Source organism: Vombatus ursinus, unplaced genomic scaffold (genome assembly GCF_900497805.2).
Source record: "Vombatus ursinus unplaced genomic scaffold, bare-nosed wombat genome assembly UNPS02014786.1, whole genome shotgun sequence".
NCBI lineage: Eukaryota > Metazoa > Chordata > Mammalia > Diprotodontia > Vombatidae > Vombatus > Vombatus ursinus.
This window is the reverse complement of record NW_020954564.1, coordinates 1,068,126-1,198,827: the sequence shown is the minus strand read 5'-3', so window position 1 is coordinate 1,198,827 and position 130,702 is coordinate 1,068,126. Positions and strand designations below refer to the sequence as shown.

Here is a 130,702-nt window from a genome sequence, read left to right as displayed (position 1 = left end):
TCTCTCTCTCCTTTCTTTCTTTTTCAGAGCTGAAGAACTGGGCATCATTTCTCCCCTGGGGTGACTGAGATTGGGCCATGACTTAGGACCTTAGTTAGATTCAGACCTAGAAGGGACCTCACAGGCCATCTAGTCCAGCTCCTTCACTTTCAAGATGAAGAAATGGAGATCCAAGAGGCACCGAATGACTTGTTCAGGGCCACACACACAGTAAGCAGTGGAGGCAAGATCTGAACCCACATCATCTAACTGCAGATTCAGTATTCTTTCCACTGTGCCATATTGCCTCACGAGGAAGAAACAGGATATCAAGTGAGTTCTGCCATGATCAGTGTGAGTGTCTCTCTGGTGCTAATGAGGGGGTGTAGCCACTGAGACATCTCAAGTTCCTTCTTGACCTGCCATACTCAAGAGCAAGGGTGTCAGACTCCAACTAGAATGGGGCCAGTAATCCATATGTAAGGATCCCTGCGGGCTGCATATTGAAAATGTGATATAACCTATGATTTATTGTATTTTTATTAATTTTGTTAAATATTTCCCAGGTATATTCCAATCTAGTTTGGGCTATACTCAGGAGTGTTGTGGGTCATAAGCTACCCACCACGTTTGATGCCTCTGGCCTAGAGCAGAAAGAAAGATAGAAAGGGCAGGTCAGAAAAACCAACTGAGTCTGACAGCATTTTGTAGCAAGTTAAAATTTACAAAGTGATTTTCTCACAACAACACTATGAGATAGACAAGGCAAATGTTATATTTGTTTTACAAATGAGAAAATTGAGACTCAGGGCAGTTAAGTGATTTGTCCAGAGCCACAGAGGTGGTGAGAATTCTGAGTCAGGATGAAAATGCCCGGTCTTTCCTGACTCCAAATTCAGTCCTTTTAATACCATACCATCCTCCCTCTCGTGGGATTTAGATAAAGAAACTGAGGCCATAACTGAGGGGTTAAGGATCAAAAAACAATGCTTTGTCATCAGATATCCTCTCCTGTTTTCCTACCCTCTTTTCTCAGCCATTACAACTCTGATGTTACGAGGTGGATAGCAAATTCAGAGGCTGGTGGGAAGCCAGGTTATTTCAGAAACGGATTATATTGGTCTGCTCACGCCCCACCCTCAGCTCTCTCTCCTTCCCAGATGAACCCACCACAAAGATCCCAGCACTAGGCTGTCAAGGAGAGGTGGGGTTACTTGTCTTGTCCCTTGGGAGTAGAGATGATCAATCTCTCTGTCCACCAGGGACGTCTCAGAGCCTGGTTCTTTGTTTTGGGTTTGTCAGTTCACTGTCGTCATGGGGTCTGCCTGCCCTCCTCAGGGCCTCACTTCCCAAAATAGAACTGCCCTTTGACCCAACCAGGCTCATTAATCAACTCCCAGCAGCTACTGCCAAGCTCAGACCCAGCAATGATGAGGCTGATCCAGGGAGATCTGCCGGCCAGCTCCCTCACCCTGCAAAATGAAGGGTATTGCCAGATGCCTCTTTGGGCCCCTGTTCTGCATTATTTGAATAATGATAGACCACATTTATATAACACCTTACAAAGCACCTTTCCTTACAACAGCCCTAACAGACTATGTGCTCCTATGGGCATGAAGTATGTCTTATTTATGCTAGCACAATGGTCTGCACACAGTAGACACTTAATAGATGTGCATTGAATGAGGTTGGAAGTGTGATTGGTAGTATTCTTATTTTATAGGTCAGGTTCTTTCTTCACGAGGTGGTGAGCTCCCCATCACTGAAGGTCATCAAATGGAGACTGAATGAGCACTTCAGAGAAGTTATGGAGAGGATTCAAGGTCAGATAGGGATTGAGTTAGATGCCAAATGAGATTTCCCATCCCCCCTCTCCCTAAACCAGAGGAGTTAGAAGAAGTGATTCATAATTAGCAAGTGATAAAGCCAGCTTACACAGCTAGGCAGTACAGTGGATAGAGTGCTGGGGAATCAGGAAGACCTGAGTTCAAATATGACCTCAGATTCTTACTAGCTGTATGACCCTGGGCAAGTCACTTCACCTAGTTTGCCTCAGTTTCCTCATCTTTAAAATGAGCTGGAGAAGGAAATGGCAAACTACTCCAGGATCTTTGCCAAAAAATTCCCAAATGGGGTTATGAAGAGTCAGATACAATTGAAAATTGACTGAACAACAAAAAGCAAGAGTTCAAATGCAGGTCTTCTCATTCTAAGCCAGGGCATTTTTCCTTATGCCATATTGCCTCTCATATGGAGGAAATCATCTGAAATTGTTTCCTACTTCATATGAATGTAATTGTACAGTTGTGCAACTTCCATGAAATGGTGATACCAAGTATTAAAGCATTACTTCTCTCCATCCCTATCATTCACCAGGAGCGTAGGAATCCTGGAGCCTTTCCCTATTCTTAATGTTAGCACCTTCCTTCTGAGATTGCCTTCCATCTACTCTCTAATATATCTTGTATACACATTCTTGTTTGCATGTTGTTCCCCCCCATTAGAATGTAAGCTCCTTGAGGGCAGGGACTGGTTTAGCCTTTCTTTGTATTCCTTGAACTTAACACCATGCCAAGAAAGTAGTAACAACTTAATAAATGCTTGTTAACTGACAGTAACACTCATAATTAAACACCAAAGCAATTAGGTGGTACAGTGGTTAGAGTGATGGTCTGAAATCAGGAAGACCTGAGTTCAAATCCAGCCTTAGGCATTTACTAGCTGCATGACCCTGAGCAAGTCACTTAACCTCTACAGGCCTTAGTTTCTTCAACTGTAAAATGGAGATAGTAATAGCACCTACTTCCTAGGGCTGTTGTGAGGATCAAATGAAAAATGGGTAAAAGCTTAGCAAAGTGCCTGGTATGTAGTAGGCACTTAATAATGCTGGTTTCCTTCTTGTCAAAGCCGTTGGTTTTTTTTCCCCAGAGCCTAATACTTGTAATGCTAAAGTACTCATTCATAGGATCGAAACTCTAGAGTTGGAAGGGACCTTAGAGGTCATCTAATTTAAAGCTGAAAAAATGGGGGCCCAGGCAGGTTACAATTTGCTCACTTCATCTGACTTCCAAGCTAGTACTCTGTGCACTGTATCAAGATTTCTCTCTTCATGTGGCTACATCCCCACCCCACCTCCCATCGGTGCAGGTTATAACCCCTTCATGCCTACACATCCTGTGGGATTGTTGCTCCAGTTTTATCATCCATAAAATCAGAGGGTAGTCTCTGAGGTACCTTTTAGATTCATGATCCTACGATTTTTCCCATAAAAGAGCCACTCAACACACTGGAGACCTTCTTCTACACCTTTTAACACACTGTAGATCTGAGCACATCACTTGGGGCAGTCAATTTGTCAGCCCTCATTCTCATTACACAAGGGGTCACATCCTCTTAGGTCATATGTGTCTTTGATGATACCCTAAAGTTTCTTACTGCTTTTATTGATCTCTTTTATTTTAAATCACCTTTATTTTCAGATATTTTCCTCTGCAAAGTCATCCCTGGTAATAAAGAATAAAAAAGAGAGGGGAAAAAAGTCATCAAAATTAGCCAGAAAATCAACTGTGTTTGACAGTATACGCAATGTCATACACCCGAAGTCCCCTCCCTCTTGGCAAAGAAAGGAGGGAGATGCATGTTCTCATCTCTTCTTCAGGGCTTAATTTGGCCATTATATAGTCTTCAGTTGGGGGAGGGTTGTTCTTTCCATTTATAGTACTGTTGTCATTATGCATATTGTATTTCTAGTTATACTTACTTTGTTCTGCTTCAGTTCATATATATCTTCCCATGTTTCTCTGAATTCTCCATACTCATTGTTTCTTACCCCAGAAATATTCCAATACATTTATGTTTCACATTGTGTTACAATATCCACCTTGTTGGCAGTTCTTAGCTACTATAAGAGCATGCTATTGAAGAAGTTTACCTACAATTCCCAGAAAAACCTTAAAACTTTTAGATTCCTTGTAGACTCACTTATCTCGCTTTGACATCTTTCCTCCCTGGCCCTGAAAAGAACCTGGCTCTTGTTTGTCTCTTTTTCTCTCTTTGAAAGCCTTAGCCTTACCTTTTAAGCTTATTCAAATGCACCTTTCCTCCCTGGCCCCTAAAAAGAACCTCCTTCAGTTTGTTTACTGGTCCCAGGAAACCCTTAAAGTTTTAGAAACTGCCTTATTTCCCTCTGAAAGCTCTCCTTATCTCCCATTTAAAAGCAAACTTCCCCCCCTTTCAGTTCCCTTCATTATCTATTCTCATTGTTTATTACTTTCCAAATGGACCCAACCAACCCCCTTTCCTCTGGCCACCCTTAATCCTAGCTAGGCGCCAAGCGGTCCAGGACCCAGGAGTTCTGTTCACCCCAGTTTACTAGCCACTCCCATCCAGATCTCCCTAGGCCCTGCCTCCCATCACTGCAAACTGCTTGGCCACTCCCAGATTCCTCCCACAGGGTCTTTCTGTACTTAAGACTCATCTTTCGCCCATTCTGATGCTGGGAATTTCTCATGCCCCTAGAGGATGAGACCCCCATGCCCGCTCGTCCTCATGGGTGTCACCTGGCCTGACCACCTTAGCCCCCAGCCCCTACTCAGATGCTGAGCTTTCCTCACGCCCAAGAGGCTGAGACTGCCTCATGCCGCTCATCCTTAGGAACATCACCTGACCACCTTAACCCCCATTTAGATCACTGATGTTTGGGTTCCTTTGGAGTCTGGCCTATCTGCTTTATCTTTAATAAACTTTTTCTCTGGCTGGAAGAAGATCTGGTTTGAATTCTTTCAAGCAGATCCGTGCTGCGATCTGGGCTTTTCCCCATGATCTTGGGGTGCCTCTGTGCATCTAGGAGCACCCCAAAACCCCGCCTCTTCACTGTAAATACTTTGTTGGTTCATGGAGCTCCCTTTCTGTCTTTCATCTCCTTGGAGTATGTGACTAGCAAGGGGATCTTGTGTTAAAGGGTATGGATATTTATTCACTTTACAGACTAACACCTGGCTTACTGAAGTCATCTCTAATACCTATGTAATTGGATGCTTCCTTGCTTCCCTAGTGTGCTCAGTGCCCATTCCTTGGATATTCTCTGCTTGCTCCAGGGTGACCATGTGGGAACCAGCTTCTGGTCATATGTGGCTCATTCCTGGGAGTCCCATGATTGACTACTGAGCCAGAAGAGCTGACAGTTTGGGGTACCTTTTTAAAAGAGGAGACAATATCCAGCTTAACTTCTTGGCTATAACCTGTTCCCCGCCCCACTGGAAAAAAAAAAAAAAGACATGACACAAATTGCAGTGGGGAAGAGATAAGGTCCTTTCTCTATCCTAATACCATGGCAATCAAACCCACAGGATGGCTATTGCCAGGAAGACCTAACCAGTCAGCACCTGGCTACCCAACCACATTTGCATTTTTTCTCTCTTGTAGATAACCTTGTGATCTTTAAAGCTTTGGGGGGGGGTCAGTCTGCAAATATTTTCAGCTTCATCTACCGGAATGGTGGCATTTGCAGCAGGTTGGAACCAAAGCAAGTGTCTGGGAAGCCCTGGTGAAGAAGATCAAGCTTGGCTATTTGGAGATGATGCTCAGTGCAGAGGTGAAATGTAAACTATCTAATTAGCAGCCTTACGGCAAAAATCGATTTATGTTCTGATGAGGGCCAAGTATCAGCCTCCTAGTCAACTGTATCAGTAAATATAAGCTAAGTTACTGAGTCCTGTTTAAATCATTCTGTTAATTCACAGAGTGACTCTTCTAGATTAGAAACTATTTCTGAGTAAGGATAAACTATCTGTTACCATGCTTGATTCATACTGTGCATTAGATCTCTCTTTTTTCCCCTTTCTCTTCTTCCTGGGGAATCTTTTGAACTTTGAGACAGAACTATTACTGTAACTAGCAACTTTCCCTGGGGAAGCCCAGGTAGGGGTGATGGGCCAATTCATGTGAGAATAAGCAACCTAATCCACTAATGCAGTGATTCTTGGCCTTTTTATGTGTCATGGACCCCTTCTAAGAATAACTTTACATGCATAAAATAAAATGCGTAGAATTACAAAGGAAACCAAGTATACTGAAATACAGTTATCAAAATACTTTAAAAAAAAAACAACAAGTTAATGAACCCTGAACTAAGGAGAGTTTAGGCTTTCCCTAGCATTGAACATGGTACAGGACCACCTGTCTGGATACAGATTGGGGTGGAGCAGGTTGCCAGCCCCTTCTACCTCAGCCAAGTAGTGCCTCTGTAACATATGCAGACCTACATTTGTCATGATATATGGGACTCCCAAATAGTAAATGGCAAGCATCCCATTGAACTTGGACTCTCACATCTTCAGTCTTAAGACTAAGGAAAAAAATTGGGACTGGAGGAAGGGATGCCTCATTTTCCTTAGATCCAATTAACTAGTGAGCCTTCCCAGGGAGAGAGAGTAGGCTTGGTCTTCCTATTAAACACAATAGTTGATTAACTTTCTATGTGTTATGGAAAACTAAAAAAAAAAAAAAGTCACTTCTTTTCCCAAAAGTTTCTCTCCCTTTAGAGCAGTCCTGTGGTGCCTTAGGTAGCTTCCATAATTAACATTTCCTTTCCTTTGATCATGTCTTACACTCCCCAGGATCCTCCTTGAGAATGTAAACTCCCCAGGTGAGGGAAAGAAAAAATTACATTGTCCTCTTAGCACAAAGTTTACAGCCTCTTTTTGTATGTCCTGGACCCCTTTGGTGAAGCCTACAGACCCCTTCTCAGAATCATGTTTTTAAATGCATAAAATAAAATACATAGAATTACAAATGAAACTAATTATGTGGAAATAGAGTTATCAAAATGTTGAAAAACCAAGTTAATGGATCCCAGGTTAAGAACCCTTGCCTTAGTAACATCAGTTAGATGGGAGGTCTAGGAGGGTTAAGAGTAGCAAGAGTCAGCCCCAGAGAAAGAACTGGGAAGAGCCAGAGGTGAGAAAGCCCAGAGACAAACTTTTGCTAATTTGCAAAATTGATGAAAAATAATTTTGCAAAAATGATGATACATAAAAAAATATATTTTACATTGTATTACACTTTAGAGCTCACAAGCTCTGCTTAAATTTCCTTTACAGAGGTGTCAAACACATAACTCTGAGCCCCATGCCTCCCACAACACTCCCAAGTGTGGCCTGAACCAGATTAAAATGTAATTGGGAAAATTTAACAAAATAAATAAAAATGCAATAAAACATAATGTAAATATGTGGTTTTCTAAGTCAACACGAGGCCTGAAGGGATTCTTATGGCCAGTTTCATGGTCCATGTCTATTTGAGTTTGACACCACTGCATTAGAATGCAATTGCCCTGAGGGCAGGGATTGTTTCATTCTTCATCTTTGTCTCCTCTGAGCCTAGCACTGGGCTTGACACAGAGAGGTGAGATGACCTAGCCCTCTACGTTTAAATCTGTAAAGGAGTCTGGAGTTCAGCTAGTCCAACTCATACATTTTACAGATGAGGAAAGTGACATCCAAAGAGGTCGTGTCTTGCTGAAGGTCACAAGGAGCAGGGCCAAGATTTGAATCTAGGTCTGTTTGACTCTGTGCGCATCATCTTTCCTATTGCTCCACGCTGCCTCTAATCCAAGGATTCACACTGTGTTGGTGGCAGATGAGACATCATTCTGGGTCTTCCAACTCCCAAAGTCCAGGGCTTTCCACTCCTCTTCACCTCAAATTCACATAATACATTTATATACAGCAACCCTGGGGACAATTCCACATTGGGACGCTATGGAATGTAGCAGATGATAATAGCTAAATAAAATCTAGGGCCCAAGTGTCCTAACTCCTATGTCTAAGGGTGGGTTTTCAGCACATACTTGGCACATAGAAAACACTTACTAAACACTTGCTGATTGATTGGTTTCCAGCTTCCTGCGTGGAAAGCCCAGAATTCAGATCTTTGGCACATTTAAATAGGTTTCAAGGTTTATGATAATGTCTCCTTGCCTCTGACTAAGCTACTTGCCCCCTGCTTTATAAGTGACCCATCCAGGGCCAACCTGGGAGGATGGGAGTTGGAGTGGCTAAGGGAAAAGGTTTTGAGGCTATAAATTACTCTCTGCCTGTGACATCAAGATTGTTGCTAGTGGGGGTCTAGGGAGCACCCCTTCTCAGCTCTCCCGTGCCCTCAGGAGGGGCACTGACGGTGCTGGTCTCTCTCCAAGGTTACTAATGGTTCTGAAGAGTGATTGCCAGAGCCGCCCTGCTTGCCAATCAGATAATGCCAGAGGTGCCCCGGGTAATTTTCTTAGCAGAAATGTAAACAGGACTGGAGGAGAGGAATGTGGGTCTGTTTCAAGCCGCCTTGATTTTCATCCCTTAATTATCACTTGGTGTTTATTTAAGGAGTTGAAAAGGGGATGGTGAAGGAAAATTGGATTAGGGTGGTGGGGAGAAGAGAATTGCTGATTTAACCCAATTCCTTCAGGTCAAAATGAGGACAATCACCCAATACCTCCAGAGTCCCAAGAGTGAGCCTTGGGTTTCTTCTGGGGAGAGGACACCTTCTCTCCCTCTCCCAACCCTTGTTTTTGGAGAACAGTGGGTCACCCTCTGTTACTACCTTGGATAAATAAGTTCCTCTCTCTAGTAAATAACTTTTGCTTTCTGGGCCTTGGGTATTTTTAGATCTTTGAAATGGGCCAACCTTTTCCTTGTATCTTTCTCACAGGACTATTGCAAAACTCAAAGGGGTCCCTCTGCCTCTGTGCTCAAGGGATCAGGCTTTCTTCGGGGAACAGTCTAATTCATTCATTCATTTCATTTAGTTGCTTTTTTTAATATAAAAGCTTTATTGATGCCTTTGATTATCCACCACGGTAAATTCTAGGTATACCACCCACCTACTCAGCCAATAAGACTTCCCTTGTAAATAGGCAAAACCAACCAACACAGTGATTCAGTCTGACAGTATATGCACCATTCTTCACCTAGAGTCCACCACCTCTCTGTCAAAAGAAGGGAGGTCCATTTCCTCTCCTCCTTTCCAGGACCAACATTGGTCCTTACAGTCATTTGACATTTGGCTTTGTTTTGTTCTTTTCATTTGCATTGTTGTGCCTGCATACACTCTTTTTCCTGTATTTTTTGCTTCATTCTGCATCCATACAAGTTTTCCCTTGCTTCCCTGAATCGGAGCGGTCTAATTTAAAAGGGAAAGTTTCTTTTTCAGTGTTTGCAATGAAACCCTCTGCAAAAGTCCTGCTCTAGGGCTTCTTTATGTGTGGAGATGGCCCTGGGTTTTTGAATGCTGTCAGTAGAACATAAGCTCAGTCTCAGTAGGGTCCCAACAATAAATATAGCCACTTCTTCTGAAAACCAATGTAGCTAAATCCAGAGGGGCTCATCACCAGTAGGTTGGCCACTTGGTGATGAATGCTCTGGACATGGCAGCCCAGGAAACAAGGGTAAACACAGAGAAGCCCTCAGTTCTGCATGTGGGTCTGTGAAGATGGGAGAGCTCTAAGAATCACAGCTTTCTAACCATTTATAAACATTAACTTAACTGTTGGTCCTCTAAATGTCAGGTCCTAATCCAATGACCAAAAAGACTTGATATGCTGCTGGAGAAACTGAATCAATCAATCATTCAGCCTTAGGTACCTGCTACGTGTCAGGCATTGTGTTAAGCACTGGGGATACAAAGAAAGACAAAATACAATCCCTGCCCCAAGGAGCTCACCATCTAATGGAGGAGATGACACACAGGAAAATATTCAGAGAAGATATATACAAGGATCAATTTGAAATAACAACATAGTGAAGGCACTAGAATTAAAAGGAGATTAGGAAAGGCCTCCTGTAAAAGGTGGAATTTTAGCTGGGACTTGAAGGAAACCAGAGAAACCAGGAGATGGACATGAGGAGGGAAAGCATTCTAGAAATGGGGGATAGCCCAGGAAAATGTCTGGAGTCAGGAGATGAAGTGTCTTGTTGGAGGAATAGCAAGGATGCCGTTCTCACTGGATTGAAGAGTATGTGTGGGGCAGTAAGGTACAAGAAGCCAGGCAAGGTAGGAGGACACCAAGTTAGGAAGGCCTCTGGACCCTAAACAGCATTTTATATTTGATCGGGGAGGTGATAGGTAGCCACTGGAGTTTGTGTAGAGGAGTGACAAAGTCAGACCTGCACTTTAGGAAGATAACTTTTGACAGCTGAGTGGAGGATAGATTGAAGTGGGGAGAGACTTGTGGCAGGGATCCAACCAACAGCTATTGCAATAGTCCAGGCATGAGGTAAAAAGAGCTTGTACCAAGGCATGACAGTGCCAGAGGAGAGAAGGGGGGTGCATTCAAGAGATACAACAAAGGTAAATTGGCAGGTGCCTTGGCCACAGTTTGGGAGGGTGAAAGTGAGGACTAGAGGATGATACACAGGTTTTGAACTCGGGTGACTGGGAGGATGGTGGTACCATCTACAGTATTAAGGAAGTTAAAAAGAGGGAAAGATTTTGGGGAAAAGATGAGTTTGGATAATGAGATATTTTAAGGTATCTATGAGACATGCAGTTTGAGATGTCCAATAGACAAGTTGGAGTTGAGAACCTGGTGGTCAGGAGAGAGGTTAGGGCTGTATAAGTAAATCTGTATAACTGAGAATCATCAACACAAAGATAATAATTAAATCTATGTAAATTGATGAGATCACCAAGTGAAATAGTAAAGAGGGAGAAGAGAAGTGGACCTAGGACAGAGCCCTGTGGAACACCAAGAGTTTAGTGACATGAACTGGATGAAGATCCAGCAAAGGAGACTGACAAGGAGGAGTCAGAGAGCAGCAGAGAATTTGAATTAATCAATTAATTAATAATAGTTAGTGTAATAGGGCTTGAATGAAACACATATGAGGTTAGAGATTATGACCTGGAACCTTTCCGACTTTCTGGGGACAGGCAAGGCTTAGTGCTGGAAGGTCTATGCTTTGACATAACAATGCAATCCCTTTCCTGGTCACCGACTCAGAAGAACCACTGACTTAATTGATCTTCATCTCTCTCTTCTCTTCCCATCTGCTGATCATGTCAAGAATCTCTGAACCTTTCATTGGAGGGGAACAGGCAGTGCAGAAATGTCATCCCGCCAGAATGTAGCAGCTAAAGTACATGCATATGCATGGAGTTAGGTGAGCTTATGTCTAGGCATTGGGACCTCCACTATCTTTTCTGCTGAGGCATTGGTGATCAAACAGCAGTCCCAAAATGGATGTTTCCAACATTGGAAGCATTCTCATGAGTTCAAGATGTCCAGAGGTTTGAGGTCCCTCAGTGAGAGCTAACTGGTGGCAGGGGGGAGTTTCTGGATCAGAGAGGGTGATTACTAATGTTGGGGGTGGGGTGCGGAGTTCAATCCATGACCTGGTTTGCCAAAAGATGTAGTCCTGGAGGGAATTGTTTGGAGAGTATGGAGTGGAGGTGAAATGTAAAATTACCACTCAGGGCTCCTTCAAACAGCATCATGACTTCATGTTTCAAGCATCACCCACCCAGACCTGTATAGCAGTAACTATGTTATTGCTAATGCTTATTTTATGTTTTTCTAACCTGGAAAGACTTACATGAATTGATGCAAAGTGAAATGAGCAGAACCAGGAGAACACTGTATATAGCAACAGTAATATTGTCTAATAATCAACTGTGAATGACTTGTCTATTCTCAGCAATGTAATGATCTAAGAAAATTCTGAAGGACTTACGGTGAAAAACGCTATCCATCTCCGAAGAAAGAACTGATGGAGTCTGAATGCAAATCAAAGCATACTTTACTCTACTTTCTTTATTTTTCTTAGGGTTTTTTTATCTGTGTTTTCTTTCACAACATGAATAACATGGAAATATGTTTTGCATGACTGCACATGTATAACCTATGTCAAATTGCTTGCCTTCTCAATGAGGGGAAGAAGGTGAAGGATGGAGGAGAGAATCTGGAACCCAAAATTTTTTAAAGGAATGTTAAAATTTGTTTTAAACATATAATTGGGGGAAAATTTTTTAAATTATTTTCTATTTTTCTTTCGATGTATGCTTGTGAGTGTTGGGTGCGTTTAACATTCTTTTGTGTAGGGGAAATAAATAGCTGTCCTATTAATGATCTGTATTGTTACTAATTATCTTTCTACTCCCCTCAAACTATTCAAAGCATATGTTTGGAAAGACCTTAGCACAGTGCCAGTGCATATAGTAAGCACTTAATAAATGCTTGTTGATCTTAGACATGAGCTGAATCTAAATGTTACGCAAATTTTTCCTAGGATTCCAAGGTGGATACGTAAAGAGTCAAAGAATGGAAGAAAACAGAGCCTGACCCTTCTTTTAGGTAGTCAGGCTCATTCAAGTTGACATAAACAAGTCCAGACCTGAAAGAGGCCCCTTGGCACCCTCCCCCAACAAGAGCCCCGTCTTACTGTGGTTATTAAATTGACATTGATCAAGTGCCTTAAAGTTTGCAATATATACATACTTTATATATATTTTTATATATACACATATAGCACATATATGTTTGTATATATGTATATACACACTTTATATATACACATATAGTATATATATGTTTGTGTATATATACTTTACTAATTTGGTGCTCCCAATAAATCTGTGACTTAAGAACCAAGATATTGTTATCCCCATTACACAGATGAGGAAAGAGAGAATCACACAATGTGGGTCTGAAACAGGATTTTAACCCAGATCCTCCCGCCACAAATCCCAGCCCTCTGTCCACTGTGCTACATTGCATGTATCCAGCACTAGCAGTTTCCACACAAGGGAATTTTCACATAACCATAGGTAACTCCTGTCCCATCTTCAAGTGCAATAATGAGTAGACCATCCAGAATAAGGGATGTAATAGTCCCTCTCTTCTCTGCCCTGGTCATATTCTGCATAAAGTATTGTTTTCTGAGCACCACACTTTAGGCGGCATTGATGAACTTACAAGCATCTAGGGAATAGTTATCAAGATGGTGATGGGCCTGGAAATCATGGCATACAAAGATTCTTTGAAGGAGCTGGGGCTGGTCAGCCTGGAGAAGAGAAAGAAGCATTGGATGGTGGAAAGGGCATTAGATTTTGGGTCAGAAGACCAGTTTTCAATTTTTTTTATGCTTACTACTACCTACGTAACTTTGAGCAAGTCACGTCACTTCTGGGTCTGTTTCCTCTAATGGAAAATGAAGGAGTTGGCCTACATTCTGTCTAATCTGTCTCCCAGCTCTAAATACTATGCTCAAAGTCTTCAAACATCTGAAGGTCTGACCTGGAAAAGGTCAGCTAGGTGGTATAGTGGATAGGGAGCTGGGCCTGGAGTCAGGCAGATCCTGAGTTCAAATCTAGACTCAGATATTTAACTAGCTGTGTGACTCTGGAAAGTCACTTAACCTTGTTTGCCTCAATTTCCTCATCTGTAAAATGGACTGGAGAAGGAAATGGTGAACCACTCTAGTATCTTTGCCAAGAAAACCTCCCGAAAATGAGGTCATAGAGTTGTATATCACTGAAACAACTGAACAACAACAACCTGGAAAAGGGGAATTAGACCTGTTCTGCTTCTCCCCAGACTGCAGAATTAGAAGCAGTGGGCAAAAGTTGCAGAAGATCAGGTTTTGGCTCCAGAAGAGAAAAAAAAAAATGACTTAACACTAAGAGCTGGTAGAAAGAGGAATGTGCTGGAGTGGGGGGAGGGGAGAGAGCCGTGTTCCCCACCATCGAAGGTCTCTAATCAGACGCTGGGTGATCACTTGTCAAGGATGTTGCAAAGGGATCTTTCCTCAGGGAAGCTGATGAACTGGTGCCTTCTAACATCCCTTCTAGCTCGGATTCTATGAGGTGGTTGGGTTTTTTTTGTTTGTTCGTTTTTTTAATCTTTTCCCATAGGGTTACAGCCTTTAAGCCAGAAGTGGCTTCTCTTTTCTCTCCCCTTGTTGCTGGCCAAGCAAAGACCACAGCCAACCCCCAAGCATCCTGCCCAGGTCAAAACACCATCGAAGTTTGGGAAACAAGAGGAAAGAAACAATACCAAACACCAGGATCAGTTCCCTCTCCGTGAAAACAAGCAGAGAGAAATTTCCGCTGCAGCCCAGCTGGCAGGGAGCAAGAGGCAGCCGGCCACCCAGAAGAGAATCCAGGCGTTGCCATTAACCTCCTCATCACCTCCCTGAGGAGGCAGCTAGACGGTGCAGGAAATACAGCACGGTGCCAGAGGCAGGAAGACACGAGTTCAAATCCAGCCTCAGATACTTCCTAGTTCACAGGATCGTCGTGAGAACCAAATGAGAAAAGCTGGCAAAGCATTGAGCACAGTGCCTGGCACATAGGAGGTGCTTAGTAAATGCTTATTCTCTCCCTCCCTCCCCAAGATACTGACCTGACCCTAGGCAAGTCACTTACCCTCTGTCTGCCTTAATTTCCTCAGCTGCAAAAATGGAGACAATAATAACATCTACCACACAGGGTTGGTGTGAGGATCAAATAAAATAATACTTGTAAAGTACTTAGCACAGTGCCTGGCACACAGTAGGTATTTATTATGCTTATTCCCTCCTTAGGTAGTGACCTGACCAAGCACAGCGTTGAAGTCAACAAGTTTGCAGCCTTCCTGGGCTTGCACAGTCAATGGGGCCAGGAAGGTGGGATGTCACCCATTGTTGTAGGGATCCCCTTTCTTGCATAGTATGATAAAACACACACACCCACACACACACACACACACCACACACACATGCCTAGGCTGTTAGTCTCTGCTGCTAAATCATTGTGGAACCTTGGGCAAATCATTAAGCTGAATTGGGTCCTGATTTCTCCATCTAGATGCTAGAAATACTAATATCCTTCTTTGAATTCACAGGGATATCATGAAACTCAAGTGAGGCAAAACATGTGAAACTGGTTTGAAAAATATAACACCTGGGGCAGCTAGGTCACACAGTGGATAGAGCTCTGGCCTTGGAGTCAGGAGGACCTGAGTTCAAATCCAGCTTCAGACACTTGACACTTACTAGCTGTGTGACCCTGGACAAGTCACTTAAGTGTAAATGCTATATAGTTTGTCATTACTTACATAACTGAAGATACTAATGCCTGACTAGATTAGAGTAGTCTAGGCAAGACTAAACTATAGACAGTATGGCTCAATGGAAAGAATCCTGGAGTGAGAGGACCTGGGTTCAAATCCCGCTAGTAACATTGTGTGACCTTGGGCACAACTTAGTCACTTAGCCATTCCAGGCCTCAGTTTCCTTATCTGTAAAATGAAGGAATGACCTCTGAGAGTCCTTCCAGACCTAAATCTGTTCTCCTGTGAAAAGTCTGCCATTGCTTTTTGTTGCAGACCTCATTGGTCCCTCCTAGCTCTAAAGACCTTGCTTTGGAGCTAGGAGACCTGGATTCCAGTCCTTCCTCTGATCTTCTGGTATGACCTTGGACAAGTGACTTAACAGGTCCCCAAGCACTGCTCTGATACTCTAAGGTACAGAGAAGGAGCCTATAAGTAGAGGTAGAGCTAAGTGTCCTCATCTGGAACTAATAAAATCATTGGTCCAGCCCCTATCCCTCTAATCCTTCATCTGTTCAATGTCTAGGCCTTGCCAAGAACTCATTATCTTTCCCTCCAAACCCACCCCACCTGCTAACTTCCCTGTTTCTGTTGAGGGCACCATCATTCTTCTCATGACCGAGAGCTGTCCTTCACTCTACTCTCATTCATCTCTCCCACCCCCATATCCAATCAGATGCCAAGTCTTGTCAATTCTGCCTCATCAATATCTCTCCTATTTGTCCCCTCTTCTTGACTCACACTACCACCACCCTGGTCCAGGCCCTCATCACCTCTCACCTAGACTATCGTAATACCTTCAAAATTGTTCTCTCTGCAAGGAAGGGAGGCAGCTAGATGGCACATGGATAGAAAACTGGGACTGAAGTCAGGAAGAACTGAGTTTAAATCCAGCCTCTGACACTTACTAGCTGAGTGACTCAGGGCAAGTCACTTAATCTGTTTGCCTCAGTTTCCGCAACTGTAAAAAATGGGGATTGTTGTGAGGATCAAACGTGATAATGTTGAAAAGGGCTTAGTACAGTGTCTGGCACATAGTAGGTGCTTAATAATTGCTTGTTTTCTTCTTTCCTTCCCCTGCATCCTGTCTCCCCCTCACCATCTTAATGGAATGATCTCAGAGGCTCTCTAATCCAATCTCCTCATTTTGTAAATGAGGAAACTGAGACTAAAAGTGATTGATTGCAGAACCGACTGTTTAAAAAAGGCAAGAGAAGGGTACACCAATGTGGTTCATTTACAAAGGTTTCTGTCCAAAGTAGGTAAAAGGGAGAAATTATGGAGAGCAGAGGTGAAGGCCTCCCTGTGTAGTGAGGCTCAATGTGTAGTAAGAACGTGGCCCTTGTTGGGCAGCTAGGCAGCTCAGTGGATAGAGCTCCAGCCTTAGAGTCAGGAAGACCTGAGTTCAAATCCAACCTCAGACCAGACACTTGACACTTATAGCTGTGTGACGCTAGGCAAGTCACTTAACCCTAATTGCCTCACAAAAAAAAAAAAAAGCTAACGTAAGAATGTGGTCCTTGTGTATGTCTTGAAGGGAGGCAGAGTAGACATCTCTAGCCCCTTCTTCCCTCACCCTTCTCCAAGGGAGACTTTCTCCCATCTTCCACAAGCTGTCGTATTGATATTCTGGCCATGTCATTCTTGTGGTCGAGAATCCTGAGTGGTTCTTTCCCTTCCAGATAACATACAAATTCTTCTCTTTGACAATTAAAGTCCTTCACAGTCTGGCCTCAGTCCATTTTTCCAGGATGTTTGCATATGACTTTCTCTCACTCTAAGCTCCAGCCAAACTGGCTGACCAGCAGCTCCTCATATACAACACCCCATCTCCCACCTTCATGCCTTCAGCCTGGAGTTAAACAATTAAAAAATGGCCTGGTTTGAAGAGACCTCAGAGGCCATCTGGTCTGACCTCTGAAGTGGCTGCCGCTCCCTCCCCCCATGCCTAGAAGGCTCTCCTCGCTCCCCTCTACCCCCCTTCAAGGATCACACCAGGGTCACCTCCTTCAAGAGACCTTCCTTGATTCTCCTGGTTTTTAGCTCCCTCCACTCCCCCAATCCCCCTTAACTGTGTTTATTTCATACACATCTCATATTTACTCATCTCTGAACGTGTAGCATTCCTCCAATTAGAACTCAAGTTCCATGGGGACAACAACTGTCTCACTTTGTATCCTCAAGACCTAGTGAAGTGCTTGCCATGTAGGAATAGATTAATAAATGTTTGCTGATTGAATAATTGATTAATTGGTTGGTTGGCCATCTGGTTGGTTGGCCATCCCTCACAGAATCAAAGAATGATAGAATTTCAGAGAGATAGTTAGAAGGTGGTATAGTGCATAGAGTGCTAGGCCTGGAATAAGGAAGACCTGTGTTCAAATCTGCCCTCAGGCACTACAAGCTGTGTGACCCTAGGCAAGTCACTTAACCTCCAGCTGCCTCAGTTCCCTCATCTGTAAAATGGAATTAATTAATAACCCCTATTTCCCAGGAGTTTTGTGAGGGTCAAATAAGATGATAATTATAAAGCATTTAGCACAGTGCCTGGCACATAGTAAGTGCTATATAAATATTGTTGTTGCTATTGCTGAGTCATTCATTCATGTCTGATTCTTTAGGACTCCATGGATCATAACCCGCCAATACTGTCCATGGAATTTTCTTGACAAAGATACTGGAATGTTTTGCCATTTCCTTATCCAGTGGATTAAAGCAAATGAAGGTTAAGTGACTTGCCCAGGGCCATACAGTTTGTAAGTGTCTGAGGCCAAATTTCAATTCAGGTCTTCCTGACTCCAGGTCCCAGCACTCTAGCTACTGAACCACCTAACTGCCTCCATATAAATGTTAGCTATTATTATTATCATTAAGATCAAATGTGATATTTGTAAAGTGCTTAGCTTACATCTACTGGTGTGTAGTAGGTACTTAATAAATGCTCATTTCCTTCCTTCTTTCCCATAAAGGACCTTGGAGATCGTCTAATCCAACTGTCTCATTTGACAGATGAGAAAACTGACCATCAGAGAGACGTAAATTGACTTGCTCAAAATCATACAAATAGTAAACAAAAGAGCCAACTACCAAACCCAGAACTTATGACGACAAGCCCAGTCCTCTATCTACCAAATGTCACTTCCTCAATATACAGCATTCTACATTTTTTTCCAAGACACACTTTTGCAAACATAACTGTATTTGTCCCTCATCCAATGCACCTGTGAAGGAGGCAGGGCAGTGATCAAAAGTGTCCTCATTTAACAGGGAAAGAAACTGAGGCCTTGATGGGGGATGAAGAAACTGATGCCCAGAGTGGAGCAGTGATTTTCAGAAGGTCACACAGCAAGTCAGACTCCCACTTCTGTTTCTACTGAACCTCTCTGGCTCCCTCATTTCAGTCTCCCATCCCCACAGCTGGGAGCACAAAGGCTCTTCACAAAAGACTGCGTTATGTATGACCAGCTTGGATTAGCCAAGGAATCATCTTCTCCTTAATGTCTCTTTCCCTAACCCTGCCCAGGTCCAGCTGGTCCTGATCACACGATGATTTCCTGGGCTATGTCCATGGTGTGAGGAGAAGAGGGGAGGAAGAGCTGGGGATCTGACCTGGGGTTCAAGCCTCTTCTCTCCAAACTGTTTTCTCCCTACATAGGCACTGTTTTAAAAAAAAAAAAAAAAAGCCTCCTTCCCTCCCCTCCCCAAATACTTTCTCTTGGGGTCATTCCAGTTCTGGGCCAATAGGTGGCCAGCCAGATTAATGCTAAGCAAGAGCAGGGTGAAGTTTGTGGTGGGGTGAGAAAGCCCCAGAGTAGTGGTGGAGGAGAGGGAGAGGTTGTGTGAGTAGGGGGGAGTGAGGTTGGGGGGGAAGGTGGGAGGAGAGGGGGTGGGAGGTTGTGAGCAGGGGAGGGAGGTTGAAATTTGAGCCCTGAGCTCTGGGAGTGGAGTTGGGGGGAAGAAAAGAGAGATTTGGGTTGGAGTGTTTGTGGTTTTTTTTTCCCTTACTGGGATGCGCGGCGGGGTAAAAGGGGGGTGGGGTGGGTGGGGGGAGGCTGCTGGATAGTTAAGAGGACTTACAGGAGCTGAAGAGAGAAGAAGAGAGACTGCAGAGCAAGGGAGTGAGGGAGGAAGGAAGGGGAAGACGAGGAAAGAATAGAGGTGAAGGGGGGGGAGAGGGGGAGTGTGGGGGGAGAGGAAGCAGCTTCGGTATTTAGAGCGAATATAAATAGCCTAGCTGTGTGGTTCCCAACCACAGCCTCCCTGAACATCTCAGCAGGCAGGGTTCCTCGGCTGTCTGTCTGTCTGTCTATCTGTCTGTCTCCCCAGCCTGACCCGGGACAGAGGAGAGCAGCCTGGCCAAGGGCAGGGGAGACCCATGAAAGGTTTTTAACTGTGCCACCCCCCCAACACAGACATACCTCTACATAACATAAATACACACCTATTCACACTTATACATACACACAAACACATATATCAATACACACACGCACACATTCCACACAGATACATAACGTATATCCCCACACACATTCCACAACCTGGGAAGCCCCGAGCCAAACCATGCAGACCGGCACTTTCATCCTAGTCCTGACCACTGTGGCCACGGTGAGCACCCAGCGGAGGAGGGCCGAGGGCAGTGCCCATCGCCGGTCTCACCGCGTCCAGCACGGTCAGTGCAGCTATACGTTTGTCCTGCCGGAACCCGAGCCGTGCCCCCCAGGGCAAGAGGCCTTTGGCAGCAGTGCCAACACCCTGCAGCGGGACTCCCCGGCAGAAGCACTTCAGGGGAATGACTGGTCAGTCCAGAGGGTGCAACAGTTAGAGCGAGTCCTGGAGAACAATACTCAGTGGCTGCTGAAGGTGAGTTGGGGGAAGGGCATGGGGTGGGGGGAGCCTGCTTGAAGGAGGAGGAGGCAATGTGGCCCTTCAAGGCCATGGGGCTGGACTGGGCAATTTTAGGGCCCTTGGAAATCTGGAGGCTCCTTCTACAGTCAATAATGAATAAGAAATCAGACAAGAGCAAAGGGGAAAGAATAATCCTTAGTCATCGAATGGCAGTCTTTAGGAGAGTCAGTTTGGTGCAGTGGAAAGAACCAGGAGACCCGGGTTCAAGTTCCTACATTGCTGCATCTTAACGTTGTCTCTATGGGCAAGTCCTTTCCCATCTTGGAGCCTCAGGTGCCATTTGCAAAAATCAGAATTTGAAAGGAAGGGGGGAGACGTGACAGTTCCTAGCGAGGATGTGAAGGTCTGTCATGTAGAATCTTAATCTGCTAAGTAATAGAAAGGAGCTATGGGAGCAGTGGTCAGAAGGGCCACAGAGGCAAATTATGGTTCAATATAAGGAAATACCTCCTAACCATTAGAATTGTCCAAAAGTGGAACAGGCTGGGGTGGGGTGGGGGGGGGGGGAGTGGAGAGTTTCCAATCATTGGAGGTCTTCTGGCAGGGGATCCAGGGCCACGTGTCCTGGAATTCTTGCTCAGGTATGGGGTGAACTAGACGGTATCTGAGGTTCCGTCCAACTTTGAGATTCTGTGATCCAGGGATTCAGTTTCTGTGATTCTTAAATTGACTAATGATTCATATTGTACCAACTTCCCTTGGTGGTGAGGAGAGTGCTTTGTAAAGGTGAAAGCTGTGGAAATGTGAACTATTGTTGCCATTTCTGCTATTAACATAGAACATCAGCACTGTCAGAGACCTTATGGCATATGCCATCTCAGCAGGCAGGGTTCCTCAGCATCTTGCCCAAACCCTCATTTACAGATGAGGCTACTCAGGCCCAGAGGGGAAATGACTTGTCTAAGGTCACATAGGGAGTCACATCTGAATGTAGAAACCACGTCTCCTGTCTCCCAGCTCAGGGCACCTTCTACTGCATCCTGATCAAATAGGATCTTTTAAATGTTTGTTTTCTTTAATATAGTCCCAACTGTTTATTTGAAAAGCACTTTCTTCACAATAACCCTGTGAGATACAGTAGTTCTAGGATTATTACCCCCATTTTACAGATTTATGGCAATGGGATTTTTGTCATTCAATTTAATTAAATAAACATTTATTAAGCACCTGCTGTGTAGTAGGTCTTGTTTTCAGTGTTGGGAATACAAAGGTAGATCAGATACAGGCCCTGCTGCAGCCAATAGAATATCAGGTTTTGGAGCCAGGAAGACCTGGGTTCCAATGTTACTTCTGGCCCTGGACAAGTCTCTTAGCTTCTTGGAGCCTTAATTTCTTCATCAGTTAAAAGTGTTTAGATTAGATTGCCTCTAAGGTCCCTTCTAGCTCCTATATTCCTATAATCCTATATTCTATGATTCCTATAATCCAATTAGGGGAAGATTAAGTACACAAATAAAGAATACAAGGAGAGAGAGATAAGTTCAGAGAAGAGAGCCAAGGAATCTGCTCTGTGGAATTTGAGACAGGAAAGAGTAAGGTAGGAAGAGGAATAGGAAGAAAGACTTCACAGAGGAAGTCCTGCTTGAGTTAGGTTTCAAAAAAAAAAGTAAAGGGAAACATGAGGTTATAATCACTTATCTCTAAAATGAGGCCCAGGGAGGGGCAGTGGCATGGCTGGGACGAGAACCCTAGTCTTCCAATGGCAGTCCAGGATTCTTCCTACCATATTCGTTGCGGAGACAGCACGGTATCCCGCTTCTTCTACTTATGGCTATGTGACCATTGATAAGTCGCCTCTCCTCTCTGCACCTCAATCTCCTCATTGTAAAATGAGGTTAACACTTTTAGGGCCTGCTTCACAAATTGTCGTGAGGCTCAGATAAGATCACTTACATGAAATGCCCAGAAGACTTTATAGCTACTACATCGATGCCACCATTCACTTATGCAAAGACCGGTTATTAAGTACTGAACATATTCAGGACACTGCGCTTAGGAGCAGAGAAGTTAAAAAAGATAATCGGAGAAGTGGCCCATACCCCCACAGAGCTTCCAATAGAACCAGGGGGCACAGGCACAAACACCAATATACAAGATTGTACAGTGACTATGACATAGAGTATAGTAAGAGAGATCCAAAGAAGCCTTTAGGATGGAAAGATCATTTCTTATGGATTAAGGAGGGAATGAGATGAGATTTCCAAAAACAGAGATGGAGGTGGGAAGGAAAGAAGAGGTAGAAAGGCATTTTAGGCATAAGAAACTGATTGAGCAAAGGAGAAGAGGTGGGAAAGTGAGAGTGTATAAGTGAGACGTTGAGTGGTCCGTGGTGGAGAGTAGGAAAGGGATCTCAGAATCCCAATAGCATGTCAGTGTTAGAAGGTCCCTCAGAAACCTTGTAGTCCAACTGACACCTACAACATCCCCAAAGTGGCCTTTTTCTTGAAGTCCTCCAATGATGGGGAGCTCACTACCTTGTTTGACAACCTGTTCCACTTTCAGATAGCTCTCATTTCACATGATAGTCTTTACATCCTCGAAGACCCCTATCATGTGCCCACCACCACCAGCAAGTGTTCTCTTCCCCAGGTTACTTTAGCCATTCTTCATATGATAAGATCCCAAGATACTTCACCACTCTGGTTGCCCTCCTATGAATATACCCTGCTGTGGACATTTATCATTCTCATTCTCAAACCGTAACACTCAGAATTAAACAGAAATGGACCTATCACTTCCCTTATTCTCGACAGTATTCATTTCTTAATGCATCCCAAGATCTCATTAGCATTTTTGTTTGCCATATGCACTATTGACTCATGCTGAGCTTGCAGTCCACTAAGACACACCCCCACCCCCACCCAGATCTTTTTCAAATGAACTTCTACCTCACCAAGCTTTTCCCATCTTGTGCTTATGGGGTTGACTCTACCACATTCCCCACAGTGTCTGTTCCAAACTTTCTCTTCTCTCCTCAAAACGCTGATACTACCCTTTCTCCCCTTCTCAGTGGAGTACCCCCCAATTTATTTTCTGGCCAGCAACACCTTATTATTCCCAGTAAGTCTAATCTTCACCCCATAGAGACCCTCTTAGAACTTGAAAGAAATAAGAGAGAACTTTATTCGTTGACCTTTTAATCATTCGTTTCAAGTGAGGCATAAAACAGAGAGATATGTTAGCCAAAAATGTTTGCCCTTTCTGTAGAGATGATACAGAATAAAACCAAATCAAAGAAGGCTTCACTGTAGATTGTGGGGTCCTCCAGATGTTTCTGTTCATGGATAATGTTTTGATTTCAACAGAAATATCATTAGTACATTGCAGAGCCTCCTAAATGTGACACACAATCATTCAAAAGAATTTGGACTAAATATCGGCACAGGAAAAACAAAGTGGATGAAGATGCCCATTGTCAAAGTTATGATAGCAGTTAAGTAAGTAACCTGTAGAGCTTATCCATGGATATTACATGTGCATATATAATATGTATACAGATATACATATCCTATATTAAACTTATATAGAATGTCCTAAAATACAATGCAGTTTTCTGTTATTAAAAAACTTAAAACTGAACTAAGACTTTTGGGACACCCTGTATAATATTATGTATGTATACATATATTATACACACATACATATATCTATATCACAGAGAGACACAGTAAAAATGAAAAATTAGTTGGACCTAGAGTTGAACATGAGTAGAAACCAGGCCAGACTGCCTCTGGGAAATTGCAGAGTTCTTTTAATTGCCCCTAAGCTTCTCCCTAAAACAAAGGTCCATCTTTAGAATAACATTATTCTTTTAGTGTTGTTCTATGGCTACAACTCAGGGAGCAGTGCTATCTCCAAACAATTAAAGCTGTGATTGACCCACAGGGCAATGGAGAAGCAAATGAGGGCTGTGAGTAGGCCACTGACACGTTACAAATGAGGAATTATGAAAGAGAAGCCATCTAGAGAGTGCCATCAGGGAAATATAGGAGGTGGGCTCCAGGGGGCACTCCTATTCCCAGCTCAGTGTCCCACAATTCACCTGCTCCATTGGCACATTAGTTATGTCATGAGAAAGTGAGGAAGATGCCTAAAATGCAGGGTGGACTGTGGGGGTGAACTGATGAAAGGAAGTGGATAAAAGTTGCTGAGGATGGACTGACATGAACAGGGTGTGATCTGTGACGCCGTTGAAAACAGGGACATAGTTTGTTTTTTCTTTGTGTCACCTGTGCTTAGCATAGTACCTGGAACATAGGTTCGGTTGTTTCAGTCGTGTCTAACTCTTTGTGATCCTATTTGGGGTTTTCTTGGCAAAAATATTGGAGTGGTTTGCCATTTCCTTCTACAATTCATTTTGCAGATAAGGAAACTGAAGCAAACAGGGTTAAGTGACTTGCCCAGGGTCACATTGCTAGTAAGTGTCTGAGGCTAGATCTGAACTCAGAAAGATGAGTCTTCCTGACTTTAGGGTTGGTATTCTATCCACAGTACCACCTAGCTGTCCCCAGAATATAGTAGGCATTTAATAAGTTCTTGTTGACAAAATGATTAAGGGAAATATCTGCATTGATGAGATCATTAGGTATTTTGAGTATATTAGGTCTATCTCATCCCAGGCCAAGAATCTATTACTTCAGAATTTTACTCGTTGGTATAGAAATTCAAGGGGCAGCCAGGTGGCATAGTGGATAGAATGCCAGGCCTGGAGTCAGAAAGATTTATCTTCCCAAGTTCAAATCTGGCCTCAGACACTTACTAGCTGAACAAGGCACTTACCCTGTTTGCCTCAGTTTCCTCATCTGTAAAATGGGCTGGAGAAGGAAATGGCAAACCACTCCAATATCTTTGCCAAGAAAACCCCAAATAGGGTCAACAAAGAGTCAGACACTACAGAAACGACCAAACAACAACAGCACAGAAATCCAATCTTCTCCGACGTCTTCTTAACCAGATGTTTATGTTCTAAATCTGCCTTTATCTTCTAAAACTTTTGCCTCCAATCAGCTGAAGTGATGAAAAATGCTACCTTAGGTCTTCAGTTCCTTGCTAACAACTGTATAATCCTTAGCTATGCTTTCTGAATTCCTTCTAACAATATCATTTGTCCTGCTGCCAATAGTGAGGAATCAGGTGATACCATGAGCCATTAATTGTTAATGTCCGGTAGTAAGACACCAGATTATTAAGGCTCCAAACGGCTGGTGTTTAAACTTGAATTTTACTCAGAAGGCAAGAGGGAGTCACTGATTTTTTTTTTTAAAGCAAGAGGGACCCGGCCAGATATATGTATGTATGTATGCATAAGGACAATGATTCTGGCACTAGTGTGAAGTCTGGTTTGGAAAGTATGCCGAGTGGAAGTGGGAGGGAGCCTACAATGTTATTCCAATAGTCCTGGTGGACAATAAGAAGATCTACATGGGGTTGATGGCAATGGGAATAGAGAACAAGGGGCAAATGAGAAAAACAGTAGTATATTCTCCTTTACCTGTCTGACCATTCCTTCTCAGTATCCTCTGAATTTTCTTACCTGGGTGTCCTTCAAGGCTCTATCCTGGGCCATCATCTCTTTTTCCCCTATATTGTCTCACTTGGTGATCTTCTCATCTGTCCTGGGTTCAGCTATCATCCCCTATGCAGATGATTCCCAGACCTATACACACAGCCCTAGCCTCTTTCCTGAATTCCAGTCCCCAGTCACAAACTGCGTATTGGACATTTCAAAATAGATTCTCTGTTGTTTAATGTCACATCCCAAGTTGCAGCACAATCTGGTCTATTTTCCACATAGCTGCTAAAGTGATTTATCTAAAACATAGGTTTAACCATGTCTGTCCCCGCCCCCTCCAACACCCCCTTACACACATACACATACATACTCTCATATTCTCATTTTCTCTCTCTCTCTCTCTCTCTCTCTCTCTCTCTCTCATTAAACTCCAGTGGCTTCCTATTACATCCAGCATCAAATATAAATCCCTGTGTTTGACATTCAGAGCTCTTTACCACTTGGCTCCTCCTATCTTTCCACTCCGTTTGCATATTATTCCCCTCCACACCCTCTACAATATAGCCACACTGGCCTATCTGCTATTTCTCACACATACAATGCTCCATCTCTCTGTGACTTTGCACTGGCCTAGAAACTTTTCCCTCTTTTCTTAGACAGAATCCTTGGTTTTCCTCAAAACTCACTTCAAGTACCACCTTTTACAGAAGTCTAATTCCCCCGAGCTGCTGGCACCCTTTCCTCTAGGGTTACCTTGAATCTACTTTGTATGTATCATATAGTATTGTTGTCATTCAGTCACGTTCAACTCTTTGTGACCCCATGGATCCGCAGCATGCCAGGCCTTTCTGTCTTCCACTATCTCCCAAAGTCTGTCCAAGCTCACGTTTGTCGAGCAATTTGTAGTTCTCCGCTCTTCCCCAGTTACGTGTTAGACACCTTCCAACCCAAGGGGCTCATCTTCCGATAATACTGTCCATGGGGATCTTCTTGGCAACGATACAGGAGTGATTTGCCATTTCCTTCTCTGGTGGATCAATCACCTTTTGTCAGAACTCTCCACTATGACTTGTCTGTCTGGGGTAATCCTTCACGGCATAGCTCATAATTTCATTGAGCTACACAAAGGGCGGAAATGCTCAGAAATAGAAGGTAGGATTCTCATTCAGCCACCACTAGAGTATGCAGGCTTTCCATCATTTTTTATTTCTTGCTCTGGAGAGCTAACATTTAGATAGCACTTTCAGGTTTCCAACTGCTCCTTTTATTCCCACAACAACCTTGGGATTGTAAGCACTATTATTATCCTCATTTTTGTATATGAGGAAACTGAAATAGAAAGAGATTAAGTAACTTGACCAGGGTCACACAGCTAGGTAGGCTAGATTTCAGCTCAGGTCTTCATATCTCCAGGTCCAGCACTATATCCATTGTGCCACCCAGATGCCTTGACGAACCTACCTCTTTTTCTGGTCATAAATCTCTCTGATAATGTACTTTCTTCCCCTTCTCATGTACAACTGTGCCCTGGTACCATTTTGTAGTGCCTTCTGTCACCCACCATCCACTCTGCCCTTTGGATGACCTATAGCTCGAATCCTTTGGAGACCATGGTACTCTATGACTTACAGCCTCTCAGCAGCTCTAGAAGAATGTTGATGTTAAAAAGATGGCCCTTTGTTTCAGGGAGAAGCTTGGGGTCATTATAAGCACTGCACAATTTCCCAAAAGCAATTGAGCCTGCCCTCCTTCCAGAATCCCAGAACTTGAGAGTTGGAAGGGACTTTCGCAGCCATCTACTCTGACTCATAATTCTATTTATTAAATCTTATTTAGTTCTGGGCCCAATTTGTTATCCATCTGCTTTGTCTGTCCAAAATATGTGCACTGATAGACCAGCTCTCTGCCTTGCCTACCTAGCTTCATATTCTAATGTGGTATCCAAGACTTTTTGATATAGCTCCCTTTTCTGCTCTACCAAGGCCCTTGCTACTATTCAAGGAACCATCTATTCAAATCCATAACTCACGAACCAACATCAATGAATCCTTTCTCAGATCCAACCAGATAACCACAAGTTCAAAGCAAATACATTTAATGGAACAATAACTAGATAAAAACAGGCAACTGAATGAGCTGGTATGAGCCTTAAATCCATTACTGGATAACTGCTGTAGTCATAGGCATACCATGCCAGGGAGTGCTAATCTCAGCTTCCAGATACCATGCTGTCTCCTAAACGCAGTGGGAGGAAAATGCATCAGTCACTCCCAGAAAGCTGCTAGGGACACTCCACACAGCTCCATATGGAACTATTGGCTTCTCTGCCTGGAAGCCAGACAATCAGTGAAACCCAACACAGGCCTTGAGCCCTCTGCCTTCTCAGCATGGTGGCTATAGACGTTCTTGGGCTTACAGCTAACGTAGCTATTGTTCTCCTCCTGACTCTCTCTGACTAACTCCCATTCTTATCTAATGCCTTGTCCTTCATAAGACTTTCTGCCCAGTCTCTTATCATCACATCCATCCAACGTTACTGAAAGGGGAGGAAACACTCAGAAACAGAAGCCAGGATTCTACCCTTTTCTAATTTAGAACAGGGAAGGACCTGAAAGTCAGTCAGTCAACAAATATTTTTAAAGTACTTACTATGTATGTTCCAGGCACTGGGGATACAAAGAAAGGCGAAAAAAAAAAAAAGCCAATCCCTGCCTTTGAGGACCTTATAGTCTAATGGGGGGGGGGGGGGGAGAACATATACACAACAAGGTACATACAAGATATATCCAGGAGAGATTAAAGGGATTTTGAAGGGGCAAGAGGAGAAGGCATCAGCAGCTGGAGGGATTAGGAGTAGGTGGCCTTGAGCAGAGTCTCATAAGGCTGTCAAGGAAACCAAAAGGTTTAATTTGAGTTTAAGGGAGCAGAGCATTCCAGGCATTGGAAGACTGCTAATGCTAGTCAAAGAGCCCCTCTTTGTCCCACCTTGGTGCAGTGGGCTTGGGGAAGCGACGGCCCTGAGGCTGAGCCCTGATCAAGTCAGCCCAGATCTGCTGAGTGAGCCCTTAGACATCTTCAGAGACTAGCTCTCCAGAATGGGATACATGTATGGGTTATGAAGCATAGGGCAGGGAAGCCCCAGGAGACTGGCTTTGGAACATCCGCTCTGGACGGGTCTGTCTGCGCTGGGCAATGAAATATCTTTATATCATATTCCTTGGCATTTTCCCCCAGGCGCTTCAGGCAGGGTGATCTGAGTCCAGAGTTCCTGCTTGCTAAGATCCTACAAATGAGGGTGACTAGGGAGGCTAGGAGCAGCTAGGTGGCACAGTGGATAGAGTACCAGGCCTAGAGTCAGGAAGACCTGAGTTCAAATCCAGCCTCAGACACTTATTAGCTGCCTGACCCTGTGCAAGTCACTTAACCCTGTTTGCCTCAGTTTCCTCATCTATAAAAATGAGCTGGAGATGGAAATGGCAAACCACTCCAGTATCTTTTCAAAGAAAACCTCAACTGGGGTCATGAAGAGTTGGAAGTGACGGAAATTACTGAACAACAACAACATAGAGAATTCTTTCCCTGGGTGGAAGATTAGACCAGATCCGAGATGTCAAATTCATGGCCCAAGTTGCTGCAAAATACCCTAATACAGACAGAACCACACTAAAACATAATTGGGAAATGTTAAACAAAAATACAGCACAACATAGATAAAGTTAATTTGTGGTTTTCTAAGTCCATATGAAGCATGCAGGGATCTGTTTCTATTTGAGTTTTGACCCCACAGGACTAGATGACCTCTATGCTCCCTTCCAATTCTGACATCATAGGATGCTGTGGGCTCCAAGTCTCCCTTGTGCCCTGGTCCCACTTCCTAACAGCTCTGTTGACCACCCCCTACCCAAATCCCTCTCCAAATATGCGTTCATTCATTTTGAAGCTAGGGGATAAGATAGAGGGAAATCCTGGGGCAAATACCTCATAGGTGGGACCACCTCTAGGGCATGCTGAGCCTAAACCCATTGCATTCTATGCCTTCCATGCTCCAGGTGGTGTCCTGAGCAGACAATGGAGACAGAGTGAGGGTGTTGCTGCCAAATATCCCGTACTTGCTGAGACTTAGGGCTACGCAGATTGTAGTGACCTTCAGGACCTTTCTAGCTCCATGTCCTTCTCCTACAATCTACACACAGCCTCCCTGTTAGACTATATGGTCTATAGCCATCCATGCTGAGTCTAAGACTAAAATGTTGAGCCCCTGGGAATAGGAGGCCACCAAGCTACCTAAGGACGGCCTAGGTTGGAAACAGAACAAATTGAGGCTTCCATATTGATAGTATTAGAATCAATCCCATGTATGGTCCCTGCTCTTCCAGCCTGGGCAAGATAGTAAAACCCAGTCTCAAAAAGGAAAAAAAAATCCAATAGGAAGCTCACTAGCTCACCACACAACTCTTTCATTTATAGGACAACAATTGATGGGAAGTTCTTCCTTGTATTGAGTCCAAATCTATTCCCCAGTTCTGACCTCTTGCCCAGGACCACAGAGCTAACAAACAGAAGAGCTTGGATTAGAAACCAAGTGCTCTGCTTCCAAATCCAGGGTCTCCTACTCCACTGGTTGCCTCTTCCATAGGCTAACCCCTTGGAGATTTGAAAGTCAGAGCACTTTCCATTCCATTCCATTGCATGTGCTTTCTACTCCATTTTCCCCTGGGCTAAACATCACCAGCTTCTTGCTTCTTCAACCAGCCTCCCAATGAGGAGCCCCAAAGCAGAAATCGGAGTCAGACCCAGATTTCTTGACTTCTTGAGGGTCTGGGTTTTGACCTCTTGAACCTGGGGTTCTTTCCAATGACCAAACTGCTCCCAGCTGCTCAGGAGCATCTTTCGGAGAGCGCCCTTTGCTCCAGGTTTGTCCCTCAAATCCTTCTCTTTCTATCCAAACCTTAGACCAGAACAAGTCTGAAAATGTATGCCTGCCAAAATGTATATAGTTGATAAGATTGAATGCATTTCCCCTGAGAGGGATATGTGTCCTGGCTCAGAGACCCTGGACTTAACAATGGTGTAATTTGAGTCATCAGCAACAAGCTAGTAAAGATCATTCAATTATTTTTTCCTTCATTGAGAAGTATATTTATTTTTTTAAATTGTATTGAAAGCTTTTGGCTTTGTATCACCTATATATCTCAACATAGCCCCTCCATCTCCCCTTCCAGAAATTCATCCCATATAACAAAGAGTAAAAAAGAGATAAGTAAAGTCAACAAGTATTTATTAAGCACCTACTATGTGCCAGGCAATGTACTCAGTGCTGTGGATACAAAGAAAAGCGAAAAGCAGTCCCTGCTGTCAAGGTGCTCACAGTCTAATGGGGAGACAACATACAAGTGCCTATGTCCAATAAAACATGTAGGGGATGAATGGGGGTGTTCTTAGAGGGAAGACATGAACATTTAGGGTGACTTGGAAAGAGATCTTGCAGAAGGTGAGATTTGTAATTCAGACTTCAAGGAAGCCAGGGGGAGAAATAGTCCAGCAAAACCGACCATTCCATGAAAAAAATCTGACACATGTATTCCATAGTATCCTACCTCTGCAGAGAAAGGTGAGAGATGCCTTAAGAAGTCTATTTAAAGCAGCAGCTAGGTGGCATAGTGGATAGAGCACCAACCCTGGAGTCAAGAGGACGTGAGTTCAAATCTGGCTTCAGATACAGTGATACTCACTAGCTGTGTGACCATGGGCAAGTCACTTAACCCTGATTTCTTCACTAAAAAAAAAAAAAGTATACTTAAGAATACTCATTCATCATGACATTAGAGTTTTAAAGGACCTTAGAGATTATCCAGCTCCCTCTACCTAATATTACAGATGAAGAAACTGAGGGATAGGACAGGAAGGAGGGGCTTGCCCAGGGTCACACTGGTAGAAAGGGACAGGAGTAAGATTTAAGCCTTGTTCCTCTAACTTCAGAATGTTTTCCCCAGCACTGTGACAGAAGACCTTCCCAAGGCCCCTCAAGCCCCACCACCTTTGTGGACACCGTTGTTTCTACACTGGCTCTACCAGATCCTTTGCTATCAGGGAGTTTGGAGGAAAGATGAGGGAGATGGGGGCAGGGACAGGCCATTTTGGGTTGGTTCCTCTCAGGCCTCGGGTCACCCAAGACTTTGTGAGTTAGCAGAAGTTCTCAGCCAGTCCCCAGCTGCATGGCAGCATCCTTCCTACATTGCATTTGGAAAATGAAAAGCTTCAGGGCATGGCGTAGGAGCCACTTTATTTTTAGTATAATTCACAGCAGATTCTGTTGGACATTTTATCCTTTAGCCCCTACTCACCTCCTCCGCCTCCCCAGCCCCTTACTCTGTTTGCAGCCTTGAATGCTTCAGCAAGGACAGCCAAATTTGGGGATGACATTTTAATGGCCCCATTCTCATTCTCCTAAAATTTTGGGAGATCCCCTTGGGAAATCAGAGCTTTCTGTACAGAGCTGGAGGCCAAGAACTGGCCCAGTTCCAGTGCTGGAACTAGCCTCCTTCAAGAACAAGAGTGAAATCACAACTCCCTGAAGATCACCCTTCCTCCCTCTGGGACATGAGACCCTCTTTTCGAGAGGCCTTAATTGCAGGCAGCTCCCAACTTGAATTTTAGTTCTTCCCTGTGCCTGGGCCAGGGTGCTCCTACATCAGGAGACAGTGTGGAAAGGTGGAGAGAAACAAGGGCTCAAAGTCAGAATGCCTCCATTCTGGTCCTGGCTTTGCAACGGACCTGCTGTGTGACCTTTACCAAATCACTGCTCTGTCTGGGCCTCAGTTTCCTCATCTGCAAAATGAAGGGGTTAAACCAGATGGTACCTAAGGCCTGTCTCTCCAAGCTCCTATATTCTGAAAATATGAGACCACCCCAATTGCTATTCTTTTGAATGCAAGTGTCAGTGGCAAGAGATCTCATCCAAAAGGATCCCATGAACCTGAGCATGAGTGTAACTAGGACAAGGCACTTAGGGCTTTGCCTTACAGTGCTGAATTTAAATGGTACTAACAGAACTTTTAGGATTTCAATCACACAGAAACAATAGAACTTGGTATCTAGTTAGCCAGGATAATTAGGTAAAAGAAGAAGCCAGAATGAGTTCCTCCTCTGCTCTGCATCCCACCATCCTGACCCCACTCCAAAGTTTCCTCAGCAGTTGCCTTGAGACAATGTCCTGAGGTCTCGGTCTCCCCATTTCAGAACAGCATCCCAACTAGCACCCTTTCCTTCAGCTGCAGGTACATCTTATGCCACTTGCCGTAGGCAAAAAAAAATTCCTAGTTACTGCTCTAGCCTGGGCAAATAATAGCTAATATTTATATAGGTTTTAAGGTTTGCAAAATGCTTTTAATATGTTATCTCCTTTGATCCTCACAACAACCCTGAGAGGCATGTGCCATCATCATCATCATCATCATTATTCCCATTTTACAGATGAGGAAACTGAAGCTGAGAGATGTTAAGTGACTTGCCTAGGATCATATGACTATTAAGTGTCTAGGGCAAGAGATGAATTCAGACCTTCCTAACTCCAAATCCAACCTGCTACCCCAAGGTATAAGTCAAGAGTCATGAAGCCTGGGACAGAATCCTAGAGCAACCACTGACTTTCTGGGTTGATTTGTAGACGTTCCTCTACCTTTTTTCTGTTTTCCCTATGACACTGAAAGCTCCCTGAGGGCAGGAGCCCAGTCTTCATTACTTTTATCTGCCCCTACAGAGCCTAGAATGGAGCTACTCCCACAGGGAATACCTCACCCCGGCTGGAGAATGACTCTATTTTCCCTTTAATAAAATTTCCCTAATTTTCTGAGAGGATTGGAGTAGGGGTGGGGGTGCTTAAGTTTGAGTAGGAATGGAAGATTTCATGGAATTATGGAGAATGGTAGAGCTGAGAGGGGCCTTACGTTCCATGGACCATGGAATACAAAATGGCAACCTGGCCTATAGTTGTTATGGTGCACCACAACATCATAGGATCATATAATCAGATTATAGAGTCCAACTGCCTCATTTTGCTAGTTGCCAAACTGAGGCCCAGAGAGGGTGAGTGACTTGCCTAAGGTGACACAGCTTATTAGTATCAGAAGGCAGATATTGACCAAACAGACCACCAGAATCCTGCTAAGAATATTAGGTAATCAGAGCTTGTATGTCATTGCATAAATCTCTGTAAATCATAAAGTTCTTTCTTAAGTGGTCAGTCACTTCTCCAAAAATTGGGCTTTTTGGTGTCTTTTATCTTTTACCCCTCCTCCTCCTTATAGCCCCAGTTACCCTGGGATCATCTAAGGTAAAAAAGTCCAATAAAAGAAGGCAGGGAGTGGAAAGGAAAATTAAATAACCAAGACCACCAGAAAAAAGAGGATGGAGACATAGAACTGGGAGCCAAGTAGCTAATATTCTAGTTCCAGCACTGCTAGCAAATTGCTGTATGAGCTTGGGCAAGGTAATTTCCATATCTGGACATTGGTTTCCCCATCAATAAAATGAGATGGATTAGATGACCCAGCTCTAAAGTGTTGTTTCCCGGACATTCTAATTTCTCAGATCCCTTCCAGCTGAAGCAATAGCATTCTGAGATCTATGAACCCCTATCTGGCCGCCTTCTGGCCCACCATGTAGAGAGTGTGACCTGAGATCCCAATTTAATCCTTGCAGATGGAGCCCAGATTGGCCATAGTCCTGGCCAAATACAAAGTCTCCAAGTCTTCTGCAGTAGAGTTAGGCTTTTTGTCTTTACCATTAATCCCTCTTTCCCCCAGAAATATAGCCCTTTACTTCTTGTCCTTCGTCTTATAGCCAAAAAGAAAAAAGAAAAAGAAAAGAAAATCCTTCATTCCAGACTCGGCTTGATAAAAGTGTACACAGTACTCTAGTTGAGAATTATAGCTGCCCAGGATAGATGCAGAATCCAGCTGGGAACTGAGACCTACTGAGGCCCGAGCACCTGAATCTTCTTTTCTCCCATTGTTTCCAAATCTGCTTTCTCCTTTTGAGGCCTATCTGTTTTGGTTCTTGGTCCTGACTGCTCTTGCTTTCTTAGTCTACAAGCGGGAGGGATCCCCGCCTCCATGGGACTAATTCACTTTTCTTTAACTCTGTCTTCTACTCCCAGTTCTATTCAGATACCTGGGTAGTCCCCCCCACATTGATCTGTTAATGACTGAGAAGTAGAGCCTTTTCTTTTCCTCCCAAAGGCACCGCCAGAAATATTCCTCCTGTGGGATCGTGGGATGTCCAAGCCAGAAGTAACCTTAGAGATTCTAATCCAACCCCCTTATTTTACAGATAAGGAAACTGAGCCCTAGAGAAGGGAAAGCATTTACCCAAGGTCACAGAAAGTTAGCGGTAGAATGGAACCCAGTTTTATTTTTGAATTTTTTCATTAACAAAAATTTATTTTCTTTTCCTCCCATCTCTTCCCATTGAAATTAAAAAAAAAAAAAGTCATGTAACAAATATGCAGAGTCAAGCAAAACAAATTCCTACATTGGTCATGTCCAAAAATGTGTGTCTCATTCTGCATCTTGAGTCCATCATTCTGACCAATGCAATGACCAGTTGAGATTCCAGAGGACTGATGATGATCATTGCATTGCTCAGATTTCTTAAGTCTTTCCAAGCTTCCTTGTCTTTATAATGTTGTTGTTAGTGTGTGTAATTGTTCTCCAGATCCTACTTACTTCACTCTGCATTAGTTTTATTCCCCAAAAGAGATTAAAGAGGAAAAAGAGCCCATGTGTACAAAAATGTTTGTAACAGCTGTTTGTAGTGGCAGAAAGTAAGAACCCAGTTTTAGCCATCAACAGTCAACTCTTTCCTATTTGCTCTAGTCCTTGACACAGAGTGATCTTATCTCTCCCTCTGGCCCACCGATTCAATCAATGAATGGTGGAAGAAGGACTTGTGTTGGACTTGAGGCTGGCAAAAGAAATTTGCTGCTTTCTTACAGACAGAGAATAATCCCCTGCCTTCAGGGAGTTTGTAATCTAGTTGAGACAAGTCAACAAGCAATTATCATTTTTAAATAGTATTTTATTTTTTCTAATTCTATGTAAGGACAATTTTTAACATTAATTTTTATAAAAATTTGAGTTCCAAATTTTCTCCCTCCCTCTTTCCCCTCTTCCCTACCTAAAATGGTAAGCAATTTGATATAGGTTATGTATGTGCAATCATGTAAAACATATTTCCAAATTAGTCATGTTGTGAAAGAAGAAACAGGACAAAAGAAAAAAACACCAAAAAAAAAAGCGGGAAAATAGTATGCTTTGATTTTATTCAAACTCTATCAGTTCTTTTTCTGAAGGTAGATAGCATTTTCCATCACGAGTCTTTTGGAATCGTCTTGAAGCTTTGTATTGCTAAGAAGAGCTAAGTCAATCATAGTTGACCATCAAACAATTTAACAAGCAATTATTAAGCACTTACCATGTGCCAGGCACTGTACTAAGCTCTGGATGCAAAGAAAGGCAAAAACAGTCCCAGGCCTCAAGAAGCCTACAGTATAATCAGGGAGATAACATGCTAACAACTACACATATATGTCATATACAGGTAAATTGTAGGTAATCTTAAGCAGAAGACACTTGCGTAGGGAGTGGGGAGGGAGAATGGGAAAGGCTTGTTGTAGAAGGTAGGATTGAACTGAGTCTCAAAGGAAGTCATGAAAGCCAACAGGCCACATGGAACAGGGAGAGCATGGAGGACACGCATGGGGGACAGCCAGTGAAAAGGCATAGAATCAGAGACAAGACATTTATACACAGGAGAAAAAAACAGAAAACTCTAAGACTTGAATGTTTAGGGCCCAGTTTGTGGCCTAGATACAAAAAGTTGTTAGAGCTCAGAAGAGAAAGAGATCCCTGTGGATTAAGGTGTGCAGGGAAATCACTCTGGAAAGGACAGGATTTGAATATTGAGAATGCTCATTTAGGGACTTTACAGACCAAAACCTAAACAAACCCTTTTTCTCCTCCCTCAAAAGAAAGAGTCACCGAATAGCTAACAAAACCTGGCGTAGTTTACTCAGTAGCTAAGCCAAGCTATAGTCTCTGCTCCACCTGCCTCCTCTTCACTTCTGTTCCTTTATCTCCTCATTCTCCTCTCTTTCTTCCGTTCCTTCTTGTTCCTCCCTGTCTTCTTCCACTTGCTGTACTTTCTACCTTCTCTTCCCTCTATTCTTTTCCTTCTTCTTTTTCCTCTACCTTAACTGCCTCTTAGTTTTTCCCTTCTCTTCCTCTTCCTCTTTCACCTCCCCCTTCTCCTCCTCTGCTTCCTCCCCCTCATCCGTCTCCATAGCCCAAGGATGTTGCCTCTTGGCTCAGTGACTCATGTCTGGCTCCCAGGTCTCGGTGCTATGTATCAGCCTTTGGTATGTCTTGCCATTGGGTAAGACGCTGCAGCAGTCCAGGAACCAGTCAGGCCAGCCAGGGCAGTTTGACCTCCAGCTTGATTCAACTCAGCATTCTCATCACTCAGATAAATGAGATAATATGATACATAAATGAGCACAGTGAGCATAGAGCATGGTGGTACAGTGGTACATAAGTGAGCATAGATGAATGAGCACAGTGCCCGGCACATAATAGGAGCTTCATAAATATTTATTGCCTCCTTCTCTCCCTACTGAGAGAATGGGTCCCTTCCTGCAGGCACCAGCTTCCACAGGCATCTTGGTCCTCGCAGATACCCAAGCCATCAAATGCCGTTTCCACCATCTCTGCAAAACTGTGCCCTACCTACCCAACGCCCAAATGCTGAGCCACCCGCTAGACACACAAACCCATCCCATTCTTGCCAGTTCAAAACTTTTCATCACATACTCACCTTTGTGACCTTGGGAAAGTCACTTCTATGTTCTGGGTTTGTGTTGACTCTTCTGTCAAATGGAAATAATATTCCTGGCCCTATCTCCCTCATGGAAATTGTATTATAATAGATGAGAAAGTACTTTGAAAAGTCTAAATTACAATAGAAATTCAAGGTATTGCTGCTGTTATATGCAAAGACATTTATGTATGTGAACTGCACACACATACATATGTATATATACATGTTATATATATGATCAATTAATTCCTTATTGTATATATTGATCACTTACTAGGCAGTTAAGCGGTATAATGGATAAACCATCAGGCCTAGAGGTCACATCTGCCCCTAGATACTTACTAGCTGTGTGACCTTGGACAAGTCACTTGACTTTTGTCTGCCTTAGTTTCCTCCTCTGTGAATTGGGGATAATCATAGCATCTACCTCTCAGGGTTGTAAGAATAGAATGAGATAATATTTGCAAAATGCCATGTAAATGCTAGCTATTATTATTTCTCAGCCCTTTGCTAAAGGATACAAGTTGAGTGACTGTGGGTAAGTCACTGTCCTCTGGGCTGAGTTTGAACTCCTATGAAGTGATGCATTTGGACTAGACAATCGCCGAGGTTACTTCCTCTGACATTCTAGGATTCTGGAAGACTCGGTAAATGTCCTCAAGAAACTCATAGCCCAGTTTGAGGGACAAGGCTTACTCCTGTGGAACACCTAGCAAACAACTGAAGACGGGTGATGATTAAGTGCTAAGCCCGCGGTTCAGATGATAAGCAGAGATCAAGGGATGCTGGAGGCATAGGGAAGGCTTCATGGAAAGGCCGTACTTCCTGAGTTGTCTCTGCTCCACACCCCAACCCCCGCCACGCTCAGCTTTCCTTCACTTGTTGTCTTCCTTAGGATGTAAGCTTCTTGAAGGCAGGGACTGCCTTGCTTTCTGCTTGTATTTATATTCCCAGCACTTAGTACAGTACTTAGTAGGGGCACACAGTAAGCACTTAATAGGTGTTTATTGACCGGAATTGACTTGATAGATGGCTAGAATTCTGTTTATCTTCAAACTGACTCCTCCGGTTTTCTAGTCCTCCATGGATCTGGTAGCAATCATAACAGCTGACGTCGTACGAAGTTTAACGTTTTTACAAACCATTGCCACACACAGATCATCTCATTTGATCCTCACGACACCACCGTGAGCGTGACTATTGTTGTCCCCATTTTACAGATGAGCAACCTAAAGCTTGCAGAAATTAAGTGATTTGCTCATAGCTACACAGCTAGTGAGTGTGAATTCAGAGGCTGGATTCGAGGGCAGCTGTCCTGAGTGTGAGAGCATTTCCCCTCCTTCCTATTCATTTCTCTGGTTAACTGCCCTTCTCATTCAACCCTCACTGTCAAGAACATCTTTGATGTTAGAGCTAGAAGGAAACTTGTAGAAACCACATACTTCAACCCCCAGTCAGTGAAAGGACGCAGTAGATAACTCACAGGGCCTAGAAAGAGTTCAAATTTTTCTTCAGACGCTGAGCAAGTCAGTTTATGTCTGACTGCCCTCAGTTTCCTCAACTATAAAATGGGAATAACAATAACATCTACCTCCCAGGGTTGTTGTGATGATCAAATGAGATAATATTCATAAAGCACTTAGCACAATACCTGGCACATAGTAGGCATTTAATACATGCTTGTTTCCTTCCTTCTGCATTATACAGAGGAGAAAACTGAGGCTCCAAAGATGGGAAATGACCTGCCCAAGGTCACACAGTCAGCAGAAAAAGGACTAAAACCCAGGTCTCCTTGCCTGATTTCCCCCTAGGACTCTTTTGCTTTTGTCTTTGTATACCCAGAGCTTAGCACAGTTCCTGGAACATACTAGGTGCTTAAATGCTTGTTATTAATTGATTGATTTCATACCTCCCCACCTTTGCTCATGCCATTCCTACAGAGTCTCTATGTTTCCCTTGCCTACCATCGCAGGATGGTTCTTCATTTCCTCTCCGGCTTCCATCCTACCTCTCACCATGCCAAGTGGAGGCAGCTGTGTTGGGAGGGGGTAGAAGCCAAGAGAAACAGCATCCAAGAAAGGGGAGTTTTCTCCAGCCTTAGAATACGAGGCAAGTGGCCATCCATCTCCAGTTGACTGACAGGGTCCCAAAGCCTTCACTCCATGTGCAAATCTAACCAGGATGAGAACAGCAAACGTACCATAGTTCTTGGGTCTAGAAACCCTTATAGGGTGGATGGGAAAGAACCTGGGTTCTGCTCCAGAGTCCTCTCAGAGGCCTGACCCAGGGTACTGCCAGTCTTCATGAAGGCCAAAGAGGTCTCTCCTTTATGCCCTAACTCAGTTCTCCTCTTTTGTCTAGCCAAACAAAAATTGGGTTTCTTGTGACTAAACACGGTGTCTCAGGAAAGATTTCCTTAATTTCATAATTGGCTCTTCTCTTAGGTTGTTGTTTATTTGAGGTGGGAGGATGCCCCTGGGAAGACAGCTTGATTTTCAGAGGCACCCCACCCCCCAAATGCCTGCAGATTCCAGAGTGTTGCTCTAAGAGGGCAGGGGGCACCGGACAGTCAGCCCCATGGCTTGCTCAGTCAGCTTCACCCAGAATGATGGATTTATTTGCTTAAGTGGCTGGAACCAGGAAGTCTCCCAGGGAGCCAGGCCGAATATTTCTGCAGTTCAGCTCCTCCCGGCTAGGAGCCAGATACCGGCTCAGCTGAGGCCTGGTTTTAAAGAGATTGTTCAGGAACGTGCCCCAGGGTCAGTCCCAGAATTCCCTCTCTGAGGAGGCACCAAGGGATGGTTTGGGGGAGGCAGTGATCTGTCCCCTCAATTTTGACTTTAAAGGTACTAGCTCACCATTGTGTAGTTCATTGAATCAGAGCTGGAAGGAGTCTTAGGGACCCATGAGCACAACTCCCTCATTTTACAGGAAGATGAAATTAAGACCCAGCAAGGGGAATTGGCAGGAGTTAGTGGCAAAGCCACACCTAAAACCCAGGACTCTGGACTCTGCAGTCTAGTGTTCTTTTCACTGTGCCAAACATCGCTACATTCTCTATTGCTAAGTCAGTAGCAGGCGACAGAACCTTGGGCTCTTTGGTTAAAGTCCAGACTCCTCAGCCTGACATTCAAGGCCCTCTACAGTCTAACCTCTAACCTACTTTTCTTGACTTCATTTTGTATGATTTCCCAAGACTGCTCCTCCCCAGCAAGCACATCATTCCCCTTCCCTTAGAATCCCTCCTTTTCTTCAAAACTCCATACAAATACCCCCTTCTACATGAAATTTTTCCTGATCCCCACAGTTCTCCCTCCCAAAATTACCTTGTATTCATTTTATAATATTTGATGGCTTAAAACTGCACTAAGACTTTTGGGACACACTTTATTCAGCATCTATTTATACCTGTATGTGCTGTTTCCATACTAGAATATAAGTTCCTTGAGGTCAGGGACTATTTCATTCTTGTCTTTGTATACCCAGTGCTTAGCACAGTACTCGGTACAGAGTAGGTGCTTAATAAATGCTTATTAATTAATCAATTGACTTATCACCTCCATACCTTTGCACATACCATTCCCCTGTCCTGGAATATCACTCCCACCTCCACCAAATACTTTCATCTATCATAGATCAACCATAGAATATAGATTAAAATCATTCTCATTATTCAAGGTCTCCTTCAAATGTCAACTCTTCCAGAAAGTTCTTCCCAATCTTTCCCTGATGCCTCCAGCCCAAAATGATCTGGGAACTAGATTTCCATGTACAATCTGAGCCATGCTCTCTAGTCCTTAACTTAAAAGGAGGATCCGGACACATTTCAAGTTCTTTTTTACCCCCTCACCCTTGCTCAAGCTATTTCCCTGATCTGGGACTCCCTCTTCCTTCCTTGCTTTATGTAGTTGTTTCACGTAAAGTCATAAGAACATTAGTAACTAGAAGGGACGTGCTTAGAACGATTAGAACATGAACCTGAATGTTAGAACTGGAAAGACAAGAGAACGTAGGAGGTAAGAATTAGACCAAACCTGAGAGCACAGCGTGGTCTAGTGGAAAGAGCCTATGGAGTTAAGGAAGCTGGGTTGGAACACCAGTCTCATCACTTACAGTATGATCTATGTTATTCCGGACAAGTAACTCAACCTCCTGGACCTCACCGCATCTATCAAGTGAGAAGTCTGGGCTAGACAATCTCTACCTCTAAACCTGGGGTCATTTTACAAGCTTGGAATTGACCTCCAGAGAGGTCAGCGGCACTGTTAGTGGCAGACCAGACTAGGGGGCAAAGACCCTGTCTCCTCCACACCCTAACAGATGTGGAACACATGTCCAGTGAGTGATCATCTTTTGGCTTGCTGACCAAAAGATACACCCCACCCCCAAGCTGTACTCGTAATATGCCCAGAATCCCAGACTCCAGAGCTCCCTAGCCCTGGGACAATCCTTATAATCGCTGCCCCAGGACACAGAGGGCAGGGTTGTCAGGAAGTAGGTGCCCTGAGCCTGAGTGGCCTAGATCTCAGTAGCCTTCTAGACTTAAAATTTAATTAGAGTATTTTAGAAATGGAAGAGCCCTCAAAGATTATGCACTCCAACCCTCTCATCTCACAAATGTGAAGACTGAGTTCCAAAGAAATTAGGTGACTTACTAAAGGTCACACAGCTTATAGGCAGTAATATTTAGATTAGAACCCAAGTCCCCTGACTCCAGACTCAGTACCCCTTGCACTCCACTTAACTACCTCTTATCCTTTCTTTGGCCATTCCCTTGCCCTGGAATTCACCTCCCCAGCCTCACCCTGACCTCTGCGTATCTACCTGTTACACTTTTCTATGTTTTGAGGTTCTACTTGAAGGGCACCTCCTCCAGGAAGCCCTCCCTGTTTCTCACACCTACAAAGATCTCTCCCATCTCAGATACATGCACTGGAGCTGGACTTTGAAGGACAAGTGGGATTTTGATAGGAAGAAGCAAGGAAGGAAGAGGGACTCCCAGATCAGGGAAATAGCTTGAGCAAGGGTGAGGGGGTAAAAAAGAACTTGAAATGTGTCCAGATCCTCCTTCCTCTCCTGGGCCACCTACCTTATAGATCTACCTAAAAGATGTTTTTAGCTTCTCTTATGCTACTCCATTCTCTCTGCGAGCATCTTGACTTTGACCTAGGACGGTAAGAGAGGTCTCTCCTGCAGTCAGCTAGCCCTCATCTTCTGGAGGCTGGGCCCCAGGCAGAGTGCCCAAGGGCTCAGCTATAGGGCAGCTGTACCCTTTCCAGCACCCTCTGGGGAGGCTGGGACTGGAGCCAGACAAGAGGTCCCTGGGAAGGGGAGAAGCTAGGGAGAAACGACCCTCCTTTCCTTCCACCCTCACTTCTGCAGTATTGCTCTCAGCTGGAACCTGGGCTGCGTTCAATCCTACCCCATGTAACTTCATCCTATTCAGAACTGGGGTGGTGGCCAAGGAGTGGTCACCTCGCACCCCCCAGCTCTTCCTGAATTCTGCCAGATTCCTTTAGCTCAGCAAGAACAGGACTTTCTCCCGGAGTGCCAAGCTCCCCCCACCCACCCCCATCATCCAAGGAAGGGACACTAGCTTTTGGCAGGTGACTCTTTCCCCTGAGAGCAGCCTTCGCTGCCCCAATGTCTTGGGGTTCTTCCTTAGACCTACAGTTTTTTTGTTTCCCATCCCTCTGTTTGGAGGAATCCATGGGCCAGAAGGCAGCTCTCACTCCTGCCAGTCCAACAGGGATACATTTGATCTCCACAGAAGACTTGACAGCCATTGCAGATTTCTGCCTTATCCACCGTAAGAGATAATAAAAGTGCCTCACGCTCCCACAGTGCTTTATGGTTTTTAAACCTTCTTCCTGGCATTCCTGAAAACTAGGTAGCGTGATGAATATTGTTCTCATTTGCTAATGAAAAAACTGAGGTACAGAGAGATGACCACCCAAGTTGGATCAGTACCGAGATGTGGATTTGGGGGTTCTGGGTCCTAATCTAGGGCTCTTTCACAGATTCATTGATTTAGAGCTAGAAAGGACTTCAGAATCCCACAAGTCCAACTTTATTATTTTACAGTTGAGAAAGCTGAGGCACAGAGTGACTTATCCAGGGTCATACAGCCAATAAGTGTCTGAGGAAGGATTCAGTGTCCACTACATTGCACTACCTCAATGATGAATCTTGCTTAGGGAATCTTCAGCTCTGGATTTATCTGTCCTAGGTCCTATGACCAGGTTGCCCTCGATACAAGTTCTTCTCTGGAGGTCTCCCCAAGAAATAGTCATTTTCTTTCCAGATCTATTTCTAAACTAGTCTAGGTTGAATTTCAGTCACCTGGTTCTGTTCATGCCCCAGCCAAAATGGCCTCCTTGCTGTCCCTCCTATATACCCCAACTTTCAAGCCTCAATGTCCTTCATTAGACTCTTTCCTCTGTCTGGAATGCCCTCCCTCCCAGCCTTCTGCAGCTGAAATCCTACTGACACTTTAAAGCCCAACTCAAATTCAGCCTCTTCCATGAAGCCTTCCTTGATCCCTCTCATTGGAAACAAACCTTACCTAGCACTTACAATAGTCCAGTTATGCACTTGTCACATAGTGTTGTGTATTACTGCTAGCTATGTATTGTCTTCTCTGCCTCCAGATTGTATGACAGAGCAAAGCTGGGACATTGTGTAGTTCTGAAACAGCATGGTGTAGTGGAGTAATTGGATTTGGAAATTGAATCTTAGCTCTGAAGCCTGCAGTTTCATCCTAATCACCCTTGACCTCTCTGAGCTCGGTTTCCTATAAAATGAGAATAATCTTCGCACTGCTACATCCCAGACTACTTACTACATACTACTTACCTGACCAGGATAGACAACTTTTGGATATAATCTCAGTTGATTCTTTTGTTGTTGTTTAGTTGTTTCAAACTCTTTGTGACCCCATTTGGGGTTTTTTTGGCAAAGATGCTGGAGTGGCTTGCCATTTCCTTCCCTAGCTCATTTTACAGATGAGGAAACTGAGACAAACAGTGTTAAGTGAATTCCCCAAGGTCACACAGCTAGTAAGTATCTGAGGCTGCATTTGAACTCAGATCTTCCTGACTCCAGGCCCAGAGCTCTATCCACTGCACCATTTAGCTGCCCTAATTCTCTCTAGCCTGTAATTCTATCCACTGTGTTGAGTCACCCAAGCTTTGAGGTTTATGTCGCTTCAGAAAGATCCATGAAACACAGAGGGGAATGGTTCATGTTCCCCTTGATTGGCAATTTTCCTTCCCCCTCTCACTCCCAACACACACACACACCCCTTCCCATTGTTAGAACAGCTCCTTTCCAGAAAGTGTTTGGAGGAATTATTGGGGCTTTGCTTTTTAATGATATGGAGAGGTAAATTGAGATTGAGAGTTTACTTGGAAGAAGTGAATCAGCCTATTTAGGAGTGATTTTAAGACTCTGGATGAGGGAAAGGGAGTTTTCATCCAAACCTCCTGGAAGAAGATGAAAAGCCCTTAGGAGAGGCCTTTAAAGGGGCCAAAATTTGGTATTATTCCCTCAAGGAGGAAGTTTTCAGTGATGGGCCTGAGTGGTGATACTTATTAAAGTGGTTATTGTTGTTATTATCATTATTATTATTAGTTCCAAATTCTCTCCCTCCCTCCTCCCTCCCCCCACCCATTGAGAAGGCAAGAGATTATTGTTATTATTATGATAAAGGCAATGCGGCAACAGTAGTAGAAAGAGCTAGGGACCTGGGTTCAAATCCTAGCTCCAACTCTTACTAACTGTGTGACCCTAAGCAAGTTACTTGACCTCTGAGTCTCATTTTCCATATCTTCAAAATAGAAATAACACCATCTACATTCTTGACTTCACAGGTTGTGAGAAAAGTACTTTGCAAACTTTAAAGTAAATAATGTGTTGTAGAAGGAGCAGTAGATTTGGTGTCAGAAGATCTGGGTTCAGATTCTGGCTCTCTCTCAATCACCGCACGTGGTACATAGTAAGTCTTCAATCAGTGTTTACTAACTTACTGATTGAATGACTTACTACTTACTACCTTAAGTAATTGTCTTCTACTAATCTGTGACTCAGTTTCTTCATCTATAAAATGAGGATGTTAGATTAGCTGGTCTCCAAAGGCCCTTCTTCCTCTGGCTGTGTATAAACTAACTACTCTAGATATATAAATTAAGGAAAAAAAAGAAATATGAGTTACAGAATTATGAACTTTAAAGTTCTTCCAGAGAGCCTCTCAGAGTGTTATACATATAGTTATAAATGACTCTGATCTGAATTGAATTCCCAAGTAATATATCTTTCCTAGTTCTCAGCTCCTGTTTCTATCCAGATATCTCCCTATATATGAAAGACGGGTTTTTTTTTTAAAATTGTAAAGCGCTATTCAAATGTTTGGGATGACTAGTATTATATTCTAAGGCCCAAAGGCAGTCATACATTGGTGGATGCCACATCCAAGGCAGACTCCATAACATATCACAGGGACGAGTCAAGCCTGTCTTAGCCCTGATTCCTACACTTGCTGCCCCTCGTGCTTGCAAATGAAACCTGGAACTCCCTCCTCCCTACTTTGCTATTCCATCAACAAAACTGCCTGTTTCCAAATCTATAAAAGAGAAATAAAAATAATAAAGGGATCTTTGCTGAAAGCAAAGAATAAAGCAAAGAATATCATAACTAGAAGAGACTTTGCCAATCATCTATGTTTATGGACTCCAAATTTTTTTGATCATACACTTCATCAATAAAAGAATGTTGAGGATGCGCATTGTTGGTGGAGTTGTGAACTGATTCAACCATCCTGGAGAGCATTTTGGAACTATGCCCAAAGGGCTCTAAAATTGCGCATATCCTTTGACTCAACAATACCACTACCAGGTCTGTATCCCAAAGAGATCAAAAAAAAAGGAAAAAGCCGTACATGTACAAAATATGTATGGCAGCTCTTTTGGTGGTGCAAAGTATTGGAAATTGAGGGGATGCCCATCAACTGGGGAATGACTCAACAAGTTGTGGTGTGTGATTGTGATGGAATACTTTTGTGATACGAGAAATGACAAGCAGGTAAATTTCAGAAAAACCTGAGAAGACTTATATGAACTGATGCAGAGTGAAGTAAGAAGAACCAGGAAAAGATAGCAGCAATTATATGCTGATTACTGTGAATGACTTGGCTATTCTCAGCAATACAATGATCCAAGACAATTCTGAAGGACTTATGATAACCGATGAATTCTGAATGCAGATTGAAGCATAGTTTTTTTGCTTTATTTTTCTTGCTTCTTTTGCAGCATGGCTAATATGGAAATACGTTTTGCATGATTTCACATGTATAATTGATATCATATTTCTTGTGTTTTCAATGGGTAGGAAGGAGGGATAGAATTCAGAACTCAAAATTTTTAAATGAACAAAATAAATTATTCTTTAAAAAATAATGTCGAGCACATACTACCAATATCTGCATATTTACTTATTTACTAATTATATACATTGAACTACTATACTAATAATTATGTACATTATAAAAGTACTCCAAAGTTGACATTCAAAAATGTCAATGATGAGACAAAGATAAAATAATATTTGATACTAGAGGTACTACGAAGTCATTGGAGTTTATTGATTAGAGGAGTGGGATGCTCAGACCTGTGTCTTAGGGAAATCATTTCTGAGGCTGTGTGAAGGATAGATTGGAGAAGCAGCAATGAGGCAGGGAGAACAATTAAGAGGCTATTGCAATAGTCTAGAATTCAGGGGTGGGGAACCTGAACTCAAGTGGCAGCCATGTGAGTAAAAAGAAGGGGGCAGGGGGACAGCTAGGTGGTTCAGTGGATAGAGCTCTGGCCTTGGAGTCAGGAGGACCTGAGTTCAAATCCAGCCTCAGACACTTGATATTTCCTAGCTGTGTGACCCTCGGTAAGTCACTTAACCCCAATTGCCTCATCAAAAGGCAAAAAAAAAAGGGGGGAGGGGACATTTGTGAGAATTTCTGGAAGTAAAAATGACAAGATATGGCGACTTATTGTCTATGTGGGGTAATTGAAAGTGGAGAATCAAAGACGACACCAAAGTTGGGAACCTGACAGTCTAGAAGGATGGTGATTTCCTTGAGAGAAATAGGGATGTTTGGAAGAGAGGTGGATGGAAGTGGGGAGGGGGAAGGGAATATTGTAATGAAGTCTGCAATGAAGACCACAACCCATCAATGCCTGCTCATCCTGTGTGACTCACTGTGTCCCACCCAAAATTAAAACAGTGAAATGGGTCTCCTACTCATCTCTCAGTGCCCCTGAGCACAGAACAGGCCCTCCTACGGGGCATTGGTCACAGCCAGGAGGTTATGTGGAAGTAGGAGATAGTTTTGTTGGGGGGGGGAGGCAGGGAGAAGGAAATGGAAAAGATTTTCCCATAGTACCAATTCAATTACTGCTATGGATGTCTAGGGAATCGAGTAAGTTATTTAACTGCTTTGAGAGGCCAAAGCCAAGCCCCGAATGGGGGAGGCTGGGATTTTGCATATTGGAGGACATGATAGGTATTGTTGTGTTGGAGACATAAGGGGCTATTTTGGGGAAGGGAAGCCATCTTCCCACCATCTAATTGGTTGATCACAAGCCCATTCGGGCCAGGAGGCCACATTCTCCACTTTGAAAACCGCTGCTCTAGAGAGTACTGATTATGGAATTCTTCACACAATGGCCGTTTAATAAATATTTGTCAAATGAAGAAATTTGGATCTAATCTCCCCCTCCCCCCACATCATTTTACAGGTGCAGTCTGTGCCCTGACCAATTGATTAACTCATTGATTAGTTCAGATGCAAGAATCGTTTCCTTTCAGCAGTGGAGTCCACTTGGTTAAGGGTTCTCTCTACTCTGTGCCTCCCTCTATTCTGTTCCAGTTGCAAGCTCCACTCAGGGTTTTGGGTCCAACTAGAATGAATTTCTCCCAGGGATGAAAATAGCCAGATCGAAAGCCTGGTGCTCCTGGCCCCTTGTGCTCCTTCAATTTAGATAAAATAAGAAAAACAAGTCCAGCACATTTCCAATTGGGGCAGGGGGGCAGGACTGAGGTCTTAGTCCTTGGCCTGGAGGGTCTGGGAATTCCTCAGGCCCAGCCTCCCCTCTAAATAAATATCATAGGGCCTAAATCTGGAAAGAGTCCTTGAGGTTGTCCAGTTCAATGTCATCATTTAACAGCGGAAGAAATTGAGGCTCAGAAAGGCACAGATAGACGCAGTCTAATGAAACGGAAAGATCACTGGATTTGGAATCAGAGACCCTGGATTCGAATCCTGGCTCTGCTACTTGTGTGACTTTAGACAATTAACTCTGGGCCTCAGTTTTCACCTGTTTAAAATGAGGAGGGTTAGACTAGAAGATCTCTTGCACCTCTGAATCCTAAGCCTCAGTGACTTGTCCAAGGTCACAAGAGTAGGGAAAACTTGGAATTTAAACTCAGGTCCCCGAATCCAAATCTAGTACTCTCCACTCTGCACACTGCGTTTCTCCTCAGAGAGCCAAGGGGCCTATGGTAGGAGACAAGAGAGGAGAGGTACAGGGAAGGGAGCAAAGGGCAGGCGGACGTTGGAGGAAAAGGCAACCAAGGACAATCCTTAGTAACTACATGGAAGTGGAAATCTTCGATTTGCAGCTTCCACTGTGTATCTGACAAATTAATCATAAGAACAGGATTTTGATCACGTTTCTGTAGGCTTTACAGTTTACAAAACACCTTCTTCACCACCATCCCTTTAGGGAGATTATCAGGAAATAATCCTCCTGGGACAGCTAGGTGGCCCAATGAATAGGGCATGGAGTCAGGAAGACTCATCTTCTTAAGTTCAAATCTGACCTCACACACTTATTAGCTGTGTGTCCCTGGGCAAATCACTTAACCCTGTTTGCCTCAGTTTTCTCATCTGTAAAATAAGCTGGAGAAGGAAATGGCAAACCACTCCAGTATCTTTGCCAAGAAAACCCCAAATGAGGTCACGAAGAGTTTGAAACAATTAAACAACAACAAAAGAATCAACTGGGACTATATCCAAAAGTTGTCTATCTTGGTCAGGTAAATAGTAGTTCATGTCTCTCACAACCAGCCTGGGAGGTAGCCGTGCAAAGATGCAGCTCAACAGCAACAACAATAAATCACTCCTGAGTGAACCCGGAGAGAGGGAAAGTAAGCTACCAGAGGTGTCATAGCAGGCCACAACCAGGCCAGCATAACTCCAAGTTCAGCGATCTTCCCCTAATGAAGGTTTCAGTGACCCCCAAGAAACTTTCAATGATGCCCACCAGTGGCAGGGAGCACAGACACAAAGAGCTCTGGACAGTATAGAGGCAGCTAGGAAAGGATGTGCTTTAGGAATCACTGGAAATTACAAAGGCAGTGCTCTTGAAATAGAATGAACATTAGTGCCTCCTGATTGTTGAGTTGTTTCTGTCATGTCCAATTCTTCCTGACCCCATTTGGAGTTTTCTTGGCAGAGATATTGGAGTGGTTTACCATTTCATTCTCCAGCTCATTTTACAGATGAGGAAACTGAGGCAAACAAGGTTAGGTGATTTACCCAGGGTCACACAGCTAGGAAAGTATCTGAGGCTAGATTGGAACTGAAGTCTTCCTAACAGCAAACCCTGCAATCTATCCACTGCACCAACTAGCTGCCCTAGATACTAGTCTAGGAGTCAGAAAATCTGGGCTTCCTAGCTCTGGTATTGCCAAACATTAACTGTGCAATCTTGAGCAATTCACTTATCATCCCTGCACCTCTATTTCCTCCCCTATATGAGGGGCCTAGCCCAGGAGAACCTTAAGTTCCCTCCCAGCTATAAATTATGATGATTCTCTCATTCTAGCCCTAGGTTCTGGTTTGAGCTTTGCTACTAATTACCTTTGTGGCCTTGGACAAATTACTTTTGGCCTGAATTGACACACCTGGAAGATGGCTGGTTAAGGGGCCCCTTCTGACCTCTGTGGAAAAAAAGATAAGTGTCTAGGAAAGTACTGGTGAACTCTTAAGCTGAAAAATCCTAAAGAAAGAGATTTTCATTGAGAGCTCCAGCATCCAGCCCCTTCCCCACCCAAAGCAGGGGGATCTGCATGTCTCGTGAGAAGGAAATACTAGACTTAACTTTCATTTTTGCTTCTCTATTAATTGTCTTAATTGTCCAGTCTTTACCTGAGGAGGGAGGGACATAATCTAATATCTACTACTCTCCCTATTACTATCACCTCTTACCTCTGACCCCATCTGGTGTTATAAGGGAGGACTGGGAGTCCCAATCTCCTGAAGTCAGAGGTGTTGTGAGGCCCTAATGAGATAATGTGTGTAAAGCACTTTGCAAACCTTAAAGCGCTATATAGCTGCCAGCTATTATTAATGTTGTTATCCTGTAGTCACCAGGCCTCCAGTCTGGTGATGACTTCATTCCCCAAGACTTCAGTTACTGAGCTCAAGCACTGTTTATAGACCAATAAAAGGGGGTGTGCTGAAAAATGTTTAACCAGGGGATAGGCGTGTACCCACAAATGCTTTTAAATTTAATCTGCATTATTAACACTTTCTTAAGTCTTGATGATCAACAAAACAAAAAAATCAATCCTGGATGCTCCTGGCTGCAGATATAGGGGTACAGCATCATAGATCTAGAGCCAGAAGGGAACCCCAACTCTCCCTCATTTTACAGGTGAGGAAACTCACTCGCTCCAGGTCACATAGGTAATAAGAGCCAGAAGTAGGAGAGGTAGGATTTGAACCCAGGTCATCTGATGCCAAAGCCAGTGAACTTTCCCCTGTACTACTGCTACGTACTTAACCTTAGGCTCCTTCTAAGCAGGTAGGAATGACTGAAAGCTGAGAAGGTAGCATTGGCTTCCACTTCTCCCTGCTTTTCATTTATGTAAGCCTCACTGGAGTTAGGAACCAAATAGACCATAAGCTAATTCCTTTCTTACAAGAGTAAGAAGAGCCCATTGTTGGGGGGAAGCGGGCAGGTTGGTTACCATTTGGCTCCTCAGTCCTTTCTCGTTTCCCTCAGCTTGTGGCAAGGGGAGACCAAGAATTGGAAAGAAGGAGTTCCTTTGAAAATTAATAAGGGACCCTTCCTTATGTACACACACACACACACACACACACACACACACACACACACCACTAGATTTAAAATGGGGATTTTTGGATGGAAGTAGATAAGAAAGCCATTCTAAAAAGGTGCCTCTGATCTTACCATTCTTTTTTAATCTCTTGACTAATTCCCTCTAGGAAAGAAGGGCTCTTATTCTGCTGTCTGACCAGCTACTATAAGATGTAGCAACACTAGCCCCTACATAGGAGGGAAATTGTAATCAGTGAACTATTCTTTCCAGGTCTCCTATTCTCCTGGGTTTGTTTCGGGTTTTGTTTTTTTGCTTTTTCTCCTACCCCAAGTCATAAGACCATCTGCATTTTCTCTGCCCGCTATGCTTGCATCTGTAAAATGAGAGTAGGAACAGCATCTGGTTCACAGGGTTGTTGTGGGATCAAATTAGATAATGGATGCAGTGTGGGAAAGAACCCAGAATTTGAAATGAGAGAACCTGAGTTTAAACCCCAGCTCTGCTCCTTACTATCCATGTGACCTTGGACAACTCACTTAACTGCTCTGTGTCTCAGTTCCCCCATTAGAAAAGGAAAAGGTTGGATTAGGGGACCTCTGAGGTTGTTTCCCACCTCAGGTCTGTATCTGTGATCCTTTAACATTTTAATTTTCCCTAACATTCGTTCTCTTCTCCTCTGTCAGTCTAATAAAGGTTGAAATGTCCCTAAAGATGCTGGATGGTCTTGATTCTAGCTAGCCCCAATTCTTCTGGTGCCCCTTTATCCCTGCCCTTCCCCCCCCCTTTCTCTATTCTCTCTCTCTCTAGTCTCTATTTTCTGCAGAATTCTCTATTTCTATGTTCTCTATCCTTTCTCTCTGGGTTCCCCAGGTAACCAGTTACAGCATCACAGCTTTGGACCAAGGCAGTTCCCTTGTCTCACAATCCTTCCCGGAGTGGGATCGGTCTGGGAGTTCAATCTTGGCTCCCTAGTTTTCAGTTTCTTCATGTGTCATCCTCAAAATCAGTGGTCCTAAGCCATGTGCTGTGCTGTGTGACTAACTTGCTGTGTGACTGTGGGCAAGTCATTTGCCCTCTGTAATGTATAAAAAGTTTGAGAGACATCATTTCTAGGTAATTAATCATTTTACTAATTATTAATAAAAAGATGGTCATTTGATGCTTATATGCCCTTGGAAGAGTGGGTGTTCCTGACAGAGGCACTCAACTCAATTGGTTAACAAAGAGAATACTGGATATTATAATGAGAGTTGGGCCTATTCTAATGAAGGGCTGGGGGATCATGAGTTTGATTATGTCACTCGTACTCCCAGACCACCCTCAACCCAGACAATCTAGGCAAAAGGTCTATGTCCCCATCCCCAAGTCATAGTAGAACACCATGAGCTTCCACAGTTGGGTGGGGTCTGAACAAGATTGAGGAGAAGGTTAAATCCAATCTCATTATCAGCTCTATTCTTCAGGGGCTGATTTGACCTAGTAGAGAATAAGGAAATAGGAAGGGAAAAAATCCTGGATTTCCCCAGTAGTAATTGGTTACTAATATAAGAGAAAAATAATCATTTCTGTCACCTCTTTGGCTTCAGTTTTCTACACACCAAAATGAAGTTGATGCTTGCTAAACTCCCTTTCAGATGTAATAGCCAATGTTTGGGTTTATAAGGGCCCTTCCAGTCCTAATATTCTGTGTTCAAAGATCCTGTCTAGTTCTGATGGTGTGTCCTAAGGAGACTGTCATCTCTAATATTCTATGTTCTAAGGTCTCTCCAGCTTTGAATATCTCCACTTCACATTCTCCCTTCCCCCATATCTTACCCCACACATGATTGGGAAACCTCCCCCCTGGTCCTCTGGAGCATCTTATTCATTAACAGGCTCTCACTGGCTGGCTCTGTCCTTCTCCATTAGTGATCCTATCTTGCTTCATCTCTTTTTGCATTCCCCAAATAAAGACCCAGGGTTTGTTCTCTTGCTGGTGGTGGTAACTTCACGGGTTTCTGGGCCTGAGCCTCTCTCAACAAAACCCCTTTACTATTTCGAAAGGAATTCACAAACCAGCTGGGGGTGAGTCCTGTGGCAAGGAAGGATGAAAAATCTGACCTTCTGCTGCCCAGCTTGCCTCTTCACTCCCCAAATTAAAACACGGCCCCAGAGAGGCCAAGCCCCACATCTGGAGGAGATCCAGGGAGAAATGCTCAGAGGACTAAGGTCCCTTCCAGCTTCTCAATCCTATGATTTACTCCCAGCCCAGGCTCAGAGCCTAGTGGCGCCCCTAAGAAACCTCAGTGTGTTTTGCATGGCAGCTGTGGTGTCCTCTCAAGGAATCCCCTGGGAGAAGGAGCTCAAGAACAGTGTTTCTCAAACTGTGCTGGAAGGAACCCTGAAATACCCCAAGTTTGTTTTTACTGAATCTTCTCCTGTTTCCTAATAAGCGTTAAAAATAATTATTTTAGATGATTTTACTACGGGGTTCCATCAAAGTTTTGTTTAAACTGAAGGGTTCTATCAGTGTGGACAAGTTTAAGAACCATTTCTTTGGACCAAGAGCAGTTCATTTTCCAGGGATAAATAAGGCTGGAAGGGAACTTGGTTCAGAAAACAGGACACAAAACATAAAATGTTAGGCTGAGTAGAGACCTTCAAGCATAGATTGTCCATTAGGAGGAACCCGAGAAACCACCTAGCCAAACGCCCTTGTTTTGCAAAGAAAAGAAAAGGAAGCTATACAAGGAAAAAAGTGACTTGACGCAAGTCACACAGTGGGTCAGTGACAGAGTCGAGATTCGAACACATTTCTCCAGGCTGCCAAACCTAGGCTCTTGCCATTGGATCACACTCCCTGTCCCTTTGCTTGCAGTTGTTGTTTGTCCTTCGTTCTCGGGGCCATGACGTCAGGGAGGTAATGCCATGACTTGCAAGTGAATTGGATTTAAATGAGGAAGGGCTGTGTAAAGTCACCAGCCTCACTTTCTCCTCCAGAGTCATCTGGGTCCAGGAGCAAGATATAGATCAGGAAGACTGGAGACACCCCGCTGCTTAGAGTAGAAATTCAGAGAAAGTATGAGGCCAGAAGGCCTTGAACAGGAATAGGGAAAGGTTGTTATCTTAGGCAGCAGTGGTCCCAGCTCACATCTGATAGTCAGCTCTTGCTGCCCTGGCGTGGAGGGTAGGGGGCTTCTTCAGTGGGGGACTTCCTCAAAACTGCCTTTTCTGGGCAACAGAGGATAATTGGAAAATATTTTTTGTGTCCATTCCTTTACATTTAAAATCCTTCTAAGTCCACTTTTCTACCTAGGTAAAGCAAGGCTAAGGAGCATTTAGAAGGTCTTGTAGGGATTCTGTGTCATTCTAAATATGACCAGGAAATGTCGAAGTCAAAGCTAGTTTGCTGACCCTCCACCTCTAGGGAGGTGGGAGAAGGGGCCCCTAGAATGCGGGAAAAGTTAGACTAAACCTCTCAGGTCTTTCCAGCTCAGAAAACTGGAAGACTTTTATTCCAAGATTCTCTAAATCCAGTGAGCCATTCTCTGATAAAACCTAGGTCTGAGTCACAGGTCTGCTTCTAATTTGCTCTTAACCTTACAGAAGCGGCTTGTTCTGTCTATCTCAATTTCCTCATCTGTAAAATATGGTACTCTTAGGTACTCTTCAAGAGCCTGCAGACAACGTGGCACAAGGGAAAGAGCAATGAATTGGTAACAAAGAGGTCGGAGGTCCTGTCCTTGCACTGCCACTAATTAAGTGGGTAACCTTGGGAAGGTATCTGTCTTCTTTTCTCTGGGCCTCAGTTTCCTCATCTGAGAAATCAATGGCCTGTAAGATCCCTTACAGCTCTAAACCCTAAAGTCCTATATTTTCATATGTGTAATGGCAGCCTTCTGGAGACAGTGTGCCCACCTTTGTTGTCCATCCTATTATAAGCTTTGTGATACCCTTCTCTGCATGGGCATAGGGCCAGTCTGGGGTACAGGGTCTCATAGGATCATAGAACTTAAGTTTGGAAGGCACCTTGGACATCATTTAGTCCAGCTCTCTCAATTTTACAGGTAAGGTAATTGAGGCCCAGAAAGGTCCCACAGATGGTTAGTAGCAGAAACTAGATTTGAACGTGGGTCCTTTGATTGCCAATCCAATGCTCTGTTTGTCACACTGCCTGTCCCAGATCCCTCCCTCCAACTCGCTGCCACCCAGAAGGACTCCTTTCTCACCTCTCCATCACCAGGCCGTCCCTACCACCATCAAATTCAGGGTATGACTCACTCATACAAACAAGTTCTGAAGTGTGTCTTAGATAATCCACTGACATTCCTACCTCTCACCTCAATTGCAGCCAGGTCCTAGCCAGACTACAACACCCTGAAGGAGGACCACCACGGGGTTTGAGGGCCCCGGGGCTATCTTTAGGAGGTCCAACAGACCTTGGAGAATCCTCAGCAAGCTGTGCCCAGGAATGTGAAAGGATAGGGTGTTCCTAGGGGATATGGAGAGTACTGAGGCCATCTCAAGGGGGTATGAGGGAACTAGGGCTACCCCTATGGAGTGCAAGGGACTAACCCACGAGGGTCAAAGTGGCATTCCAGTCAAATTTTCCTGCTTCCTGAATGTCCTGAACATGAAAACTCAACTTATACTCTATGTCTTTGCAGAAGTGGTCTCCCATATCTGGGATGTAATCTCTCTTCATCTCCAACTGGGAGAATCCCTAAGTCATAAGTCAGTCAACAAAATTGTATTAAGTGCCTACTATTTATTTAGTGCCAGACCCAGTGTTAAGCACTGGGGACATAAAAAGTGGCAAAAGTCAGTCCCTGACCTCAAGGAACCCACAATCTAAGAGGAGAAACAACAAGCAAACAAATATATACAAACTATATAGTAAGTAATAGAGGGAAGGCACTAGAATTTAGAAGGGTTGGGGAAGGCTTCCTGTAGAAGGTGGGATTTTAGTTGGGACTAGAAGGAAGTCTGGGAAGCCAGGAGGCTGAGATGAGGGAAAGGAGAAGGCAGCAGGGACAGCCAGAGAATGCACAGAGCCAAGAGATGGAGAGTCTTGCACATAGAACAGCCAGGAGGATAGTGTCACTGGACTGAAGAGTATGTGTCAGGGAGGAGGGTTGAGAAGACTGAAAAGGTAGGAAGGGACTAAGTTCTGAAGGAGTTTGAATGCCAAACAGAGCATTTTGTATTTGATCCTAGACGCAATAGGGAGCCACCGGAGTTTATTGAGTAGGTGGGTAACATGGTTGCCCTGAGCTTTAGTAAAACCACTTGGTGACTGCATGGAGGATGGATTGGAGTGAGGAGAGACTTGAGGCAGGCAGACCCACCAGCAGGCTACTGCAATCAATAATCCAGGCAGGAGGAAATAAGGGCTTGTACCAGGGTGGTGGTAGCATCAGAGAAGAGAAGAGGGCTTATTCAGGAGATGATACAAAGGTAAAATCAACAGGCCTTGGCAACAGATTGAACATAGATGATGAGATATAGTGAGATGAGAATTGATACCTAGGTTTTGAGCCTGAGGTACCAGGAGAACAATGGAATAGAGAGAAGGAAATTGGGGAGAAGGCAGGATTTACGGGGAAAGATAACAAGTTCATTTTGGACATAATAAGTTTAAGATGTCTACTTGACATCCAGTTTGAGATGTCTGAAAGGCAGTTGGAGATGCATGCTTGGAGGTCATCAGAGATGTTGATAGGATAAGTAAGTTAAGGAATCATCAGCACAGAGATGGTAATTAAATCCATGGAAACTGATGATGTCACCAAGTGAAATAGTACAGAGGGAGAAAAGAAAAGAACCCAGAACAGAATCCTGTGAGACACTTAATAGTTATAGGATAAGATTTGGATGAGGAGTTAGCAAAGAACACCAAGGAGCAGTCAGGTAGGTAAGAGGAGAACCATAACAGTGGTTCTCCAAAAACCTAGAGAGAAGAGTATCAAGGAAAAGAGGATGATCAACAGTGCCAAAAGCTGCCAAGAGGGCAAGGAGAATGAGGATTGAGAAAAGGCCATTGGATTTGGCAATTAAAAATTCATTGGAAACTTTGGAGAGAAGAGTTTCAGTGGAAAGGTGAACTTAGAAACCAGATTGTAACTTCGACAAGACCGTCTCTGCTCTCTGCCCACTATTGTTAGCAACTTTTCCCTTCTTTGAAATGACTTTGTATTAATTTATATATACTTTATATTTCCTTTTCTGTATACATGTGGCATCCTCACCCCACCCTACACCCAAGAGAAAGTAAGTTCTTTGAGGTCAGAGACTGTTCCATATCCTTCCTTATGACCCTAGCACCAAGTACAGTGCCTTGTATCTAAAGTGTTTAATAAACATTTGTTGAGTTAAGATGAGTTGAGGAGACCAGAGTAGCCACCAAAGGGCATTCCATTCTAGTCCTAAGCCCTTATAATTTATATGTTGTCTCTCCCAGTAGAGTGTAAGCTCCTGTCAGGCAGGGACAGTCTTTTTACCTTTCTTTGTATTCTCAGATTTAAGAGAGTGTCTAGCATATAGTAGGCGATTAATAGATGCTTACTGCCTAACTGACAAAGCAGAGGTGCGAACTCTAAAATACAGAGGAAATAACACTTCAAGGGAAACAACATTATAGGTGACAAAGTGCTTCCCCAACTTCTGTATCATTTGAGTTTGACTACCCCCACTAGGCAGGGGAGGCAGGGATTGAGACTCCATTTTACAGAGGAGGAAACTGAGGCTCAGAAAGTGATTAGATCTATTAGATAGTGATTAGGCTGTCACAGAAGCTGTAGAGAGGATTCCTGTATAGGATAGGAGATTGAACCAGACAATGTCCCAGCTCTAAAATTTGGTAACTTAACCAAGGTCATCCAACATGTTAATAGAAGAGTCAAAACCAGACTCAAAGCAATGATGAGGTGAGGCTCTTCAAGATGACATCCAATTTGATTCATAGAGATACTTTTCTTCCCTGAGCCTCAGTTTCCCTATGAGTAAAATGAGAAGCTTGAACCAGGTGATTGTTGAAAGCCTTTCCAGCTCTGACAGTTTATGATCTTAGACAGAATCACTGAATTCGAGAGGTGGTAGAGAGCTTGTGGACCATCTAGTACAACCTTAAAGGAAGCCAGACAATAACATGCCCAGGAAGTAGTCTTTCAGCCTCTGCTCAAAGAGCCCCGAAGACCCGGAAAGCCCCACCTCCCCCAGCGTGTTGCACTTTTGGACAGCTCCAATTGTTAGGACGTTTTTCCTTATGTCCAGCCTAAGTCTCTTTGCAACTTCCTCCTCTTACTCCTGGTTTTATCGCCTGGGGCTGAACAGAAAAGTCCATTACTCCCCCACATGACAGCCTTTCCAATACTTAAACCCAGCTATGGAATCCCAAGTCTTCTCAAGGATAAACCTTCCTGGTTCCTCCAACTAATCCTCATATGACATGGACTCAAGACCCTCAAGACCACCCCGGTTACCTTCCTCTATATATTCCCTCCCTTCCCAGTGTCTTTCTTAAACTGTGGTGCCCGGAACTCAACACAAGACTGCCAAAGAGGTCTGAAGGGAGCTGGTCCTGGCCTGCTCTGTCACTCTACATTCTATGTTCTAAAGGCCCTTCTAGCTCTGATATTCTATGGTAGGCAGAGAAATTTGGGCTTTTGGTACTGCCTCACCTTGTCTTATATTCTCCTCCCCCTACTCCCAACTTGATAGGAGAGAAGAAACCAATGGATCCCCCAGCTGTGGTTTGAAGGGCAGGGGGGAGGCCTGGATCCCAGATTGGCTTGAGGATGAGATAGGTCCTCTCTCCTCCAACCGGTGACCCCAGGTCCCTCTGAAGTCATTCTGACAGGTCTATTTGCCTGAGTTCCATTCACCAGCAGGGCTGAGGTTAGGTGGGGGTTAGGTGGAAGAATCCACAGAGCATTATGGGTCTCTAGTCTTGCCCCTCTGGTGCCTGGGGTGTGGCGGCTGCTGTGGAGTGTGGAATGATGACTCCCAGCTGTGTGCATGTTTTGAGGAGGTGGGGTGAGGAGGACAGAGGAGAGGAGGCAGCCTTCCAGTCTCTCCTTTCATCCTGTTCCCAAGGACAGCTGGTGACCTGCACTTGCAGCTGGGAGACAAGGCCAGCAGTCTCCTATGGTGAATGACAAAAGCTATCCCCAGCTCCCCATCCTAAGGAAACTGTGTCATGAGTGGCTAGCTCCCTGTTCTATTCCTTTCTATTCTCAAGCAGAGGGAGGGTTTCAAGTAGCTATGCATTAGACAAGCATCTTGGTGCTATAGTTTGCACTGTGGAAAGAGCCCTGGGAATGGAATTAGGAAGACTAGGTTTCAGCTTGACTTTGTAGCTAATGAGTTGTGTAACTTTGAATGGATCCTACCATCCATCTCTCTCCAAACTTTGGTTTCCTCACCTGTACAATGAGAGTAATAATACTTGCACTGTTTATCCCAAGAACTAGTTGTAGGGAAAGTATTTTAGAAATTTGAAACTTTGATAGTTGTTAATTTTTGTTTTGTTGTTGTTGGGTTTTTTCTTTCTTTCTTTCTTTCTTTTTTTTTGACTGAGACTGAGATTTCTTTGGTGTAGAAACTCCCAATGAAGAGACTTCTTCCACCAATGCAGACCAGCAATGGCTCTGCCACTTAGAGCCTTAGTTTCCTGGGGCACAGAGAGATTAAGTGATGTGGGAGGATCACTCAGTCAGTACATGTCAGAGGCAGGATTTGATCCCAGGTCTTCCTAGCATAGTGCCTGACATATGGCAGGTGTTTAATAAGTGTTTGTTGATTGGCTGATTGAGTTCCGATGCTGAGACTTATTCTTTATCCATGATGACTCTGCTGCATTGTTATTGTCATTATTAGATCCTTGACCTGCAGGTGATACCACAGAAACATGATTCTGTGTACCAAAAACCTCCCACTCCGGCAGCACACCCAGACTGCAGAGCCCAAAAGCAAGCACCCTGTTATCCCAGAGACAGAGAGAACATGAAAAGTCATGTTCTCAATTAGTGACTAGCCCCTGTATGCAGGGCTGATGTTCTTCAGAAGCGATGGTCCCTCCAGTCCTCCTCAAGTTACCATGTATATACTTTCCTCCTTACATGTGTGTATATATGGACGTGTGTGTCCATGTTCACATATACATACATATATACACCTACACATGTACACATGCATATGTAAGCTCCTAGAGAAGCTTACTATACACATACATATATGTATACATATATGCTGTACATATAGGTATATATACTATACATATAGGTATATAGACTATACCTATATGTATACATGAACCCTAAAGGAACATACTATATAAACATATATGTGTATGCATGTACATGTGTGTATATTGTGCATATACACATGTGTGTATGTGTGCACGTGTGTATAGTAAGCTACTCTAGGGTTTGTTTGTCTTTGTATGCCCCGTATCTTAGGCGCAGTAGGATCATGGCGTTAGCTCTAGAAGGAACGTCCCTCAGAGGTCATATAATTCAACCTCTTCATTTACAAGTAGCACTGCCTTGGTGTTGCCAAAGAGATCAAGACGCTGCAGACAGATGCCTACTGGTTTTCAGGGATGAGTCTCCCAGCATTTTGCCCTTTCTTGATTCCATCAGGAATCTGCCCTAACCTGGGATGGAGGGAGGGTCATGATGTGATTCATAAGCATGCTCCCCCAGCCTTAAGGAATGTGAGCAGCTGAAGCCATGTGAGAGCTGAGGGACAAAGTAGTGGCACCAGAGCAGCCCACAGAAGCAGGAGAGAGGAGGGGAGCCGCCATGACAAGGAGCACATTTAGATACCAAGAGAGTGGAAGCTGCAGAGAGAGCAGTGCCAGGCATAAGAGAGAGATTTACAATTACACTATTTTGCTAAAGTGGTTCTGTGATTGGGGGCTCAGAACTGAAGGAAAGAAAATTATTGATTTTTTAAAAACAAAGAATAAGAGAGAAAACATTTCTTCTGTCTTAGTACTGAAAAGTTACTAGTCAGGCTGGAAGTACTCTAGCTAGCTGGGTTGGAATTAGAGGCAGGGTCTATGCCAGCTTGTCTTCTACCCCTCCCCCCAGTTTGGTTCTTTTTTTTTCTTTTACATTTTAATTTATTGTTTATTTTTTTACTTTATAGCAATCTTTTCTTTTTAAATTTTGAGTTCCAAATTATCTCGCTCCCTTTCATCCCCTCCCCAACCCACAAAGAAGGCAAGCAATATGATATCAATTATACACATGAAATCATGCAAAACATTTCCATATTAGCTATATTTTTTTAAAGCAAGAAAAAGAAAGTGAGAAAATTATACTTAAACTTGGACTCAGTTCATTAGTTCTCTCTCGAGGCGGATAGAATTTTTCATCATGAGTCCTTTGGAACTGTCTTGGACCATTGTTTTGATCAAGTAGCCAAGTCTTTCATAGTTGATCATCATCACAACATTGCTGTTACTGTGCACAATAATCCCCTGATTCTTCTCACTTCACTTCACATCGATTCACATAGATCTTGCCATGTTTTTTCTGAAATCACCCCCCCACCCCTTGTCATGTCTTATAGCACACTAGTACTCCATCATAATCATATGCAATGACTTCTCAGCTTGGTCCTAAAGGAAAACTTTGGGAGAGGAGCTAAAGGAGAGACTGGAGAGTCATATGGCCAAGGGAGTGACTGGAGGCATTAGCCTCACAGACATAGGGATGAGAGTGGGACAGAGTGATTAACCCTGCTCATCTGCACAGCAGACACCCACACCACCAAACTAACTGAAGGCCAAGGACGTTGAGTTGACTTGCCAAAGGCCCTTTGGCAAACTCAAAGTGAATGCACCCTGAAGGTCAGGGGCTTAAGCCCCAACAGTGCATCTAGGAAGAAGTAGAATAGGGATCCTGTGTGGTTCTTTCTCATGGTCCAGTTGAGCACTCAGGGACAGGAAGGCGATAACTACATAAACAACACATCTAGAACTCAGTTATCAATGAAGCAAGACAAAACTTACCACCCTATGCCTTCTCCCACTCTCTGTGGTTCCCCAGTAAGGCTCTCTCCAATAGTGTCCTAGAGCTGGCTCAAAGTTATTCTAGAGAGCCAATTGTTAAAATTTCAGAGCATTTACACTTCAGAAATAAAAAATGCTACAATTCAGGGTTTGATTTATTATTTTATTGATTTCTAGACTTCAGAAAGTGTTGGAGAAAATGTCAATAATGCAGATTAAATTTAAAAGTGTTGTGAGCACCATTTTGGGGGGAGAGACAGTTGTTAAACATTTACCAGCACACCTTGGTTCTGCCCCAGGTAGGTCCAACAGCTTATATCCTCTTCTCAGAAATTTTAACATTGGTGTCCCCAGGGGCCCAGCCGTGGGTCAGGTTCTCAAGCTTTGGGTAGCACTACTCAAATAAATAATAATAACAGTTCATATTTCTATAGAAATAACTCACATTTTTATAACACTTTGCAGTCTACACAGTACTTTCTTTCCACTGGCTCTGTGAAGTAAGTAGTACGGAAATTATTCTCCCCATTTTATAGATGGGGAAAGTGAGTTAGAAAAATTGTTTTTGTCCACAATTGTTCAAGTTGTTCAGTCATTTCAGACTCTCCATGACCCCATTTGCAGTTTTCCTTGGGAAAGACATGGGAGTGGTTTGCCATTTCCTTCTCCAGCTTTTTTTACTAATGAGGAAACTGAGACAAACAGGATTAAGTGACTTGTCCAGGTCATACAGCTAGTAAGTGGTTAAGGCTAGATTTGAATTCAGATCTTCCTGACTCGAGGCCGGGCGTTCTAGTCACTGAGCCACCTAGATGCTTGTCCCCAGTAACATGATTAAAGAAATGATACAGCTAGGATTTGAACCCTGTCTTGTCTCCAAGTTCTTGCTTTTTCCACTATAACTGTCAATCCTTAATAGATAAAATAATATCCTTAATAAATAAGATACATTTAAAACTAACCGTTGTGCCTGTTTTGCCAGTGAACCCTCAAACCCCTTCAACATGTGAGACCCTCTTTCCTAAACTAGACTCTCCCTAGGAACACAAGCCAGGAACTGAGAGTCCAAAGGCCTGCTCACAGGCGGAATGGCTTACATGAACTGATGAAGTGGAGTAAAGTGAGCAAAACCAGGAGAACATTGCACACAGTACCAGCCACACTGTGTGATGATCAACTTTGATAGGCTTAGCTCTTCTCAGCAATACAATGATCCAAGACAATTCCAAAAGATTCATGATGGAAAATGCTATCCATATCCAGAGAAAGAACTATGGAGTCTGAATGCAGATTGAAGCATAGTATTTTCTCTCTTTTTTTTCTTTCTTGTGGTTTTTCCCTTTTGTTCTGATTCTTCTTTCACAACATGACTAATGTGGAAATATGTTTATTATGATTATGCACATATAGCCTATATCAGATTGCATGAGAGGCAGAAAAAAATTTAGAACTCAAAATCTTATAAAAGTGAATGTTGAAAAAAAAAATAGTCATTATCCTAAAAACAAAACAACAACAATAACAAAAAGGTCTGCTCACTCCTGCTTTGGATCAGTTCTTCAGGGCAAGATCCTTTCCTGCCTCCCCAGTGGGCAATCACCGCTGGATGTGTATGCTAACAGCATAGCTGAACCCAGCCCTCTGCTGTGACCCAGTCATTATGTTCTTTTCCTTTCAGCTGGAGAGCTACATCCAGAGGAATATGAAGTCGGAGATGGTTCAGATCCAACAGAACGTGGTCCAGAACCAGACAGCTACCATGCTTGAGCTTGGCACCAACCTGCTCAACCAAACAGCCCAACAAACAAGGAAGCTCACCGATGTGGAAGCCCAGGTATGGGACTTGAGAGAGGAGTGGGGGCAGAGATAAGAGACATGAGGACATACCCAGAGGGATGTCTAGTAGGAGATGAGGTTGAGGATGAGGATGGGGAGGAAGGGGGCAGGTGATTGCCAGAGAGACTGGGGATAAGGGAAGAGACAGGGGGAATGTCTGAAAGACCTAGGAGCACAGTACAAGTCAGAGTTAAAGTGTTGTAGCGATGCAATGGAAGCCCCACACTTGCCTTCTCCCTGAGCTGAATCAAACTCTTCTGCAGGATTCTTAGCCCCCATCTAAGGTCATGGAACCTCTGAATATTGAATGAAAGGACCTGAATTTTAATCCCTGCTATTCTCTTTGTGACTTGGGATCACTTAATTTAGAACTGAAAGGAAACTACCTCAGAGGCCTTCTTGCCCAACCCCCCTCATTTTACAGGTGAAGAAACTGAGGCCCAGGACTTGCCCAAGATTATAGAGATAGTAAGCATCAGAGGCTGAATTTGGACCTTCTCCAACTGTAAAAGCAAGGGGTTAGAGCATATGATCTCAAATGTCTCTTCTAGTTCTAAATCCATGCAGGGTATATTCAAGACCACGGTGGAAAATTGGCAGGAGAAGTGTGGCTGTGAGGAAGTAGGAAACATGGCCATTTTCACCATTCCTCTTCTCTTCCCCTTTGTTCTAGCAATGCTTCAAGGGAGGAAGGCAGCTATTAGACTTAGAGGTCACCGGTTTAAGAGACTAGAAATCTGTGGAGGAAAGAGTAGGCAGCCCAGAACTTTCAGGAAATGAGGCAGGTCAGAGAGACTGTTTGAAGCCATAGTGCATTAAAACTTAGAGAGACCTTAGAAAGCATCACATAGAAGACCCTCATTTTACAGATGGGCGAAACTAAGACGCAGATAGGGGAAAGACTTGCTCAAGATCACACAGCAGGTCAGTGGTAGATTCTAGACTCCAACCAAGGTCTCCTGGCTCCCAGTCTTCCTAAGGTTTGCCCCAAACCAACCTTTCTCCTTCCCCTATAGGTTCATTAATGAATCAGTCTTCTGATTCTTGTGACTCCTCCTACCTCCTTCACTTAGGGCCTATGGCTGCTGAGCCTAGGGCTGAGGAGGTGGATGTGGGGATTTGGTCCATTTGGGATCCTGTTGGCTTCATCCTGTTCCACAGACAGCCCCCTTCATCCAAGCCAGCTATCCCACTGATATAGACACTGGTCATAAGGAGGACAAAAGAGTGGGGGAGAGCCTCTATCACCCATCTCTGATGCCGGTAGGGACCAGCGGTTCAAAAGAATCCTCCTATAAGAGGAAGAGCTTTTGATGTATTCAGTGTTACACTAGGAGGGGCTGGTGTGGAAGGACAACAGAGTTAGGCAAAGGCTGCTAGTTTCAGGACCTCACCCCATAAACCACCCACCACACTTGGCCTGTCCTCAGGTCAACCTAATTTGATTGGCCCTTGGCTTTGGGAAATTTTTGAGTCTAAGCTGGGCACACCTATAGGGCAGCAGGGAGAGAATGTGGTACCAAGACAGACCCTGTGGGCCCAGAGCTGAGAACCAGCCTCAGTGGTAGAGCCAGAAGTTGGGAGGCCTGAGTTCCAATCCAAACTCAGTCCTTGTCCCCTCTGGGTCCTTAGGCAAATCACCTCCCCCTGCTGAGAGAGAACAATAGGTAATGATGGAAAGAGTCCTGGGCAGGAAATTAGGAGACCTAGGTCTGAATCCCAGCTGAGCCAATGAGGCCTTTGGCAATTTCTCTTGGCCTCAAAAGTACAGTATACATATCAAAGATTACTATTATTAACCTCTCTGCCCTTCCACACCTATACCATAGATTCAGGGCTTCCAGAGCTGGAAGAAAACTTAGAGATCATATAACCCAAAGCTCTCAGGTGAGAAAATTAAGGCCTAGATTAATGCTAAGGTAGTGACTGGTCCCAGGTCATACTCTACCTCTTAGTGGTGTTGTAAGATTCAAATAAAATAACACATGGAAAGTGCATTAGACCTGTGAATCCCTATACAAATAAAAGGAATTATTACTATTACCCTTTCTGGATCTCCGTTTCCCCATCTGCCAAATGGGTAGAATAATCTTACTGACCCAACTGCCAAACCTATTGTCAGAACTAAGGCCAGGCATAGGAAGGACTTCCCTTGCAAAGGCCCCTAGGTCTGCTGACAAAGAGCAGTGAATTCACCAAGAAAGCTACAAGTGGGCTTCCCCTCTGTCCCCTACATAGGTACTGAACCAGACATCTAGGATTGAGCTCCAGCTGCTGGAGAACTCACTGTCCACCAACAAGCTTGAGAAGCAGCTCCTCCTGCAGACAAATGAAATCCACAAACTGCAGAATCGGAACAGGTACAAAGCCCGAGAGAAAGGGAGGGGCACCTGAGCAATGGGATGGATATCCTGTGGGCTGGCCTGCCCAGCCTGTGGGACCAAGGGATCCAGGGAGGGAACAGAGAGAGAGATGGAGATGGAGACAGATGGAGAGATGGAGACAGAGACAAGGATAGAGACTGAGACAGAGACAGGGATAGAGAGAGAGACACAGAGATGGAGGTAGAGATAGAGACTGAGACAGAGACAAGGATATAGAGAGAGACAGATAGAGACAGATTTGGAGGTAGAGATAGAGACTGAGACAGAGACAAGGATAGAGAGAGAGAGAGGCAGAGAGACAGAGATGAAGGTAGAGATAGAGACAGGGACAAAGATAGAGAGAGAGAGACAGATTTGGAGGTAGAGATAGAGACTGAGACAGAGAAAAGGACAGGGATAGAGAGAGAGACAGATAGAGACAGAGATAGAGGTAGAGATAGAGACTGAGACAGTCAGGGATGGAGAGAGAGACAGATAGAGACAGAGATAAAGCTAGGAATAGAGACAGAGACACAGAGACTGAGACAGAGATAGAGATAGAGACAGAGATAGGGATGGACACAGAGCCAGAGATGGAGGTGGAGATAAAGACAGAAGGAGATAAAGACAGAGACTGAGACAGAGATAGACACAGAGATAGAGACAAGGAAAGAGATAGAGACAGAGATAGAGATAGGGATACAGATAGAGAGAGAAATAGAGATAGGCCTGAGAGTCAGGGGACCCTGGTTACTATCCTACTAGGCAATTAGGTGGTGCAATGAATGGAGCATAAGACTTGGAATCAGGAATACCTAAGCTTAACTCCTACCTCAGACACTTACTAGTTGTATGACCTTGGGCAAGTCACTTAATGTCTCTGTGCCTCAGTTTCCTCATCTGTAAAATGAGGATAATAATAGCACCTACCTGACAAGGTTGTTATGAGGATCAAATGAGTTAACCTATGTAAAGCATTTTGCAAACCTTAAAGAACTACATAAATGCTAGCTATTATTATTGACTCCCTGTGAGACTCCAGGTGGGCCCCAGGGCATGTACCCCCTCTCTCATCATCAAGGCATCTTTGGATCCAAGCTGCCTGCCCCCTGTTCCCATGTAGGGTGGTGGTTGTGGGTAGAGTCCTCCAAAGGGAAACTGAAGGAAACTCCAGGGTATTGGCAGCTCGATCCATCCCAGGTCACCTTCTTCAACTCTCCATGGGCCCACATCCTAACCTTATTTGCAGTCATAGAATGCCAGAGCTGGAAAGGGCCATAGAACACAGAATGTCTGTAGTACACGTGATGTTAGAGTGCAATGGCCCCTAGAACACCTAACCTCAGATCCAGAAGGACGCTCAATGAGCAGCATCCAATCCAACCTCACTGTCTAGCCGGGGCACCCCACAAGTCGGTGGGAGATCCCAGCTCCCTGACAGAAGCTTCCTGGGGCCCCTCTGCCCACCCTGTGTGTTCCTCCTGGGCAGTGTGTTAGAGACACGCGTGCGGGCCATGGAAAGCAAGCACCAGAGCGAGCTGGAGGGCATCCGGGGCGAGAGGGAGAAGCTCCGGCGCCTGGTGAACCGTCAGAGCAGCACACTGGAGGGCCTGGAGAGGAGCCTGCATGCCGCCAACAGCAACACAAGTCTCCTCCAGAGGCAGCAGCGACAGCTCCTGGACTCCGTGCAGCGCCTGGTTCACATTGTCTCCAGCGGCAAAGGTGAGGCTGCCTGAGGACTGCAGGGAAGGGAAGCCGGGGAAAACAATGCCTTGGCCCCAGTCCTCAGGGGTTTGAGCTAGACACACCAGATGATGCTCCATACCTAAATTCTGTAATTCTTAAAAGTCCAGTTCTGCTTGGGTAAGCCCTTGACTCTGAGTAAGTTACTCTCAGCCTCCGTTTTGTCATCCGTCAAATGGGTAGAATAACCATTAGAATCAAAGACGCATGACCTTTCTGACCTGGAAATGGCCCTTAGAGATCACTTAAGCCAACTCCCTCATTTTTCAGAGTAAGATGTGGCCCAAAGGGAAGGGACATGAGAAGTGACTTTCCCAAGGTCACACAGAAAGGTACAGACAAAGAAGTTGCCGCTCACTCGACAGAAAGGGTCAGAGGCCCTAACGGGTCAAAACATTCGTCTAGTCTTTTGAAGCCCTAGGTTTCTAGCTCTTCCTGGGCCCTGGGGCTGCCTTTGGCAAAATCCAGGAACTATTCTAGAAGTCCTTATTTCTCCCACCTCTCAACCACTCCCTCCAGGCTCTTTGCTCAATAGTACCCTGGAGGGCAGCGAGGTAGAGCAGTGGGTAGAGCATCCAGCATGGGGTCAGGAAGACCTGAGTCCAAATTCAGCCTCAGACACTAGCTGCGTGACCCTGGGCAAGTCACTTAACCCTGTTTGCCTCAGTTTTCTCATCTGTAAAATGAGCTGGAGAAGAAAAGGGCAAGCCACTTCAGTCTCTTTGCCAAGAAAACCCAAAATGGGGTCACAAAGAGTCAGACACAACTGAAACAACAAAAAGTATCCTCTGGGAAACTAAAAAGCAGAGAAACACTGATGTTGGAATTTGGGCAGGGTGGTGCAAAGTCTCCAATTGCTATTGAGAATCAGGACACCTGTGTTCTATTGCTGGCTTTATAAGCAATAACTTGCCTTGTGACCTTGGACAAGTCACTTTCCCTCTGGGGCTTTAGTTTTTCCATACGTCAAATAAAGGAATTGGACCAGATCTCTAAAGTCCCTTCCAGCTCTGACGTTCCTTGTTCTCTGAGACATATGGGGCATAGGGGACCCTGCTAGCACAGTCCCTACCATCCCAGCATTTCCTATGGCCAGCTTTGGTGCATAGAGGCCTACAACCAGAGGAGCCAGAAAGGGAAGAATTGAATTTTGTCCTGGTAGTTAGGAGAGCAGGGTGGAAGGGGTCTTCCAGCAGGGCTGGCCAAACCACCAGGCACGATTCCATGAGGGAATTCTGTGAAGTGCTGGACCTGGAGCTCTTTAAATTGGTCCCAGGTGTGTCTCTTCTACCCAGGGCACCATGCCCAGGAGCCTACCCAGGGCACCATGCCCAGGCCTCTCATCTCTCCCAGCCTAAACTCCAGCTGCAGGCATTCTGAATGACAGGCCTCCACGAGGCAAGGAAACCTGACCTGATGTTAGGGGGAAGGATGCAAAAGCCTTTAGAAGAAGTGGGATTTCTTACCTCTTCAGAACTCCTCATCCAAGAAACTCCCACAACACCTCCCCTCCCCACTGGACCATGAATGTCTCTCTTCTGTTCCTACTGTTCCTAGCTCTGCGCAACAGAACCTAGGGATCCCTGGTTCCCAGCAGGTCAGGCTGACCCACAGGGAAACAGAGGATGTGCCCATTCTCTGAAGAAGGCCTCTACTTTCAGTCAATGCATTAAACGATTAAACATTATGTACAGACCTCAGGTTATTAAGTGTGGTGGGTGGAAAGAAAAGAAAGACCCAATCTCCTTCCTGCTCAGAGGTTCGTTTCTGTGTGTGATTTTGAGCAAGTCATTCCTTCTCAGAGCCTCAATTTCCTCTTCGGTAAAATGGAACTCATAGCCCCTGCCCTGCATTCCTCACAGGCACAAGGATATTGTGAGGATTAAATGAGACAACTAATGGGTAAAGAGCTAAAGAAATGTGAGCTATGATTCTTCCTATCTCCCCTTTCCACCCCACCCTAAGTACCAGCTGCCAACATAATTGTCTTAATGCACAGTTCCCTCTTTGCTCAAACCCTGCATGCCTCTACCCCCAGGACCCATCTTGCATTTCAAGACTCACTTTAGTTGCCATCTCCTCCAGGAAGCCTTCCCTGATCCCCTGGCTGAAAGGGATCTCTTCCTCACCCACTTTTCCTGGGGCACTTTGTCTAGATTTCACCTTTGGTCCCATCACTCTCTAGTACATTTATCGATGCATGGGTGTGTGCTCCCACCCTTCCCTCCAAGAAGGTGGGTCATTTTTATCTTTATGACCCCAGTCCCAATATAGAATGAGTGCTTTGTGAATGTTCATTGAACTGAATGGGAAGCAATGTGGCCCAGTGGAAGGGCCTCAGGATTAGGAGTCAGAAGTTCTGAGTTCAAATCTGATCTACCCACCACTTGTCCTGCTCACTTCCCTCCTTGGGGCTTCCTCAGTTACGTCATCTGTGAAATCAGAGGGTTGGACCAGATAACATCTAGCATCTCTTCTAGCAGCACTGTGAGAGAGGGCTGGGCCTGGAGTCAGGAAGACTCTTCTTCCTGAATTCAAATCTGGCCTTAGGCATTTACTAGCTGTGTGACCCTGGGCAAGTCACTTAACCTTGTTTGCCTCAGTTTCCTCATCTGTAAAATGAGCTGGAGATACAAATGGCAAACCACTCCAGTACCTTTGCCAAGGAAACACAAATGTGGTCGCAAGCGGACAAGACTGAAATGACGGAACCGCAGCAAGAGTTCCTTCTGGCTCCGAGTCTATGTTCCTAATGGGAGGAAATACATGAAAGAGAGATAGGAGAGGCAGTCCCAAAAGTCTAAGTGCACTTTTAAACTCTTAAAGCTTAAAACTGCACCAAGACTCTGGGGACATCCTCTATTTGCAACAAACAGTATAAGAAGTATTGATTAAAGCGGGCAAGCTGTGTGCCTAGCCCTTTGTTGGCTTAGATGATCTCTATGGGGCCCATCAGTTATGACAGTCTAGGACGGGCTATGTTCTGTTGGGTCAGCTTAGGGATGACCTATCCCTGCCCCATTTTACAGAGGAAGAAAATGAGGTCCTGAGTGGTCACGTGACTTGTCTATAGTCCCACAGGTATCAGGCATCAGAGATCTTAGGACACCCCAGATTCACATCTGTGATCCTGTCACGTTTCCTCTGTGGGTCCTCAGCGGCTTTGTCAGAAAACCAGGAACAGGGGCAGTAGATGGCGCAGTGGATAGAGCACTGGCCCTGGAGTCAGGAGGACCTGAGTTCAAATCCAGCTTCAGACACATAATACTCACTAGCTGTGTGACTCTGGGCAAGTCACTTAACCCCAATTGCCTCACCAAAAAGAAAAAAAACAAAACAGGGACAATGATAGTGTATCTGCTCTGAGTTCCCTACCACTCTCAGACCCTTTCCCCCAGCCCCCTCCTCCTGGGGAGCACTCAGAAGCTAGAAGCCCCAGCTCCTCAGCTTGTTGGCCAGACTGCAGTTCATCGCCCGTCTGCCCTGAGATCCCCCCAAGCCTTGGAGGAGCCAGCGTTTGGGAAGCCTCACAGCCAAAGCCACCTCTGAGAGTACAATAAACAAATAGTTGGGGGGTAGAAGTTGTTAACATTCCCTGCTTGTTTGTTTTTAAATGCTGTGTCATTTACCCAGTGGGGGTCCCCGGGAGCCAGATCCACTGTGGTGTTTCTCAGTCATCGCATGGAAAATAGTTCAGCACGATCTGGGGTCCTCCGGGACGGAGAGAGACATCATGGGCCCGTCTCTGCTCTTCCAGCCCACCCCACCCCATCCTGAGAAATGTACACACTGGGGTCCATGGAGCAAGGGCCACCAGTGATGGGCAAGAGGAGAAGGAAGGAAGGAGCAAGAATTTATTAAGCACCTACTGTGTGTCGGGCACTGTGCTAGGAGCTTCACAATTATTATCTCATTTGATCCTCACAGCAGCCCTGGGAGGTTGGTGGTATTATTATCCCTATTTCACATCTGAGGAAACTGAGGCAAACAAAGATTAAGTAACAAAAAAGTTACATGAGCTGGGCTACAGAAGATAGGGAGGCAGAAAGGTACACTGGGAAAATAATAGCTTTGGAATCAGAGGACCTGGGTTCAAATCCCATCTTGGATATTTACTACCTGTAACATCATCATCATCATCATTCTACCTGTGTAGTATACTACCTGTACAAGTCACTTAACCTCCATGGGCCTCAGTTTCCTCATCTGTAAAATGAGAGGGATGGACCATCTGGTCTCTGAGGTCTCTTCCAGGTCCAGATCAATGAACCTGTAATCCTGGGACAGAAGAGCATTCAATCCTAAAAGGAATGAGATGTTAACAGCTGATTGCAGGCACAAGGTAGGCAAATAAGAGGATAGCTGAGGGCAGGGGACCAGAATCTTCGAGAAGACCCTGCCTCTCTAATCCTAAGTAAATAGTGCTTCTAGAAACAGATTCAGGTAATGTTAAGACTGACTCTACAGGATGGCATAGAACCTTAGACCACAGAACATCTGAGGTGGAAAGGACTTGGGTCTGGAACTAGCCGTTCTGGTGTCTAGATGAAGGACCAGAAACCACGGCCCAGGGAAATCAGGGATGATGGGGGCTGGGAGGGGAGGGGAGGATGATAATAATAGCTAGCATTTACATAGCAATTTAAGGTTTGCCCAGGGTTTTATGTATGTTCTCTAGACCTTCTGGTAGCTCCCACCTCGTACCTAGCCATTGCCCCTTGTAAGTGAGACTGGGACCATGGTATGGGCCCATGGGGACTGGAGCTCACCTAGGCTATGGCCTCAGAGGACAAGAGGGAAAGAGCAGGGGAAAGGACTGGTATCATCTGCTATTTTTCTTCTCTTCACTAATTGTTCTTATTAATTGGGTATTAAACTCAGTTGTTTCTACCTATTGAAGTGCTTTCTAAATTTCATTGCCCTAGGAAAAAGCTCCTTTGTCCTCACTCTAGTTATACCTCAGCATAAAACAGAAAAATGATAGATCTTTTTTTAAATTTTATTTATTTTTAGTTTTCAACATTCACTTCCACAAGATTTTGAGTTCCAAATTTTCTCCCCATCTCTCCCCTCCCTCCACCCTAAGACAGTGTGCATTCTGATTACCCCTTCCCCTAATCTGTTCTCCCTTCTATCACCCCCCTCCTTCTCTTATCCCCTTCCCCTTCTATTTTCCTATAGGGCAGGATAGATGTCTATACCCCATTGCCTATATATCTTATTTCCCAGTTACATGTAAATACAACTTTTAACATTAGTTTTTAAAATTTTGAGCTCCAAATTCTCTCCTTCCTCCCTCCCCATCCATCCTCATTGAGAAGGTACGCAATTTGATATAGATTAGACATGTAGTCACGCAAAACACTTCCATAATATTCATGTTATGAAAAACTAACTATATTTCCCTCCATCCTATCCCACCACTTGTTTATTCTATTCTCTTTTTCACCCTGTCCCTCCTCAAAAGTGTTTGCTTCTGATTACTCCCTCCCCCAATCTGCCCTCTCTTGTATCACCCCCCTTATCCCCTTTCCCTCTACTTTCCTGTAGGGTAAAATAGATTTCCATACCCAATTGAGTGTGCATGTTATTCTCTCCTTAAGCCAAATCCATTGAAAGTAAGGTTCACTCATTCCCTCTCACCTTCCCCCTCTTCCCTTTCACTGTTAAAGCTTTTTCTTGCCTCTTTTACATGAGATAACTTATCCCATTCTACCTCTCCAAAATGGGAGATCTTTAAGGGATTTCAGAACATAGAACATTACAGCTGGAAGGGACTTTAGAACATAGAATATTGGAGCTGGAAAGAACCTTAGAGACCATGGAGTCCAAGCCTTCAGTTTACAGAGGTATGAACTGAAGCCCAGGGAAGGACAGAGACTGACCCAAGTTCACACAGCAAGTTAGTGGTAGGGCCACAATTTCTGCTCCTACATGTGGGCTCTTTCACTACACCAATGAGATATGATGCAGAGAGAAAAAAACCAGACACAAGATTTGGAATCAGAGGGCCTTGGTTCATATACTGGCTCAACTCTTTACTACCTGTGTAAACTTGGACAAGCTACTTCTCTCTGAACCCCATTATTTTCCTCTGAAAAGTGTGTGTGTTGGGCGGTGGCGGTGGGGGTGGGGGTGGACTAGATGATCGATGAGGTCCCTTCCAGCCCTTAATCTATGATCCTAGGACCCGTCCTTCAGAGGTGCCATTTGGATCCTAGAGAGCTAAAGCAGAGGAAACAACACGGTGGGAGAGGACCTGGGTACAACCCTCTCCTGTGGGAGCCTATGGGTGTGTATCCATAGGACAGAATGGGAGGTTGGAAATAGCTGGAGCTTGTGGAGACTATCTGGAATCTTGAGATCTCCCAAGCCAGGGAGGGGGACAGAGCATCAGCCTAGGATCCTGGTTCTAACCCTGACTCACTACTAACTTGCTGTGAACTGGGACAATTCATCTTCCCTTTTCTAAAGCCTCAGTTCTCCTATCTATAAAAATGGGGGTGCTAATCCTCACCCTGTCACCCTCACCTAACTGTTGGGAGGCTCAAAGGAGATGCATTTGTAAACCGTGAAGGATGGCGCAGGTATAAGAGGGGGCCCTCCCCCCCAGGGTGACCATCCCAGGCTGACCTGATCCTTTGTTCTTTCCCCAGTTTTCACCACCTTCCCTTTTTTGCCTTTGTACACTCCAGCTCCGTTACAGAAGGATGAGCAATCCTTCCAGGACTGTTGGGAAATCCGCCTCTCCGGGGTCAACATCAGTGGTGTCTACACTATCCACGTGGCCAACTGGACGGAGCCCAAGAAGGTTGGGGGGCAGGGGGAACCTCCTTGGCTTTCTACCCAGGGCCATCAAGCAAGGATATCATTCATCAAACTCCAAGAGCCCTAATCCAACCCCTACATTTTATAGACTAAGAAACTGAGGTCCCAATCACACAGTTAGATGGTGGTGAAGCTGAGACTAGAACTCAGATTTCCTGACTCCTGAACAAAGGCTCTGCTTCTAACATCACACTGCCTTACAGTCCCCCTGCTCTCACTGTTCTGAATACCTACAGATCTTGGAGCCTACAGCTCCCAGAGATAGCCAGGAAATCCCTTCTCTGCTAGGTCCTTGGGGATCTCCTTGGCAGGAGCTACCACAGAGGAGCAGGAATATTAATGGGAAAATTGGGGCAGTTGGAATACACATTGTTACATTAAGGAGAGAAGTGTGGGTGGGAGTTGGGGCAGCAATGGGGAGCCTCTTTCTAACTTCTTGTCTTGAATCCTGACCCCAGCAGTTCCAAGGATAGAGAGGGCTTGTAGGAGGGCTTGACCAGGTCTGCCTGCGGGGACTGAATTTCCTGTGGTGAGAGAGGACACATAGAAGAGACAGTCATCCCTTTATCCTTTCTTTCATTCACCTATTCATTCAAATGTGACCCCAGAAAGTTTCTTTCCCACCAGGTATACTGTGACATGGAGACCAGTGGTGGGGGGTGGACCCTCATTCAGCGCCGAGTGAATGGCAGTGTAAACTTCCAAAGAAACTGGAAAGATTACAAACAGGTAATGTCTACCTAGACCCCCAGGCTTGTTGGCTTCAAGGAGCAGGGAGCTCCCTGAGGGCTAGGAAGCAGTCTGTCTGTCTGTCTGTCATCTGTCTATCGTCTGTCTCTCTGTGTCTGTCTGCCTGTCTGTCAGTCTGTCTGTGTCTGTCTGTTATCTGTCATCTATCTGCCTGTCTGTCTGTCTTTCGGTCTGCTTCCCTCTCTCTCCAGACCATGGCTTCTCTTTTCTGTATTAGCATCACTCTTCAACAACTTCAGGGACCTCATAGGGTTTCCTTCCAAAGGGACCAGAGGGCAGCCTTGGTACATTGCCTAGCCTTCCAGAGACTACTGCCCATCAGGTCCCTAATGAGTAAGAACAAAAAGGCCCTTTCTGTGTATGGATTAGTGGAAAGAGAGAGGAAGTGTAACATAAAACACTGGTATCAAACTCAAATAGAAAAGGGACCACTAAACCATAGATAAAGATTTTTCCTATCACACATTGACTTAGAAAACCACATATTGACATTATCTATGGCCTATTGCATTTTTCATTTATTTCATTAAATTATTTCCCAATTACATTTTCATCTGGTACAGGCCACAGGATGGCAATGTGCATTGGTGAAGGGAGTTTCCTCCCAGGGAGTTCTATACACCAATGAAAACCCAGGCCCAGACCAAAAAATAAAGGGGGATGGGAGAGAGTAGAAATAGAAATTATCTTGAAATCAGGAGTCCTGGGCTCTTATCCTGGCTCCAACATGCATTAACTATGTGACCCTGAGCAAGTCACTTTCTTTCTCTGAATCTGTCTCCTCCTTTGAATAAATGAACACGCATTTATGGAGCAACTCCTGTAGGCAAGTTCTACATTAGGCACTCAGATACAAAAACAAAAATGAAATAATGCCTGACCTTGAGCTTAGATTCTATTGGGAGAGACAACATATATGTATATAAGTATGGACAAAATGAATGCATAGTAATTTTGTTGGGGGGTGGGGAGCTAGGTGGTGCAGTGGATAGAGTTCTGGGTCTAAAGTCAAGAAGAATTCATCTTCCTGAGTTCAAATCTGACATTAGACACTTACCAGCTATATGACCCTGGGCAAGTCACTGAACCCTGTTTCCCTCAGTTTTCTCATCTGTAAAATGAGCTGGAGAAGGAAATGGCAAACAACTCCATTATCTTTGCCAAGAAAACCCCCAGTGGGGTCATGAAGAGCCAGACACAACTGAAACAACTGAATAACCACAATTTTGTCAGGAAAGGCACTCCAAATCAAGCTGAAGGGATCAGGAAAAGCTTCATGGAGAAGGGAACACTTGAGCAGGGATTAGGGATTCTCCAAGGTGGAGGAGAGGAGGGAGGGCATTATGGGGGCATGACCCCTGAGCAAAGGCATGGAGATGACAGATGAAATGCTTTGTGTGAAGAACATGTAGGACAGCTTGGCTGGACTGAAGAATGTAGGAGTGGGAGACTGGAAAGGGAGATTGGAGCCAAGTTGGGAAGGGCTCTAAATGCCAAACATGGGAGTTTGAATTTGATCCTAGAGCTAATAGGGAGCTATTGTGATTTTCAGAGCAGGGGAATGACGTAGTCAGATGTGGACTTTAGGGACGCCATGCTGGCAGCATGTAGAGAATAGACCAGAGAGGGGACAACTTAAGTCAAGGAGACCAGTTCAGTGGTTATTGCAGTTGTCCAAGTGAGAGGTGATGGGGCCTGAATGAGGGTGGAGCCATGTGAGCAGAGAGATGCTGGATGAGAGAAATGCCCACAAAACATTCCAGTCCCCGAGCTCTGGGGAGAGACTAAGTGCTGCAAATATAATCTGGAAGTCATCTGCAGAGAGATGATAATTAAACCCGTGAGAATTGAGGAGGTTACCAAGACAGAGTGTAAAGACAGGAGAAGAGGGAAGGAAGGCAAGAAATAAGCATTTAGTAAGTGCCAACTATGTGCTAAGCAGTTTGCGAATTTCTCATTTGATCCTCACTACAACCCTGGGAGTTAGGTACTATTAATTTTCCCATTTTACAGATGAGGAAACTGAGGCAGACAGAGGTTAAATGACTTGCCTAGGGTCAGATAGCTAATAAGTGTCTGAGGGTGGATTTGAATTCAGGTCTTCCTGATTCCAGGCCTAGGGTTCTAGCTACTATGTCACCCAACTGCCTATTTGATCCCGCTCAATGATGTCAAATGCTGCAGAGGTCAAGAAAGATAAAAATCAACCAAAAAAACACCAAAACCATTGCATCTGGCCATTCAAAGATAGATTTGGAAAGAACAGTTTCAGATGAGTCATGAGGTCAGAAGACAGATTGCAATAATTGAGAAGTGAGTGAAAAGAGAGAAAATGCAGATGGTGTAGATAGCTTTTTTCCAGGAGTTTGGCTGTGAAAGAGAACAGAGATGTAGTGATAGATTGAGGGAGTATGTAGGATCACTGAGGGGTTTTGAAGGAAGATAAAGAGACAGGCAAACACACAGAAAGAGACAGAGAGAGATAGAGACAGAGACATAGAAAGAGACACAGAGAGAGACAGAGAGAGACAAAGAGAAATGGAAGGAGTGAACTGGCATTTATTAAGCATTATTCAGCAAACAAGATAATACCTGGCCTTGGGGAGCTTATATTCTAATGGGAGAATACATTTTAAAAACAAATAACTAGAAAGCTATGGACCCAGGCAATGATATGGGCGCCTGGCTCCCCTATCAGAATTTGAGGAGGGAGAGGGGGCAGAAGGAGAGAGAGCCAGAAATTGAGTCCTACTATCCAGGTGGGTGAAAATAGTCAGAAAACAAGGCTAAAATGAAGCTGGGAGACCACAAGAAGTGGTATGAATGGAAGAGCCCTGAGAGATTCTCTAAAATGGGCCTGGGGCCTCTCCTAAGCCTGCTGCAAAGAATGCATTTTGTCAACCTTAAAGAACTAAAGCAGGCTTCCTAATGTGGGATCTGTGAATTTGCTTTAAAATTGTTTTCAATGACTATATTTCACCATAACTGATTTCCTTTGTCATGCTATGTATTTTATTTTTAGCATTTAAAAGCATGGTTCTGTAAAGGGGTCCACAGGCTTTACTAGTCTGCCAGAGGGGTCTATGACACCCAAAAACGTTAAGAATCTCTAAGCTGGAGGAATGTGAGTTAATATTATTATTATTATTATTATCCCCCAGTGAGAGAGGAGGCTGATGGGGGGAGCCAGAGGCTGATGCTGACCGGCCCTCAGAGGGTCACTACATGGTGTGAGAGCCTTTCCTGAGAGCAGGCCCAGTGAGAGGGGGAAGCAAGCAGAAGCATGGTGGAGGGTGGAGGGTGGGAGTGGTCCTGAAAGAGAAGTCAAAGGAGACAACAAGAATGGGGAAAATAGCCGAGAAGGACGTGGCCGAATGCTGATTGGACAGATTTGCCTTGTGCTGGCTCAGACTCCAACTGCACCTCTCTGGCTCTGTGCCCCAGCCCTGCCCTGTCCAGAGCTCACCTCACCCCATCCGTTCCCCTTTGCCTTCTTCCCCTCACAGGGCTTCGGCGATGCTGCTGGGGAGTACTGGCTGGGCAATGAGGCGCTGCACCAGCTCACCAGCCAGGCATCCTATGCCCTGAGGGTGGAGCTGCTGGACTGGGAAGGGAACCAGGCTTACGCCCAGTATGAGCGAATCCAGCTGGGGAGTGAGCAACAGTTCTACAGGTGGGAAGCCAAGGGGGAATTAGGGCTTGGGAAGGGGTTGCTGATCTCTCTGGGAGTTCCCTACAGTCCCAGGTCACTAGGCTCTAGATGGTTGGGCTGGCCAGGTCAGAGATGATGGATAGGGGGTCAGGCCTTGGGTGGAACCAACCACGGCCATATGTCCCCCATTCAGATTCACATCACTAGGAACCCAAGAGAGTGGGGACCTGTCCTCCTGAGGCAGCAGTTCAAAGGCTCTCTGCCCAGTGGGGTCATGCAGAGGAGAAGGCGTGTTAGCACCCAGCTCCCTCCTGTCCACAAGAGAGGGGGCAGGAAAGGGATGACTAACAACAACAGAGCTTAAAAAGACATGGGAACTCATTAAGTCCAGCCTCCTCATTTGACAGAGAAAACTGAGGTCCAGAGAAGGGATGTAACAAAGTGGTCCAGGGTCACACTCTGAGTTTAGTTGCAGAGTCAGGATTAGCACCCAGGTCTCTAGAACCTTTCAGCCAAGCAGGGATGCTGGTTCTAAGTTTTGGCAAATAGAAGCCTAACAAAATCAAGCAGAAAGGCTGGATTTGAAGGGGAAGGAAAACTATCCCCAAAACACATCTTTTCTTGATCAATTCAGCAAACTTTTACTATTTATTAAGCACTTATCTTGCAGATTTGACCAAGGAAAACAGAAGTCAAGAGATCTGCTCAGGGTCACATAGCTAGTAAGTGTAGGAGGTAGGATTTGAACCAAGGTCTTTTTGACTCTAGGTCCATCATTCTATCCACTCTACCATGTTGTCGCTCTACACCTTAGGCCCTTACAGCCGTCAGGAGAAAAGTTTTTTAAGCCTCACATGACTAGGAATGGGAATTATTGTTATAGTTTATCACTTAGCAAGCATTTATTAAATACCTACTATGTATCAGGCATAGTACTGGGTGCTGAGGATACAAAGACAAAATCCAAATAGTCCCTGCCTCCAAAGAACATCCTTGACCATCTCCCACTACCCACTCTCCTCCATTACTTGTCCCCAGCTGAAAATCATATCTTGTTCTCAGATTTTCCTAGAGAATTTGTCTGGATCTAATAATGAGGGTGCCAACATGTACCTATATAGATAAATACAAAATACACACAAGGTAACTTGGGGTGGGGGGGTGTTGCTGGGAAGGAAGGTACCAACAACCAGGAGAAATAGGAAAAGCCCTCTGAAGAAGGTGACATGAGCTGAATCTTGAAGGAAACCAGGAATTTCAAGACACAAACTAGGCCTTGTAGGCCTGGGGGATGGTACAAAGATATGGAGATGGGAAATGAAGAGGAACATGTAAAGAACAGCAAGAAGGCCAATATGACTAGACTGTAGAGATGGGGGGCAGGAATAGTGTGTCATGAGGCTGCAAAGGTAGGATAGGGTCAGGAGGTAAATCATTTTCAATCCTAACCAGAGGAATTTATATTTGATCCCAGGTAATAGGGAGCTACAGTTTGTTGAGTAGCATGGTCAGTCTTGTGATTTAAGGAAATTGCTTTGTCAACTTTGTGGAGGATGGGTTGGAGGAAGGAGAGACTCGAGTCTGGAAAACCAATTAAAAGATTATTGCAAATGACCCAGGCAAGAGGTGATGACGGCCTTGTGGGTGGAGAGAAGAGGAAAAATGGGAGAGATGTTGTGGAAGTAAAAATAAGATTTGGAAAATTATTGTTTACATGGGGTAGGTAAGTGAGAATGAGGATGACACCAAACCTGGGTGACTGGAAAGATGGTGGTTCCCTTGACAGTAATAAGAAAATTCAAAAGAGGAATGGGTGGGGTTGGGGGGAGAAGATAATGAATTTGGTTTTGGAGGCGTTGAGTTTGACTGTCCCATCCAGTTTGGACATCCAGTTTGACATTTTCAGTGGGTTCAATATAAAGAGCTGGGCTCAGGGGCATTCTAAAACCAGTTCATCCCTGCTTATGAGAGCTGGTTGTTAAATTTTCAGTGTGAGCATTTATACACTATAAATCAAGGCTTGATTTATTGTTTTGTTGATTGTCTGGGCTTTGAAAAGTGATGGAAAAAATGTTAATATTGCAGATTAAACTTAAGTGTGTCCTGGGTACATTCAGAATTGGTTTCTAAACATTTATTAACACACCCCTGGTTGGGCTGGATATATAAATTGGGGAGCTATCTGCATAGAGATGATAATTAGTTCTTATTATAATGATAGGGTGGGTACCACTTGTGCACAAATAAAACAAAAGGTAGAATGCAATAGGGACAGAGGAAAAATCCAGACAAATGCTCTAGAAAAATCTGAGAACAAGCTAGAATTTTCAGTGGGGGCATGGAATGGGGTGGGGGTGGGGGGTAGTAGAAGATGGTCAGGGAATGCTTCATGGAGGAAATAGCTCCCAAAGGGCAGAGATGAGAAAGGAGGACCTCCACAGCAGGGGAGACAGCCTGTGAGAGAAGAGGCAGGGAAGAATGAGGTGTCAGGACACCCGGTACTTCAGGCCGACTGTAACCTAGGACATGAACGAGAGGAGGGCTGTTTGTTGATCATTCTTTTAAGCTCTTACTCTTTGCCAGGCACTATGTGAAATAAGGTTAGGACAGTAGGCTTAAACCAGATTGTGGAGGGCCTTCAATGACAGACAGAGGAATTTTGGTTTTATCCTATAGACAATAGAGAACTACAAAGTTTTGTGAGCAGGGGAGTGATACGATGGGGAGTGTCATGGTTAGACTTGTTTGCCTGTACAAGGTGCAAGGCCCAACAAAGCTTACGCTCCTGGTTCACCGTATAGTGGAGGAGGGAGGGGTTCTCCTTTTGTTTGGGAGACCCGGGAGCAACCTTGGGGTTGGGGAGGGGTGGGATGTGGAGAGAGAGAGAGGGAACAGCCTCAAAAACCTGAGCCTCCCTACCCTGCCAGGGGTGTGACCACCTGGCTGTGAACAAGTCATATCCCTTCCTTGTGCTTCTTCTTCCACTGTGATAATAGCCCAGCGCAGACACCAAAGTCCAGCCTCTGAGAGCTCAGAGGGTGGAAGGAGTGGGCTGAGATGGTCTGGGAGGGCTTCCCAGGGGAGCAGACACTTGAGTGGGGCTAGAAAAACAGATGGATTACAGAGAAGTAGAAAGAAACAAGGAGGGCCCTTCAGGCCAGGAGAACCATGTGAACCAAAGAAGAAGCCCACCCTATTCCCAGAATGTTGCAGCCTGGCGGCAGTGGGGGAGTCTGCATGGGAAAGTACAAATGACTGGTCCAAGGCACTACATTCCTAGGGACTATATCTTATCATCATAAGGCAAAGACTCTGACTGTGCAGTACGACTGACTTTATCTGTTTCTCAATAAGCATTAAGTGCTTACCATGTTTCAGGCCTGTCCTAAGAGCTGGGGATACACAAAGAGGCAAAAAGGTGGTCCCTGCCCTTAAGGAGCTCACTGATGGGGGAGACACTATGTAAATGATGACGTACATACTAGGTATCTCCAGGGTCAATGGAAAGTGCTTTCAGAAGAAAAGGCACCTGGGAAAGAGGAGTGGGAATGGGAGGGAAGCAGCCTGCCAAGCTCTACTGCAGAAGATGGGATTTGGTCTGGTGTGTCCAGATACGCTCACACATTGTAGGAAGCTGTCCAGTGAGTGGCTAAAGGTACAGAGAAGTCAGCTAGAGACAGTGAAGTCTTTGTGTTTGTTAGGCTTCCTATAATGGAAGGGGAATCAGGACAGATGGTTTGGGGGCATATGGTAGAAGTCATTGAACATCAGTTCACACTTAGTCCTACAGGCAATGGGGAACTATAGGTGGTTTGTAGCTGGGATTTAATTTCTCCCCTTGTACTCCCTTGTCACTCTAGATACCTCCCACTCCCCAGGCAAGAGGGAAGGCCAGAGGCTCTTAAGAGGGGCCAAGGACTCTTACGCCAGACTGCCTAGGCCTCAGTGGACCAGGGGGATGTTACAGTTTGACTGTTTCCCAACAAGGTAGAAGATGTGAGAAGCCTGGCTCCCTGAGAGTGCTTCTCTACCTCCTCCCACAGCTGAGAAAGGCCAGCTAGTTCTGGACTGGGGCAGATACATACACGTGTACTGAGTCAACCTGCTTAGGGGCAGTGCAAGAAACACACACCTGTTCACTATTACAGCCACACATATAGACAAACACTGAAGCCAGAGGGACACATACAAACATAGATGAAGGCAGTTATGCCTGCACATACATAGAGATACACAGAGAGACACAAATATGCAAAGTCCCATTGACACATGCAAACAGACACAGCCAAACACAGGCAGTCATAGACAAAACCCTCACACCTCTACTCCCACAAACCCACAAAAATACTCACAGGCACACACTTGTAAACACAAATATACATACCATAACATGCACAAATCCACATACATAAACACAGATACAAATATACATGCAGAAAAATATAAACACACACACTCCCAAATATAAACACACAGAGAGGCAAACATGAATGAAAAAAGAGGTGACTCATAGTATGTCATATATAGGTAGATACATATGTGTGTAGTATATATAGACATATACATACACGTACATAATACATGTGTGTATATACACACATGGCATATTCACAGAAAAGACTGATTGTCTAAAATCCAAACCTATTGTGAGCAAGCCTCCTGGAACGTCATTCGGTTTGTCTAAAAACTGAGAAGTGAAAGGGGCACCTCCTCCCGGGGCTGCTATGTGATGGGGGCTGTGGAATAGAGGAAGAACCCTAGACTTAGAATCAGGAGAGACCTGCTTCTGAGACCTACTAGCTTTGTGACCATGGGCAAATCACCTAATTCTTCTGAGCCTCAGTGTCCTCATCTGTAAAATGGGGATTAAGATACCTGTAGTGACTTGCAGTACCTTAGATGGTTGTGGGAAGGATCAAATAAGATGATGTACATACAGGATGTCTCAAAAGTTTTAGTGTGGTTTTAAGTGATTAAAGATTTAAACTACACTAAGACTTTTGGGACACCTTTTTTCTAAAAGACTAGGTAAATGCCAGTTGGGATGTGGAAGTAGGGATGGAGAGAGAGAATAAGATCCTAAGACTTGGATCCTTTCCTGAGAGAGCTCATCATACCAGCTGAAGAGATCATTAGCAATTTTGGGCAGATTCTTTCCCCTCAGGTCCCAGTGAGGATTGAAGACAGAGAGTGCTGGAAGGAGGCAGAGCTTGCTGGGAGCTGGTATGGTCAAGGAAGGCTTGCTAGAGAAGACCATCTGGGCCTTGAAGAGTTACAGAATGTGGACAGGCTGATCGGGACGGGGCTTTCTGGAAGGCGGGGAGACAAAGGACAAAGTACACATAGTGAAGCAAGAAGTTCCAAGGTTTCAATAGCTATGTGCTACCAGACACCCGCCCTCCAGAGTGCAAGTCTCATAGTAACCCAGGGTCTCCCTGGAAATGCCCTCCTCCAGCAGCAGCCATCCAGCCCATCTCCTTAGAGACAGGCTCTTTGTGCCTCTCAAGACTGTCCCTTAATAAACTCGACCGCATCTGAATGGATGAGAACTTACTGGAGGGCCTCCCCACCCTTCCCCCTCCTAGGAATAACAATGCTTCCACAGGCTGAGTCCATTCTCATTCCTTATTCTTTCTGTTCCTCTTTCCTTCCATTCCCCTCTCTCCCCTTCCCTTCTGACCTGTCCCTTATGGGGACGCTGGGATCTCCAGGTTGACGCTGAAGGAGTACAGTGGCACAGCTGGTCACCAGAGTGGCTTGGTCCTCCAGGGCACCAACTTTAGCACCCGAGATTCTGACAATGACAACTGTCTTTGCAAGTGTGCCCAGATGCTGTCTGGAGGTGAGGACCAGGGCAGAGAGGGGAGAGATGGAGAGGGAGGGAAAGGGGAAAAATGAAATGGGGGAACCAAACCTAATGCTCCTCTTCTCCTAAACCTCTGTCCAACATCACCAATCATTCAACAAACATTTATGCACCTACCTACTCCTTAAAGAGCTGGCTGTTCAGCAAAGAATGTACTTAGCTAACCACAGCTCACATCTCTAAGCATTTTGCGTTTACATCTTGTGCTCAACCCAAATACTCAACAGCTTGCCATAGGGTAAGGTGAAGGTAAAAGCACAAACATAAATTTCTATACACATAATATTTCATAACTTCTCCGAATGACTGGCACTATAAACAGGTGGCTGGGCCTTGGTACAACATGTCCACATGGACAAGTCTGCAAAGAGCCTCCAGTTCTCCCCAGAGCAAAGCCATCACCATTCTAGGGCTTGGGAAGGTGCTACCCCATTGGCAACAGACTGGCTCCAAATAGAAGTCCCCTTCCTCTTGAGCTCCTTACAAAGTGGCAAAGGAAACACTGTCTTTCATGTACTCTTACAGTACAGATCACATTCCTTCAGTTTCCACATCTCTAAAATGAGAGAGTTAGACTTGATTATACCTAAGGTCTCTTCTAGCTTTACCATTCTATGCTCCGTGTGTGCTAAGGTCCTTCTTGACTTTTATTTTTAAGGTTCCTTCCAGCTCCAAAAGTCTGTGTTCCATCATTCTATGTCCTGAGGCCCCTTCCAGGTTGAACACTTTATGATTCTAAAATGTGGTTATGTTTGCACTGACTGCCTCATTTAGGGAATAAAAGTGCATACTTACGTCATATTCTGTTTCTCTTTCTTGTGCTGAATTCAGTGGAAAGGAAGGAGACAAGGAAACTAGGCCCAGGTTTCCACTCTCCTCTGTCACTCTCTTTGAGCTGTCAAAAACCATAGGTCACATTTCTATAGCACTTTACAGTTAAAAGCTCTCTTCCTCACAACAGCCTAGAGATAACCGATGCAAATATTATTTCCCCATTTTATCAATAGACAAACTGAAGTTCAACAGAGAAAAGTGATTTGCTGGGGGTCACGCCAATTTAAATAGTAGAACCAGAATTTGACCCTAGGTATGCTGACCCTCAATCTAGGGCACTTGCTAATGGCTTAGCCAAACAATTGATGACAACCAATTAAAACCAGACACTAGCTCTCTGGCAGCTCAGCTAACCAGTAATATTGGTATAAGAGAGAGGGCCTGGTCTGCTTTCTCTACATTTGTAGGTATCTCATAACTATCTGTAGGACCCAGGGTAGTGGGGAGTGGGGAGAAAATATTACAAAACTGCCCATTATACCCTGGGAGCCATCTTAGCCAGATCAGAACAGTGTTCTCTCTTTCCAGGATGGTGGTTTGATGCTTGTGGACTCTCCAACCTCAATGGCATCTATTACCCAGCCAGGCACAATGTCCGAAAACTCAATGGTATCCGGTGGCACTACTTCCAGGGCCCCAGCTACTCACTTCGGGCCACGCGCATGATGGTGAGGCCCACAAACTTCTAGAGCTATGACAGCCCAGGCGTGGAAGGCCATCGGTGGCGATCAGGGGGAGAGACACTCCCCCACCCTGAGGAGAACTACCTAAAGCTCAACACACCAGGAGGGTGACTGTCTGAGATGCTTGAAGGTCTGTCTGGAGGAGGAGGAGCGGGACCTCAACAGACTGGTGGATTCCACAAATTCATTTGTACTCCCCAAAACAAGACCAGCTTTGGGTAGCACCAAGATGCTGGCAGTCAGGGTTGGAGTAGCCTCACCAAGATGGCCAGACTGTCTCCTAGAGGCCACATTGGCATTGGCTCAGATTCTTGTGGTTCTCTCACCCTGGAAAGGTCTCACAGAGCAGTTTCTTCTGGGTTCCTTGGACACAAGCCCCACTTTGGGGAAGGGAGGCTTCCTTTCTCCTTATGTTGATCTCCACTTAATTCTACTTCTGTTTTGACCTCTCTCTCCCACCATCTCCCATCCTCTCCTGGCCTTAACCATCCTCTCCGAATCCAGCCCATTATCCTTTCCATCCTCATGAGATCTGGGCAGCCCCTCCTTGTCCTCAGTGCTGCCATCCAAGGGCCTCATTACATGGCCAGATGAACTGGCTCCATCTCTCTTCCCTGCCACCACCACCCACACACATTTTAATTAGATCCAGAGAATCATCTTCATTCAAAAAGACCAAACTTTCAAGTCCTTGGTTTCTGCTGGGCTCCCTGGCTAGAAATACCAGCAGTGTAGATTGCTCTGCTGAGTGTGAGGAAAACCAAGGGCAGGAGAAGGGATGCACTTTGGCTTTCTAACTATGAGGTGATTGGAAACCTCTACTTAGCATAGGCTTTTCAAGTGCTTCTCTCCATCTCAGAAGCAGACCTCACTGAGGAAGACCTTGGGTTGGCCTTAATGATGTGACTCCTTCTCAGAAACACTTATCAAGCCTATTTGGCCTTAAGGGAATCTGTATCCCCAGGAGTAGACGGGAGAGCCTGATATGGCCAGGAGGGTCAGGGTAGAGGGAGACTGGTGACCCTAGAGAGATGAACCTGGATGTAAACAGTCAAACCTGGAGAAAGAACCACGCAGAGAACCTGATAGGGGACGTAGGAGTGGCATGGGAAATTGTAACAGCTCGATCCCTGGCCTTGAGGATTCTTGCCATGTTCTGCCAATGGGCCCGGTGGTAAAGACAAGAGGACCACCTAGATACCCAGCCCATTTTTTCAAAGGATTAAAACCAGAGTCTGCTTCAGGACCCAATTACTCTGTTGGGCAACCACTAGTCATCTCAGGCCAGGCCAGCTTTCTCTTGGATCAGGCATCTACCCACCTTCTGGGCAACAAAAATGTGCAAGAGACACAATTGGTCCAGAGTACCACCCTCCGCCATGCAGTTGTCCTCTGTCTATGGCGATTCCCCTCTTCATTTTCCCAATACCTTGTGTTCTCCCCGCATCCCTCCTAAACCTATTTCCTGGAAAGGAGGTGGGATGTCACTAATCTCTCTCTGAAACTACCCAGCCCTGTGTTCCCTCTCCTAAGGGAACTTGTGTCCTTAATGTGGCCACTATTGGGGGAAGGGGATGGCAAAGGGAAGGGAGGTAGGAATGAAGGGCTTTATTCCCAGTAGAGGGATATCCCAGCTTTAGCAAACAGATAGGGAAGGTCCAAAGGTGTAGGAAGCCTCCTATTCTGTGTCTAGGTAAGGCCAGCTCTGTGGTCCTGGCCTTCAAGTACTCACAATCTAGTTGGAGATAGCAACTCCATGAGCAAGCAGGGAAAAAAGAAGACACATATATCATAGGGCTCTGGAAAGGGCAGTGGTTCAAAGGATAATCCACAAAAAGGAAAGGATCTGAGGTCTCTTCGAGTTCCAAATACATGATCCTGTGATTTGGGTAATAGAATGTGAGACTCATGTTTTGTTAGAGCTAGTAAGCTACAGACAGGACAGTAGGTATTCTAAGAAGGAGAGATCAGTTGGGTTTGGAATAATCAGGGAAGGTTTCCAAGAGAGAGGACACAGAATAGATTGGAAGAGACTAGAATTGTGTGCAGAAGGACGAGTGGGATTTGAGTGGATAGAGAGAGGCAGGGGAGGGCAAAAAAAAAAAACCAGAAGTTGTCAAAGCTCTTTTGTCCTTGATTCAGAGAATGGCTTAACGCATTGGATGCCAGAGTCAGGATCCCAAAAGAAAACTGAGCCAAATCTCAGTTGCTCACAGCATGTGAGGCAGTATTTTGGGATCAAGGCCTGGGTGTGAATCTCAGCTTTACTCCTTACCAGCTGCTAGACCTTGGACAAAGGATAACCTCCCTGGGTCTAAGTTTCCTTATTGGTAAAGTAAAAAGGGTTGAACTAGATGAACTATCTCAGATCCCTTCCAGCTGGAAATATATAATCATAAAATTTAATGGGGATAAATGTAAAATCCTATACTTGGGTTCAAAAAATAAACTTCACAAGTACAAGATGGGAAAGGTATGGTAAAATAACTTCCATTCTGAAAAAGATCTGAGAGTGCTAGTGGATTAAAAGCAAGGGTGTGCTGGTAAATGTTTAACAATTGACTTTTCCAAAAAATGTTTGGCACTCACACTTTTAAGTTTAGTCTGCATTATTAACATTTTTCCAGCACTTTTTAAAATCTAGACAACAAAACAATAAATCTAGCCCTGATTTGTAGCATTTGCTGATTTCCAAGGTATATAGGCTCACACTAGAAATTTAACAGTTGGGCTCTTGGGAGCTGGTATGAGTTGGCTCTGGCACATCCCTGAAAAAAATACCAGTCAACAGTCTGATATGGTAGCCAAAGATCTAACATGATCTTAACCTCCATTAAGAGAAAAATAGTGTCTGAACCAGAGAGGAGTTAGATAATCCCACTACTATATTTTACCCTGATCCGAACCCATCTGAAACATCACACTAATTCTAGGTGTTACATTCTAGGAGAGACATTGATTGGTTGGAGAGCCTACAAGGGAGGGCCTGAAGGTGAAGGGCATTGGCATTGTACCATAGAAGGAATGAATGAAGAAACTGAAGATGTTTTACCCTGGAGAAGAGAATACTTAGGAGAGATGAGGAACAGATTAGATTTATTCTGCTAGGCCCTAGAGGCTAGAACTAGGATCAATGGATAGGAGTTGCAGAGAAGCTTGACATAAGGAAGAACTTTCAAACAATTCCAGCTTCCCAATGGGCTGCTTTGGTAAGTCATGGGCTTCCCCCCATCAGAGGTCTTCAGACAAAGGTTATCCAACTAACCACCTGCTAGATATTTTGTGGTGGAGATTCTCATTCAAGTATGGCTCGGGCTAGACGGCTGCTGAGGTCCCCTCTAGGCTTACTGTTCTTGGGATTCCACCACGCGTTCTTTCTGAGGTCCTTTAGCTCTGATTGGCTATATTCTATGGTCTTTCCCAGCTCAGACATTCTAGGAGTCAGATGACTGTCCTAGGCCTGAGAAAGTGATGGGTGGAGTAAAGGGAGGGGGGACAGGGTAGAGCTTCTTACCTTAAAAAACAAAAAACAAAAACAAAACAAAACAGAACCAAAAAAACCAGGGTTGGTCTCCATGGTGGCTAGTATTTGTGGGTCAGCTAGCTTTCAATCCCAGAGCAGAATAGTGATCTAGGCCTGCCTGGGGGTGGGGGAGTGGAGTGCAGTGGAGCAAAGAAGGAAAGCCCATAGTGTTCAAGGCAGAACCTCCTATTTGGGAGAGGGTTTTTTGGTGTCCATGGTGATAAATATTTGTGGGTTGGGTCCAGTACTTTCAATTTCCGGGGGAAAGAGTTCTGTTGTTGGGGCTGGGGAATTCAATAGAACTAGAACGGCCTTCCCCACCCTTCCCCTCAAAGGGCCTAAACCGTGGCTGCTGCTTGTGTAGTGGAAGGAGCCTCGGAATAGGAGGACCAAGATATGGGATCAAGCTGTAGCTCTGCCACTAACTGGTTGTAAGACCTAGACCAAGTCCCTTCCACTTCTGGACCCCTGTTGCCTTCTCTATTGAATGAGAAGGTTGGATTTCAGGCCTCTGGTGTGTTCCTAAGAGCTGCCTAGTGAGTAGAGGGTTGGCTCAAAGCCAGGAAGAAGTGAATTCAAATCTCTGTCTCACTGGAAGCAAAGTTACTTAACCTCTGTGTGTCGGGAATTTTCTAAGACCCAATTACAGAAAAAGTGCCGACCTGCATTAGCAAATAGAGCTTTCTCACCTACTGTTCCCTATAGCAAGAAAATCTCAGATCTACTCCAATTTTTTTTTTACATCATCACTTCCCAATGACCACATTTCCACCCACAAAAAAAAAAAACTATAATTAAGAAAAACAAACAACACTTTGGCCAAACTTGACACAAAAATGCCTCTTCCATTCCTCTAGTTAGTTCACAGCCTCTCTGCTAAGAGGAAAGAACTTGCTAGGTCTCCCCTTCAAAGAGGGTGAGGAGCTCTGGATAACGGAGCTGCGGCTCTTTATGCATTTAGTGGAGCTGCAGTGGAGGGCCGCAGACCATGCCCATGGGCTCCTCATTCCTTCCTCTGAATGGCAGAGAACAGCCAGGGCTCATCTGAGTTACTGAACATCCACAGCCAGGCAGGGGGATGGGGACAGAAGGAGGACCCCCTCCTCTCAGGGATCCATTCTGGGCACCAAGCCCCACCATTGCCCAATGGAACAGATGCCCCTGATCGTAAGTTCAATTGGAGTTTGTGCTGGCTGGGTAGAAAGTTCCTCAGGGCACAGCTCTGTCTCCCCACACCAGGCCCTTTGTACCAAAAGGATGATTTTTGAATGATGGAAGTTAAAGCTGTGTGAGGGGTCTGTGGGTGGAAATGTTGGACAGTAGGTGGCCTTGTCCAGGGTCCCTCATACGACATGGTACAAGCACCCAACTACTTGCATCAGCATATGCATCCATAGACTACTCAGGGCTGGATCAGGCCATAGAACATGGAACAGAGAGCATCTGTGCTACTGAAGTTTGGGAGAGAGCACACCAGTGGCACCTTAAAGTATGGAACAGAGAACATCAGAGTTAGAAGGGACCTTAGCACATAGAACACAAACTTTCAGAGCTAGAGGAGATATTGAAACATAAAATGTTAAAGCTGGAAGAGACTGACTAGTCCAACCACCCCATTTCATAGATGAGGAAAACTTCATGTAGGCCAAGCTGAGCTTAGACCTTGAAATCTACCCCTAGCAGGGAACCTGCTATCTGCTTTTGAGTCAGGGCCAGACCTCCCCTACTGGAGCCTTCTCTCCCTGGGCTCCAGCCTCCCTACAACCCCCCAACTTTGCACTTTCAGAGCAGCAAGGAGAGATGTGAGCCTGTTCCCTCATAACTTTCCTCCCTCCCCCCTTTCCTCCAAGGCAGGCCAAAGAAAAGCGCTTGTTTTATTTTTATATCGACAAATATTTATTTTTGTACTTCAGATTTTATAAGCAGGGCATGAGGGACAGTGGAGGGGGTCACAGCTGGGGAGGAGAACCATGATGGGGGTTTAGGGGCTGGAGCCCAGCCTGGGAGGAGAAGTTTGGCCTAACCCAACAGAAAAACTCCCTAGGGGAGAAACGAAAGCTTAGACCCCAGGCCGCCTCCCCTGCCCAGTTTGTGTTTAGGAAAAAGAAGCAGAAATCAAGGGGCCAATTTTTCCTTGGAAGATCACAAGGCCCCCTCCTGGTTTGTCTCTCAAAATCTAGAAGAGATCTTAAAGGTCCTTGAGCTCAGGGGTCCTTGACCTTTTTATGTCCTGGACCTTTGGAAATCTAGGGAAGCCTATGGATTCCATCTTAGAGTAATTTTTTTAAATGCATAAAATAAAATATATAGGATTACAAAGAAAACCAAAGGTTAGTGAAAATAAAGATGTAAATTCTTTTTTCCCATCCAATTTCACAGATGCCCTGAAATTTATCTACAAACTCCTGGTTAAGACCCTTGATCTACAGATCAGACCTACAGATCAGACAGGGAAACTGAGGCCAAGAGAACAGAAATGATTGCACAAAGTCACATAAGGAGGAAGCCTCCAGATCAGGATTTGAACTTTGCTCTTCTGACTCTGAATCCAGTTCTCTTTCCATTATAATAGGCTGTTTAACTCTGTCTCCTTCCCTCTCTTCTCCTCCCTTTCTCTGCCTCTGTTCTTCCCCTCCTTCCACCCAGAAGTTGGGCTACTTTCTGTTCTCCTTCTTCTCCCTCCCTCTGGGTTCCCCCTCCTCCTTTACCACTTACCTTCTCCAGTTGTAGAAGGTACAGACCCAACCTACCAGTAGGGCCTCGAGCAGCCTCCACAAATCGGCGCCCGGCCTGAGGCCGGCTCATTTCTAAGTCACTAAAGGCATGGTGCAGCCAAGAGTCCTACACTGGGACTCAAGAGATTTAGGTTCAATCAATCAATCAATCAACAAGCATTTATAAAGCACCTGATGTGTACCAGGGTGCTAGGGATACTGAGAAAAATAAAATAACTTCCTACCCTCAGGGAGCTAGGATTCTGTTAGGGGAGACAAAATATACATACATAAGTATACACAGAATATATACTTTTGGACCAGACCAGTGATTTCACTGCTTTAGAAAAGTACTGATGAGGAAACTTCCTTTTCCAGTGCAGAATAGCTCCTGTCTCAGAGGCACAATGATTTAGTTATCTACCTAGGGTCATTCATACAGTAGTGTTGGATGAGGGACTTGAACTCAGGTCTTCCAGACCCAAAGGGTCACTCTCTATCCACTATACCAAACTTCCTCTCACCCAAAACATATAGAAAGTAAAGGGGCAGATAGGTGGCCCAGTAGATAGAGCACCGGCCCTGGAGTCAGGAGGACCTGAGTTCAAATATGGCCTCAGACACATAACACTTACTAGCTGTGTGACCCTGGGCAAGTCACTTAACCCCACTGCCTAGCCAAAAGAAAACAACAACAACAACAACAACAACAACAAAAAGTAAATATAAGGTATTAGAGGAAGAGAGCTGGAAGCCACTGCGATGCTCAGAAAGATCCCACATATGAGATGGTGTCTGAGCTGAACTTTGACAGAAGCTGGAGATTCCAATAGGCCTAAGCAAGGGGGGTAGTGCGTGCCAGTTATGGGGAACAGCCAGGGCAAAGGCCCAGAGAGAAAAGGAATATCATGTGTAAGGAAAGTCAAAGGTCAGTTTGGCTGAACTATACAGCACCTGAAGGCGAGGAATGTGTAACAATCCTGTAACGGGAGGGTTTAAGCCCAGGCTAGATCACTGACTTTGGGTGAGTAACTAAAAGTGAACTGACAGGTCTGACTAGATTACCTCAAGGTCCCTTCCAACTCTGACATTCTATGTTCTAGGGTTCAAGACCCCTTCTAGCTTTGTTATTTTCTGTTCTGAGATCCTTTCCAGCTCTGACATTTTATTTTAATCTCCCTTCCAGTTCTAACGTTCTATGTTTTGAGAGCCCCTCCACTGTTACTCTGAGATGGTGGGCTCGGAGGAAACAAAAGCCTAAGAAAAACCCACAATAGCTCATACAGCATCACACTTTGGCTATGGCATGTGATTTTCACCACAGGCTTGGTCTTAGGAAAGAAGGAGAGGAGAGATCCTCCTAAGGTGAGAAGCAGGGAGGTCCTGCTCCAAGATCTGGAATCTGGGATCTCTAAGGGGTATCCTTATCACCTACCCCATTTCTCCCAACCCAAGTTCTTGGTAAGAGAAGGGCTGATTCTACAGAGAGAAGTCTGGCCATACTAAGCCATGTTAGGGCATGAGGCCTGAGGGGGAAACATCCTATGGTGGGTTTTATTCATTAAGGTTTACCCCAGGCAGGGCAACCAACTGTTTCCACACTAGGCTGGTATTTTCATCTCCCAGAAATACCCCCGGCTCCTGCTGGAACAAGACAAGCCACTTGCTGCTCCCTGAGAAGTGAAGGCCAAGACACATTGTCCTGTCTCTCTGATCCAAGACGTGATGTTACTACTTCATGGCAAAAGTGAGGGAAAATGTAAGGCCTATAGAGGCCAGAGCGCCTAAGTCTAGGGACTGCCAGATTGTGCCCTTTTCAGTCTAGTTCCTTGTGGAAAGAAGATCCAGTCAGTCACTCAGGGGAAATGATGGACCCTTGCCATTCACCCTCATCTGCATCATCATTGGAAGACATTTTCCTGAGCACTTCCCCAAAATAAGTCCCTGGTAGACGCCACATACAGTGTAAACGTGCTGCTTTCTGGTGAATTATTTCCAGGGTGGTTAAAGCAGGCCGTTGGCTTTCTGCTCTGGGAAACCCACCTGTGCCAGTGAACGGAAGCTGAGTGCCTGTACTTTGCCAGGGCACAGGTGGAGAAGCTAGGTCCACCCTTTCCCTTTTCTGCTGCCTGCCTACCAGGAAATGGGGTCTTTGAGTACACAATTGGGAGAAAGCTGAAGACCAACTCCTGAGCTGCTGGGCAATGACAACAACAACAACAATAATAATAATGATAGCTAAATTTCTATAGTGCTGTATTTCACTGATCCCTCTAATATCCATGAGGCTAAGAGTATTCCCATTTTATAGATGTCAAAACTGGAGTTGAGAGGAGAAGTGATTTTCTCAAGGCCATGCAACCACTCATTAGTGCATCCAGGTCAAAAACCCAGTTCTGGACCCCTAGTACAGAACTCTTTGGGGCATATCTTGTAATAACTCATCTTTGAGAATAACTCACATTTCTGTAAGGCTTTCAAGTTTGCAAGGCACCGCCCTCCCTATAATCCTTGACCTGGGGCTCAAAGATCAGGAGGGAGTTACCCAAGGTCATAGTGCTAGTAACCAGCCCAGCCAGCACTTGAATCTGGCCCTCCTGGCCTCCAGAAAAGAGCTTGTTCTCCTGCAACAGACAGCGTTCTACAGACCAGGCCCCAGAGCTTAGCACCTACAGGGATAGAAAAATGTATCAGGCCCAGGCCCAACCCTCAGGGAGCGCCTGATCCCCTAGAGCAGATAGGACTGACACATACAAAGATCCAAATGCCAGGCCAAATGAGGGGTGCAGGCAGCCATGTAGTGGGGAAAAAACTCTTTCTAGGAGTCATGAGACCTGGGTTCAAATCCCAGCTTTGTCACTAATTCACAGTATGAACTTGAGTGTTACTTTTTCCCCTATCTAGGCTTTGGGATCTGCATCCATAAAGTAAGAGGGTTGGACTCAATTATTCCTGAGGTCCCTTCCAGCTCTGACATTCTGTTACTGGAATAAGGCCTACAAGAATTGGAGAAAAGATCTCAAATGGTCAAGGAAGGCTTCTTGGGGAAGATAGGATTTCAGTTATGCTTAGAAGGATGAGAAGGAAGGATCAGACAGGGGCTGGGGAAGAGTGAAAGCATTACTGAAGAAATAGAAAGAGCAGCAGAAGGCTGGGGGATATTCCGTTTCGTGGACATCTTACCCCATCCCCTAAACCTACAGCCTTTGCCTGAAGGAGGTTCTGTTTGTCCCCTTCCTTCCTAAGGAAGGACATCAAGTAGAGATAGCCATCCATTTTCCTCACTCTTGGCTCTCCTTCAAAACAGCCTGGGGCCAGAGAATGGAGCTGAGACCAGCCAAGGGGGCTGGGCAAACATCCATGGGAGGTGGATAAAATCCAGATCTCAGCTTCCCAACCCTGCTTAAGGAGGAGGGGGCTGCTTCCTTCTATTTGGCTCCCCACCCATGCCCAGCACCTCAAGAGGGAGCTAGTCCACAAGCAGCATCCACGGCCTCAGATCCCTTACAAACTCAGAGGCTGGGAAAAACACTGAGAATCCTTCCCTCCCCAGCCCTGGGAAGAAAGTTTTACCATGAAGAGCAAAAGGAGAAGCAGCATGTTGTTTAGCTGTTTTCAGTCTTGTCCAACTCTTCATGACCCCATTTGGGGTTTTCTTGGAAGAGACACTAGAGTGGTTTGCCATTTCCTTTTCCGGCTCATTTTACAGATGAGGAAACTGAGTCAAACAGGCTGAAGTGACTTGCCCAGGGTCACCCAGCTAGTAAGTGTCTGAGGCCAGATTTGAACTCAGGAAGATAAGTCTTCCTGACTCCAAGGCTGGCACCCCATCCACTTCACCACCCAGCCACTCAGAAGCAGCAAAGTATAGAAGGAAAAGCAGGGGGATGATAGAGGGGAGGGCAGATTGGGGGGAGGGTATAATCCGAAGCAAGAGTCAAAAGAGAGAACAGAATAAATGAGGCGTGGGATAGGATGAAGCGAAATATACTTAGTTTTTCACAACAGGACTACTATGGAAGTGTTTTGCATGACTGCACATGTATAACCTGTATCGAGTTGCTTGCCTTTTTGATGAGGGTGGGTGGGGAGGGAAGAAGTGACAAAATTTGTAACCCAAAGTTTTAAAAACACATGTTAAAAAAAATTAAAAAAAAATAAAATGGAATATTTCTTAAAAGAATAAAAAGAAGAAGAAGGAAAAGCCCCAGCTCTGACACTAAATGAACAGGCAAAACTATTGAGCAAGTAACTTCCTCTCTCAGGGCCTCAATCTATTGGAAAAAGGAGAAAGCTAACCTAAATGGTCTCTGGGACCCTTCTAGTTCTGAAGGTCTGTGTTCAGTTTGTACCATGGTCCTTTTCCTTCTAACATTCCCATCCTAAAGTCTCTTCCCAGCCCTAAGATTCCATGTTTTAAGGATCCTTCCATATCAGGTGTAATTCTGATGTTGGCTTTCAATAGTCCATTCTGTCTACTAATTCCAAATAAAAAATTGTTCCTGAACCCCTAGCCCCCAACACTGATAGCTACACTCTTAGGAACAGACAATCCAAGTATCCAGGCATCTCCAAGGCCTCTGTCTGCTGCTGCTGCTGCTACCCCCCCTCCCCATCCTCCAAAAGACATCCAGTGTTAGGGAAACAATACAATTTACAGGCAGGACTTGAATTGAAGGGCCTAGAGGCACAAGCTCCGAGCCTCCTCCAAGCTGCAAGATCTACTTCCCCCTTCTCCAACCACCAAATCCCACTCTCCTCCCCTCCAATACCATCCAGGGTCCTCAGGACAAAGGGAAAAACCAAGGTGAGCCCAAACCCAAGTCTTCCTGGAGCAGATACTGTTTACAGGCAGAAAAGGGTGAATTTCAACAAATAACAGATCCCCTATTATGTGCCAGGTATTGGGAAGGAGATAGAGCCCTTTACATATATGACTTCATTTGAGCCTCATACAAGGGTGTGCTGGCAAATGTCTCTAACAACCAGATCTTTGAGGGGGAAGACGTAGGGAAGACACACCTTTCAGTTTAATCTACATTAAAATTTTCCCCACCACGTTCTCAAATCGACACAGTCCACAAGACAATAAAGCCCTGATTGGTGGCATTTTCAGTTTCCGAGGTGTGAATCTTGACAGTGAAAATTTAATCAGGAACTAGTTGGAGCTGGGTCCAACACACCCCTGGTCTTGCATTCCTTTGAGGGATGTAGTCATCATCGTCTTCATATTTTAGATGTAGAAACTGAGGCTCAGAGAGAGGAAGTGACTTGCTCAAAATCACACGATTTATGACCATTGACACCACAGTCCAGGTCTCTGCTGTCAATCGAGTTCTCTTTCTACACATACCAAGCTGGCACTCAGTCAAGGGCCTTGGGGTCTTGGTTTCAGAGCACGGTCAGTCAATAAGTCAAAAAACATTTACTAAATGGTTCCTATGTGTCAGCCACTGTGCTAAAGAGAAGGGATGAAAAGAAAGGTAAAAACACAGTCCTGTCCTCAAGGAGTCTATATTCTAACGAAAGACACGACATGTAAACAAACAAGGTAGATAAAAAATACAGAGCATATATCCTCAACGAGGTGGTCCAGTGAATAGAGTGCCAGGCCTGGAGTCAAGAAGACCTGAGTTCAAATCTGGCCTCAGACACTTACTAGCTCGGTGACCCTAGGCAAGCCACTTCACCCTGTTTGTCTCAGTTTCCTCATCTGTAAAATGAGCTGGAGAAGGAAAAGGCAAACCATTCCAGTATCTTTGCCAAGTAAAGCCCAAATGGGGTCACAAAGAGTCAGACCTGACTAAACAACAACAATATATACAGTAGATAAGAGAGACTCTGAGACAGTAAGGCATTAGTGGCTTGGGGGGATCGGGAAAGATCTCCTGTAGATGACTGGCTTTAGGTTGAGCCTTGAAGGAAGCCAAAGATGTTTAAAGCCTTGTACCTACCTTCAGGGAGATTACAATCTAGTAAAGGAGTGAAAACTCAAACACATGAAGAGATCACTAACATTACCAAGCAAGGCTAGAAGAATTCAGAGGAACCCCCATGAACTGGGGGTGGGGGGAGAAGGACTTCCTGGAGGAAGATCTAAACCTTGAAGTAGAATTTGGACAGATGGTAGAACAGGGGATGTCCAACATTCTGAACAAGGGCACACTGTAGGCAAAGGCTCAGAGATGGTAGTTTGTAAGGGGAGTTTGAGGGATAGCAGATTGTTCTGTTTTGTTGGGTCAGATGATATATGGAGGGATGCAACATGAGAAAAGGCTGGAAAAGCAGGCTTGGGACCAGAGTTGGGAATATCCCGAACATTGTGCTCAAATGGGAGGCCATGGGGAGCCTTCAAAGAGGATGGTGCACCATAGCTCACTGCGTAGACCTGCTATTCTTTATAAAACATTAGCAACCAGCCTTGAAGAGGTAACTGGCTCCCCAGAACAGCTGGTCAGAGTTGTTGGACAAAGGTAGATGGAGCAGGGGAACCTAGAATGCCTTCTGGACCTTGAGGACCAAAGGCTTTCCTTCTGGAAAGACAAAGCTCCCTTCTACAGAGGCAGGAGATGCTTTCTTTCATCTCCTTGCTGGGCAAATGAAGGAACTGAGGCATTGGGTGGTAAATCAACTTGGCCATTTATGCACCCACAGCCAGGACTTGAGTCAACAGATGCAATTATGTGAGTCCTGACCCCCTAAATAGGCTATAAATTCCCCAAAGGACATAGCACAAGTCTGATCTACCCTTGTGCCCCCTACAGAGTAACTTAACCAATATGTAACTGAGAAAAGAGACATACCTCCCCACACCCCAACCCTGCCAGATCAGTCCATCTCATACATGGAGCTGTCAGGGGTGGGGTTAAGACTCTTCCGCTTAGAGAACAAATTTCTCATGCAGGGACCCAGAGGGTGTGGGCCAAGATTCCCATCCCTTGTCCAGGCTTGTGGCAGGCCCCTGGGGCCAAGCCCTGCCTACAAAATGTGTTTGTTTCTTGTATTGATTTGAATGTGCCCTCTGTCCCAGGGTCCTTGGGCACCGGATAAGGTTTCCATTCCCTGATGGAGATAAGATCCAACTGCTCAGATTCCATGGCTCCCAACACAGCCCTTAAGGCTTCTGCCCTGTACCCCATGAGGTCAACTAGCTGGGCTCCATCCTTGCCAGGAAGGAGGGACCATCTTAATCAATTGGTTGCAGAGCTTAAATGTACCTTAGAACACAAGACAAAACATTAGAGCTAGAAGGGCCCATTCTGAGACCATCTAGCACCACCCCATTTTACAAATGGAGAAACTAAGGCCTACAGAGGGAAAAGGATTTATCCAGAGTTGTAGCTATGATTTTTTTTTCCCAACCTGGGGCAGAAACAGTTTGGTTTAAATAGTAGGTGGGGCAGTCCAATTGAATTCCAACACGGAAGAGGGAGCATTTGCTCCCCTCTCTCCTGTGGGAGTTGGGAATAACTGTGCTGCAACAAGAGAATTCGTTTCCATTGGTATCACACAACAATGTAGGGTGGTAGAAGACCTCTAAGGCAAGTACAAGAATAGTGGTGGATGCAGGAAGGAAGTATATCCATAAACACATACACATGCAACTCTGGAAATGGGAGGCCTGGAGTAAAGCTCTATTCACCCCATTATACCTCTGTACTTACCCAGTTTCACACAACAAGTTAGTGGTAGAATGAGAGCTAGAGCCCAGAGCTAGAACTATCTGGCCTCCAATCCAGAGCAAGGTGACAGGTTCTCTCCCAGCTTTAACATTCTGCATTCTATGTTCTAAGATCCCTCCGAGCTCAGCCATTTTATGTCCTAAGTCTCCTTACAAGTCCACAAGTCCACATTCCAAAGGCCCTCCAGCTCTGACATTCTCTGTTCTATGATTGAGTGCCCTTTCCAATTCTGACATTCTATGTTCTATCTAAGAAACCAACCTTTAGAGAAGCCACAAGGGAGGGATCATATGGAGTGTAGGTATTGCTTCTGTTGTTGTTGAGTCATTTCAGTCATGTCTGACTCTTTGTGACCCCATTGGGGGTTTTCTTGGCAGAGACACTGAAGGAAGAGAAGATTAAGTGACTTACTCAAGGTCACACAGCTAATAAGTGTCTGAGACCAGATTTGAAATCCAGAAGATGAGTCTTCCTGATTCCAGGCCTACCACTCTATCCACTGCTCCACCTAGCTGTTCTTAGTTCCTAGCTGTTCCTCATTAGCTGAAAACCTACCATGTCCAGGGCTTCACACAGAGTGACTTATGAACATGAGAGGCAGTGTGGCACAGTGGATAGAGCTCTGAGCTACGGGATAGGAAGGAAACTTGAGATCCCATCTTGGCTCTGCCATACTTTGCTATGTGACTATAGTCCAGTTACTTCCCTCTCTGAGCCTCAGTTTCCTCCTCTATAAAATGAGGGGATTAGACTAAATGATTTCTAAAGTCCTAACTTCCTAGCTCTAACATTCAATGTTTATAGAAACACAGATTTAGAGTCAGTATGGACCAAATACATCATAGCCAACCACCAGGAAACCAGGGTCTAACCACCGCAGGCATTTTGTCCCACTGCTACATAGATACCCTCTTCAAGTGCTTTCTACCTCTTACTCCTGATCAGTGGCAGCATTACTGCTAGAAAGGTGTGACAATCAATTGCCCTGAGGCCCCACTCACCTCTCCCCCTACTCCATTCCTGTGTGTGACTCTACAGATGAAAACTCTCTTTCCTGACTCCCATTCCCCAATTTGTCTTGTATCACCCCATTAGAGTATAAGTGTCTAGAGGACAGGGATTGTCTGACTTTTGTATTTATATCTCCATTACCTAGCCTGGTACCTGGAATGAGGTAAATAATACTATCAATACTATCTCTTTCTCTGTCTCTCTGTCCATCTCTCTGTCTCTGTTTCTCTCTGTGTCTCTCTCCATCTCTCTGTCTCTATCTCTCTGTCTCTGTTTCTCTCTGTCTCTCTCTCCTACACACACACACACACACACACACACACACACACACACTTTTTTTATTCTTGTTGGGCTGTTTCTACTCCCTTTAGCTTTTCCCATTCTTATCTGTGCCTGGTGTCTCAGAATAAACCCTGAACCAAGAGGCCCTCTGCTGGCTCAAGAAGGCTTGTTCTCTTTCCCAAGAAAGCCTTTGTATGTGCTTCTGTGACTACGCGTATGTGTGTATATGTCTGACATTTGTGTGCATATATTTATAAGTTTGCACTTTGGTGAATCTGTGGACATATATGTGTATGTGGTGGGATGGGAGGGGTGCATCTCTGCCCCCACCAAAAACACCCAATATTTTGATGATTTACAACTTGAAACCGTGGGACATACAAGAGAGAATACTAACCTGGGAGTCTGAATACTTTAGCTTCCAGATGAGACACTAACTCACCACATTATCATAGATGATATCATATAGTAGAAAAAGTACTAAGCTCTGGGGTTGGAGAACCTGTGCTCAATTCCTGCCTCTGAGGTTTACTTCTTGGGTAAGTCTCTGACGCTCCCCAGGCCTTAGTTTTCTTATTGTAAAATGAGGGAGTTGGTCTAGATGGCTTCTGAGGTCTCTGCCAGCTGCAAATTCCTAAGAAGATGGTTCCTAAGATTCTTCTAAGCTCTGACATTCTATATTCTCTCTTCTAAAGTCTCATTCAGCTGAAGGATCCTAAGTCTGGGCCCCCTCTGTGCTTTGTGTTGATGGGGAGACTAAAAAAATTGCTAAGTGGATTTTCTGAAAAAAGCTTGAAAGTCACCAGTTATAGCCATCTGCCTCCTCCCTACCCCACTTCCTGGGGTTGTGGTTGAGGAATAGGGCTGCCAACTTATCAGCGAGATACACAAAAATATACACTGACGCATGCACTAGACTAGGGTAACAGAATGGTGATAAAACAGTGCAAAAAGAATCGGGTGAGCCAGGTGTGGTGGCACAGGCCTATAACCCCTGGTCCTGGGGGAAGCTGAGGCTAGAGCTGCAGAAGGGCTGACATAAGGAGGTCTACATTAGGTTTGGTACCAATATGATAATATGGTAAGAAGCCAGGAGTGAGAGAATGGCAAGCCAGCCCCCGTGGACACGGAGCAGGCCAAAGCTTCTAGACAAGCAGCAGTGGACGTGTTCCTCAGAGTGGCTGCCAAACTTCTAGCCTAGGAGAGGAAAGAACCAGTCCTGGAGATGGTGTGGAAGAATCAAGACACCTGGGTTTTTTTTGTTTGTTTTGTCTTGTTTTGTTTTGCTAGGTAATGGGGTTAAATGACTTGCCCAGGGTCACACAGCTAGTAAGTGTTATGTGTCCGAGGCCGGATTTGAACTCAGGTCCTCCTGAATCTAGGGCCGGTGCTCTATCCACTGCACCACCTAGCTGCCCCAACACCTGGGTTTAAATTCAAACTCATTGTATAATTCACTGACTCGTTTCATGATTTACATCCTTCTCTGGGAATCAGTTTCCCCTTTCTAGGTAATCTCTAAGATCCCTCCCAGCTCTGACTCTTTATGATTCTAACCTAGCTCTACTACCTCCTAATTGTGTGACCTTGAACAAGTCATTTCTCTCGTCCTTAATCTCCTCATCTATAACATGAAGATAGCAATACCTGCCCTGCCTCTCTGACATAGAATCACAGAATGTTATCATAGAATACAGAATGTGTCATGGGAAAGGGACCTTAGAACACAGAATGTCAGAGATGGAATGGACCTTACAGACCAGCAGCCAGTCCCATTTGACAGAGGAGAAAAGTGAGGCCCAGGGAAGGGACTGACCCACCCAAGGTCACACAGCTCTGTTTCTGTGATTTTATGATCTGTGGTCTACTTTGCTGAAGGCCAGTCCTGATGTGGCAACAAAAAACTTGGGAATTTCTTGAATAATTTTTGTAAGTAATGGACATCTCTTTCTAAGTAATAGCATCTCTTAGCCCCTATGCAGCCAATGCATCATTGATTTCATGAGGGAAAAAAAAAGTCATAACTTGTTTCACCTGAAGGAATTCTTTCTAAGAAAATAATTCTGTTGTAGAGAGAGAAAAATGTGGTCTAATTGAAATTGTGATGAACTTGGTATGCGAAGGTCCACTGAGTTTCAATTTTGCTACTTAACTGCCTGTGTGACCATAAGGAAATTAATGCCCCTCAGTTCCTTATCTACTTCCTACTCACTAAGCATTTGAAAGGAAAGGATTGTAAAGGATGACAAGTGTTAGGGAAACATAAGCAACAAAAAGAGGCTTACTATATATCCAGAGTTGTACAATAAAACAAGATTCATTGGCTGCCTGCCTGCTATCTTGGCAACCTAACATAGTTTATACATATACCCAATCCTATTTTAGGCATTATAAGGGAGACTGAAGAAGTAAAGGCTCCCCCTGTCTCAAATATTCTCTAAAAGTTCATTTGTAAGCCAAATATTTGAAGCATATTTTCTCATAGAAACAATGTTATACATAGAGGTTAAATTTTCAGGCTAGCCCACATTTAAGTCATAATATGGGCTTAGTTCCCATGCTAATACCTACCCACCTCCACCCACACCCACATACAAATTAATTCACAATGTGACAGTTTCTAGCCCACCAAAGTTCATTTAACTCAGAGTAGTTAAACTTCCCAGACTAGCCACCAAATTAACTTTGATGTAATGGATGGCACATTGTACTTGATGTGATGAAGTCCTGAGTTCAAATTTCACCTCAGACATTTACTGTCCATGTAAGTCACTTAACATCTCAGCCTCAGTTTCCACATATATAAAATGGGGAACATAATAATAGCACCTACCTCTAAGGGTTGTAGTGAGGATCCAATGAGGTGCTAAATTTTAAGTGCTTTTATAAACACTGAAATGCTAAATAAAGATTAATTCATATTAATCCATAGATCTGTGATCTCATCAAGGTGGTATTCCTTCCAATGGTGTAGATTTCAGATCATCCTTACTTTCTCATCTTGTGGGTCTTTTGTCCATGTCTTACACAAGTACTTGACCCAAAGGTCACCCAATATGCTGAATACCTTCTCCTAGGTCTCTTAACATTATGTAGATACCCGTGTGAGACATAGGTACATTGGATCATATATTTAGAGCTGAAAGGAACCTCAGAAGTCATCTATTAAAGTCCCTCATGTTAGAGATGAAAAAAACTAAAGCCAGAAAAGTTGTTTCTTACCCAAGGTCACACAAGTACTAAGTGGCAGAACCAGGATTCAAATCCAGATTCTCTGACTTTTAATCCAGCATTTTTTCCACTGCATTGTGTTGGATCCAGTAATCCATCTTTTTATCCCTGGCTCTTGATTCATGATTGGCCCACCTTCTTTTTTGATCATCTATCTCCTAGATGAATTTACATGCAAGGTATCAGTGGCAATATGATACAGTCTATTTATACTCAATGAACAATTTTTCATTGCCTTTTTGGGTCCCTGGAAATTATGATTTTGGAAGATTATGGTGTTTCATGATTCAAAGTCATGTAGCAACCTTGGAAGAATACTGGTGTTTAAAAGATTGGCCTTTATGTCAGGAAGCCAAATTGGGACCGTTGAAAATACATTTTCCCAAAATCAATCTGGTCTACTCTTTCCCTCCTTTTCAATTCTGGGCACAGATAATTATCCAGATGCAGTGTCTGCCTAAAATAGATATTCTGCTATGCCCAAAGGACAATCAAACCCTTTGATCCAACAATACCACTACTAGGTCTGTATCCCAAAGAGATCATAAAAAAGGGAAAAGGACCTACATGTACAAAAATATTTATAGCAGTTCCTTTTGTGGTGGCAAAGAATTGAGGGGATGCCCATCAATTAGGGAATGGCTAAACAAGTTGTGGTATATGAATGTAATAGAATACTGTTGTGCTATAAGAAATGATGAACAGGCAGATTTCAGAAAACCCTGGAGAGAATTACATGAACTAATGCAAAGTGAAGTGTGCAGAACCAGAACAGCATTGTACACAGTATTAGCAACACAGTATGATGATCGACTTGATAGACTTAGTTCTTCTCAGTGATACTCATCGTGGAAAATGCTATGCATATCCACAGAAAAAACTAGTGGAGTCTGAACACAGATCAAAGCATATTATTTTCACTTTCTTTTTTTTTCATGATTTTTTCTTCCTTTTGGTCTGTTTCTTCTTTCACAACATGACTAATATGGATATTATATATATGTGTGTATATATATATATATATATGCTTTTTTTCATATTTTTCCCCCTTTTTGGTCTGTTTCTTCTTTCACAATATGACTAACACAGATATATGTTTTACGTGATTGCACATATATAACCTGTACCAAATTGCTTACCATCTTTGGGAGGGGGAGAGGTGGGAGGGAAAAATTTGGAACTAAAAATTTTATATAAAAAAGGAATGTTAAAAATTGTCTTTACATGTAATTTGAAAAAATAAAATACTATCTACTGAGAAAAAATTTTTTAAAATAAAATAGATGTTCTGATGAGGTTGTTTTATGAACTGTCCATCCAACTACATGCCATAGTCTGGACAACAGGTATTCAATTCAATTGGATAAATACTTATTAAGTGCCTACTATGTGCCAGGCACTGTGCCAAGTGCTGACAATATGAAAAGAGGCAAAAGATAGTCCCTGCCCTCAAGGAGCATCTCTATTGGGAGAGTCAACAAGCAAATAAAAATATACAAAACAAGCTATATAAAGGATAAATAGGAAATAATTAAGAGGAAAAAAGCACTGGAATTAAGCAGGGTTGGGGAAGACTTCCTGTAGAAAGTGGGATTTAATTGGGATTTAAAGGCAGCCAGGAGGTCAGAGTCAGAGCAGAGGAGGGAGAGCATTCCAAGCATGGGGGACAATCAGAGAAAATGCCTGGAGTTGAGAGATGGAGGATCTTGTTCACGGAAAGGAGGCCAGTGTCAGTGGATCTAAGAGTGTAGAGGAGTAAGGTGTAAGAAGACTGGAAGGGTAGAGGCGACTAGGTGAGGAAGGGCTTTCAATGCCAAAGAGCATTTTCTACTCAATTCATGTGTAGATTATTAGGCAGGACTCTTTTGAGTAGTGCTGAAATTCATTTAGGAGACTTTGCAATGTACCTGGGCTTGTTACAATCAGCACAATGCCATCTACCAACAGAAACATCAGAAAGACTTCCTTCCCAATCTGTAAGTAATCTCTCTTTCATTTGGACTCTACATTGGACCTCCTCCAGAACAGTGGCAAACACCTGTGCTAAGCATCAGTCTATCTCTCTATTTTATATCTCATTTTATACTGCTATTGACATAATCAGAGTATAACCTAACAAAATTGGTTTGCTTGTTGCATCTATCAAAGAACTTTGTATGATCTAAGCTTATTCATAGGAGACACCTTATTAGAGAAGGAGTAGAGGGGGGAAGGGAAGGAAATATGCATTTATTAAGCAATCACTATATGCCAGGCACGATGCTAAGCACTTTACAAATATTATTTCATTTGATTTTCACAACAGCCCTGTGAGGTAGGTGCTATTATTATTGACATTTTTACAGTTGAGGAAACAGAGGTTAAGTGACTTGCGCAGTGTCAAACAGCTAGTAATGTCTAAAGCTGGATTTGAACTCAGGTCTTCCTGACTCCAATCCCAGTGTTCCATTCATTACATCATTTCTATCTAGTTACCTAGAAGAGAATTTAAAGCATCATTTACTGTACCAAATCAAGTGCTTTTTTTTTTTCATAATCAACAAACAATATGCATAGTGGGCTCTTGTTCTCTGCATGTTGAAATTTTATAACTGTGAAGATATAATCAGCAACGACGTAGTGGAGTAGAAAGACTTCAGTCATTTCAGGCATGTTTGACTCTTTGTGACCCCATTTGGGGTTTTCTTGGCAGAGACAATGGAGTGGTTGGCCATTTCCTTCTCCAGCTCATTTTACAGACGAGGAAACTAAAGCAAACAAGGTTAAGTGACTTGCCCAGAGTCACACAGCTAGTGAGTGTCTGAGGCCAGATTTGAACTCAGGAAGATGAGTCTTCCTGACTCCAGGCCTGGTGCTCTATCCACTGAGTCACCTAGCTGGGGTGTGCAGGTTTAGTAGCTTTTGGGGCACATTCCTAATTGCTTTCCAGAATGGCTGGACCAGTTCACAGCTGTAACGACAGCATCTGAAGATACTAAAAAGGTAAATTTCTTTCTCTCATTTCCTTGTTCAGTGAAATGTATTTCTGTACCCAACTTTCTGTACGTGTATTCTTTCCTTCTTCAACCATGCTTCTTCAGATCAGTGAGGCTCAAGAAATACTCACTCTTCCACCCTTTCCAAACTTTTGTTTTTATAGACTTCTACTTGCCTACCCTAATCATGTTAAGTAATTTTCCCTATCCTTTCTCTCTGCCCCCCCCACCATTTCCCACCCAATGTATTCCTCTTCTCCCTTTCCATTCTTCTTTTAAAATCATTAAGACACAACAGAACCACTCCCATACATTCTAGTTAGACTCCATCTATGAGCGCTGATGATACAGTTCTGAGGGAACATATGTACCATCTCCCCTTATTAGAAGGAAAGAGTTTATCCTTGTTTAGTCCCTTATGATTGTTCTCTTATGTTTACCTTTTTACGTTTCTCTTGACTGTTGTATTTGTACTACAAAGTATCTATTCAGGTGGAGTCTTTTCATTTAGAATATTTTTTTCATCATGAATTTTTCAGTTCTGCTAGGCAAATTATTCTTCTTGGTTGTAAGTCTATATGCTTTGCTTTCTGGAATATCATATTCCAAACTCTCCAATCTTTTAGAGCAGAGGTTCCCAAACTTATTTGGCTTACCGCCTCCTTTAAAAAAAAAAAATTACACAGTGCCCCCTTGGAAATCTACTTTCTTTAACCCTTTAATGGTTTTTTAAAAATTTGCATCATTTTAAAAAAATATAAAATATTTTTAAATGATGCATCTTAAACTTAATAATTATTGTAAATTTGTGGGGGTTTTCCTACATTGAAATGTTGATGATGCAATATTGTGTCACTGAATCCATACAGTACTGTATTGTAAACAAGTCATTACACGCACATATTCCTGCCAATGCATGCTGGACTTCCGGACAATGCAGGACATGCTCAACTGCCAACACTTGCTTGATAAGACCTGTCAGCAGACTTGACCTTGATCCATTATAACTTGCATTTTGTGTGTATATTTGGAAAATAATATAATCACTAAGACTTTAACTCTGTTATACTACAGATGAAATATGTATAAACAGTTTTTCAAAATTTTCTTCTCTTCTTTCCTCATGCTTCCACTGCCCCCTTATTTTTATTCAACACCCCCCAATTGCACCTGCGGCTACTACAGCCCCCCCAATCGGTCCAGCACCCCCAAGGGGGCAGTATCCCTACTTTGGGAACCTATGTTAGAGTGATGACTGCTAAAGCATGTATTACTCTGATTGTGGTTTCTTCATACATGAATTCTTTACTTCTGGCTACCTGCAAATATTTTTTTAACCTAGAAATTTGGGCTATAATGTTCCTGGAGGTTTTTCATTTGGGGATTTCTTTCAGGAGGTAACTGGTGGATTCTATTTCAACTCTGCCCTCAGATTCTAAGAGATCTGGATAGTTTTATGATTCCTTGAAAGATGATATGTAGGCTCTTTTTTTAGTCATGGAATTCAGGTAATACAATGATTATTAAATTATTTCTTTTCAATCCATTTTCTAGGTCAGTTGTTTTTACTATGACATACTTTACATTTCCTTCTGGTTTTTTTTTTTAAACTAGTCTTTTGACTTTGTCCATTACTTTGTGTCATCTCATTGAATCATTATCTTCTATTTGATCCATTATAATTTTTAGGGAGTTTATTATTCGTGCAAGGTTCTGTACCTTTTGTGCCAAGCTGTTAATTCTTTTTCTAATTCTTTCTTTCATAGTTCTCATTTCTTACTCAATCCTCCCTACCCCACAAGCACTCTCTTTTATAAAACCATTTTAATACTTTTAGAAAAAATACATCTCTTCCATAATTCTATTTGAACTTGAGCTCATGCTGTGTTTTTCTTTGCTGATAGACATTTTAGAGTCATTCTCGTATTCTGGGTTTATGATTTGAATGTCCCTTTCACTATAATATCTTTTTATGGTGGAATTCTTATTTGTTTGTTTGTTTTTTCTTCCAGCCTATTGCCTGACTTCAGACTTGATGTTAGGGCCAGGTTCTGACAATTTCTGAAAGGAATGACTGGATTCATTCTGTTACTGTTTTCTTGGGGTATTCAGTATCATACTATTCCAGGATCTCAGGGACAGCTCAGGCTGAAAACCTGCAAGCTTTCAGTGCTTACAAAGGACTCTGATACAAGGCAAAGTCTGATTCCTGCCCTAAGCTGACTAAGTTCTTCAATTTCACGTCCTGGAAATTTTGAGTCCAGGTTTGAATCTGTGCAACACACTAGTGGACCAACACTAGTTGGAACTCCAGTACACCGCTGCTGGACTCAGCCCCTATCAGCCAAATGGAAAGCTCTGCTGGCTCAGAATGACATAACTGCAGACTCCTTTGGTCTAGGATTAATACCCCAGATATTCCACTGCAGGCTCCAGACTGGGCTGGAAGCTAGAATTAACAACCTGTTCCACATCTGAGGTCAGAGCCACGTAGCTGCTGCTTGCTTCTGAATTTGCTCCTGCTTGGTACTCAGCCTACAGATCACAATAGCTCTTTGCCCTGAACACCAGCCCTAAACATAGGTCCTCTTCTAAGTTAGCCCTGGATCTATAACCAAGAACTGCGTAGTAAGTAAACTTACTGTTAGGTAAGGTGCTGTTAGTTTATACCTATTCCTGCAAACCTGCACAAGTTTAAGCCTTTCAATGCTCTTCTCATCCTGGTGCCAGCCTCCCTCTGTACTAGAATATTTGGTGCTGGTGTTCCTAGCTAAACCCTCTTCCTAGTGTCTATAGACCATTCTGCCTGTCTCCCTCTGCCAACCTGAGCTGGAAAAATGACTAACCATGATTGTTTTTTCTTGGATTTCCAGATCAGGATTCAGTCTCATGTGTGTGTAGTTTTTTTTTTTTGTTTTGTTTTGTTTTGTTTTTTTAGGCAATTGGGGTTAAATGACTTGCCCAGGGTCACACAGCTAATAAGTGTCAAGTGTTCGGTCTGAGGTCAGACTTGAACCCAGGTCCTCCTGACTTCAGGGCCAGTGCTCTATCCACTGTGTCACCTAGCTGCCCCTGGTGTGTTCTATTTGGAGGAGTTGTGGGGTACAGTGTGGTTTCACTTCTGCCTGCTCTCCCACCTTCTTGGCTTTGCCTCTTCCTTGATGTCCTTCCAATCGCCTCTTTTCTGTAGGAATTTCTTTTCTATTCATTTAGTATATTCCCCCCTTACAAATACCATGAAAATCAGTCCTTCAAAGTCCTCAAAACCTTGCCTCTAGCACAGTCCTCCTTGGTATATAATTGGTCCTGTCCAGCTGTTTCTTCCATCTTCATCTTCTTTAGTGCCAATTCTGGTTCTTCACATAGGCTATCTTTGATTCAGAAAATAGTTTCTTTTTATAGAAATGCCAATAGGTCCATTTTTCATCTTCATTGTCCTCCTTCCAGTACCATCTTTATATATTCTTAGCTTAATTGGGTCTCAGGTCTAGCTTTCGGCAAGCTTGTTTTCCCTTCCATTATGAGATGACCCTGCTCTCCACTATCCTCTTCAGTAAGGTTTAACAAATGAGTTCATATTCTAAATTGGTGCTGCCCTTGGCTGCCATGTCTCTACGATTGGCAAGGAGATCAAATGTTTGCGGGCTGAGGAAGTTTCTCACCTGTTCTGGCTTTGTTCTTATTAGGACTGTTCTACATAGGTTAAACTTTGGCAGGAAATGGTGATAATTCATGTCAACATCTTTTCATTGTTACATTTTGGAGACAGTTTGCCTTGTTTGAATAGGTCACATTGGATTTGCTGTAATTGCACTTTGTAGCTTGTCATCTTCATCTTTTCTTCTAATTATTTGTTATTAATGGTGATTTTTAATTTGCTCTGACACAGGGGTTCTTAACCTGGGGTCCATGAATTTTTAAAAAAATATATTTACAGGAACAGCTAGGTGGTGCAGTGGATAGACCACCAGCCCTGAAGTCAGGAGGACCTGAGTTCAAATACGGCCTCAGACCAAACACTTGATACTTACTAGCTGTGTGACTCTAGGCAAGTCACTTAACCCCAATTGCCTAAAGAAACAAAATTTTTTTTTAATTGGGGGGCAGCTATGTGGCACAGTGGATAGAGAACCGGCCCTGGATTCCGGAGGACCTGAGCTCAAATCCGGCCTCAGACACATAACATTTAATACCTGTGTGATCCTGGGCAAATCATTTAACTCCATTGCCTAGCCAAAAATAAATTAATAAATAAAATATATATGTATATATCTATCTATCTATCTATCTATCTATCTATATATATATATATTTACAAGGGTCAGCTTGGTGGCACAGTGGATAGACACAAGGACTGCAGTTCAAACCTGGCTTTACTAGCTGCGTGACCCTGGGCAAGTCAATCTCTATTGCCTCCAAAAAAAATTTGTATAACTATTTCAACATAATTGGTTTCCTTTATAATCCTATGAATTTTACTTTACGTATTTAAAAACATTTTTTCTGAGGAAGACATCCATGATACAAAAAAAAGTTTAAGCCTCTGCTGTAACAAGTCAGTGGTCTGACTACAAGCAGGTTAATTCATATATTACTCCCACGTTAAGGAGAGATTTCCTTTCTGCTAAGATAAAATCTGGTTTGTTTGTGTCCAAGAGCTCACCAAACCAAAACCTTCCAACTGTCTTCTTTAAAAAAGTATCTAGAGGGGTAGCTAGATGGTACGGTGGATAAAGCACCAGCCCTGGAGTCAGGAGGACCTGAGTTCAAATGTGACCTCAGACACCTGATACTCACTAGCTGTGTGACCCTGGGCAAGTTACTTAACCCCAATTGCCTTGCAAAAAACAAAAAACCAAAAAAAAGTATCTAGAGGTGTGAGGCTTCTATGTATTCTCCCAAGCCCTTGGCCTCAACTGTTTATTAGCCCTGAATCACATTCTCTTCATGAGTTTTGCTCTCCTCTTCTATATTCTGCTCTGCATTGAAGTCACAGCGTATTCATGTCTATGTGGGCTTAGTTGGGGGAATCTTGCCAAGGTCTTCATGGACCTTCTTGATTTTCTGCAGTAGATGTTGATCACATCTACTGCATGTGTTGATCATGTTTTCTTCATGGTAGCCTCCTTGCTTTTTGCTCATCCTGACCACTGAAAGGTGAGATGATCCATAAAATGATACCTCTCATTGCATTTGGAAATAGGATGAAAGCAGTTCCTTCATTTGCCTCTTCAAGGAAAATCGGTGAGCTCTTTTTTCAGTTCGCTGCAGCTTCCTTTTACCTTCTGGTTTCATTTATACCAAGAATGTCAGTGTTGCTGTGCTCTCCCTACTGAGAGGCAGCATGGAACAGGGGACAGAGAAGCCATGAAATCCTGGGTTCGTGTCCTGCCTTTGGCATATACTGGCTGGGCAAGTTACTTAACCTCTCAATCAGTGCCCCAAGGCAAGATATTGCAGGGAAGGTGCTGACCTGCATTGGCATAGGAAGGTTCCTCACCCAGGACTTCCGCATGCCAATGAAATCACAGGTGAAATCACTAGTCCTATCAGTTCCTACAGTAGTAGGTCAAGTAACTGGTTGTTGCATACACCTATCACTGTTTATAGACAATATAAAAAACAGTGTAATCTCTGGCAGTCTCTCTGCCTTTTTCTGCTGCTCCATCATCAAGCATCAGAAATTAGAAATTGAGGCTGCAAATGACTGAGACTCATTTTTAATTTTCCTTTGTTTAAACTGCTAGTGGCCAGCATGTTTGTGAGCACCCTGGGCAGTAAAGGCAATCTGTTCCCAGTACTGTAATTCAAAACCTTTCTGGAGTTGTAGAACTGATAGAGATTGTGCTCAGAGAGCACACCATCACCTCCACACTACAAGGCACCAGAATAGGATTTTTGTGGCAGACGGAACTCCTGTGATTAAACTAGGGGCAGGGAATCTTCAGCTTGGAGGTCACACGTGGCCCTCTAGGTCCTCAAGTGTTGGCCCTTTGACTGAATCCGAACTTCACAGAACAAACACCCTTCATAAACTTGGACTCAGTCAAAAGGCTGCACCCAAGGACCTAGAAGGCCACATGTGGCCTCGAGGCTGCAGGTTCCAAACCCCTGGACTGAGTTTCTGTCATACTATTTTCTAGTTTTCCCAGCAGTTTTTGTCAAATAGTGAGTTTTTAACCCAGAAGCTGGGGTCATTGGGTTTATCAAACATTGGATTACTATGGTCATTTACTATTGTATCTTGTGTACTTCATCTATTCCACTGATCCACCTTATATTTCTTAACCAGTAGCAGATGGTTTTGATGATTGCTGCTTTATAATACAGTTTGAGATCTGGTATGGCTGGGCCACCTTCCTTTGCATTTTTTTTCCCATTAATTCCCTTGATATTCTTGACCTTTTGCTCTTCCAGATGAATTTTATTATTTTTTCTAGTTCCATAAAATAAGAATATTAATCTTAAGAAACAGAAAACTGGGCCTTGTTTCAGAGAGAAGTGTGGGGTCATTAAAAATATGGCATCATTTCCCAAAAGCAATCAAGCCTTCTCTCCTCCTCCCATTCAATCCTGGACCCTGTTCACTGCCTGTCTACAGCATGTGTCCAGAATGCAGGCACTGATGGAGAGGACTACGGGTGATCCATCCAACTGCCTACCATATCCTGGCCCACAGGCACAAACTGCACAGTCTACTTAAAGAACAGAATAAGACCTACACATTAAACCAGCATTTTCTATCCTGTTTGGTGACTTGAGTGCAAAAATGGGCACTAGTAAGAAGGCAAAAAATGAAATGGAAATAGTGGTACAAGACCAAAGAGAACAAGAGAGGCCAAAAACTTAGAGAATGTACAGAAGCCTTAAAACCATGTATCAGAAATTCTTTCTTTGAAAAGAGAATCAGAAGGTGCTAGACAGACATGACAAGCACACACACACAGACATGCAAACATATGCATACATATGTGCCCTAACATGCCATCAGATAGAGAGCCAAGCAGTATCTGATCAGATTATGCTCAAAGCCTGGCCTGGATTCTGGCAGTGACTACACTGGAGAAAAACATGGCAGCATGTGTGTTTAAAACACTCTGTAAATCCATCTCTTGGCCTCTTCATGTCTGATTCTCAGTCTGGGAACTTGGGGGGCTGTGAATTAGCTGTGTGATCTTAGCTGTGTGTCTGAAGGCACCATCCCACAACTTCATAGATGAGGCAACTGGGGCCCAGAGAAGGTAGGTTCAACGTCACACAGCTAGCTAGTAAACAGTAGAGCCCACTTGGGCCCAGGACTCCTGTCATTCCCTTACATTGCCTGTCCTGTGTTGTTTTTTCTTTTTATCATTGTATATACCCAGTATTAAGCAAAGTGCCGTCTGTGATAATTGCTTAATAAATGTTTGTGAAATTGAATTAAACTAATTAAATTAAACCTTACCCGTGGAAATCATGATGGGGGTCCTAATCCTTTTCTAACTAACTTCCATTCTTCTTTCCTTCCTTTTTTCTCCCCCTCTCCCTCCCAGGATTTGTGGCAGGAAAGTACTTTGTACACAGAAAAGCTACACAAACATATACATCTTGTGAACTACTCAATTGTCTCTTTCAGTTCAGGGAGGGAGGGAGAGTGAGAAAGGTGAAGAGGGTCAGGCCCTGCCTGACAACCAAGCTGCAAACTGGGTGATGGGGTAGAGGAGAGGAAATCTTGTATTTCAGGCAGCTCATGCCTCTACCCCAGGAAAAGGGCTTTCAGGGACACATGCACACGCATGCATGCACAAGCACACACACAGAGGACACCAGGGCACATTCCCCCTTCCCCCCACTCCTCAATCTAGGGCCAAGATAAATGGGCTAGCCAGATAGATGTATGTATAAATGGATGCTTTCTCCTTGGGTTGTCATAGCAACTGCTACCCTTTCACCTCCACCCTCCTCCCCAAGCTAGAGCAAGCCCAGCAAGGAATAAAGGGGCTCAGCTGAGCCTCTTGCTGAGGACCAGGGTCACTCACCCCCAGCCTTAGTCTAGCAGCTGCCCCTGATTAGGCAGCCACCCCCCAGGGGGCTCTTGCTGCACTGTTTATACTTCTTTCTAGGCCAGGATTGATGCTCCACTTTGGCTCTCCACCTCCCCTCCCTCACCAAATTTCAGGGAGAGCCAAGCCATAGTGAAGACAAGATCTGGGAATGAGACCCTTAGACTACAGGAAGCAGTGACAAAATACCTGGTGAGTAACAAGAGTCTATCTACGCCGATGCAACATCTATTCCATTGCATGCATGACCACATACATGCATTGCATGCATGGTGGGAGAGGCAGCCAGCCTCTAGGCTCAATGTTCTTAGGCTTTATCACAGCAGGAAGGAGTAGAATTAGACTCAGTCAAAGGACTTCTTTGGGAGTCTTTGGGAGAAGGCTGGCATGGGCTGGGAGAGAGGCACAGAAGGCTTGGAATTCAAATACATTCCCTAAAGACCTATCTAGAGGGAAAAGACAATGCTTCAATAAGCAGGGGGCTGAAGCAGAAGGTCCAGACTAAGCTAAATTTGGGGGCTACTACAGTCTTTCAAACTAGGGAGCCTGGGCTCTTAAGACAAGGTTACAGAGACTCCTGAAGCCAGTTTCCAATCTGAAAGTGTTAGGTCCCCTCTGGGGCCCTAAACAATTGACTGGTGAGGCTCTGAAGGGAGCCTGCCAAAAGCAACCCTGGCCTTGGAGTCAGAAAACCTACGTTCAAGGGTTGGCTTGTGTTACTTCAGCCCCTCTCTGGGCCTGAGTTTCGACTACTTTTCCCTGGGCTGTTGTGAGCTTTCTAGAGACAGAAGTTGTCAGGGTATGTTATTGTTATGCTATCTGCCTGATTCCCCCATCCCCAAGCCAGGCTCCCGTATCTGGTATCCATCATCTTGGAACCTAGCCCAGGGGCAGAACACTCTGATCACACACCATGGAGCAGCGCTTTGGGACCCTCAGGCTGCGGCTTCCACCAGATGGTGCTGCTCCGCTTTGGAGATCTCTGAGGCCATAGGGTTCTTCTTCCCTCATCCTCCTCCCTGCCTCTGCCTATCTCTGCCCAGTCTTCCTGGGGAGTTGGCTTATGGGAGGGGGAAAGAGCTGGGTGGTCCAGATGCCAAATGGTGGGGTGGGCTGCTGCTGGAGGGCAGAGAAGCATGGGCGAGGTTGGCAGACAGGAAGGATCTGCTATTTCCAGAGAGATAAGGAAGTCCTGGAGCCAGCAGTGGAACAAAGGCCTAGAAGCCCTTGGCTAAGGATGCGTCCGACCCTGCTGCAGCCTCCCTTCTCGGCCCTGCTCTGCTGATAACTAACAGTATGTCCTTGGGCAAGGCACTCCATTCAAGGGATCATACATAGCCTTAGAATTGGAAGGGCTCTTAGAAGCTGTCCACGGTAGCCTCCCCTTTTACAGATGAGAAAAAAGTAAGAAAGAAAAATGACTTTCTCATAGTGACAGAATCCAGATTCAAACCCAGTCCCCTGGCTTCCAAACTCTCACTCTTTTCACTGCACTCAGCCGCATTCAATTCAATTCATTCAAACAAACATTTACTGACTGACCTCTTACCCTCCCTAGGCCTCAGAAGAACAATATCACAATACAGCTAAGAAAAGAGATACTAAAAGACAGCCAAAATAAATTATCTGTAGTGACCAATTTCAGTGCAAGAGATCAGATGATGAAACCTATTGCCCTCTTCTGAGGAGGAGGCAGGGTTGGAGGGGAACCGTAGGCACAGAATACTGCATACTGGGTTAGATACGGTGTCTCTACTTTGTCAGTTTAGCTTAACTACCTTTCTTTGTTATGAGAGAGGGTGCAGTGGAAGTGGCAGGATAGATCTGAAATGAATGCAGTGTAAAAAACAAGTACTAAGAAATAAAACTAAAATGAGAGGTCTTGAAGATTTCTTCCTGTAATGTCTATGTTGCCTTTTTGAAGATGGCTTCCACCTTTAACATGCTATGGTCCAAAGTTGGGATAGTGTGTGTTCTAAGGGCCTTCTCTGCCCTGGCATTCCATGGGTCTAGCTCCTTGGGGGCAGAATTGTCATATTTTTTTTGTGACACGGTGGAAACCCATCATATGTGGGTTGAATAAATGAATGAACATTTGTTAAACTGGGCTGGCTTATCCAAGAAGCTGTTTTGAAATTTATTCCTCCTCCTTCACCTAATGCAGACACACACATACATACCAATCCACCTGGGAGCTTGTTTTGTAAACACATGACACCACCCTGGGCCACTTTGTGTTTGTTGGGATGCCACTGTGACTGTGGGAAAGGCCTTCATTCCTTCCTGAGCTATGTCATTGTTGGGGTATTTGCACAATCTCTAGCTTCATCATCAGTTTCAAATATTTCACTCTGAGGCTACATCATTGCTGTGCTGAAGTCCATAGGCCTAGGCCACAGTGATCATCAGGTCTACTGCAGCAGAGGAAAGCTGGCACTTGGTAAGTAAAGAGTCTTCAGATCTTAGGCCCACAGAACCCAGGATGTCAGAACTTGGAGGAACCTTGTAACACAGGACATCAGAACCAGAGAGAAAGGGTCTTAGAAGTCATCGAATCCAAACCTCTTCATTTTACTGACAAGGAAATTGACTGGAAAAATGACTGACCCCAGGTCACACAGTGAGTTAACCCTTGAGGAATCCACGTTTCATCAAGGGCAGCCCAGCTGCCAAGGAAGCCTGGAAATGAAGCCTCATGTCAGGCCTGGAGGCAGGATGCCCTCCTCCACACCCCCAAGCTCTAAGAGGAAAAGGGTTTGGCTGCTCTCATCCTCATCCACCCACCCACCCAGCCCAGGGCCAAACAGCCAGCATGAGTTTCTTCCTACAGCAGTGAAGGAAACCTGATGCAGAGTTTGGCCTATGTCACCTGAGCCTCTCATGAATGACCTCCCTCCCTCCCTGGGCCTCTGGCTAGCCTTCCAAAGGCACAGACATGTAAGATGAGGATGGTGTAGGTTCCTAAGCCCAGGTGAGGGGAGGCAGGAGGAGAGCTGAGTTCCATCAAGGGGTAATGATATGCTTAGGAAAGTGGGCTACCTCAGGGGATGTTCCCCATCACCACCACTGACTCTTTCCAGGCCCCTTCCCTGAGAGTTTACAGGGCCGACAAAGGCAGGCCAGCAGGAAGCCTGAGAGGTCTTCACTGGCTGGGGTTGGTTAGTCCTTATAACCATGGAAACAGCCTCCCCTGCCTGACTAGGGACTGCCACCTCCCCTCAAAAGTAAGCTCTCAGGCCCCTCCAGAACCCTGACACTTTCACTCCAAGATCTCCTGGTAGTTTGGCTCAGAGAACTGAGGGTATCTCATAGAGGGGTGATGTGGCATAGGACAAGAGTGTTGGATCTGGAGTCAAGAGGACACAGGTTCAAAACCCGGCTTTGCTACTCATTGACCACATGACCACAGCAACCCTAACCTAAAAGTCACCACAATGCCTGGCTCTTCCACTCACTCATTTCATGACCAGAGAGGCAAGTCTCTTCAGCTCTCTGGGCCTCAGTTTCCTTATCTTGTAAACTGAGGAGGTTAAACTAGATGATAACAGAACTGCCAAGTACTTTACAGACTCATTGACAGACATTCATTAAGTGTCACAACAACTAAGTGTTGCAGGTATTATTCTCCCCATTTTACAGAAGAGAAAACTTCATCTGAGAGAGAATAAGCAACTTGCCCAGGATCACAAAGCTAAGAGTCCAGCCAGGGCCACCCCTAATGCTCTCTCCCCCAAGAAGATGGGCCTCCTTCTGGGCACACACCCATTGGTAGGGCAGGGACCCCAGGCAACTTAACTTATGTGTATTCCTCACAACCTTCACCTCCATCACCACCCCCAGGAAAGTAGAGAGGACTCCTAGAACTGTATGTGCTTATATCCTCTGGATTTCTACACACCCCACAAGCCACACAAATACCCCACAAGTCTCACTCACCCACCCACTCACCCATCCAACCATAGCAAACATACACCCCACAGGTCTCTACTTGCTTAAACCTCCCCCAACGCCCACAAGCTCTCCCCCCACTCGACCAAGCCAAACCACTGCTTTCACTCTATTCCCCCATGCTCTGGGCCAGATTCTGTGAACCAAGGAAGGGAACGCGGGGCGGGACCTACCGTGAGACTCTGCCGGAACCCAGAGTGACTGGTGCCCACAGGAATCCAGTCCTACTTCTTCTGGCAACCAAATCAAAACCACAGTCCTCAGGGCCCTGAGCCAAGAAGAGGGTACTGGAATGGATGTCCCAGCCTATGAGCTTCCCACATCAGCTCCTACTTCCCTTGACGTGGACAGTGTCCCCAGAAGCAATGGGGACAGATCCTAGGGGGTAGCTATGGGCAAATGCCGCACTCCACTTTCACGGGTAAAAAGAGGGGTGAAAGGGGGATACAAAAAGAGGATGTAACAGGGCTTGAGCCCATATCCTGAAAGTCCTTTCAGCCTTAGGAAACGCTTTTGCTCTAAAGGACAAGAGAGGTATCCAGCAGTCTTGGGACAAGGTACAGTAGAAAGAGCATTTAACCTGGATGCAAAAGCTCCTGGTTTAAATACTGAAGCTTTTAGCTGGGTGACTGGGCACATTAACCTCCTTTCTGGACTTCAGTTTTCCCCCAGAAGAGCTGTGAAAATATATCTCCCACAGGAGAGGTTGGAAGGAAAGAGGGAACTAGGGATGTAGAATGATGATGCACATTTTCAGAAGAAACCAGTTATCAACATGCTCTAAATCACTATTGATTAGAGAAATGCAAATTAAAACAACTGTGAAATACCAACTCACACCTACCAGATTGGCTAACATAATAGAAAAGGAAATGACAAATGCTGGAGCACATGTGGAAATATTGGGACACTGATGCACTGTTGGTGGAGTTGTGAACTAGTCCAAACATTTATACCCAAAGGGCTATAAAACTGTGTAAATCCTTTGACCTAGCAATATCATTACTAGATCTGTATCCCAAAGAGATCAAAGAAAAGGGGAAAAGACCTATTTATACAAAAATATTTATAGCAACTCTTTGTGGTGGCAAAGAATTGGAAATTGAGGGGAATGCCCATAAACTGGAGAATGACTGAACAAGGTGTGGTATATGAATGTGATAGAATGCCATTGTGCTATAATAAATGATAAGCAGACGGATTTCAGAAAAACCTGGGAAGACCTATGTGAACTGATGCAAAGTGAAGTGGGCAGAACCATTGTACACAATGACAGCAATATTGTAATGACAATCACTTGTGAAAGACTTAGCTATTCTGATCAATAAGATGATCCAAGACAATCCCCAAGGCCTTATGATGAAAAATGCTATTTATCTCCAGAGAGAGAATTGACTGAATCTGAATGCAGATTGAAGCACAATTTTTCACTTTATTTTTCTTGCTTTTTTTTTTTTTGCAACAAGGCTAATATGGAAATGTTTTGTGTGATTTCACATGTATAATTGATATTACATTTCTTGTCTTCTCAATGGGTAGGAGGGAAAGAATTCAGAACCCAATTTTTTAAAATGAATGTCTAAAATAATTCTTTTTTAAAGAAATAATGAGCAAGATGGTTTCAGGAAAAACCTAGGAAGACTTATATGAATTGATGCAAAGTAAAGTGAGCAGAACCAGGCAAACATTGTACACAGTAACAGCAATGTTGTAATGATGATCAACTATGAAAGACTTAGCTACTCTGATTAACACAATAATCCCCTGACAATTCCAAAGGACCTATGATGAAAATTGGTATGTACCTCCACAGAGAGAACTGATGAATTCTGAGTGCAGATTGAAGCACACTTTTTTAAACCTTAACTGGCAAATATTTAACAAAATAAATAAAAATATATAGATTTTTTTAAAAAAGAATAATGATGCACACAGTCTGAGGAAGTAGATGCATTGGTTGGTTCTGGTGAAGTTTTTTTCTTTTCTTTTTTTCATCTTCACTAAGAATCATAGTGGGGTAGTAGAAAGAGAGCAGGGAGCCAAGCCAGGAAGCCCTAAATTCCTATCCTGCCTTTGATACGTACTATGTAACCCTAGGCAAAACCCCTAGTGCTCTAGGTAACTTTCTAAGACTGTAAGTTCCAGCATGTACTAATCCACATTGGCAGAGGGAATTTCCTCCCCAGGAGTTGGGTACATCAATGAAATCACAGACCCAGTTCTCACTGGCTACAAGGAAAGGATCAGGGGAAGGGGAAGGGGGACGCAGGTGGATCTCTCAACTTCCCCCCCTAGCACTGACACTCTATAATTCCACTCAGTTTCCCTAAGTTGGTTAGGAGGGAAAGAGAATATGGATTTGGCTGTGGAGAAGGTGCTGGCTCAGCAGGCTGGGCGAGCCTGAATAGGAATCCCAGCTGCCTGGTGTCTCTCTCCACCCTGCTGTCTCCCAGGCCTCCCTAGACCCTGGCCCTCTGCCCTCACACCTGTCATTTCTGGGGGCCCAGGAAAGACACACCAAGAAAGTTAGTCCCAGTTTGGAGCTGTGCACACCTGTTCCCAGATCCTCTGGGATAAGGGAGAATGAATCATAGAACACCAGGGCAGTGTGACCTTGGACAAGTCTCCTGGTCCTCCATTTCCCCATCTGTAAAATAAGGGGGTTGACTTTGATTATATTTACAATCCCTTCTGGCACTGCCATTCTGTGTTCTGGGCTGACATTCTATGAGTGTGATTCAGAGTAAATAGAAATACATCTAAGAATTCGAGAAAGGGGGAGTTTCCTCTAGAGTTTCTTCCAGGGTATAGGGGTGCCAATCTGATCACATCCACTCCTAAACAGTACTAAGCTAAGATCAGGTGCCCCACGGGCAGGCTAGGACTGGTTACCCCCACCCTAGACCCCTCCCCATCGCAGAGAATACTTGAGACACAGCTTCAAGCCCCTAATAGCTTTGGCAGAAGGCACTGTTGCTATGGCAACAGTTATAGCTGCTTTTCTCCTGGTTCTATGCTCCTCAGGGAGTCTACAGAAGAGATGCTAAGTGTGTCACTGGGTCAAAGAACCAAAGGATGTTCGAGCTGGAAATGATGGATGTTAAAAGCATACATAGCTTCTTCTGGTTAAAGGGATTTTCAATAATTCAATTCAACAAAGACATATTAGGTACCTGCTGTGTGCAGAGCACTATGCCAAAGGAGAAACAAAAGTCAGATGGGGGAGGGGGTGGGGAGAGGAGTGCCAGCAATGGCAGTTGAGACTAATTTCATGAGCACAGTGCAGAGACTCCCTTTACCAATGCAGATCAGCAACTCTGTGATTTAGTCTTAGAGTGTTACCTTGGGGCACTCTGAGGTTAAGTGACTTTTCCCCAGTTACACCGCTGGTGTATGTCTGAGGCAGGACTTTGGGTGATTTCACGGCTGGCCCTCTATCCATTATACCATGCTGTTTCATAAAAGTTTAGATAAAAACATAAAATGTCCTAGAATGTGCCAGAAGGGATCTTAGAGATCACATAATCCAACCTTCTTATTTTACTGAGGTAGAAACTAAGGCCCAGAAATGGGATGTGACTTTCCCAAGGTCACACAAATGAGTCAGAGCTGGGTCTAGAAACTAGTTCTCCTGATTCTTAAGACCAAGACTGCCACCGAAGCTCAGTTCAGGAGCTGCCTGGCTGTCTGACAAATGGAGGCCTATTTGCGGCTGGCTAGGGTGACTTGGATATTTTTCAACAACCACTTCAGCATCAATCGGAAATCTCCTTTCAATGCTCTTACAAAAAACTACCATAAAAACCTCCAACCAACAAACTGATTAGTGTTTTCCTTTCCTGATCCTCTGGCCAGCAAGATCCCCAGGGAAAAGAGGAAAGCATTTCTCCTTCCCCAGCCTCAGACTGGCAGATCTAGCAGCTTCCAGCTACCCTCTTCCCTAAGCACTCCAACCAAGTGGCCACAGCTGTAATCTCCTGCTCCTCCTTCCTTGGGCTGCCTCCCTCCACTCACCCCATAGCAAGGAAAGGGAAAAAACAAGGAGTCTAAAATGAGGGCATCTGTGAGGGATTGTCTGATGTTGGCTACTGCCAAGTGGGGGTTGTGACAAGATGGGGTAGGAACAAGATATTAGGAAGTAACCGGAGCTCACGCTCCCGAGGCAGGGGCTGTGCTAGGCGGAGTTGTGGTGAACTGGGATGGGAACTGGATACGGAGAAGTAACCAGAGCTCACGCTCCTGAGGCAGTGGGCAGTGCTATGTGGAGCTGTGATAAGCTGGAGAAGGAACAGGATACAAGGAAGTAGCTGGAGCACGTGCTCCTGAGGCAGGGGGCTGTGCCACGTGGGAGTGGGACGGCAGAGAACGAGTTCCTTTGTCTAGTCCTCTTCCCTAGGTGCAACGTCAACCCCAGACGTCTCCTTCCTGACTTCCTGGGTCACGTACTTTCCCTTTGTGTAGCACTGACCCCAGACGCCTTCTCCCGGTATCTGGGCCTGACTTCCTGGGTCACGTACTTTCCCTTTGTCTATGCACTAACCCCAGAAGTCTCTTTCCTGTATCCAGTCCTAGCCTCCTGCATCACTTCCTCTCCCTTGGTGCAGTGCTAAACCCAGACATCCCCTTCCGGTATCTGATCCTACAATCATTGACTAGTAGGAGGGCTGGGGAGGAGGGGCTAAGTAGGTACTTAAGGAACGGGTAGGGATTGGAGCTCGCTCTCCTTTGCTTCTGCTCCCTTGCTCTGGCCTTCCTGCTTGGCCTTGCTGTGATGGCCTCTGAATAAAGCTCGAGTGTTTGCACCTCCTGATCGGGCTCGTCTCTGTGTTTATCTGGGTGCGCACCAAAGACTGGTAAGTATGACCTTGGCAGCCTGCTCCTTATAGGAGGAGAGTACACGGCGCGGCCAGCACAGGCATCTTCGAGTTCCAAAACTGGATGAGGCTATAGAAACCCTCTAATTCTAGAGTGGTGGATCAGTGGAATAGGTTAAGTATGCAAGACACAGTAGTCAATGACTATAGCAATATATTATTTGATAAACCCAAAGACCCCAGCTTCTGGGATAAGAACCCACTCTTTGAAAAAACTGCTGGGAAAACTGGAAAAGAGTGTGGCAGAAACTAGGCATAGACAAAATCTCACACCATATACCAAAATAAAGTCAAAATGGGTACAGGAGTTAGATATAAAGGCTGATACTATAAGCAAACTGAGAGAGCAAGGAATAGTTTACCTGTCAGATCTACGAAGAACAGAAGAATTCATGACCAAACAGGAGATAGAGAACATTACAAAAAGCAAAATAGATAATTTTGATTACATTAAATTGAAAAGTTTTTGCACAAACAAAGCCAATGCAACTAAGATTAAAAGGAAGATTAAAAGGAAGGTAGAAAATTGGGAAAGAATTTTTACAACCAGTCTCTCTAATAAAGGCCTCATTTCTAAAATATATAGAGAATTAAGTCAAATTTATAAGAATACAAGCCATTCCCCAATTGATAAGTGGTCAAAGGATATGAACAGACAGTTCTCAGATGAAGAAATTAAAGCCATCTATAGTCATATGAAAAAATGCTCTAAATCACTACTGATTAGAGAAATGCAAATCAAAACAACTCTGAGGTACCACATCACACCTATCAGAATGGCCAACATAACAAAACAGGAAGATGATAAATGTTGAAGAGGATGTGGTAAAATTGGAACACTAATGCATTGTTGGTGGAGTTGTGAAATGATCCAACCATTTTGAAGAGCAATTTGGAACTATGCCCAAAGGGCTATAAAAATGTGCATACTCTTTGACCCAGCAATAGCACTTCTAGGGCTATATCTCAAAGAGATCACACAAATGGGAAAAGGACCTACATGTACAAAGATATTCATAGAAGCTCTTTTTGTGGTGGCAAAGAATTGGAAATTGAGAGGATGCCCATCAATTGGGGAATGGCTGAGCAAGTTGTGGTATATGAATGTGATGGAATACTATTGTGCTATAAGAAATGATGAACAGGCTGACTTCAGAAAAACCTGGAAAGACTTGTATGGTCTGATGCTGAGTGAAGTGAGCAGAACCAAGAGAACATTGTACACAATAACAGCCACGTTGTGTGATGACTAATATTGATAAACGTAACCCTTCCTGGCAATACAAGGATCTAAGATATCTCCAGAGGCCTTCTGATGGAAAATGCTATCCACACCCAAACAAAGAACTATGGAAGCCAAATTGTTATTTTTTTTTCTCTTCTGTTGAGTTTTGTTTCCCTTTTCTGTTGAGTTTTGTTTCCCTTTTCTGATGGTTGTTCCTATTGGTTTTAATTTCTACTTACAACATCACTAATGTGAAAATATGTTTAATATGAATGTAAATGTATAGCCTATATCAGATTGTGTGCCATCTTGGGGAGGGTGGTGGGGAAGAAGGGGGAGAAAAATTTTAAACTCAAAAGCATATATAAGTGATTATTGATAAATCAAAATAAATTAATAAAAAAATTTAAAAAAAAAAGAAACCCTCTAATTCAACCCTCTCATTTTACCAAAGAGGAAAGTGAAGCCCGGAGACTAGAAATGACTTGCCCAAATTCCCACGCTAAGTCCATTGGACCATACATCCCAAGCTAGAAGGGATCTTGGGGGTCATTGAATCCAATGCATTTTACAGAGGAAAGAGGCCCAGAGAGAAAAGTGATTGAACAAGCCATGCCCAGTAGTATAAGAGGTAGGATTGGAACCCAGGTGCTCTGACTACAAATTCACTGCTCTCTCAGGATCAGGAAGGTTTCCCAGCTTCCTATGCAGTGAAATCTGTCTGTCTCCGCCACTGCCTCTTTTCCTGTGTCTCCTGTCTCTCTCCCCCTCTCCCTTTCTACCTCAGATCCTTCCTCCTCTGAGATTTAGAACAGGAGGTTAAGGAAGAAAGTTGGCTATGGCCAGAAGAACTGGGTGAACTAAGAAGTGGCCTTAGAGATCATCTGATCTGAGGGTTCTTCACCTGGGGTTCACAAAAGCCCAAGGAATACATGGATAGATTTCAGAGCATCTGTCAACCTGAATGGGAATAAAAAATACATCTTTATTTATTTATACATCGAGCCTTTGGTTTCCTTTGCAATTCTTTGTATTTTTTATGCATTTAAGAGTCTGATTCTGAGAAGCTGTCCCTAAGTTCCACTGGGCTGCCAAAAGGAACCAGGATGCAAAAAAAAGTAAAAGCCTTTGATCCAGTCCAACTTTTTTTTTTTTTTTAGGATCAAGAAATCTGAGGCCCAGAGAAGGGAAATGACATGCACAAAGTCACACACAGGCAGTAAAGAAGCAGGACCAAGATTCAGACTCATCTCCTCTGTAACTTCAAACCCAGTGTTCTACTATCCCATTCAGTGCTGGCCCTTTCAAATGGGCCAGGCTGGACTAGGCCTGTGGAAGACTCTGCCCTCCAAAATCCCAGCTTATCTAGAGATGAGTTAATAATTACTGAGGCCTTCAAAGCTTCAGTCTGTCCCCCCCTCCCTCCTACCCCCTAGCACACATACCCCAGAGCCAGGGCCTGGGCCCATACCTTGAAAACAGGAAACCAATAACAGCATTTTCAGAATGTGATATCTTTATCCAGAGCAAAACCACTTAGGTTTATTAACAAAGAGCAAACTTCAAAAAAGAACAACAGGAGTCCAACTAATAGCATGGTGAAATTGGGTCCCCAGGGTTCCAGAGTCCAATTTCTTGGGGAATCTGCCCAGCAGAAACAAGGTAGTGAGTGTCTATGAATTATTTCCCTCCCAAAGCACCCCCCACCCCATCCTGCCACTACACTACACACACACACACACACACACACACACACACACAACACACCTTTTCTCTCTCTGTGGCTTCAAGGAAAGATGCTGGGGACACCAGAACAGGCACCCTAGAACATACTAGCTATGCTCCCTAAGCCCTAACTAGGGGTGGAGGAGATGAGAAATGAGGCTATCAGGAGAGAACAGGGAAAACTGGTCATATCCAGCCTCAGCACCATGTCCTTCTGATGCCAAGCTGGTGGACATCCTGGTGCCCCAAGCTCCAGATACACTCCATGCTGGGAGGGCTGGCTGCCCTAATTCCTACCCTCTCATGAGCAGTTGCCAAGCAAAGCATCAACCCAGCAGTTTATGCTTGTAATACCCTGGGAGGATCTGGGACAAGTTGGGGTGGGGTGAGGGGGAGGGGGTCTCACCTCTTAAGAGGCTTTCACAACACACACACATCCTCCGGCTTCTTCCCTTCCCTCATTCAAACTTTCTATCATCTATAAAAAGAATAAGCTTGACAGGACTTCACATTGGCCTGGGATTCCACAGCTTGGTTCCTCTCTTTGCCCCCAGAACCACTACTGGCTTCCTCTTCCATCTCCCTGCAAGGAGGGAAATCCCACACCGCCACCACCACCACCACTTTCTGCATTTGTCAAAGTGTCTGCTTCCCATAAAGTCTACTGAAAAGGGTCTAAGGAGGCCACATCTCTGCTGAAGATATTGGTCTCATGGAACTCAACATGCAAGAAATATCTTCTGAGGTTCCTGGTCCACCAAGATGAACTGGATCTCCATCAAAATGTCCAATGATAACCCTGGAGCCAGGGGGTGATAGAGAGGGAGTGCCTCTCCCCACTGTGGGTATCCACAGTGATACCCACAGCGCCTTTCTGTCCCTCCCAGGAGGGGGCCCAGAGCATCCCTTCTCCTCAGGAGCACAAAGCCAAGGACATTTAAACGTTGGAGCCTCTCTGAGCTGCCTCGCGAGCCTGCCGCAGCCCATACAACCACTTAATGACACGGGCATTTCGCTCAATGACAGAGACACCATAAGGGGTTCGCTCTCTGGCCCTGTCCTCGGCAGTGGCCTCACTGCGCTGGGAGCGAGTGCCCTCTGAGCTGCTGGTGCTGACACTGTGGAATTTAACCGAGACTATGTCCGAGCTGGCCCTGGCAAAGTGCTCCACACCCAGGCCACGGGCTTCCTCTGGGTCCAGGCCACAGTAGTTAAAGAAGCGTTCGAGGTCAGCTGTGGCCCTGGAGAAGCGGTCACTCAGGTCTGACTTGGAGCGGTGCAGGTGGGTAAGACGTCGAGGACCCTCTTGGGGACTGGGACCTGGTGAGGTGCCCAGGTTAGAGCAAGGGCTGGCAGGTGAGCTGGGCATGGCCCTGATTTGGGGCTCCCTGGTGGGCCGGACATCCACCCTGCGCACTGCTGCTATGCTGGGGGGTCGAAGAGGAGTAGAAAGGGAACCTTCAGTGGCAGGGCTCATTCGCTTCCCATCTCCCAGGGACATCCGACCCAGGCCAGGTGAGGGCCCTGCCTTCCACTTGCGTTCTGGAGGAGGGCCATCAGGCAGGGGTGCAGGGCTGTCACACAAGTTAATGAGATTGCTGAGGACATCCATGTTGAGGGAGGCCCGGGCCCCACAAGCCTCTGCCCGGCGGCTGCCCGCACCTGGGATCCGACGATTGGGTGTCAACATTGCTCTACGAACCCCAGGGCTGAAGAGGGGTTGCTTCAAGAGTAGAGGCTTTATAGGCTCCTGGCGGGTGCTGGCCACCCGCAAGCTCTTCACATATTTCGCCTTGTCTGCCTCCAGTCTCTCCACAGCACTCGGTTTCCGGACATTGCCTTCACCCTGGCGTCGGAAGTAGCTGGGCCCCTTGGTAAGGATGCGGAAGGGCATGCTAGAGGCACAGGGTGCCCCAGGTGCTACTTCCTTCAGGCTGCCCGCTGTGGACAGGGTCTCCACAGGCATAACTGTCAGCTTTTGCTACTAAAGCACTCCAGGTACCTGTGGAAGCTGAAACTGAGTTCAAGCAGAAATAGGGAAGAAATCACATACCCTGGGCTGGTCACTGGAAGGGGTAGTAGAGACAGCAACAGCTGGGCGTCTTAGGCTCCTGAGTCTGCGAGAGTACCGTTCAGTCCACTACAGGAAAAGAATGGGGGAAGACTGTGAGGCAGAGCTTCTGTCGGTGGCTGTGGCCAGAAGCCCAGCTCAGACAAAGGCACAAAGGTGTAGCATCTGAGCCAGTATCGTGCACTTCTGGCCACTCTACCTCCCTCCAAACCCCATCCACCAACACCCCCAGACTGCTGAAGAGCTGAACTGAACAAATCCCACTAGCTCCCTTCCCTATTTCAAGGGCTCAGGCCCCACCCCTAGCTGGGTTCCCCTCTCTCCCAACAGCCAATCAGCATGCAAAAATTAGTTTCAAATACAGCCCCAAGACCT

The 130,702-nt window shown here is 44.6% G+C and overlaps 2 protein-coding genes across 7 annotated transcripts in view; one reads left to right on the top strand and one right to left on the bottom strand.

The window, feature by feature from the left end:
• Positions 1 to 19,537: 19,537 nt before the first annotated feature.
• Positions 19,538 to 89,390, top strand: LOC114046899 (angiopoietin-4-like). The gene is made up of 9 exons (XM_027867515.1): positions 19,538 to 19,921; positions 64,148 to 64,303; positions 66,544 to 66,665; positions 68,158 to 68,390; positions 75,107 to 75,222; positions 75,867 to 75,968; positions 79,496 to 79,662; positions 85,353 to 85,483; positions 86,870 to 89,390. The coding sequence occupies exons 1-9, from the start codon at positions 19,622 to 19,624 to the stop codon at positions 87,028 to 87,030; spliced, it is 1,488 nt and encodes a 495-aa protein (XP_027723316.1). The 5' UTR covers positions 19,538 to 19,621; the 3' UTR covers positions 87,031 to 89,390.
• A 38,625-nt stretch (positions 89,391 to 128,015) lies between these two features.
• Positions 128,016 to 130,702, bottom strand: part of LOC114047336 (protein FAM110A-like) — a 67,221-nt gene continuing 64,534 nt past the window's right edge. For all 6 annotated transcript variants that reach the window (XM_027868134.1, XM_027868137.1, XM_027868133.1 and 3 more), the window contains exon 2: positions 128,016 to 130,396. In XM_027868134.1, coding sequence (XP_027723935.1) covers positions 129,194 to 130,222 — 1,029 coding nt within the window. In that variant the 5' untranslated portion in view covers positions 130,223 to 130,396 and the 3' untranslated portion in view covers positions 128,016 to 129,193. The remainder of the gene's footprint in view (positions 130,397 to 130,702) is intronic.

Bases quoted from the DNA above. Each gene is read 5' to 3' on its own strand.
- LOC114046899 (XM_027867515.1), top strand. From the start codon at position 19,622: ATGCAGACCGGCACTTTCATCCTAGTCCTGACCACTGTGGCCACGGTG. The intron at 19,922-64,147 runs GTGAGTTGGGGG...TTTTCCTTTCAG, and splicing joins ATACTCAGTGGCTGCTGAAG to CTGGAGAGCTACATCCAGAG. The intron at 66,666-68,157 runs GTACAAAGCCCG...CCTCCTGGGCAG, and splicing joins AAACTGCAGAATCGGAACAG to TGTGTTAGAGACACGCGTGC.